Source organism: Ammospiza caudacuta, chromosome 3 (genome assembly GCF_027887145.1).
Source record: "Ammospiza caudacuta isolate bAmmCau1 chromosome 3, bAmmCau1.pri, whole genome shotgun sequence".
NCBI lineage: Eukaryota > Metazoa > Chordata > Aves > Passeriformes > Passerellidae > Ammospiza > Ammospiza caudacuta.
In genome coordinates this window covers 14037022-14165829 of record NC_080595.1, presented here as the reverse complement: position 1 = coordinate 14165829, position 128808 = coordinate 14037022, and the positions used below count along the sequence as shown (strand labels likewise).

Below are 128808 nucleotides of genomic sequence, written 5' to 3'. Positions count from 1 at the left end.
CACTGGAACATCAGTTTGGAGTTTTTTGCCCTCTTATATAAGAAAAAGCAGGAAAAATAGAGGAAAATGTAAAAATAACAAAACATGGAAAGTGCAGGAATGGAACCTGCAAAACTATTGCTGCCTTTCTATGTCCCTCCAGGCAAAGGTTTCCTTGAGTCCCTCTTGGAAACACACAGGAAATGCTCCCTTGTTGTGGTTTAGGAATGGTATTCCCCAGTTTAATACAGCCACTAAAATCACTCTGTGCTGCTCCCTCTCCCCTCCAGCTGGAGGCACAAAAGGCAAAGATCACAGGTCGAGATAAGGACAATTTACTGGAAACAGCAATGGGATAAGAGAGTGAACAATAACAGCAATAATACTGAATGTTAGTGGAGATAAGGAAAGAAACAATTCACATAGAACCACCCCCCTGATAACAGCAGTATCTGATGGCTCCCCCAGCCACATTTTCTCCATCAGGAGGAACCCCTTGTGCCCAGGACAGTTTCCCTTCCCCCGTCTCCTGGCAGTGATGTGAGGGGGTATGGAATAACCTTCCAGTCCCAACCATGTCCCCTTCTGGCTACTACACCCCTGCAGGTACCGAGGTCTCCCGGGCTACAGGGAGATCTCCCATCTCGACAAGCCTTAGGAATCAAAGGACAACACATGAGCTCAGTGGAGGTGATGAAGGGGCCCACAGAGACTTGGGCATGGTTTCAGCCTCAGGCACAGAAGTTATGGAGGAGTCATGAAGCAGCTGATGGGATGTGCATGTCCACCTAAGGCAGCCCTCACCACCCTCAGGGTTTCTGCAGGGGCCTGGGGTTTTGTGGAATGTATCTCTTGCCCTACAACCGCTTCACCCTTCCAAACCCACTTGGTTTGACAGCTGTTTCTAAGAGGGAGCCATGCATTCAGGCTTCAGTCTAGGAATGGGGATCCCATCTCCTTGATAGAGCCCCCTCCCAGCATCCGCGTTTGCCACATCCACACGCTGGAGCAAGGAAGCAAATCCAAGGTGACAACTCCTTTCCCAGCCTCTGATTCCCAGCTCACTACTTTAGCTGCAGCCTGGCAAGCAGGACAGGAGAATTAGCCTGTGTTATTTCTTTGGCTTACGGAAAGGCTCCAAGCGGAGATCTTATGCTTCTGCCCGAGACGCAGCAATAAACTTCTGGATTTGCTGCTGCTGTGCTGAGACTGCCAACATGTACACAATAAAAGTAAAGCCTTCCTGTGGCCACAGACCACAACATGCTAGTGATCCATGGTATTATCCTGTTATTTAGTGAGTCATCCTCGCTGCTGAAAAACACACAGAGCCCAGTAAGTTGTTAACAATAACACTGGATGTGAGAGACTGGTGTTTGTTTTACTCCAGTGTAACTTATTCCATATGGTCCTTTAAAGCATGCTAAACGTTACATGGCTTTGGGCTGCCAACTATTATTTCAAACAGATCTAGAACATTGCTACTTAAAGCAGGGCTCTGAAAGCATTCGCCAGGAAAAACACCCAGTTCGGGAGCAAGACAGATGTTGGGGATTGCCCTCTCTTTATCTGGATAAGCAGGTCCCCGCTTTTATTGAGTGGCCACAACAGTGATGTTTACTGCTGCTCTGTTGCCTGCTGTGACATCTTTCAGATGTAAGCCACATGCATAGGGCAGAAGCTCTGTCCTGAGCAAGGAAATAATTTTAACTTCCAGCATTTACTTCCTATGCATGTTTTTCCAAGTCGCTGATGAACCAATTATTTGTGGAATCCTAGTATGTTTTCCAAATCTCCTTGGTAGCCTTAATTCATGAGAAATATACTGCAAAAAGAGAGACATGCAGCTGTGAGAGGTGTCCTCACTTCACTCTCTGGCTACATCACTCAAAGGTTTAACCCAACAAGGTCCAGCACCACAGTGTCCTTGCGTTCCCTGTGTTCTATCCTGGGCTTAGCCCACAGCACTGCTTGGAAAACAAACACATTAAAAAGTTTCTCTTGTCACTAGGGGTGTTCCCCAGGCCTCAGTATCAGGACGAGTCCTGTTTATTTATTTAGGAAGTGGTGGAATCACCATTGCTGAAGGTATTGAAAAGACGTGTAGATGTGGCAGCTGGGGGACATGGTTTAGTGGTGGACTTTGGTGTGTTAGGTTAACAATTGGACTCATGATCCTAGAGGCCTTTTCAACCTAAAACATTCTGTGATCCTACTTTTTTAGCCACTGGTTGAAGAAAAGAGATGCTCCACAAAGCATCTTTCTTGATAACTGAGAGATTTGCCTTTTGGCTTGAGTTGATGTGATCCAAAGTGAAGTTTTGAGAGCAAGAGTAACTGACACTTAGAGTTTTTTAGAGCCTTGCTGATAACCTCACCCTTCCCCTGAAGTGTGACATGTGTCCAAATTAATCTTGACAAAAGAGTTAATCTTGAAGGTTCTCTGCTGTGGGTGTGTACAAGGACCATGGAGATGTGTGTGGGGATCATGTGAAGGAGAGTAGTGTGTGTGGGATGTGAACCTTTCGTTGTCAGAGAAGAGAAATCTTCATACTGCTTGCCACTGAAAATCTGCTTAGTGGGCAATGGTTTGTCTGTTAAGTTGTCAATCACCAGTTAGGAGTCAGGACAAATAATGACTATTTTAGAAAAATTACTCAGACCTTTTTTAGATGCTTAAAACCTCCAAAATAAATCACCAAAGACCCACCTGAGGATCCATAATTTAGTGAGAGTCATTGCATTTTTAGAGGCCAGGACAAGTCTGTCTATTTGTGCACCATCTTCATGTGTACCTGGAAAGGGCCTTAAGGTGTTAAAATGCCTGAAGATGTACCTCTACAATAATGAACTAAAAAAGTATTCAGCCTCTTACCCTTAATTTCAATGTTCTTACCTTAAAACTAACCAGGCAGACTATTTTGAGCATGCCTTGAGGCACAGACCTAGAAGATTGCTGCAAAACAAGACAAGGTTGTAGGCATTACAAGCTGTGCCACTACCAATGTTTTCTAGATATTTTCTGTCCCTGTTGATAAGAACATGCCAAATTTTAACATACTTCTCTTTGAAACACATTCTGCTTATCTTGAAACATGCCTTGATGTACGCAGCTTACTGAAAATCACACAGCAAGACAAGCTTGAAGGCTCTAACCTTAATAAAGTTGATGTTTCTCCAGCACAGACTCCCTGCCTTCATCCTGAGTTGTAACTTCATTTCTTGCCTTTGGCGTGGATGTCATTTGACGCATGTCCCTTCCTTTGTGGCAGTGTCTCATGCAGACACTGCACTTCAGCAGGGTCTTGGGCACACAAAGCCATCTGCAGGGAAGGCCTGTGCTGAGTCAGGCTCTCTGAGGAGCTGGGGGTGTGCTGGGTGTGGCAGATGTTGGTGACCTGGCTGACTTCAGGTACAGCTTCACACCTACGCTGCCATGGTGGTCTTGTACGGGAAGTATTTATGGATTATAATGTAAAGTTTTTGTGCAGTTGACAATCTGTTTGAACTACTAAGAAGTTGTATATGCTTTTGTGAAAAATACACGTTAAAGATGGAAGAAACCTGTGAATTTTTTCCTTTTTTTTCTGGTTGGTAAAAAAGTAACGTGGCTGGCCCAGCCCTTGTTTTGGTTAGGTTAGGCTGAGCAGCCCCTGCTGTGAGCACTTGCTGGGTTTTTCTTATTAGTTGCTGAGTAAAGGGAGAGGAGAAGTTGTCAGCTTCTTTCTTTAGAGTGTTACTGCTGAGTTTTAGTTTAGTTACTAAGATCTTTGTTACTTTTCTTTAGTTGTAACTTTGATCTGTAAGGTACTGAGCCCAGCTAGGGTTAAGTGACTATTTGTAAGCCCTGGGTGAGACATTAACTTTTTTTAGTGCTTCAATCTTCTTTTGAGTGGGAGAAAACAATAAAATCTAGACATGTGGAAGAACAATATAAAAACACTGAAGTCAGTAAAGAAGAAGTCAAGTCCCAGATAAGAAGGATGAAGAAATGCCTTTAGTTTTAAGGTAAAATCCTCTTGTAAAAACAGGAAGAAAGACTCTTTTTCCTTACAATGCATGAAGGTATAAGGAAATAAAAGTGTTCAAATCATAGATATCAAACAAAGGCCTCCATGCTAAAGTAAGCAAATATTAAACTAAGTGTAATCCTATGAGAAGTTTGAACAAAGAAAGAGAGAAGAGTAATGAAGGTCCTGTAACCCCAAGAAAGAGAAGAAGATCTCTGTTCCTAAAGATGAAAATTATTTCAGAGATAGATAATGAGAAGTTTTACCTTTAAACACTAAAACAATACCCCATAAGTTGGCATAAGCCGTAAATATAGCTGTAAGAAAAGCTTACAGAAAATGGGAGGGATTTCATGATTACAAATCTCCCTGGGCTGCTGCTATTCATGAAAATTAAGAGCCACAAAAGAACTGTTTTCTTGTGGAGAAGTCTCCATAACATTAACAAAAAAGACTTCTCTCCCTAAGCAAACTGAAGAAAGACTATTCTAAAAGTACTAAAGTATCTGAAACTTTAGGCATCCTTTCTTTACATTGTCATTAGGAAAGAAAAAGTTGTGAGGAGAAGTGCCCTAAAAGTTTTGTTCTAATTCTTATGACTCTTAGTTACTAGTAATAAATTTTTCTTTATACCCCTTTAAAGTTTTAAACCCACTTTACCTTTCTCCCAGTCCTATCCCACAATAAGAAACGAGTAAGTATATTCCAGTGAGCACAATAGCAACTGGCCAACACCAAACCCACCACAGTTGCTCATTTGTCACGTTGCCATAGTTCAGCACACAGCTGACCAAAGGCCCCAGATCAGTCTGGCTGTGTCACTTCCTTTACCTCACACTTTGGTTTTGCCTCTTTTTTTCTTCCTGGGTTCTGCTTCTTTGTCCAGTCCCTCTCCCCCAGACAAGCCAGTGATTAAGCTGGTGCCCTGCCTTTGTTATCAGCAATGTTTCTCTTTCCATTTTTCCTGCTGCTGTCTAGTCAGTGCAGCCACTGATCAGACATAGTCAGCTGCATGTGCATTACCCCTCTTCTTACAATCTGCAGGTCCTGGTAGCCTTCTCATATCTTTATTTCATGTTGTTAGACAGCCATAAATCAGGCTTAACAAAAGATATTATTTTCATAGAATCATAAAATCACAGCATGGTTTGGGTTAGAAGGGAGTTGAAAGATCATCAACCAGTTCCAACCCCCCTGCTATGGATAGGGACACCTTCCACAACACCAGTTGGCTCAGAGCCCCATCCAACATGGCCAGGAACACTTCCAAGGATGGGGCATCCACAGCTTCTCTGGGCAACATGTTCCAGTGCCTCACCACCCTCACAGTAAAGGATTTCTTGTTAGCATCTAATCTAAATCTCTTCTCTTTTAGTTTAAAACAACCAGCATTGTTCTATCACTATCTGCCTGGGCAAAAAAAATGGCTTTCTCATGAGCATATTGGCATGTGAATCACTCTCTCTCTTCTATACACTTTTAAAATTAATAGTGTTGCTGTTACCATTCATTTTCTTATCTCTCTGCTGTTTCCAGTAAATTGTTCTCATCTCAGCCCATGATCTTTGCCATTTGAGTTGGAAGGGGGAGTGGGAGCAGCACGTGGCTTTAGTGGAGTATTAAACTGTGGGATGCCATTACTAAACCACAATAGCCTGGACAAACCTTGACAGGACAAAACACCAGTGGATACACCATGGGCTCCAGAGCAGCAGTCAGCTCTCTTCCCTGGTGTCCTGTGAGCTAAGTGACTCATCCCCCCAGGAAATTGGCTGCCATGCTGCAATGAAGGTCGGTCTGCTCCCAGGTTGGGTGAAATTGGATAGTTTTGCCACCTAGACTTAGCTATGTTCTCCCAGCATGGACTAATTTCCAAAGTTCTGACTCTTCAAAAACACCAAATTTTTGTCCCAAGCCTAAAGGCACATCTTCTTTCCTTTCAGCCTAATCACAACCTTGGTGTTCTCTTTGTGATGTGCTCACTGTCTTCTGATTGTTCATCTCTCAAATTTTTCTGCTGAAATGATGTTGAGAACTAGGTCACCTACACCTGATCTGAGGTTTGGTCATCCTGATCTTAAAACTTTTCAGTGATAAAAGACACACTACTCCCTCTATACATACAGCCCATCTGCCCACACCATTCCTCTCATGGCTATGGAAAGTTTTTCCTTGTGCCAAACTTCGGTGTCCCTGCCATATGGTTTAACCCCCTGACTTCTTATCATGTCCACAGGAGGAATGTAAAACATCCACTCTTTCAGATGTGCAAGGATATATGTCTCCTCTTGACTTGTCAGTTTGCATTCCTGCAATGTTTCCTCTTGAATCATGTCTTCGAGACCTCTCACCCTTCTTATTTCTTATGCAGCTGTTGTCTGCTTCCCTGATGCCACTGGCCATATAAATACAGCTGTGAACTCTGGAATCCACTGGTGGCAAATAAAATCCAGGTACTGCTAGCAGCTCTGGCACAATGAACAAAACACCACGCTGGTATCTTGAGGTGCAGGGGCAGAAAGGTTCTGAGTGACTGAGGTGCACATGGAAGGGAGCTGAGTGAAAAAGGAAAACATGGATTCCCATCAGGCCTGTAAGACACTGCCCTACCAAACACACCAGCAAAAGCCTCAGAACCAAAACAGATCTCAGAGAAGCTGGGTACAGCTTCCCCTAAGAGCAGAAGATTTCCTTAAGGGACTTGCCTTAAGGGACTTGGGGATTTCTAACCATAAGGCAAGTGGCAAAGAAGCATCTTCAATCATTTTAAAGCATCATCACAATCCACAAAGACATGATAAAAGCATTCAGGGCAGCTTTTAAACAGGCCATGTTTGAAGTTTCAAGGGGGAAACAGCACACGAGAGAATGCAAATTTGAAAGGAGAATCCAGTCTTACAAATGGTGCAGTTTCATATCTCCAAAGTGTCCAGCAAAACCCCCAACCTCATAACCACTAAGCAATCAGGAAGTTACGTGTGGTTTTCTTTCTTGCTTCTTGTTTCATTTTCCCTTTTTTTTTTTTTTTTTTTTTTTTGTAAATTCTCTTTACATGCAAGGCTTCAATTCCTACATTTAGGGCATGCAGCAGTGATTTCTGCTCACTACTGCCTGAGCAGGCAGCATAGAGAGGATGAGCATTTTTGGTTCATCCATCTTCAGACAAAACCAGAAGAACTGGAGCAGACTGTGCCCAAACAGCAAAATCTGTGCATGCACCAGTGTGAGTCCCTGGCCAGCAGACTGAACTGTGGGGAAGGAAACTGGGAAGAGAACCCAGCTGCTGTCTCAGCTGTCCCAGGGGGAAAGTCAACCAGGAGCAAGGACACGGGATTTCTGCAAGGTGCCTTGGGAAGGCCAAGGAGCACAGAAATTCCAACCACATGGGTCCTTGTGGCTAAAACTGACTGATAACAGCAGACAACATGTCCCTCTGTCCCCAGGACTCGAGGACTCATCTCTGGCAGAGCTCTTCTGTGCTGGAGGGACACCTGCCAGGCAAGGCCACTTGGAGGTGAAACAAAGCAGAGCTTGGTAAAGGCAAAGCAGCAAGGAAGGAGTCAGGGAACATTTCTGACCACCCTCAAAGCACCAAGAAGTCGGGGGACATTTCTGACCACCCTCAAGGACAGCAGATAGAGATCAAAGCCCACTACAGAGAATAAAATTTCCCTTCAGGAGAAATCATTGCACAGCCTCTCATCTAATGGGCCTGGCTTTTGCAAGGTGTTCCTCCAGCCCTCTTGATCTAGAAGACATAAATAAAATATCAATACAGTGCTTTGTGCAGCTCAGGCCAGCCACATCTCACTTTTAACAAAAAAGGCCATTTGCCCTGGAATACCCAGCCTTGCTGAAGGCTGGCAAACAGATGATACAGAGGAGGCCAAATTACTTTCACAACCAGGAGCCACAGCCAGAACCATGCTCTACATCTGATTTGCCTTGTGCTCCCACTGGTAACTATGGGAACCCTGCTCATGGATCAAAGGAGGAATAGGGCCAGAGCTACTGGGGAAGCCTCACAATCCCCAGTTTGCAGGACACAGCTCCCAGACGATGCCACGTGGTAATTTCTGTTTTTCTGGAAATCCCAGCTCCTGGAGTCGTGTGATTACTATTTCAACACTCTTCTGGTTTTTTTAACTTGCTTATGGTTGCCAAGTAAATTGGAAAGCACCAAACTCGAGGGTTCAAGAGCAGAAGACAAATCCAGAAAACATGTTATTTGTTACTTTATAATTCTGTACTTATGGGGGATTTTTTTTTTCAACCAAAATTTTTCCAGGCCTTGGGATGGTGGTGAAGAGGGCTGGAGTGTCAGCTGGAGACTGCTAATGCCTATCTGATGGCAGTGCTACCCCAGAGCTGGCACACTGCACATCCATGGCCCTTTGCAGGGAAGCAGCAGAGTCACTGGGCTGTGGCTTTCACTGGGAAACAAATTTCAGTCAACCTTGCATCTGCATTTTGAGTCCCTGTGGTCTGAAGGCTTGAACAGCAAAACAAAACTTCATTGGTGTCATGGTTCTGCTAGGGAAAGATGCTAAGGGACGGCCAGTTCAGCAGGGGACATCTGGCCCCTCATTTTCCAGTGATTCAGTGACTCCAGCTTGGAGCTGGTTTTTGCCTGAGAAGTGGGAGTGAGATGCTGGTGTTAGCATGCACTGCTGCTGAGACAACTGACAGCTGCCAGGAGGCTTTTTTGTTTCCACCCCTCTGAGAAGAGTGAGGAGACAGTTTGCACCTTGTACATCTCTCTCAATCAGCCCAGCTGCTGAAGTCATTCTGTGCACATATTGAAGTTTTCCTGTACATTCCTGGTGACCAGAAAACCAGTTTTTTCCACAAAGAAAAGTACGACTGTGAAGCAGAATTTGAAGAGAAGAACAAGCATCTTGTTTTTCAGCTTAGATGTTTGCAAAATATGTGCAACTCTCCCCATTTCCAAGCTTCCTAAATTCAAATCCAGCCCCTCTAACTACTCCTTTCAGTCCCCATGCAGCAGGTGGTTTCCAGTGCAATTGTACTTTTGTGTCTGTTACACATAAGCAGGGCTCTGCAAAATTTGGCCAGTCAATGCTTCTTCCAGGAAAGCTCTCTCCCAAGCTGTTAAATGCTATGCTCTGGATTTATTGTTTAAATGTGCATAAAACACAGCACAGAGCAAATATCTGGGGTGAAGCTCTAAAGGGGCACAAGCTTGGTTTCTCCATTTACCTCTGGAGACTCTCAAAGCAGGGCAGGGACAGCAAATCACACGCAGCCCGTTTTTCACAGGTGTGCCCAAACATTCCATCAAACCCTGCCTCCTCCCCAGGGTGCAGTCTGTACTCTCATCTTTCCAGGGCAGGAGACACCTTTCACATCCAAGCCCCCTGGCTGGCTGATGGACAACGGTGGTTCAATCAGATCTCCACGGGACCATCAGGGCTCAGACTGCACCAGGTGCTTGGAAACAACTACAGAGGCACTATCTAGAGAGCTCAAAGAGAAATATATTGATGTCCAGCACACAAAATTGCCCTTCCTACTCACTGCTGTGTCCCACCCCATCTGCCACATTTCTAAAGGCCTGATTTATCCTCCCAACAGCAAAGGCTGGTTTGAAGGTGTCAGTGAAAGGAAGTGCTCAAATTGCTGGAAAGGATGTTTCTAAGCATCTTTTTTAGAAACACCACTCTCCAGGGATCTCCAGGTCTCTGCCAAGAATACGCATTGGAGAGCCAGAGAATGTTCAGGGAGCGTATGCTCAAGCCTGCTGCAGCAAGGAGCAAAGGCAGATGGATGGCAAGCAGAGGTGACAACCCATCTGCTTCTGCAGGACCTCTCTGGCACCTCCTGAGGAGGGACTCGAGGAAAACCATGGCCAGAGATAACCAGCCAAAGCAGGCTCACTGGTTATCCCAGCATCATCTGAGACCAAAGCATTCCACTGAGGAGATGCTCCAAAGAGGGACAAGAAAGGGTGGTAGGACAGCTCCTCGGAGATGAACATGCTTTGGCTGGGCTGAGCATTGTCCTGACCTCTTGTCTCTGACAGGGAATACAAGGCAGAATTTTTTCAAGCAAAAAGTGCCTGAGGCTTTGTGTCCCCCTCCCCTAAACTGTGCAGCAGTTCAGATGTCTTTTTTCACAAGGCACAGCACAGAGAATTGGCCTGCACTGTTCTGTCCTGTGCTCAGGGCTCCACAGCCCACTAACCTGATTCTTTGCGAGGAGGAATTGCCTTTGTGCTCTGCACATGCAGACAATACCCAGAAACCTCCTCCAGCAACTGCAGAGGGATGCAGGCTGCTGTCGGGGAGAGCTGTGGGTGGGCATGAATGAATGAGGGAATGAATGAGCCGCTCCCTACTACTGGCATGAGAATCTCCATGATTTGGAGAGGAGGAACCTGTGCTGTAAGCAGGGCTGCAGTGGCAGGTGCTGTCTTGCATGGCTGCAGTGGCAGGTGCTATCTTGCAACCATGGCTGCAGTGGCAAGTGCTATCTCGCATGGCTGCAGTGGCAGGTGCTCTCCTGCATGGCTGCAGTGGCAGGTGCTCTCCTGTATGGCTGCAGTGGCGGGTGCTCTCCTGCATGGCTGCAGTGGCAGGTGCTCTCCTGCATGGCTGCAAGGAGTGGCAGGCAGGTAGAGGTGGCTGGAGCAAGCAGCTGCCTCTCCCAGCCCAGAGCAGGCTGCAGTCTGGAGTGCTGAAGCACAGATGTGCCCCCACGGTGACAGAACTTGCTGTGTCAGGACATGAGCGGTCCTGTTGGGTTTTTGCCTGGAGCACCAGGCAGAGAGCAGGAGGGTTTGCTCAGCTCGCCCAGCAGATCTCACAGCCCATGCAGAGCTCCATTCTGTCACAGCCACCACTCCAGCTAGCTTGGCTGAGAAAGAGCAGGGTGCAGCATGGCCACTGCAGTGGGAAGCAGTGCTGGAACACAGCACCTCCTCTCAGCAACTGGACTCACTGTCTCTCCCACTCCCTCACTTCCACCCTTTCCTTCAGAGCCCATCTCCATCTTTCTCTTGGAGACTGTAGGAAATTAAGGTCTAAATGTGCCTGGAAAGGGGTGTGTGAGGGACCAGGGAGTGGGGCACATCTTCTCCAAGCCTCCCAGCCTCATGTTCTTCCTCACCAGTCACTTTTGAAGCAGCCAGATCAAAGCTGCTCCATGTTCAGATGGGATAGTGCTGCTTTGCCTTTTCTGTCCCAGTGCCATTAGGGCTGGGTGGCTACAAAGGGCTCCTGGACTGATGAGCATCACCACCAACACTGACCAACTCTTTGTTTTCTCCAGCTCCCCCGGAATGTCACAAAAATCCCTCAGCTGAAGCAGCCTTTCTGAGGGGCTCAGCAGGAGGCACTGGAGACAGGAGCACCACTGCAAGCTGCAGAGAGAGGTGAGTTTGGAGGAGAGCCTGGCTCTTCAGAGGGCAGCTCACCAGTGCATGCCATCAGCACGGCCCTGGTGATCCAGAGGAGCTGGGTACTGCATTCACTGAGAGAGCTGGGAAGTAGGTCAGCAACATTACTGAGGCAATTAGGGAGTTTTAGGGAGAACTCCATGACTAAAATTTGAGTTCCACTGCTTACCGGTGCAGTGATTGGATTTCAGTGTGCAGGGTGAAATGCACCAGCAGGGACTGTGTTTGCTGCACCCATGCCAATTTCTGCTGTTCACATTATCCTTTTGCCATGCCAGCTTGGGCAGTGCCTTGCATCCTGCAGCCCCTGCCACACCAAATGCCACTCACTGATCCACATCCACTGCCCTGCTCAGCTCCTGAGCCCAGCACAGCACTGGACATGCTGCACATTTAGCCAAGCTCATTTTATATCAATGGCCCTGCTGGAAGAATTTAGTACCATCAAAGTACCACACATGGCCGGATGCAAACTTATCCCTCCTCTAAAGAGTTTTAAATCAAAAGAGGTGAGGCAGAAAATCAGAGTTAGCTATTGGGCACAAAATCGTGGTGTTTTCTAAACCAAATTCCTATATGGAAATGCCTTTCATTCCATATACAGGCAATCTCACCTCTTAGAGTGAGACCAAAACTAAATAACACCCATAACTGCTGCAACACTAATTATAAGTAACTGGTTTGTTGGTTGGCCAGCTCATCACAAAGTGCTTCACAAAGGAGTTTTGTGACAGTGTCCATGTCCTACCCCTCATGTTGAACAGAGAAATGTAGTTTTCCAACTCTGCTGAAAGACACAGTGGTGCAAAAATCTTAAAAAAAAAATTTTTTTTTTTGAAAGCAAGTAAGAAAAGCACAAATGAAATTGACAGGTAAAATTCTGGGTTGCTGTGCAAGAGGGTGCAGGAGCTAGAACAATGTCTCTGCTTGCCCACAGTTCTTGTTGCACCTGGGGATCTGGGCACAGAGGGTTCATCAAGGTCGCTGGGAACTTGCACACCAGTGTGTGAGCTATTAGCTCTGGTCCTATTTTAAGTTCCCAAAGTCACAGAGTTTTGCCTGGAGGGTGGGACAATGGGTTCATCTGCTCCTTGCTGGAGCCAGCGAAGGGTGGAGGAGTCATTCAGGCATGGTGAAAGGGGAATTGCCCACAGGAAGGACACGTTGGTCAGCCTGAGGTGCAGCAAGTCCTGCTGTGCCAGGCTGCTGCCTTCCTGCAGGACCCTCCTGTGGGGACAGGGGACTCTGTGGGCTCAGGGGCTGAGCCAGCTGCCATGAGGGTCCCAGCTGACCCATATGCTCCTTGCCTGTCACCCCACATCCCCTGCTGACCCTGGCCACAGCTCTGAGGATGTGAGAGGGGGGGTGAACGTCAACCCAGGGCCCCTTGGGATGCTCCTGACCTCCTGCCTCCCCACAGCTGCCACGGGCAACACTGTGGGGCATGGGGACAGACACGGCAAGGCACTCCTTGTACACACACAGACACACAGACACACATGGACACGCATGGACACACACACACACAGACACACACACACACAAAGACACACACACATACAGACACGGACACACAGACACATGCAGGCACACACACACACGGACACACGGACAGAGACACAGAGACACACACAGACACACAGACACACACAGACACACACACAGACACACACAGACACACACAGACACACACACACACGTTTCCCTTCTCTCCATCCTCCCCAGGGCTCTCTCCCTCCTGAAGGGAGCAGATGGGTTCAGGATGGCCCTGGCAGGCTGCAGGTCGGCCGGGGGATGCGGGCAGGAGATGACCGACCAGGGTGGGGTGGGCTATGCTGGAGGCAGGCAGGGCATGGATGGGGACTGTCCCGGGCAGCACGGGTAGGGCTAGGGGCAGGCAGGGCTGGGCTGGGGACTGCCCCCAGCAGGGAGGGCAGGGCTGCTGGGGGTGGGTCCGCAACCAGCCCTGCCTTTCAAAGTCCCTCGATCCGAGGAGGAATTCGGGAAATACTTCCAGCAGCGGGAGGACGAGGAGGAGCGCTGGAGCTGCTGCTCGGGAGCGGCAGGGCCGGGGCCGAGGGATGCGGAGGGAGGGGAGGCTGCCTGCGGGGCGGGCCGGCTGAGCGCATCCCCGGGCGCGCCCGGCCGTGTGTGTGCGCGCGCGCTCCCTCCATCCATCCCTCCATCCCTCCCTTCCTTCCTCCCTCCCTTCTCCCTCCCTTCTCCCTCCCTTCTCCCTCCCTCCCTCCCTCCCTCTCTCTCTCTCTGCCTCCCGCCCGCCGCCGCAGCCGCGCACGGGGGCTCCGCCGCCCGCCCCGCCGCGATGCCCCGGCGCTGCTGAGCCGCCGCCCGCTCCGCTGCCCGCCAGGTAGGACCGAGCGAGAGAGCGGCCGGCACCCGCCCCGACCCTGCCCAGCCGCACGCTGCTGCCCAGGCGCGATCCCAGCGCCGGCGGGGGCTGCCGGGGGGCGGCACGGGGCACCGGGGCCGTGCGGGAGCGATGGGGAGGCGGGGGTGGGATGCTCGCACTCGGCACACACACACCGGGAACGCTCCCTGCAACCCCGCCGCGGCACCTCCGGGCGGGCGGAGGGGCTCGCCGCCCTCCCCCGGCGGCCAGTCGCGACATGTCGCGACGGGAGGCTCGGCTGCGGCGGGGGTCGGTTCTCCTTTGGCCCGGGAGCCGGGCATCGCCGGGCATCGCCGGGCAGGTGGGGTCGGGCAGGGCTGAGCTGATCCCGTTCCCGGGGGGCTCGGGGCGCATCCCCGTGCGCGGCGGGGCGCGGTGCCTCCGCCTGGCGGGGCTGTGCGTGCCGCCGGGCACTGCTCTGCCTGCCTCGAAACGCTGCCCGAGGGGAGTGCTCGGCGGCACCTGCAGCCACGCCGAAATTCCCCTTTTCCTCTCGAGCAGCGTGCGGTGTTAAGGGCTGGCATTAAGCAGCGCTCATCACGTAGGCTTTGTCTAGGTGGAAGCATGGCTGGGGCTCCTCCGTCATCTTGAGTTTAATTCTTTATTCACAGCCTTGTTGCTTCCCTCCCCGCCGAGCCGTGCAAAACAACTCCACACTCTGCTCTGTCTCCAAGGCGAGAGCAAACTGCCAAAATGTTGCAGAAATGCAGCAAGCACTAGGGAGGACTGGAGTCTGAAAATGAAAGCTGTAGTAAAATCACAAGGTCACGGGTGTGAGGGTGCGAGCGTGTGCTCTCAGGGCTCCTTTTCGCCTGCGCTTTGCGGGAACCTGTTCATTCCTCCAGTCCCAGATGTTGCAAATCCGCAAGTCAGGCAATTGAAATGAAGGCTGAGAGGGGCTGGGGTTCTCTGTGTGCTCCCCTGGCACCTGCCTGGGAATTCACGTGCTGTTTGTCGCCATCGCAAAGGGAAGGGGTGTGCTTTTGTTTAGAAAAGGGAAGCTGGGACACTTGCGTATTGATGTGATGGTGGCATCCAGGAAAAAATGAGCTGTGACATATGGCTTTGGTTGGGGACGTGGCTATCATCAAAGAAAGGCATTTGTGGTTCTTATGGAGTGTCTATCAGCTGTTCCTTTCTCCCCTTTTCCTTCTGATCAGTTCTGCAATAGCAGCTTTGCCCTTTGTCCAGCGCAGACATTAAGGCCAAACAGGGAAATAATGTGACATTTGTAGGAGCATCACCTGCCAGCCAAGCCATGAGCCCCACCACCAGCTCCCAGGAAAGCTGTCTGGCTCCTCTCACACTCCCACCAGCTCACCTCACCAGCTGACATGGACAATTCCTAAGTCAGTGCTGAGGAGCCACATGGGTCAAAGCTTCCTCTCTACCAGGCTTTGCATTCCAGATGCCTGAGGACATTGGACACAATCTCTGTGTCTCTGTGTCCAGCACCCCTGAGTGTCAGCAGCAGCACAGTTCTAACCTGATGAAACTTCGCTTGCTTCTCCTTCCCTCACTTTCTGTAAGGTTTTTGCAATCCACTGGCTGTGAATAGCTCCTGAAACTTAAATGTTCACTGTCCTGTACCTGCCCAGGCTGCGCCTGATCTTCTCACCTGGCACTACTGCACATGACATGGCACAACTTTGGATTTTGTCCTCGCTCTTGGGAGTCTCTACAGCACCTTAAATCATGCTGTGTAGGCAGAGCCACTTCTCTGCCTTTTGTCGTGTCCTGATACACTCAGGGCACTCAGGGTTGTGATTTTCAGGTGTTACATCTGGGACAGAATTTGGGTTTTTGCTGTGGCTTTGAGGGGACACAGTCCTGATTGCTCACTGGGGAAAAAGAAGCCCCTGTTCTCCAGCAACCTAATGAAAGATCCTGTAAAAAAGCCCAGTGCCCTGCAAGATAGAAGCATCGCTGGGCAATCAACCAACAGGTTGGTCACAGACAGCACAAGTGACAGTGGCTCTCCTTGTGACTGGCACGAGGAACAACCTGGAGATCTGTCCAAGCTCAGAGTGCTGGGATCTGCTCCCAGCTCCTGGCCATCAGCGCACACAGCTGTGCAAATCCTGGCTGTACCTGGGGCTGCTGCAGGCTGCTGTGCTCTGGCATCCACCGTGGGCTGAGCTCCTGGCTGGGCTTTCCCTTGCCAAGGGTGTGAGTGGGATCTCTCCAGCTGCTTTCAGGAACCTTGGAGGAACTTGGCTTTTGCTGTTATCTCTATCCCTCTGGTGATTTCAACTGAAATTGGAAAGAGGGGGGAGCCATGTGAACAGACAGACAGACATGGAAACTGTGATTTCATGTGCCTGGCTTCCTAAGGAAACCTGGCTACAAATAGAAGTGAGATTTGGTGCTGCAAAGAGCTCCTGAGGAGACAGAGAAGGCGGGGAAGTCTGAGGAAAAGGAAGGAGTGGCTAACCTCATGTGTGAGGTAGGTAAAGCAGGGCTGGCACACACCTGGGCTGAGAATCCCCTGCCTGAGGTCTGGGGGTCTGAAAGCTGTCCCTCTGCTCGGCACTAGCATCCAGCTCCCTCTAGAGTCAGCCGTGCCAGAGCTGTGCCTCTGCGGGGAGGTGCTCCCACCCTTCCCCAGGCAGGAGCAGCCACACAGATGGATGGAGCGTGCCAGGGTGAGCCCCAGCCCAGCCCTGCCCGCCCAGCTCCCGCCTGGCACCGTGCCTGAATTGCTCAGGTCAACAACCTGCATCTCCATAGGTCTTCCCCCACAGCCATCCCCATGGACATCTCCATCTCTTCATCCCTGGAGGTTCACAGGGAGCTGGGGATGGGGATTTATCTCCTCTCCCTGGAAGCTTTCTGTTCCTGCCCAGGGGAGCATCCTGCTGCACAGAAGACCCAGACACAGCTACAAACCCAGTGCAAAAACAGTCCCAGAGGGAAGAGAGGACACAGGCATAGGGAAAAGCAATAGGCCTGTTAATTCCTCCCTTCTGGCCTCTTTGGGGCACCTCTGGGCAGATACTTCCTCCCCAGGCTGCCTAGAGACTCAGGCTCGTTTGCAGTGTTTTACTCTCCCAGCACTCACGGGAGATGCCCTGCCCGTGTTACACAGAGCCATGGAGCTCAGGGAGATGCTGGGCTGCCCTGAGATCACACAGGGAGTCTTCCAGCCAGGCAGCCTTGGGGCCAGCTCCTGGAGAACGGGCAGACTGTGCTGAAATCAGCAAGGGAAATGCACAGGCACAGAGGAAGGCATCAGCAACCCAAGAGGAATCACAGGGAAGAGCCTGATGCTGCTTGATAAAGAAGAGACCAAAGGCAGGTGGTAAGGGTAAAGAAATGGTCTGAAGACAGCAGCAAGTAGGAAGACAGTTGCTTGAGAAGACAAACAAACAAACAACAAAAACCTAGTCCCAGAGAAATGAGCATTTCCCCCTTGCTTCTTATTTCCTGGCATATTCCTTGCTGAGATCTTGAGTCGTGGGAGAAAGGGACAACTTGACACTTGGTCTCCATGTGTGAAAAGCAAGACTGCAATCTCCCTGACAAACGGTTCCAAGCTCATTTTCTGCAAGCTGCCCCCAAATTCATCCAATGAGGTTGAAATTTTCTATCAGGGATGTTTTATTTTCTCTATTTGTCAATTTATTTTGGAGAGTTGCTGGGGAAATTGTGGAAGGAGATTGGATGTTTCATTGAAGAGATAGGATACTTGGAAAAATCAGTTGCAGACTGATAATTATTCTTACTTTTTAATGTCCTTTACAGAAACCAGGATGGCCTGATGTGTGTTTTACTTGATCGGCTTCATGGAGGGCTTGTGCCTCTGACTATATTTGGAAAGGTTTTGATGTTTTTTTGTACTGATGCAATCAGGATGCTGATGGCCTGGAAATCATTTTCCTGATGTGGAGATCTCCAGGGTCATGGGTAGGGGATGCCAACAGGCTGTGCCTGTTTTGGAGTGGCAGAGCTGGGTGAAAGGGAGCAGGAGCCAGGCAGAGCCAGAGCAGGGAAGCGAGCCAAGGGTTTTCCAAGCAGTGTTTAAAGCGCTGTCACGCTATGCAGCCCCGAGTGGCAGCACAGCCTTTGGACTCAGCAGCTATCCTGCACGGTTTGGATGTGCCAGTGCAGCAGAAGGGTCCTTTTCCTGCCCTGATGGGTGAATCTCACAGCTGTCAGCAGCTCAGTTTTACCAAAGCTGCGCCACGGGGTCAGCACTGAGATCAGAAGCGAAGCCAGCAGAGCCTGTGTCTGCCTAGACAGATCTCCAAGCACCCTGTACCTCCTTGCAGGGCTCTTGGCATCCCTTTTGTGTCCCTTGGCTGCAGGAATCTGGATCTGTGATGGTCACAGACCAGATGGCTTGTTTGGGTTTGGTTTTTCCCTACAGCCATATCTTATCCCAGAGCAGGCTCTGCCCAAGCTGTCTGCTGGAGAGCAGGCTGCTGATTCCAGAGAGGCTGCACAGGTGTACAGGCTTGGGCACAGCCAGGCAGGGCCAGCAGCAGAGGAGAAGTTCCCTATTCCCCCAGAGATGGGGCCATGGCTGTAAGTGCCCTGCATGGAGGCAAGGCATGCAGTGCTTCTTCCCAGGAAGACTGCAGTAGGTTCTCCTTCTCCTGCAAGAGAAACTGGGGGAGAGGTGCTGTAACCTGGGGACTTCAGGTTTGACAGAGAATCTGTCTTTTTGGGGCTTGCTGTCTTTTCCCCTGGGACAGGGTAGGGAGCAGCTGAGCTGCTTTGAGCCTCTGTTTCTCTATTGTGCAGGCTGGCTGTTCCTTGCAGTGACCACTAGCTGCTTCCTCCTCAGTTTTTGGCCCCTCTGGTTGAAGGCACACTGTCGTTCTCCAGCCTGTGACACCAGAAAAGGGTGGCTTGAGCTGCCTTCCCTGCCTTTCCCTATCACACTCTTGCTAGGAAAAGCTATTGTCTAGCTCTGACTGTAGGATGGGAAAAGACTCTTTGGGAATCCCCGTGGTGTTGCAACACGCTCCTGGCTGTGCTCTCACAAAGCAGCCACTCTCACATGAAGAGCAAACTTTTACTGGTCCCAGCAAGCAACCAGGCACCCTGTGGGGAGAGGGTGCTGCTCCAGCCTCTTGCACGCTGGTGACACAGCTGTGGGGACACCTCCCATCCCAGTTGGCAGTGAATTGTCAGGAATGATGCTCGTGATGAAGATGATGGTGTCGCAGTGGGGTGGGCACCGTTGGGGGCTGTAATGGTGTGAACACTACTGTGTGCCAGCTGCTCTGTGCGCGTTTCCTGTGGGATGCTGGGAGAAAATTTCCATGTGGAAAGCCTCTTTCTTTGTGTAGCCACTCATTCCTCCTGAGCCCAAGCCATTTCCTTCCTTGCCCAGTCCTTCTGTAATTAAAGTGTCTGGACCAGCAGTGGTTTTTTAGTGCTCTTAAAAATAATGGTGCTTCTAGTGTGTTGCAAGTGGTCGTAGACTCCTGTGTGATTCAAAGCTTTAGGAAAATATCAGGGAGGGTCTTACAGTGGGTATTTCAAAGCTGAAGTGCCTCAATGGAGATGGGACTTTTGGGACACTGCTGCAAAGAAAAAGCTGTGCTTTGTTGAAATGCAGAGCAGCTTTCAGGCTGGCTTTGCATGCGGCAGCCAGTCAGCCTGAAGGATCGATGCTGCCAGGGAAAGATCAGAGCAGAGTCTAAAAGGCTGTTTCCTCCCCATCTGGCAGCTCCTCAGCTGGGGGGCAGGAGCATGAGCTGTCAGCAGGAGCTCTCTCCTACCAATTTGTAAAACCTAGAGCTCCCATGTCCAGCAGGAAGGCAAGTATCTCTACAACCCTCCCAGCCCTGCTGTGGGCAGCAGCTGCCCTCCTGGTGTTTGGCAGCACCAAGAGGTGGGAGAAAGGCTGGACTGACAGCCCTTGGCCAGAGCTCCATCTAAGCTGAGCTTGTTCTGGAGCCTCTCCCAGGCTTTCCTCCCTGGCAGTGCAGAAACACCTGCTGGCACCCCTGTGGAGCTGGTCTGGAGAGGGAAAGGGGCTCAGGAGAACCCAGGCTGGGCTCTGGCTCTCCTGGTTGGTTTTAGGTGTCCCTGAGAGCTCTCCAGCAGCACCAGGACAGTTCCCCTGCTGCAGTGGTAAGAAGGGCTCAGGGTGCTGTCCCTGGGCATCAGGTGGTGCTTGTGGGCAGGGCAGGGCTGGCATTTTTCACCACGTGTGTATGGCCAGCACCCAGCCTGAGGGCAGCCTGAGCCCCTGCCCTGTGCTGCCCTGATCCCTCTGTCCCCAGAGGCTCTGGGGCAGTGCCACCAAGGCCAGGAGCACCGCGGCAGTGCCACCAAGGCCACAAGCACCGTGGCAGTGCCACCAAGGCCATGAGCACCGGGGCAGGCAGGGTTTGCCAGGGCTGCCAGCCTGGCACTGTGCATCAGCTGCTGCACACGCTGTTATTGCTGATGGCCAGGATGGGAAATGCAACTGAGACCTTAATGAAAAGCTAACAAAGTTGGGTTTGCAGGGAGGGCTGCTCTTCAGGTAGCCTTGCTTCCCCTTGCAGCATGTTGGAAATTATTTTTCTGGGAATATTCCTACACTATGCCACAGTGTGCTGACTGTGAGCTGAGACTGTAGGCAAATGCAGAGCAAGAGGGTCTCTGGGGACCAAGCTGTTTATTTTGGATTGTACAAATAAAGAAATGCTGATGATTTAATAGCAGGTGCTTCTCAGGGATATTTTGAGTGTCAGGTCTGGCTGCATGTGTGTAACTAGCATGTTGTAGCCAAACATTTCCTAGCCCTTCATAATTCCTGAGCCTTGCTGTGAATTGGTTTAAATAGGAAAGCTGGTCATGATGTGTGAGCCTTGCTTGGTGACTACACCACAAAATGCTGGAGGAAGTCCAGCAGAGTTGGGGGATGCTGCTGCTGCCCAAAGGATGCACATTGGCATGCCTGGTGGATGTCTCTTCCAAAGCTCCAGCCATTTCTTATCCCTCTCCAGAAAAGCTCCACATTTCTTACCTCCTGACATCTGAGGAAAAAATGTTATTTGTACATGGAGTGCTGGTTGGGAATGCCAGAAATACGGATTGCTCAGATGCAAGCCTCTAGGCCTTTTTGCCTCCTGGTTAAAGTAGTATGGGACTTGATTTCAGACAAACAAACAAACAAACAAACAAAATCAACAAACCAAAACAAAACCCAACTTACATTAGAATGTTTGAAAGGGGAAACACATGGTAAATAAAGTTCAAATTACTTATTAATTTGATTTCGTGGGTGTCTTTTTTTTTTTTTTTTTCTGAATGAGACTTCCAGTACCCAAATCCTTTTAAGGCTGGAGAGTTGGTCCAAAGTGTGATGGGACTCTCCTATTCTTCATGACCTAAATCAGTGACCCAAAGCATAATATTTTTTCTAGAACCATCTGTTTTCTCTTCTTGCCAAGGGGATTTCACAATGCCTGATTGCTCTGAATAATTGTACATGTGCAGGGATATGACTTGCCACAGGGAGAAAAATTAACTGAACAAGGACAGGTGGATGTTCTTGAGTTTTCTGAAGAAACTACTACCCTTTAGAAGGAGAGGGTGAAGAACCATGAAACTGAGTAATATTTTATGCCCACTATGAATTTTTTTAAGCCTATATATTAAAAAAGGAAACAAAACTACACTTAGGAGCTATCTGGGGTTAACAGAGTAGGTACCAAGTCAGCCTGTGTTCTGACAGCCCCTTTATCAAATGTCTCCGTCACTTGGTTTGGAGCAGTGTGAAACACGGCAGTACAGATGTTGGGTGACTAATTCATGCTTCAGCTAAATTTCAATGACCATGAATGCACATCTGTTTCAGCTTAGCCATCCACTGAAGGGTGTGCAACAAGGTGCTCCTCTTTGCAAACATCATGCTTGCATTTTTTTCACTTTGGGCTTGTAAGCAGTGGCTAGAGCTCACATTTGGGGAAGCAGAGGGTGCCCAGGCACTACAATCAGGGGGCAATGAGTCTGGTAGTAAGAGCTTTTTTGTAGCATTAGCAGGATTCCTAATGCAAACAACTTTATTTTAAATCTGGCTTCCTACAGGAGACTTGCTTTTTCTTGTTCAATTCATCTGTTCTTATCACCCAGCTCTCTGATTTGCTCACTTCCTCCACTATGTATCTTTTTATTTTCTTAATTGCAATACCAGGGAGGAGGGGGTTGGAGGCAGACCAAGAGTTCCTGGTGAGAAAATGCCGTTTATATGAAACTGTCTTGATAAATTCTCAGTATTAGCCTCCCAGACCAATAGCAGTGCAACAGCATCCATAAATAAAAGCAAATGGAGGAGAGAGCTTTGATCCACCATTACAGTGTCTCTTTGTGGAGCAGATCCCATAACATGGTATGGGATGGTACCCCATGATTCCTCCAGCCTTGTTCCCTTGCACACAGCTCTTTCCCTCCATGATATGCCCCTGCCCTGTTTAACGAGGAGTTAAAACATTTCATGGCTGAGCTCTGTTGGTTTTTTGCTTTCAGGGGTATGGGGTTTTTTTGAGGAAAATCAGCTCAGCTTTTTGTATTTCCCAGTGAAGTCGAGGTATTGATGTGCTCATTTTCCTCTCTTCATAGAAACATTTTTAAGTACCATCTGATTAAATTAACTTGGATTGGAGAAGCGTGGTATAGCAAAGGCTCTCCTTGAGGAGAAAATACAGCTTTAATAACTAGGGATCTAGCTTTATTGGCTAGTAAATTTGAGAATGTAACACTGAGCATGCCCAGGCTTTTTTTTTTTTTTTCACTGAGCATCTCTTTGTACTTAAAGGCATCTGTTCTGTCGGTTTATGCACTGTTAACTAACTGCAAACCTCTTTAACAGCTCCTCTACATTGCTGGAAAATCCTGAGGCAGGACAAGGGCAAGAACGGCTGTCATGCCTGATGAGTGATGTTGTAAATGGAGTGAGAAAGGCCCTTGAAGGGGAAGCCGTCAAAGCTGACCTAGTGGGAAAAGAGCGTAGGGACATGTTTCCTCTAGAAGCATGCCAAGACAGCCAGGCTTCAATGCATATGCGGCTCTTTCCAGTTTTGGGAAGGTGCAAAGTGATGCACTGTGGAAGGAATGGCTCCAAAATCATTAATTACAGGCTGCCCTTCTGGTGCACCTTATGACCAAGTTACAGCTAAGAGTAAGGCTTTGCCAGGGCTCAAGCTCACTTTGTGCAGATTTCCAATGTGGAGTAGATGCTTGGGAGGACTGTGAGCAACAAAAGACTGTGAAATACATAGCTTACAGTGACTAAAAAAGTACAAAAGTATTTTTTAGGCATGATGAGGGGATAGTAGATTTTCCTGTCCTCTCCTGCTCTTACCCCGAATTCCAGTGAAGTGAGTGATTGCACTGTAATTTTGAAATGGGAAACACTTCTGCCAGCTGTGAAGCAGAACGATGGGCTTTAATTAGATTAGAGGAACAAGAAAATGCAATTGAACAAATAGGTTTTCAACAAAGAGAAAGAAACACCATGATAGCTAAAGGGGGTAGGTGCTAGCTGGCTGGTACCATCTGAATCCATCCTGGTTCAGATGACTGAACTAGAGGATTTCTACAGGGAAAACATCACTAATCATAGCAAAATGGGCTCATCAGCTGCATCTTCTTGAGTAACAGGATAACCTGATCATATCTTCGGAGAGGAAAATCTCTTATCTCTGGTTGGCCTCACTTAATCTTTGGTTTTTGCCTCTTCAGGTTGAGGATGTTCGGGACCCGTCTGGTGGAAGCGGCCATGTCGCGAGTAACTTCGACACACGCCTCCCCAGGGAGGAGCTTCCCTCTGCTGAGCCTTGTCCTGGTGCTGCTCCTCCATGCAGGGGCCTCGCGTGCCGAGAGCCCCAGTGAACTGCCCGCCAACGACACCGAGGAGTGCGCTGGCTCCTACATCTGCAAGAAGGGAGTGATTTTACCAATATGGGAACCCCAGGACCCCTCGTTTGGGGACAAAATCGCTCGGGCGACGGTGTACTTTGTAGCCATGGTGTACATGTTCCTGGGAGTGTCCATCATAGCCGACCGCTTCATGTCCTCCATCGAAGTCATTACGTCCCAAGAGCGGGAAATAACCATCAAGAAGCCCAACGGTGAGACCAGCAAAACTACTGTGAGGATCTGGAACGAGACTGTTTCCAACCTCACACTCATGGCCTTGGGCTCGTCTGCTCCGGAGATCCTCCTGTCTGTCATCGAGGTGTGCGGCCATGGCTTCACGGCGGGGGACCTGGGGCCGAGCACGATCGTGGGGAGTGCTGCCTTCAACATGTTTGTCATCATTGCAATCTGTGTGTACGTGGTGCCAGATGGAGAGATAAGGAAGATCAAGCACTTGCGAGTGTTTTTTGTTACAGCGGCCTGGAGCATCTTTGCCTACACTTGGCTTTACATCATTTTATCTGTGTCTTCTCCTGGGATTGTGGAGGTTTGGGAAGGCTTGCTCACCTTCTTCTTCTTCCCCATCTGTGTGGTGTTTGCCTGGATAGCTGACAGGAGGCTTTTATTTTACAAGTATGTCTACAAGAAATACCGAGCCGGCAAGCAGAGAGGCATGATCATTGAGCACGAGGGTGACCGGCCCTCCTCCAAGGCCGACATCGAGATGGACGGAAAGGTTGCTAATTCTCACGTGGAGAACTTTTTGGATGGGACACTAGTGTTGGAGGTGGACGAGAAAGACCAGGATGACGAGGAAGCCAGGAGGGAAATGGCTCGGATCCTGAAGGAGCTGAAACAAAAGCACCCAGACAAGGAAATTGAGCAGCTCATAGAGCTGGCTAACTACCAGGTCCTGAGCCAGCAGCAGAAGAGCAGGGCCTTCTACCGCATCCAGGCCACCCGGCTCATGACCGGCGCCGGCAACATCCTGAAGAGACACGCCGCGGACCAGGCCCGCAAGGCCGTCAGCATGCACGAGGTCAACAGCGAGGTGACCGAAAACGATCCCATCAGCAAGCTCTACTTCGAGCAGGGCACCTACCAGTGCCTGGAGAACTGCGGCACTGTGGCCCTGACCATCGTCCGCCGGGGAGGAGACCTGACCAACACAGTGTACGTCGACTTCCGGACAGAGGACGGCACAGCCAACGCCGGCTCTGACTACGAGTTCACTGAGGGGACGGTGGTCTTCAAGCCCGGAGAGACCCAGAAGGAAATCCGCGTTGGCATCATCGATGACGACATATTTGAGGAGGATGAGAACTTCCTGGTCCATCTCAGCAACGTCCGTGTGAGCACCGAGGCCTCAGATGAGGGCGTTCCTGAGGCCAGCCGTGTCTCAACACTCGCCTGCTTGGGATCACCATCTACTGCCACCGTCACCATTTTTGACGATGACCACGCCGGCATCTTCACCTTCGAGGAGCCAGTAACACACATTAGTGAAAGCGTAGGAACCATGGAAGTGAAAGTGTTGCGAACCTCTGGAGCACGAGGAAATGTTATTGTGCCCTACAAAACCATTGAAGGCACGGCCAAAGGTGGAGGGGAGGACTTTGAAGACACCTGCGGGGAGCTGGAGTTCCAGAATGATGAGATAGTGTAAGTCAAGGTTTTATTTGTTTCTTACAGTTTCTGTTTCTCCTGAAATGAAATACACTTAGCTCCCAGAGCTGCACTGGAGGTGTTTGGGTGCCAGTGCATTGCAATAAGCCATGAGTGGCCTCAGGTGCTGTGGGGAGCCTGAAACACTGCTGTGTCCCTGCCTTGCCAGCAGACTGGAGAGTGATGCCTGGTCAGGGGCACTCCAGCCTTCCAGCAGCAGGGAGATGGAGTTGATCTGGGAGCCATACCCATGCACTGAGCAGATCTCTACAGCCTCTGCTGCAGCTTCTACTGCTCTGCAGTAGAGCAGAGAACAAACCTGAGGTGGCTGTGACCACCCTGTCACGAGGGCCTGAACTGCAGAGGGCCTGAACTGAGTATGTGAATTGCGGTACCTGCTTCCTGTTTCCTGCTGAGGCTCAGATCCTCCAGTACTGGGTCACAGCTGTCCTACTGATGCTCTGCTCAGGGCTTTGGTGAAGGTTGCTTCACCTCTTCCTGTTCTAAAGGGTGCAGGCCTGGGTCACTGTCCAATACACATCTTGAAGAAGTGCTGTCATGCAGGGAAGCCTCATGGTTAGGATGGAACCGCAGCCACATTCGGCTCCTTACGAGTAAAAAAAGGAGGCTGAAAGCTGTTGGAGGCTACTCCTGAGTGGTGCTATTTGGATGGTGGGGAAATTATTAGTGCTATAGCCTTATTACATTATGTGGAGAACATAATTTGCTCAGTAAATCATGGTAGAAAACACCTATCCTTGGGTATGTCATGAAGACATTTCCTTGCCCAGCTGGTGCTCTGGGAGGAGTTGGGAGCTTTGTTTTTCCAGCCTGAGGCTCTTCCTACAGTGAATTCTGTGTTTGCAGCGAACAGGGACTAAGGTCTGTAGCACAAAAACACTGCCTAGAACTGAAAGAAGTAACTGGTAAAGGGCACTGCTGTGTAAAGGGAGAGCGAAATTTTGGCTTGGGTGTTATTTATTGTGCTGCTAGTCTCCCAGGAGCTGAAACAAACCATGGTGAGTGCCCAGAGTGGTCCTTGTGTTCTGTCTGTCACCTGTATCTGCTGTGTCTGCATAGGGAGAATGAAGCTTCTTCATAAAACTTGTTGAAGTAGATGGCAGGGGGGAAAAATGGTGATTTGTAGTTCTCAGGCAGGATTTATGCAATTTGGGATTTTGACTTCCCAGGAAAAACTGAGCAAAAAGTTCACATCTCTACGATGTTGTAGCTCTGGAGGCTACGACAAATGTGTTGCTCACACAAGAGTCAAGAGCACAAGGCTCCTGACTCCTGAATGGTAAATGCAGTAGAGAGGAATGCAGTAATTTGAAATTTTATTTTTATCATTTTGGGAGAAGCAGGAAGTTGTCTGCAGAGATGCAATGAACTAGGCTATAAGGATCTCCCAAAGGCTCTTTGCTTTTTATCCAGGTCACTCAGCACTACCAAAACTGGGCTAGTGGCAGTTAGCCTTTGCCATTTGTTCCCAGCTCCCATGGGATGTGACATGTTTACATGGCAGGCCAGACACACAGCCACAGGCTCTGTAGCAGCGCTCAGAGGGGCTTGGGCTGCACCTTGCCTTGGATCCACCACTGTGGCCCCGATCTCTGTGCTTTTATCCAAGACCTGTGTCTGTGCTGCCTCTTGGTGCTGGGCTGTGATGAGGTGAGGTGTTCTCCCCAGCACTGCTGTGCCTGGTGTGGCCTTCCCTCCTCTGAGCTGCTCGCTGCTGACTTTTGCCAGCAGCCCAGAAACCAAGGGGTGTGCTGGAAGCCAGCTGACCACATCCTGTGGGATCTGTGCTGGTGTGGCCTCACCAGGGCTGCAAGCCTCCTCCTTCCTCTTCTTACCAGCTGCCAGAATGTGCACAGCCAGCAAGAATCAGGGGAAAGCAGCTTTCTCAGAAACCCAAGCCTGCCATTGTATCTCTATTGTCTTTAAAGTGTCCCTCCCAGGAATCACAGTGAGTGATGGTACCTCAGAAGTGTAAGGAGGTGGCGACTGCAGGGACAGATGTTCACTAAGAGGCTCTCTCCATTCAGGTGGGAGAGGACATTGACAGAATGAAACCAATGGTACACATTCCGATCTATCCATGGGCAGAAAGGAAGTATTAATGTAAAGCTCAGCTATTAATCTAAAGCTCAGCTGCCACAGTCCATGCTCAGGTGCTGGGTGGTACAGTCTGACTGGCAGGTTTCCTGCCAGGTTCATGCTTTGCCTGGACACGAGTTTAGGACAACACAGATGCAGAGGGCTCCTCATGCTGAGATGCTGCTTACAGGCATGCTCCCTTGGAAGAATTTGCTCCAATAAATATATACTAGCACAATATGTGGATTATGGAGCTGAAGACTTTTTGCTCTGTCATTGCTTGATAGTGCTGTACTTCAGTTAAGCCATGGTTATGTGGAATGGTGCAATTCCCTAGCACACTGGATTCAATAAAGTTCTAAAATTCTGGGTTTTCTCATGCTTGGATGGCCAAGAGATGTCTTTGCTGCCCTTTCTAAAGGTCTTTAGTGCCTCATCAGTTCTGCCATTCAAGTCTGAATGAATCAGCTTGATAAAAGTGAGTAAGATGTGTTTTTCTGGGGCAGTAATAACAAAGGTAGGGCAGTACAGAGAGACGTGAAGATGAAAGAAAAGCATGCACAAGCCTCTATTATTAGAGGGCTGGCTTGCTGGTAAACCCAAGTAAAATTAGAAAGCGCTGGGAGGGCCCTGATCTTCTGGAGACCTTCCTCTGGTTCCCAAAAGGCCTAATTACGTAACATGTTGTTTGTTTGCAGTGTCCAGAGAGACTTTCCCATTTTGCAATCTGTTGATGTCCCCCCTTCCCAGAATACACAAAATAGTTTAACTGCTGAAGCTTTGCTGCTCCTGTGCATTTAATCAAACATCTCATTCTGATGCTACCAAAAAAAGATGTGTAGTGGAGAAGATGTTGGTCCTCCTGTGGAACATTTAACCCAGCACTGCCTCTTGGAGTGGTGCTTTTCTGCTCCTCATTCCTGGAGCACAGCTTGTGTGTTCAATGGATGCGTGTTAGGTGAAATAAGCAGCTTTTAGATGGGGTTTGCATGGCACGTTGCTCCAAGCTTCGTGGGGAAAGGTGTCTGGCTGGGGTGTCAGCAAGGTCACTCTCAGTGATACTGCACAGGTACCTGGGGCTCTGAGATATCAGTGTGGGTGCTGTGATTTAAAGTGTAAGAGAGCCTTCCCTCTGAGCCCAGCCTCAGCAAGGTGGTTCCAGCCTTGTCTTGCATCTCCATCAATGATGGAAGCTTTCTGCAGGAGAACATGGAGAAGATGTGCACTTGTAGCCCTTCCTGCCCCCCCAGCTACTACAACTATTGTGATTATAGAAGAGGTCGCTGGTTCATCCAGGCAGTGTATTTTTATCTGCTGACTGAATGCTAAATAATTCAAAAGAAGTCCAGCTTCCCGTATTAGAGGAGGAAGCAAGCTTTCCCTCAGCTGATATCCCATCAGCTCTTCTCCTTTCTGTCTCATCATCAGGAGGAGCACTTCTTCCAGATGTGACTGCAAAGCTCTTTGAAAACAGTGTGCTCTTTCATGTTCAAAAAACACAGTTTTTCTAGGGATAACATTGCAACTAGAGATCTGTTACAATCTGCACTCCAGATGTCTGCACACACACCCCAAAAGAAAAGATTTTACTGCATTAATATCAGTGAGGAGGATGGTACATATGGACAACCAATTAAACTCATATTTCACCTATGCAGTCACACCTGTAAATGCTTGGAAAATCTTATGTCAAATGGTCTTGCTGTTCATAATATGCAGTATAGTTGTTTTCATAAAACATGCCTGCTGCAGATTTAGGAAATGACACTCTTTGCCCACTGAATTTTACTTGTCCAAGTCAGTTTTGGCATTTCTCTGGAAGCATAAATTTAGGAGCTGAATACTAAAAGAGACACAAACCATCAGCTACATTCTCTGATTTTTTTTTTTTTTTGGGAAAGTGTCCTCGGAAACCACATAGGCTCCTTCCCAAGAGCCCTTTAAAAATGTCAGTGTCAATAAATAGAGATGGTGGCAGGAGGGGAACCAAGTGGTACTGCTTTTTTAAGTGCCCCTTTTATTTTCTTCCCCAAAAAGAAGTTGGGTCAGGTATTTCTAAAGAAACAGCAAAAATAATATCCCGACTCAGCCCTGGAACCCTGCTATATCAGTTTTTCATCTGTAGCCTGCAGCTTCAGAGGAAAAAAGTAAAGCTTCCAGCATGAGCTGTCTTGCAATAGGATGCAGTTGAAGAGCAGGATGTCTTCTGATGTGGCAGAGAGAATCTGTAAACCAGGCTGGAAGGGAAGCAAAGAAAAACATTCCCTTTTTCAGGTTTCACTGTTGAGCACATTCTCTTCCTCTTTGTGGTCCCGCTCTGTTCCTCTGGGCCAGTGTGCATCCCCTGACTCCACAGCCCCAGCCTGCACAGGGTTAATGTCTGGCAGCACACTGTGAGGTATCAAAGGAGACCAAACAAAGATTAAACTCTTGCTTGGCCTCCTTCCAGGGCCCAGCGTGGGCTTTGCAGAGTATTCTCCCCTCACCACTGGAAGTCTTGCCTGGCTCAGTGGGATTTGCAGGCGGTATAGATATGGCCAGCTGGATCTAGGCCTTGGATCCTTGGTCCAGTGAGATTTGCAGGCAGTACAGGTATGGCCAGGTGGATCTGGGGTTTGGATCCTTGCTCCAGTGGGATTTGCAGGGAGTACAGATATGGCCAGCTGGATCAAGGGCGTGGATCCTTGCTCCAGTGGGATTTGTAGGTGGTACAGATATGGCCAGGTGGATCTAGGCCTTGGATCCTTGCTCCAGTGGGATTTGCAGGCAGTACAAATATGGCCAGGTGGATCTGGGGCTTGGATCCTTGCTCCAGTGGGATTTGTAGGCAGTACAGATATGGCCAGCTTGGATCCTTGGCAGAAGCACCCAGTTTTCCTGGCCCATGCAGTACAGATCCCTCTTGGGGAGCTGGCCCTGGCCAAGGCCCGCAGCAGGGGTCTGAGCAGGTTTGTTGCACCATGCTGGGACATGGATGGGGCCTGTTTCCCTTTTGAGGAGGAGAAGCTCTCTGGGCCTGAAATGTGTAATTTCTTTGGTTCCTGAAGTCCAAAAGCTGGTCGTTGCCTCTTCAGAGGGGAAGATACAGCTCTTACAGGGTCAGCTGTCTTTTCTTTTTCTCCTCTTCATTCAAAGAACGTTTGGTCTTTCCTGAACACTTAAAATATTGACCTTAATATCTCCCAGGCATGGGCATCTCTCTTAAAGTGCTGTGCTCCTGCCTTAGCTGCATGGTCAACCACATCTCTGTTACGAGACAGCAAGGGAATAAAGCCACGGGACGTCCACAGACGTCCCCTTTGTGCTGTGCCCAGGACATGGCAGGTGCTGAAAAACTCATTCCCAAATGCCAGATCAGGTCTCAAGCCCCTCAAGGGCAAACTCACAGCTGTGTCTCCAAGCGTCCCATGACTTCATTTGCTCCCCAGGATGAAGGCACTGTGGGCGCTCCTGTGGCACTCACCGTGGTGGTGTGGGACAAGTCCTGCCCCCGGCTCCCTCAGGGAGGGTACAGAGCACGGTATGCAGCCTGTGCTGTTTGCCCAAATAAGTCAGGAAATCCAGGAACTTGATTGCATGATGTCCCCTGTGGAGGGGATTAGGCAGTGAAGTCGTGTTATTGGACAAAGCAAGTTGTGCCAGCACATCACTGGGGGTGAGTGGCGGGGGGAGAAGGGTGAGGACAGGAGTTAGCTGAGGAACTGACACAGTTTTTGTCCTTGAAAAACCAATGTTTCCTTATTTGTAATGAACTGTTGTTGGCAATTTACTGCTGCCAGCTGCATCTCTGTGGTTGATTAAGGGAGCTTGGATCTTAAATATGTAATAACTCCCTGAAAGCCATTGAGAGGTAGTTATTAGCTTCATCAGGGCCTGTGCACACATCCGCTACGCTCCCTTATGAAAAGGCTACCTATTAAATGCATTGTAGTGATTCACAAAATGCAGGATCTAGTCTTGTTTTAAGAAGTTAAAACAACAGCCCTAGCAAAGCTTGTTGGCGCAGGGAAGTTCTCTCAGAGTGAAGCACTGCTCCACAGCTCCCTGATGGGGAGACAAGAATAGGAGGTAGGAGGAGTTCTATTCCTTTTTGCAGCCCCTTCTCCCCTGGCCTGTGCTTGAGCACTGCTGGGAGCAGCATTGGCACCAGCAGGTTTTTACAAGAGAACAGACATCTATCCCTCTCCCAGCTGTGCACACGAGATCCATGGCTGTGGCAAGCCCTTGAGCAGGGAGGGGTAATTCATTGTTGCACAGGATCCCAATGGAACTGGAGTTCAAGTTGGGCATTTGCCTTGGGAGTAGACTTCTCTCCTCTGACACTTTGCCCTTGGGTTTGAACTCAGAGGATGGCACTCGGTATTCTTCCAGCAGCAGGGCTGAATCCGTGGGCTCAGAATGAGAGTGACAGGACAAAAGGCAGACAGCTGACCATGGCCAGCATCCAAGCATCTGTACAGATGGGCAGAGAAACATCTGCTGCCATCCAAAGCCAGAGAGGAGAAGCTGGACCTGGCAGAGTGAGTCAGAAGCAGCCCCTCTTCAGAAGGAGAGTCTGAGCCAGGAGGCAGCATCCCTCATGCTGCAGGCAAGTGAGCATGATCAGCCAGCTCTTTGCTCTCAGGGGGATGTGATGCTGCCCTGCCCTTGTCAGATGCAGTCTTCCATGTCTGGAGCTGGTTTCTGTGTGTCTCCACTGGCTCTGCTCACACCAGGGACAAAATCATGTGTCCACTACCAAGGACATGCACACCACTGCCATGCTAGGGGAAAGTCACCTATCCTGTCCCTTGTCTCTGCTCCTTCCCCTGTTCTCCAGCACCACAGGGGAACTGTTTTAGCTTAACCTTCACAGTCTGGTCTTGCTGACCCACCTGTGTTTCCCAGTACTCTTGGATGAGGAGCTTTGGTTAGCAGCCTCTCACAGCCACAGTGTTTGCCATGATGTATGCATGGTCTCTCTGCACTGGTACTGTGGGGTATGTGTTCCTCTTTGCAGTCCTGAGCATGGCTGGAGTTAGGGTCAGTCCTCTCCAAGTCATAAATGCCACTTAGCCTGAGGACATCTTGGGAGATATCAAAAACTCTACTAATAGTTTCTAACAATGACATTAGAAGCCCTGTGCTGGTTTCCAAGAATGGCAATGCTGGATCCTGGGTGACAACAAACAGTAACAGCATTCTCTGTTTTAAAAATATCTTAGTGTAAGAGAGAAAATATTCCCACTGCTGTGTAAGTAAGAGGGTGACCAGCATGAGCCTCCTCTGCCCAGTCCCTATATGGTTCCATTTCCATAATGTCTGGACTGCTTCCTACACAATCAAAGTAACAATCAAATGTGTCTGGCAGTGAGAAACAGAGCAATAACAAAGAATGGGGGGCATGGCTGGATCCCTGTCAGCTGGGTGATGGAAGGAGAGACATGGAACTGATGACATATGCCTGCCCCCCCAGAGCAAAGTCCTTTCCAGGGAAAGGTCCCCTGAGTGCAGATGGCTGGGGGCAGGGATAGAGCACAACTGAGTGGAGTCCAGTGCAGAGACACTACCTTTGGAGTTTTCCAAGGAATGGTTTAAATTCTATGGCATTGTTATCAGGAACCTTCTTTTGAGGGCTTGAGTGATTCCTCTGGTTATTTGCACATTAAAACACTGATGTGTGCTGGTCACACACTGTGCTATTTTGGGGCCATGCAATATGGCTCTAATTCAACCACAAGCCCAGCACACCCTGCAGGAGACCCTTGTCCCAAGGGCCAGATGCACTCTCACCAAGTGGCAAAGCTGTTGTCTTGCTGGCTGGGACATAAGAAGGACATGAAGACAAAAAGGGATTGATTTGCTCAGAGTTCTTTTCCAAACTTGGTTACTTGCTTCCTAGTAAAAAACCCATTTTGATATGTGCTTGCGTGCTCCTGGTTTAATTTGTCAGTACACGTGATCCTAAAGAGCAAAATAGCTACATGTGGGTTTTTGCAAACAATTTGGAGTAGAAATCTATGGATCCATGAGCACTCAGCAGCCCCCAAAAGTGCCAAGCAGGCTCTCAGCATCCCCCTGCCTGGCTCTCTCCCTGGTGCTTGCCCTCCCATCTCTGTACTGCTCATGTGGCCGTGGCCGTGCCACCTCTGCCCCAAAACCTCCCCCGTGCATCCTGAGCAGCAGCCTTGTGACAGATGCCTTATTCTGGCACGCCTTTGGATCAGGGCAGGCAGCAGATGAGTTCTCCTGGCATGCCTTAGGAGCAGGGCAGGCAGCACTCCTGTCTGGAGCCTGTGGACACAGTGCTCTGAGGAGTTGTGTGTCTGTCCTCGGCCACAGCCACGCTCGGCCCTCGGCGGTGCCGCCGTGCTCACGCTGCACAGCTCTCACTGAAATTCACAGCCCTGTCACAGCGGGTAAGGCAGGAAAAAAGCCAGTTCTGCAGGGAGTTTGGAATGAATTGAGCTGCAGAGAGAGGGGAGAGACGTCCTGGTTTCATTGAGAAGAGGAGGATTGATCTGAAACAAAACCTGTTACTTTGGCTCAGGCAGGTAGGGAGCAGGTTTTACCTGCACAGGAGCCAAGTGCTCGCTTGGTTCAGTAGATTTCCATTCACACTTTAGGTTCAGTTATTGAAATTTATCTTTCTTCTTAGTGACTGGGTATGTGACAGGACCTAGGGGAATAAGATAGCACCCATACACAGGGCAAAAATAATGTAAACATAGTCAGTATCAATGCCCCAGGCACATATCGTCCTGGGAATAAGGAGGGAAGTGTAGCAGATTTACCCGACTCATGAGCTCTCTGGTGACCTGGAACTCAGAAAGACTCATACAAAAATCTGAAAATGGGTCAGTTTAGTAGGGAGGATTGTAACAGAGAAGTGTGGGAGGGTTGGGTCAGAATCAGGCAGAGCATGAACTGGACAAGAATTAGATAGGAAGGAGATATTCTTAACATTCATGCCTTAGCAATGCAGAGGGAAAAGGGGAAGGGAGCTGAACAACAGCTTCTGCTAAGAAGCAGGTCCCTCAGTGATGTCTGTGATCATGAGGCCTGAGGTGTAGGACAGAGATGACACAGTCTGCCTGTCCCCAGAAGAGGAGACATAGAAATCTGGCCTTGTGCTGTAAGAGGAGCGCTTGGGGGGCTCTTAGCAGTCCCTCTGGAAGGTTTCCTGGCCAATAGGTGACATGTGCAGGCAAGCTCAGAAGCTGCCTTCAAAAGCAGCTGAGCCAGATTAGGTCTGCTTTTTTACCTAAAAGAGCCTAGAATAAATCAACACGTTATTTGTAAGTACCTCAAAGATAACAAGGAGATGAATAACAGCCAGCATATATTTGTCAAGAACAAATCTTATCAAGCCAACCTAATTTCCTTTTATGCCAGCCTTTTGGGTAAAGGAGAAGCAGTGTTGTCATATCACTGAGCTTCAGAAGAGCTTTTAATGTTGTCTTGTTTAGCACTGTCATAAGCAAGCCCTGGCTAAATGGGCCACTGGGGTGAAGGGGGCTAATCTGTCTGGAAAGAGAAATGTGTCACTGGATGGGGGTGAAAAGGTGTTCAGTAGGTGCTTGTGTGGAAATGGAGCTTGTTGGGCATGGGAAAGAAAAAATTGGTGTTTTAGCTTGCAGATAGAATAGTCTGAAAGTGTTATCAGAGTGTGTTAGGATGGGGCTTTACAGAGATATGATTTAGCCTGAACAGAAGCAAGACACTGTAAAGTGCTTGTGTAAGAATAGTCATAAACACAAATTCAAGTGGGAGGGGAACAACCAAGTCAGGAGGCGCCATTATGACCTGGCAGCCACATCTGAGCTCAGAACACTGTGCTCTTGCAATGAATGAGACAGGTGATGTATCCTGAAGATATTCAAGCTGAGGGTAACCATCCTCGTGGCTCTCTCCTGGGGGAGTGGGTGGCCTCTGTCAACAGCAGAAGACAGCTTAGAAGGCACTGCCCAAAAACTGACTGAAGGTATCAGGTGTTTTGTCTCCTTCAATGCACCTTGGGTCAGATGAGGCCTTGGGAACTCCTCCTCTCCTCTTGCTATGTGCTAGCCAGGTAAAAGTGCTCCTCATGTGAGCTGCACTTAGCCAGGTGGCCCCTGGTCCTGTAGGGTCTTCTGCCAGGAACCTGTGATGGGCTAACATGCAAAGCATCCTACAGATGGAGCAGAAAGACCACAGGCACACATGGCACAGCTTCCCTGTGGCCACCCATCTGTGTCCCTTGCTCTCAAGGGACACCTGGGGCAGGGGCAGTGCTGCTGTCTGTCTCCTTTGCTAATAATTAGATGCAATCCAAGGTTCCCTGCAGGAGAGCCCTGTCCCCGTGGGGGAAGCAGCAAGGCTGCACACATTAAGGAAGCTAATTAGAGGAGAAGAGAGCATTGGTACTGAAACCCCAACAGTAAACTTTGAAATCTAGATAAGGGAGCAGTATTTAATTATATACAATTAAAACACCGTATCTCAGCCCCCTGAGAACTGGCAGTCCTGGAAAACCCTCCCAGAGGTGCTGCTGAACAGATCTGAAGGCAGAGGTAGGCTAGGGGGTGTGCTTATCAGACTTTACCTGGGAAACACACCTGAAGAGAAGAACTAGGAAAATTCCCTTGGACCACCATCTCCTTATTGCTGCACGATGTCCTCCCTCTCCTAGAGCAGGTAATGGGAATCCAGTTCTTGGGAACAGAAAGGGAGATTCTCTGCTGTTACATGCAGCTGAGCAATGCCATTGCAGGCACCTACACAAGGAAAGGCAAACCTGAGAATGCAGGGGAAGTCAGAGAGGGTTGTAAATACTTGGTCTGAGAAACAACCTTTGTGCCCTTTTCTCCCATTGTGCAGGAGAAAAATCTCCTGCCCCTGTGCCTGCCAGCCAGGGGTATCCTAGAATCTCCAGGGACACCATGTCAATGTTCCCCTTTGCTCCACAAATCCTGCAAAGTTATCTAGGTTATTTTCCTACAAGTTTGTCCTAGCCACTAAAGCAGCCAGTTTGCTGCTCCTTTGCTGCATCCCATATACAGTCCCTGACTTCTGATCCTTTCACCTGTCCACTTCAAGCCAGGAGGGCAGTTTGCTTTCCCTGCAGAGTGGTTTCCCTGCCTTGTGCCCAAACATTCCCTGGCAGCTGAGGCAAAGCTCCCCATGACTGCAGCAGCAGCTCTCATCCCATGGCTGCTGCTGGGTGTTAATGCAGAATCACGATGAGGGAAAGCTTGGATGGATTCATGTCATCTGACAGATTAGAACTGCAGAACCAGCCTCAAGTTATCCAAAATTCCTCTTCCTCAGCAACTTCAAACCCTTAAGGAAGGCTTTTAGTTCAGCCTTGGCTGCCGAAGGAAGTGGTTCCTGTTTTAATTTGTAAATATAAAGTGCCAGAGGGCTTCTGCCTTCTGAAGGCAGCAGCTTTGAGAAGCACGGGTGAAAGCCTAGGGCTCCTTTTCCTGCATCCTTGACGCCTGTTCTTGTTGAGGAGCACACCTAGGGCAGGTCTCTTGTGCAGCTGCAGTGGGAGCTGCACGTTGTGCCCGGGGTGGGGGAAAGAACTGGAGCTTCAGGCAAAGGGCCGTGACCTGGCACCAACCCTGTGTCTGACAAAGGGGACAGGGACCTGCAGCACTGCCTGGGGCTGGCCAGTCCCCTGGAGACTCTACAGAACCCAAATAAACAAGCAGGAGACCCCAAACAGATATCAAGTGTAAGGGGCATAGAGAGCAAGAGGGGAATGGGGGCACAGACTGTGAGGGTGCACAAGCCCAGGGATCCCTTCACTGACCCTGGAAGCATCAGCTCAGGCTGTTGCTGTGTGACTGCCCCTCCATTAAATGAAAAGAACCAGACATGTGCAGGAAACCTGGGACTGAGACAGTGAGAGAATCTGACAGTGTGAGTGGGGTGAGGTGGGAGCCAAGCTGGGTTCACTGGAGCCTCCTGCTGCCAAGGGGCTTTGGTCCCAGCAGAAGAAGCCCTGGGTGGTGCACCTGTGACTCCCAGAGTGGCTCCTGAATGGTCAGACAGCAGAGATTCCTTAGCAATCTCTTGCCTGGCCTTTGTCCCCACATTCTGCCCACAAAGAGCCTTGCTCCTTTCAATGTGCAAAGCCCATGAGTCACATCTGTGATGTTGTCACAAACAGCCTCCATCCCTGGTGATACAGCTGCTTAAAATGTTACAAGACCCAAAAGTGATGCCTGTGCCATTGAGGCTCATTTTATTTGTCTGAGCCTTTCTGGTGATGTTTTCCTCTGCTGTGCCAAGAGCTAAAAACCTCAGGGCATCCTTCACTCGTTGTGTTTTAGGTGAAAATTGAATTTGTTGTTGAATCCCAGGGCTCCAAGAGCTGTGGTCATAAGAAAAATGCTGACTAATGTGTAGTGTGTCCTGTCTGGTCCTTGGTGTGCCAGGGAAGAAGATGCCATGCTTTGGGAGAAGAATTGCTCTGTGTTGCCAGTCCTCTAGAGCTGGAAGGAAGGTGGAAGGCTTAAGTTGCTTCTCAGTTCAAGCATTCCTGCATTAGTATGAATGAGCATGTTGGTGTCTTGCAAATACACAAACAGATTTCCACAAAACACTTGCTAATGAAGCAAACCAGCAGTCTGTCCTTTCAGTGATTTGTGGGGAGTCAGTAAAAGACTCAACCTGGGGAGCTCATTACCCTGCTGAAGGAGTGCATTTTGAGGGGAGATGCTGGGAAGCTGTTAGCTGCCAGCTGTGAGCAGGGCCAGAGGCTTGGCAGTGCTGGGAGGAAGCCTGGGAGAGGAGGTGCCCATTGCCTTTGTGGGCATGGGCACGGGGCTAGCTCACATTGAGAATAACTTCTCTTTCTGTGGTTGTGGGGCACAAGAGGGACTGGTTTCCTCCCCCAATCACTGTAATCTCAGGGCCAGGCACGCTGATACTGTGCTGGGGTTTCTGGTGTGAAATGGAGAAAAGCAGAGTCAGCATCAGCGACAAGGGAGAGCCACAGCAACCTGCTTAACCACACACGTGGTATAAACCAGAGACCTTCCGAAAACACAGCCACACTCCCAGGGCTTGAAAAACAGGCACTTAATCCTATAAATCCTATATATCAGAGGGAGTGTGGCACTGCTCAGCCAGTGCTCTGCCTCACAGGCACAGTTCATTTGTCACCTGCAGCTACTGCACAGCTCAGACAGCTAATCCACACCACTGCCTTTCCTGCCTTTCCTCTGGGTGGGAGTGGATGGGCTCAGGCAGCAGCTGCAGCCACCTCCAAAAGGGATGCAAATACCTCAAGGTGCAGGTGTACCTGAGGGCTGCACCTGCCCATGCCTCAGCAGTTGGGTGGGTGAAAGGATAACCAGGGAAATGCAGCTGGGGGGGTGAGGTGGGCTAAGGCAAAATATGAATAATTGGAAAAGGAGTGGAAGGAAAAAGTGAAAGAGAGCCAAAATCATTATGGTTTTTATGAATGCCTCCTCTTAGCTGCTGCTAAGCACTTGAGAGCTGCAAAGTGCTTGGTCCCCCCCTGTCTCATCAAACCTTAGGGCAAGGTTGTGCTGCTCACGTTGGCAACAGGTACTTTGAAAAAGCTGTCAAGTGTCATGTTCAGTGTGTTTGCAGGGAGAACCCTGGCTTGGCACTAGGCATCAAAGGTAAAAGCAATGAGGAAAAGAGAGTACTTCTAGCCTTGCCAAGAAAAATCACTTGTCTGGGAAAGGAAGAACTAAATTGATCTGAATTTTCCTGCTATTCATCAGCGTTTTGGTGCCAACGCAGTGCATGTGAGAGAGGAAGGAAAAAGGATAAGATGAAGAGCTCCATATTTAATATTGTGTTAATCTCTTCCCTCCCAGCTAGAGCAGAGGTTTAAAATACCTTTCCTGTACGTGAAGGAAAATGTACTGATCTGTGTGAGTGTTATTATTTAGGGAAGGAAGATTTACCTTTCGGGAAATCTGCAACCTGGATAAACCAATTTGGAAGTCTAAAGAAATTAATTGAAGTTTGAGATTGTCAGATTTATATTTTTAGTTATTTCTTCCTTCACAGAAGATTCATTTTGCACTTTGACCCAAACTTTCCTTCATTGACTTGTGAAACTGAAGCAGGGGGATACATTTCAGGCCAAGTGTTTTGGGAAACCCTGCTAAGAGCAACTGTGACAGAAGGTGAAGCAACAACACTTCAGCACCTCAGCTTCTCTGTGAAAGCCCATACATTGGGAAGGTATAGATTGTCAAGCAGCTTGTGCAACAGCTCTTTGCAAGTAAGGATTTGCTTGTAGCACCCCAGTTATGTGGTGGGAAATCCTGCAAAAGAGCAGGTGGAAGTGGCAGAGCCCTGTGCCAGTTTTGGACCTGAAGATCAACGTGACAGTGACCTCCTACAACCCCCATGGGGAAGCAGTGCCTGCCCTCCAGCCCTGCCTGGGTGCAGGCACTTTGATTTGTGGCATAAGTTTTATTCATTTCTTTCTTTCTGAGCTGAGGCTCATGGACTAATTAGAGGAGAGCTGGTGAGCTCAGCTAACGCATTTGAACGCTGGTAGCTTTAGGCTTGCATTTGGGTCATTAAAAATGAAGTAAAATGATGTTCTCTTTGCACCAGCTATTGTGAGCAGGGGCCTTGGTTTGGCAGCAGTTATCTCCCCAACACCACTGCACTAATGACTGCCAGCACAGAAAGAGCAGCGTGTCATTAACGCAACAGGGCGGGGGGAATCTGCTGCAGGCAAAGCAGGATCTGGGACAGAGCAGTTTATGTCACACCTGTAACAAAGCTGGCACCAGCAGGCTGAGTTTAAACCCCTAGGAGGCTGGAAGGCACCATAAGGGGAAGCCCTTCCCTCAGGGCCATGCTCCCAGGGGTGTGGGCATGCTGCAGGGGGAGTGAAGTGGGTCTCTGAGGGCCTATTTGCCTGCTGGTGAGCCCAAGCAGCCTGGGTGACCTTAGTGTTTCAGCAAGGTTTTCTTCATTGTTCTGTGGGATGTCTCAGCTGGTTTTAGTTGAGATGGAGGCCATCAGTTTATAACATAAAAGGCTGTGGAGAAAGACTTCATCTCAAATTTGTGCAAAGTGCAAATGCAACATAGCTACATATGCCAAAGCAGCTGGGGATGGCCTATGAAGATAATAATTTGGCTTACCTCCCTGTGGGACAGAGGTTGTATATGTTTGTTGGTTGTCATTCCTATAACAACTGAGGAAATGTTAGGCTGAGGATTTTCCCCACAAGTACCTTGCTGCATTTTCTCCCCTCAGTGAGTTAGGAAAATTGGAAACTCCACAGAAGCATACCTGCTTTTCATTAAAAAAGCTGGAGGAGGACAAACCATGTAGATTTAGAGGTGTTGTTTGCTTGTATTTTAGAGTAAACACCTGGTATGAAAGAAAATGTCTTTTTTGCCTCCTTCAGTGGCTGATGACAGAAACCTGCATTGCAACACTAAGGATGAGTGACCTGCAGAGATTTACAATGCTGGGAGGGCCCTGGGCCATTGTCCTGCTGTGGGAGTGCAGTCACATTGCTCCAGGTTCCATTGAGAGGGAGGTGGAGGTTTGCTTGCGTGCTGTGACAGTGGAAATGGCTCACATTTCTTGAGCTACAGAACAAAATTACCTTCAATTTCTTCCTCAGTCGCTCTGTGCCTTGTAGCAATGCTCTCCAGTGGTGGTTGCAATGCAGGCATAAATAAAATTTGGCATGCACTGGGACTACACATACCTGGAGCCATAATTTAATGAGTTAAATCAGAGCTTTTATTATCTAATTTCTCATTGTCATCCAGTTTCTTGCATCTCTGTAGATAATTGACGTGGAGAATCATTCTTGCCTTCTGGAAACTGGCTGCCTTTTGAAATGCTCCCATCAGAGATGCTTTTTTCAGGCTTGTACTTCTTTCTTCTCATTATCCTGTTAATAGCCCTGACTGCGCCAAGAGGAGGAAGGGGAATGTATTGGCAGGGTGCATGGTGTGCCTTTGCCTTGGGGATGTGGGCACTGGGGCCTGGGGGGCAGCCCCTACCAGGTGAAGGGAGGATAATTTTCTTTCTGCCAGAAGAGATGTAAGGGTGGCTGCAGCCTGGTAGGGGGATGTTGTGGTGTGCTGTAATGTCCCATTTTGGCCTTTCAGGTCACTTCCCCAGGTGTGCCTATACCTCTCTCCCTTCCCCCTTGCCCCCATGCTGAGTGAGTCCTGTCAATCAGGCTTAACATTCCAGCAAGGCGTTGTGTGGTTGGTCAAGTTCAAAGGATGCCACTCAGGCCTGGGGGTCATTGGCCTGTCTGGGTGTCATCTTCCCCTGAGACCCTGCCCCTCTCACCTGGTTGGTTGCTCACCTGTACCTCCCCTCCCCCTGTCCCTGAGCTTAAAAGGTGAATGAGACCATGCGGCCGGGTTCTGTTGGAGCAGTTGCTCACGTTCAGACCTCTGTAACCATGGAATAAACCTCTGGACATTAAACTCTCCAGCAGAATCCATTCCTTTTTCTCTTCACCATCGCCTGAAGCTATTCTTCCTGAGGTAAACGGGGTTCCTAACAAGCCTGGACTTGTTCAGTGCCCAGCTGCAATCTCCAGCAAGCCAAGATATCTCTGGGGTGATACACCGCAGTTGCTGCCTTTGGCCCAGCAGCAAGGGTCAGACTGGCCCAGGCACAATCTAACTGGTAATATTGGGAGCCTTATTCCAATAGGGGGAAGGCAGCTGAGCCACAGCTGGGGCTGAAAATGCCTGGGAGCAGGAGGGCTCATCCCCTGGCCACTGCTCCTGTCAGGAGGCTCCACGGCTGCTCTTTCAGCAAAGGAGCTTTTCTGAAATCTCAAAAATCCCAGCTGCAAAGGTGGTGCATCTCTGAAGTCTAGAGGAGTATAAAAGACTGCAGAGTTTTCCCCAGTAGCTAAACCCCTGGGTTATATCTGTTGAGATTGTCGAGAGAAGATCCAACAAATATTTGTACCAGATTTCTACCGAGGACGCCGCGTATTCACATGAAAGAGTGGAGACGGCTGCTCCTGCAGCTGGGGAGAGTGAGCCTACATGCAAATATCACTGTGCTCTTTTGGGGACAGCTCCTTTTCCTTTCCAGCCTGGTGCTTGGGCATATCTGGCAGATGTGTCTTTCTTTTCAGATTTGTCCCTGCGCAGTGTTTGGAGCAGCACGTGTTGGGCTGTGGCACGCAAGGCAGGGAGCAGTGTGCACGGGGGACAGAGGTGGGGAGCCTTCTGAGGCACATGGAGTGAGGGTTGGCAGCAAAGAGGTTCTCACATAAGGCAGCAGGCATCAAGATCTCTCCTCACTACAGCTAATCCTCCTCTGAGCCTGGAGAATCCCTTCTTTCCACAGAGACCTCTTTTCTTTCATCATAGTGCCCCTGTTTCAAGCTCATCCTTCCCTCTGTCCTGCCATTCCAGCTTCCTCTGCTCATCTTCTGTGTGATGATCCCAGGGTTAAGAGGCTTGTGCCCTGCCCCAGCCCATGGGTCATCCTGCCTTACAATGAGCTGTGCCTACCCACACAGGTGAAATGCTGCTCCTGGCCTGGCCTTGCAGGCTCCCTGCAGAGAGGACTGGTGCCCGTCAGGCCCAGTGCTCAGAGGCCACAAATGAACAAATGAGCTGTGTTTTCCTGGGATATAAATCTGTGCCCCGGGCCGCAGTGGGATGTGCGGTGGTGCATGTGCGTCCAGCCTGGTGCTGCCTGCAGGATCAGCTCCTGTGGGAATGCACCAGCACTGCTTGGATGAGCCCAACAGTGCCCTCTGATGCAGCCCACACAATAAAAACTAGCACAAATAATAACTACCAGCACAACCCCCCTCTTGGGGGTGGGTTCTCTTTCAAACTGCATTTCTCAAACCTGTATATCTTTATTTGCCTTCACTGCCTTTCTGTGTCCAGGCATTGTTCCACCCTGGGAACTCACCCTTTGCTGTGTCACAGCTGGCTGGTGTTACTGCTGCTTTGGCACTGAGACAAACCAAAATTTGGTTGGTTGTTTGGTGGTTTCATGATCACACCCTGTGAGATGCAGTGTGAGTTACAGAAAGAGAAACAAAGAAGGTTGGTATTGAAATAGAAGTGGTTCTCATGGTTTTGACACCCCATATGGCAGGGACATATGCAGAAATGGAATTGCTGCTGTTTGCTTAATAACAATAAGCAGGTTGAGACAGTATGTTAGATCTCAGAAAGGAAACGTGACTTTTTGGTTATAATCTCTGCTTTTTAATTGAGATGTTCACTGCTGTGTTCTTGAGATTCAGCTGCGAGTAGTGGGAAGGCATTCAGCTGCAATGAAAAGGAAAGGCTGCCCCAGGGGCACATGCCTGTCAGAATGCTCTATGAGATGTCCAGTGCAGAGGCTGATGTCTTGATGAGGACCAAGCATTGTGAGCTCCAGCTCAAGGCTTAGACATGTTGGCAAACTCACTTGACTGGTTTGAGATTCACATGGGTGAGCTGTTAGAAGCCTGCATGCAGCAGGCTGAGAGCAGGAATGCCAGCTCCCTGCTTTTGAGCACGGTGCCATCTCTGTGCTGAACAGCAGTGTCTCAGCAAGAAAAAGCTTTTAAAATCACAGGGTCAAAGCTGTTGATTCTTCAGGGGCCACGAACCTGTTCTTCCCCCTGTAAGAAAAGCCTGCAGTGCTGTTTTTCAGGCCTGTCTGGTTTTCAACATACATCATAGAACTGTAGAATCATAGAATGATTTACTTTGGAAGGGACCTTCAAGATCACCTCAGTCCTACTCTCCTGCTGTGGGCAGGGTCTCCTTCCACTAGAGCAGGTAGCTCAGAGCCCCATCCAGCCTGGCCTTGAACACTCTCAGGGATGGGCAGCCACAGCTTCTCTGGGCATTCTGTCCCTGTCAGCAAATGCTCAGGTAAAAGCAGAGGAGGGCAACGAGGAAATGCCTTAATCCCACCCATGCTCCAGGGTGGAAAGAAGGACCTTGTGCTCTGCACCAGGAGGGACACAATGTGAGTAAAGCTCTGCAGTTCATTTCCTGCTGCTGCAAAAGGAGGTGTGGTGGGAGTTCTTAAAAAAAAAAAAAAGTGTAAAATGTGCACTTTTGCTATCAGAAGAACTCCTTCAGAAAGGATAAGTCATAAACACTAGTAAAGTCTGAAGCAATGCATTTCAGTGCCTTGTGATTTTCTAGGTCCCTTTCCATGTAGGAGTTGGTTTTGCTCTCGTTTTTTGCCAGCCTGAATACCAGAAAGAACCATTCCTCTGTTCCTGTGTCTTGTAGAAGGCCCTGCCTCTGCCTGGCAGTGCTTTCCTGCAGGAGTGCAGGGGGTCACCCCATAACTTTTGCTTTTCAATTCCCAGCTGCTGTCACAGGCACACGAGGTCTCAGCACTCAGAGAATGCTGCTCCCTGCCGTACACGTGGCTGTGAGTGTGACACGCTGAGACATCCCTGTGAGAGCAGAGCTTTTAATGCAACAGCGTGACAATCATACTTCAAAGCTAATTGACGAAACGGGCTTGCTAATTTTACAGAGGTTAATGGATCTTCTTGGAGCCCTGTGTGTGAGGAGTGCTGGGGACTTTGCATCTTTTTCTCCCCCATGGAGTTCTTTGACCATATATAGCCAAGGTATCAACTTACAGGCCTGGGATTTCAGCTTTCTGTTTAGATTTCAGATGAAAGGCTGCAGTTGGAAGTGATTGTTATAAATATTTCCTGCTATCTGGTAGCAGGCTGACTTCAGCCCCTTCTAAGGAATTTGCCATAATTATCCTTTACCAAACTGCAGCGGAAGCACCGCTGCTGGCAGAGGCCGCTGAATGGAGCGCGTCCTCCGGGTGCCCCAGGAGGATGGATGGATGGATGGATGGATGGATGGATGGATGGATGGATGGATGGACACCACGAACCAGAGCTCACTGGGGCTGGATTGCTGGCTGAGGGGCTCACCAGGACTGCTTCTGCAGCCCTCACCCTGCCTGGCTGCTTTCTCCTTGCTGGCAGGGTGACCAGGGCTGGGCTGGTTTACAGAAGCTGGGGCCTGAGGGGCATCCTGAGGCTTGCAAAGGAGATGGGAGTGCCCAGTGCCAAGGGCAGCCTGCTGCTGTGGCCACACCGGGCACAGGAGGTGGAACTGGCACAATTCACTTTGTGACAGCCAAAGGGTTCACCTGGGCTCTGCTCCCTGTTGGCCACCAGCAATGAGTTCCCAGTCGAAGGAAGTGTAAAATGTGGACTTTTGTCATCCAAATGCTCAGAGTAATAGGGATGAAAAGTGCTGTCACCTTGTCCAGGACTCTTCCTTTTTCATTTTTCCCTTTATCTCTCCCTCTCACCTATCTCTTTGAATCTCTTCATGTATCAGAAACCCACATCAAACCAGCCAGAGCTGCCACTACATGCAGTAGGGCTAAAAAAAAAAAAAAATTTGCAGCTAGATCAGTTAGAAATCCTGACTCCCGGGGCCCCTGGAAATTTGTGCCACAGGAATGCTGCACAGTTGTGCAATTTAGTGCCTCTGAAGAAGAATAAATTTGCTTTAAAAAAAAAATCCATCAGCATATTGCATATATTTATAGTTAGCTGCAAGCCTTTCCAGTGAGAACTTTTAGAATTTATTTTAAATTAAAGTGACTAGCATGACATACCAGTACTTAGCCTTTTAACAAAAACATTTTAGTCGTATACAGTTGCTATTATTAAACTCTAGGGAAAGCCAGCAAGCTGCTCCAAATAACATTGCTCTAGCCTGCCTGTCCAAGCTCCTCTGTTCATACCCAGAACCAAGACATTTGAACACCTTGTTGGAGATCAGGGGTTCGTTTTATTTTCTGTTCCCTGGATGGCTTTTTAAGCTTGTTTTAAACTTTGTTTCCACTTTCTCTTCTTTAGTCCCTTCTCCATTCCATTATGTTACTCCTTATACTCTTTTTCTTTTTCCTTGAGACTTTTTTTACCTTTTTCCTCCCCTTCTCTCATTGCCAGGGAAGCCCAATTCTCCATGGTGCTTTCTGGCCTTTCTGAAAGCTGTTTGCTAAATTACTTGCTGGAACTGACTTTAAGGACATCACAAATTGCCCTCTGGGTTAGCAGAGAGTAAGGGTGCTTCTGTGCATTGAAAAAGTGCCTGTAAATGAGATTTTAGAAAATCTCTGTCTATTTATCCTGTCTGTATTTACATCTCTCAGAAGTGCCAAGCGAGGGCAAGTTCTGATGCTGCAGAGTAAACGCCAGACACGCTGCCAACAGAGTGACAGATTTTGACCTGTGAGCAGCACAGTGCAGGGACTGCCTCCTTTTTGGGGACCCCTCCCCACCAAAGAGCTGTCTGCAGTTAAAAACCAGGCAGGCAGTGCCTGGGGTCATTCCCATCTCCTCCACCTTAGCCTTCACCCTGCTTATTTCCAAACAAAAGCTGAGCAGCCATTCCTCACGCAGCTTTTAAGCCTGTGTGGCTGCTAAGAGAGGGAGGATGCAATAAATCATCCAGTCAATTAACCAGGGACTTTCTCCTTATTTGTAACCTCCCTTCAAAGCAAATGAGTATGACTGGTAATGAAAGGAAACATATGCAATAGTTTAAAAATAGGTGTCTGAGGTCAGTGGGGGAAATCTTTGCCCTGCTGCGTGTGGCATCCAGCATGTCCAGCTTGCCTGGGTCACCTCCCAGCTCCCACTGGAGCTTATTCCTTCAGGTGATGGAGCAGCACTTCCACATCCAATGCCATGCCAGCACCATCCCATTCACAGGACATTGCAGACTTTTACAAACCTAAATCCCCCACAAATCTTGCCCTTGCAGATGGGAAATGGAGGCAGTGGGGTTTGGGAGCAGCCTGCAGCATTGCAGGAGCTCCCCTGGCAGCCCAGGGCCTTTGGGGTGAGCTCTCAGAAATTCAGCAGCCCACAAGCCCACAGGTGGGACCTGGGTCTGCTGGGAGGAGGAAAACAGCAGCTGTGCCCTGTTCAGAGCCTCCTCTTGCTGGCTTCAGTTGGGTGTCTCCTGAGGGAAACCACCAGGCCTTCCCAGGGTTTCTGATGTGCTTTAGCATTCGCTGGGCTGAAAGGCTGGCTTCAGCTCTGCACACTGCATTTCAGACTGGACTGGAACCTCATGGGTTTGGGACACAGCTATTTTGTTGTTTTGGGGTTTTTTTTTGGTTTTTTTTATTTTGTTTTGGTTTTTTTCATTCCTTGAGGTCTTTCATATTCCTTGGCCCCTGCCTCCCAGTCCCTCTGTGTCCCTGAATGTGCATTATGAGGGAAGAGCAGGGCAGCTGCTCGTGGCTTGGAGGTCCTGATCCGTGTACCTGGGAGACACAAGGCTTTCCAAAAAACGTAAGAGCGTTGATTTGGTGGCTCAAACAAGGGCACATCTGGTCAGGCTGGATGGACAGGATACTGGGCAGCAGGAGCATGGTGTCATTGTCCAAAACAGTGTGGGTCCATGGTGCTCCCCTGCAAAGGCAGGATTTGCTGCAATAGAAGAGCTTAAGATTTTAGCATTTATCTTTCTCTCCAGAATGAGAAATCGAAAGGTATCAGGAGTGTTCTCTGAATGTTAATTTCTGTTTGCTTTGCCCTTATTCCAGGTTTTGGTTGGTGTTTTTTTGGGTTTTTTTTTTTTGCCTCTCTTAATTCTGACAGTTTAAAGGACTCCAAGAGTTATGCTTCAGAATTAAAAGCAGACAGCCTTAGTTGTGCTCTGAAAATAGCTGAAACTTTGCAATTATGGGGCAGTGCTTCCCTCTGTCCCTGTCTGAGCTGGTCACTTGTCCTGAATTGCTTTTCCCCAGCTCAGCAGCACCCACCTGCTCACACTCCTCTGCTCCCCTTGTCACCGCAGAAAACAGGGCCAGAATGGATAGGGCAAGTATATGATGTCCTTAATAACCAGTAACCAGGAAAAACGTAAACACTCAAGCAATTATGGGGGAAAAAATAATTTAATCCCCATAACAATCACTTTATTGTTAGGTTTGGTTTTTGGTTTATGGCCGTGGGGTTTTCTTTGCCCGGAGGTTTTCTGATGGTTCAAGAGATTAAAAAAAGCCTTTCTGTCATAATCTGTAGCTTTAATAATCACCCAAGTAATTGCATTGTTTGTAAACTGTGTGGTAATGAGTATGTGTAGAGCTGTGATGCAGAAAGCAGAGCTAAATCTGGCCGAGGGTGCCAGGCAATATGCAGTGCAGCAGTAATGATTATTAATGGTGTGTGTTGACTGAGGCTGATAAAGGCCCAGAGCCTTTGTGCCATCTCACCAGACAAATACCTTGTAACCTGGAAACTGCCTGTGCTGGGCTTCCTGGGGCTGGGCTGCCCTTGGGGACAGCCTTTCCCCAGGACACAGCCTTGGGGTGCCCTGACAGAGCCCTTGGGGACAGCCTTTCCCCAGGACACAGCCTTGGGGTGCCCCCGAGCAGCCACCAGGGCAGGGGATGTGTCACCTGTGCCTGGCAGCTCTCTGTTCACAAAGCATCCCAGAACTGTGGTCGGACACAATGCACAGCCCAGGTTTGGCTGTGGGGAGTCAATGATCCCCATAACCAGAGATAATCAGTGCTGAGCCCTATTTCTGGAGGCAAAAACCAGGTGAGCTGGTAAAATATTAAATAGGAGAAATTATTGCATAGTTTGAATTGCATAGTCTCTCATTGAAGAGGGAGAAAAGAAATTTAACTGAAAAAATACAAAACCTCAGAGAACTGAAATAAGAAAATGCTGTATTAATCCAGAAAAAATCCCTAAACCAACCCCAAACCTAGAATCATTGCCTTTTCTTTCTTTTCTGGCTCTTATTCAATCTTTTCAAATAGGACCATATGTGACTGTCAAGGGCCCTGGGAGGGGTTGGGAAGAAATTCTTCCTTTACTTTCTTCTTTAAACATCTTTTTTTCTACTCTCATCTTTCCCAGAATTCCCTGAGTTTATGGGAAGAAATCTCTGATATGGCAAATGAAAAGTAAAACCACAGCAATGGTAACTTGTAGCATTTCATAATTTCAGTAGAAAACTGTTTAGCAAAGATAATTAAGACAACAGTCATTCTTCCCCTCCAGTTTTTGACAGTTTTGAAAAATTAATGAAATGCTGAAAGTCAGAGAAATTGGTAGGACTCAGCAGCAGTGAGGATGTAAAGTGATGGCAGAGAAATAGGTATAGTAATAATAATAATAGGAATTAAAAAGAACACTAACATAATACTGTAAAAATTAGTCAGGGGAAATGTGCTCAAACATTTTGTTTGAGGAATAGAGAGGGCTTGACATTTTCAGAAAATAGTTCCAAGATAAGTTTTGAGTGGGGAAAAAACTTATAGCAAGACATTTTTGGGAAGGTCTGATGGTAAATATTATTCTTCTAATGAGAATTGTGGACATTTGGAGGAAATAAAGTGATTTTCCTTAAGCCTGAGCTGCAAGTGGCCTCCACTCAAATGTAGTGATTCATGCTGCCTTGTTTAAGGATCAGAGATCCCTTGTATTCAAAAGGAAAACTGGGAAAGGCTCCAACCATAAGGGCAATTAATACTTCAGATGTGAAATTTAGAGCCAAAATTTTCACAAACAAAGGTATTTCTCATTGTGGAGCACTACTCATACCATGTGAGCTGGAATTCCAGTAGGTAAAACAAACAGCTAAAATGTCACCTATGATATTTATAAAAATGATGTTATTGCACAAGGTGGTGATTTTAAGGGGTTATGCCAAACACCAGCGTGCAACTTAACATTGTCAGAGCTCAGGAAATATCACCTGCAACCCAAGGCCATTGGCATTGTTTATTGAAAGCTTTCATAAAGATTTCTCCAGCTATCCATCTTATCCATCTAGGCCTGGATAAGACCTCTGAGGGGCATTTCTGGCAGCAGAGAGATGTTTCCTCTGTTTTCACTGTAGGACTAGGGGGGACCAGAAACCTTGGCTGCTGAGATCTCCCAAACCTGGTCTGTAGGAGATGGAGGACACAACCACAGATGCAGCACAAGTGCCTCTTTCCTTCTGGAGATGTAACAAGAAGTGACTAAAAACCTGTGCTTGGCAGTGGGGCACTAAATAGCTAAGAATTGCAGTACTAATAGTGGGAGGAATTGATTTTTTTTTTTGTTACTTAGACTTGTAAGCAAGTTTCTTTAGTGCCCATGGAACCAAAGGATCCTTTGGGGACTTGGGGTTTCTGCTAAGAAGCCTCATATTTGAGGATAGGTGATTGATCAGGCATTCATATGGACTTCTGTCATGACAGGCCTTAGGAAGTGCTACCATTGGTTTTCTCAAGCTGAAAACAACCAAAATCGCTTTTGTTGCAGAGTAAGTGGTTTGGGTCCTATTTTCCCACTGCATATTGTACTTTGCAGACTAAAAAAGACATGAGAAATAGAAGTGACTGATTTTTCCATTCCTTAAGCTGCCTCCATGTGGGCTGATTGCTCAGGGGATTTCAAGGCAGACTGAAACACAGACAAACGCTGGCTTCGTGTATGCTCTTAAATATTGCTGTGTTTTGAATTTTATTAGAAACTTGGCAGGCTTCTGCTTGAGCTCTAACTGCCTTTTCTGCCTTCAGTTTATCAGCTACCATAATTTTAGATGCACAATCACAATGTGCAACCGTGTAGCCCAGCACGCATGAGCAAGGGAAGCACTCTAAAAACATGTCTGGTTAAAGTACTTGTCAAATTAGTAGCTGTCAGCCAGGATGAATTAGACCCAAAATGGTACATGCACAAGTGAGGAAACACGTTCCCCAGCACGCCTGGTACCATCAGTCCTGCTGTGCTTGGACAGGGAGCTTAAGCCAGGAAAAAGCCAGGATCTTCTCACTCTTGTATTGTCGGAGTTCTGCCCGAAGACACCTTGGGTCTACGTACTGGAGGGGATATGTGTTCAAAGGAGAGGATGTGATAAAGCCATACATCTGTCAGGAAGTAAACACAGACTTGTGATCTTCCTGAGCTGGTTGCAGCCCTAAATCCTGCCGATGAGGCAGCCATAATTCCTGGTGCGAGACGCTGAAGGCAGATGGACAAATCCTGGTTTAACAGGGAAAGTAGGTGTTTTTCCATTGCTCCAAAGAAGCATTTCACTTGTGAAATCACTGCCCTCTGTTTAATTTTGCTGCAGTTTGTTCTGTTCAGGGTGCAAAATGCAGGATGGCAGGTGCTGCTGGGTCTGGCTGATTAGGTCTCACAAACCCATAGGGACATGGAGGACACAAGCAATTTGGGAAGAAGAGATGGGTGCAAAGCTCTTGCAGAAGGAACCCAATTCTTTGGAGCAACACCAGCTCTCAACACTTTGATGACCAAGAAGGCAGGAGAGAAAAAAAGCTGATTGATAAGTGATAATGCTGTTAATGTGATGAGATGCTTTCTTGAGCATGGTCCAGGCCGCAGCACGTCTGGGAGTCATCGGCAGCTTGCCACCTGCAAGGGAGATGCTTGTGGTCTCTGTCAGTGTGAGACAGGGAAATCCCTGCTTGATTCTGCTTCCCACACCAAGAGATCCTGTGCTGGCTGGTGTGCAGACTCTCTGCTTGTGAGGAACTGGGGTGTGCCTCAAAGGGGGGCACAGAGTTGTTCTTCAGGGCACTGCAGCACAGGCCTGCCCTGGGGACAGCAAGGGCTTTGCCTGGCATGGCTGGCACAGCTCTCTGAAGCAGAGGTTTCATCCCACCACGGGGAAACACCAGGGAAATAAACAAGGCTTCCAGGTAGTCTATCAAACGCCCACATCACCCAGCCTCAAGGTGGAGTGATAATGAAGACGACGTGGGGAAAGGCAGTCTGTACCCAGGGAGGTTTTCATAAGTGAAATTGGAAATAAATCACTGCAGATGTGTTGGCTCATGCCAGCTCTCATCCACGCTCATCCCCTCGCTCTGCTTTCCTTTCCATTTGCTAATTCCTCTGCTGCAAAGCACTGTTATCCTGGTTTACTACTCAGCTGGGATAGTCTCTGAATCTGCCCTGTAGAGGAGCTGCACAGGCACAAATCAACCATCTCAGCCTGGGAGAATAAATTAGGAAATGAGAACTGGAGAGCCTGACACACTTGATGTTGCAGAATTAGGTGTACTGAACTGATTAACAACAAAGCCCACAGCACTCTGGCATATTTGTGTGCCCCTTGAAACTGAAAGCCAGCTGTCATGGTGCCAAAAACAGCCCCCCAGAAAGGAGGGCTCCATGGCTGCCCCTCCCCTCCCATCATTCCAGAGAAGTTAAAGCAAGGTCTGGGAAAGCAGCCGTGTGCTGGGGACCTTATGAGATGTGGCTCAGAATAGAAACACTGCCTCAGCACAGTCCTCTTGGAAGCCATCTCTCAGCCAGAAGGGGCTTGTTCCCATCTCCTTACTGACAGTCCCCCAGCTGTAGAGCAGCAGAAACCAGGTTTGCACACTTCCCTGGGTAGTTTTTGTGCTCTTGGGTGAAGGGCAGCTGTTCTTGCCCTGTTTTTTTGCCATCAGAGATGTGGATTTTGTTTTGGAGCAGATGGACAAAGGCAGGAAAGCGCAGATTTTTCATGGTTATGAATTAGGAGGGAAGGCTGGACTGTGCTTATCTCACCAAGCTTTGGGAAACCAGATTGCTCCCCAAGCCAGCCTGGTGTGCTCCTGGTCTCACACCCAGCCAGCCTGGCTTGCACAACTGTGCCTCACCCAGCTCTATGGCACAGTGAAAACCAACCCTTCAGGGTTTAAAATCAGCCCTGGTAGTGCCAAACCAGACAGAGCAAGAGGTGCTGGAACAGCAGGGCTGCCTGCAAATGTCAGAGAATGGAGAGCTGCATTTGGGGCTGCTGCTGGAATCTGCAGCCAGCAGCCTGAGCAGGAGCAGAGGAGCTTGTGGGGGCTGGAGGGTGCTGTCTGTGCTGCACCAAGCAGCAGAGAGCTGTGAGAGATGGATGAGTTCAGGAAATGGCCATCCTTGGGGTGAGCTGGGACCACTGTCACCCTGCCTGAGGCATGTCAGCCGTGCCAAAGTCCAGCCAGGGCATTTCTCAGGCAGTGGCAGTGGTGCCACTGCACACAGGGATGCAGAAGGGAGGGTGGCTGGGGTGGCTCCCCCTCAGCACAGTGGGCTGAAGTGCAAGGCAGTGATCTGAAGCATTTTGAAGATGTTTTCTCCTGATGTCTTTCCATTTGGCATGAACCCAACTCTGCTGGCAAGAGCCCAGGAATGCATTGTTGCTGAACAGAACCATTAAGATTGGAAGAGACCTCTTCCCAGATACCTCTGATATCATTGGATATGATACCAGAGATGTTATCTCTGGTATCATACTCAATGACACCACTGATACTCAATGATACCACCTGGTATCATCATTCTCTTCCAAAGAGACCGCTGGTATCAAGTCCAGCCTTTGACCAAACACCACCATGTCACCACTGAGTGCCACCTTCACACTTCCAGTGATGGTGACTCCACCACTTCCCTGGGCAGCCTGACCACCCTTTCAGTGAATAAATTCTTCCTGATGTCCAATCTGACAGCTTGAGGCCATTTCCTCTTGTCCTGTCACTAGCTGCCTGGGAGAAGAGGCCAACCCTCACCTTAGGTCAAATCTCCTGTCAGGGATTTGTAGAAAGTGATAAGGTCTCCCCTGAGCCTCCTTTCTCCAAGCTAAAGCCCCCCAGCTCCCTCAGCTGCTCCTCACAGCACTTGTGCTCCAGACCTTTCAGCAGCTCCATTGTCCTCTGGGCTCACTCCAGCACCTCGGTGTCTGTCCTGAATTGGGGGGTCCAGGCTTGGACACTCAAGGTGTGGCCTCACAAGTGCCAAGCACAGGGAAATAATCCCTGCCCTGCTGGCCGCACTATTCCTGATCCAGGCCAGGCTGCCATTGGCTTTCTTGGCGACCTGGGCACACTGCTGGCTCACGTTCAGCTGCTGTGAACCAGCACCCTCAGGTCCTTTTCTGACAGGCAGTTTTGCAGCCACTCTTCCCCCAGCCTGTAGTGCTGCAGGGATTTTGAACTTTCTACCAATGGCCTTGACCCCTCAGCCTGTCTAGATCCTTCTGCAGAGCCTTCCTGGCCTCCAGCAGAAGCTGAATTAAAAGCAAGCAGGACTCACAAGGAGTGTGGGGATGAGCTGGCTCATGCTCAGCTGCCCACTCCTTCCCACACTGTCTCAGAGAGGTGTCAGGGCTGAAGTCCTGCTAGTCCTGGGTGGATGCTCACTATCAGTCTGACTGTCTGAGTGCTCTGCAAAGAGCCAAGTGCCTTTTGCAGGCAAACCTGCAAGGAAGCACGTGCCTAGGATGTAACACACATGCTGCACGTGCAGGAGGCTTACTTGTTGCAGGTAAATGCAAAGATGCTGACTCAAATCTCTCAGGAGAATTAGGCAAGCTCTTTGCTGGCTTCTCCATGTCTCTGAATTATTCAAGCAATTCAAAGTAGAGAGTAGGTTACTCAGGGACCCTCTGTGAGCAGGCAGAATGGAGACAGTCTGGTGGAAAAGGCAGGGAGATTAGGAGAGCTGAAGCAGTAGGATGCCCTGGGCAGATAGCCAGGGACGCTCTGCTGAGGAAGCAAGACTGCTGATGCTGGAGGTGGTGATTGGATCAGAGAAGTGGGTGCTTGTAGCTCCTGCACCTTACAGTGTGCAGCTTCACTCTGGGTTCCCCTTGCAGGCATTCTGTCCCCTGAATTTCAGCAGTATTGCACAGGGCAGAAATCAGTGCAGTTTTATAGGATGTAAGACAGTGGCTCCAGCCAAATCTGGTTTTGAATTCAGGAGCAGCAATCAACCACCATGGCCCACTTCTTGAACTTTTCCCAGTTGTGTGTCCATGTCAGGCTTTGCACATCTGTGCACATCAAGTGCTCCCCAGTTACAGAAATCTGGCATACAGAGGCACTCGTCTCTTCCAGGAGCAAGTGAAAAATTTGCCTCGTGTTTCCTGGCTTTGGCAGCGATTCTCACCCTTTTATCTGAAGCCCTTGAGATGTGAGAAGCAGGGATGGTTCCTTGCACACTGCAGATGGGCTGCTGCATGACAGAAATGAAATGATTCCTCTTGTGTGTAATCCAGAGGCTCAGCTGAGTTACTCATCAAGCCCTTTATAAACCACTTTGTAGACTGCCACTGCTGCTTATTACTTATGATATCTTACATTGTCTGATGAGTTACAGGATTTTGCCTGCTACTTCTTCCATCACGTTGAACTCTGAGCAGCTTTAGTGTCTCAGGCAGCTTCTGCTGACTCAGAGCCATTCAGCCCTGCTGAGGAACTGTGAGTGGCTTGGAAGTGCACTGTGCAATCCACTGCAACCTGGAAGCTGAAGGGTGAGGGCTTCCAACAGGTACACTTGAAAATATTCAGCATGGAAGCTGAAGGGTGAGAGCTTCCAACAGGAGCACTTGGAAATATTCAGCATGGTGGCATTTGGGTAAGGAACTTTCTCCAGCTCTCTGTTGTGTTTTGCTGCTAAGCACGCAGCCACTGGTCTTGAGGAGGCATGTTCTCCGTCTGATCTCCATGGAGTTTGGGTGCAATAGGATTTTACACACATTTTCTGGGGTTTTGAGTTTCATTTCCTCATCAACATATACAAGTCTGTGCAGGAATGGAAAGCACTGAAGTGCTGGAGAAGGTTCTGGTGGAAGCTCTGCTGGAGAAGCACTGATATGAAAGTGTTCAACTTTGGCTCATCACAGTGTGGTGGAAATAAAGGGATCAGCTGAAAGTCTCTTACACTGTGTGCTGCTGGCTCTTGCTGGAAACTTCTTCCCTTTTTTTTTTTTTTTTTTTTTTTTTTTTCTCTTGCTCTGTGCAAGAGGAAAATACCACAGCTGCTTTCTCTGAAAAGTCATGTCTCCTAAACTGCTCCTGAGTCTGGGAGGCAGGCAATGAGGTACTCTGGATGCATCAACACGAACCCCCCTGGAAAACATTGTTTATGTCCCAGCATCCTGCTGGCATGCTGGAGACAAGCCTTGCTGGTGGCATAATTCAGGAGCTCACTCTCTGCTTCAGAACACGATTCCTGCTATCAGTATTTCCAAAATAAAACAGCCAGGACTTCCAGAGATATGGGGGGGGGCAGGGGGGCAGCCTGCCTGCCTAGCCCTGAGCCATGGGGTGGTTTTGGGCATGGCAGGGCTGGATTTGGGGCAGCCTGGCACAACCCCCAGAGAAAGCTGCCACAGGAGGCAGGGTCCACCTATGCTTCCTGCAGCAGCACAAGGATAATGGGCAGACATCAACAATGTGAGCTGATCCTCGGGTTCTCTGTGGGCTCTTACAAATTTGGCCAGGGTCTGAACTATTAACCAGTTAAGAGAAAAATGCGTTCTTCTTTTAAAGAAGCACTGCCCGGGGTTGGATCTAAGGCTTTGGTAGGTATGTTTGGCTTTAACTTGCCTGTATTTGTTTGGCAACCCAGCTCTGTTTTGTAACTGTGGGAAATGAGAGGGATTTCCAAAGAGATCTGGAGTTTTCCCCACCAGCTCTAGCCAGAATCCCTCCCTGCAGCCTCACAGTCCTGTCCCTTCCCAGAGTCCAGGGTTCCTCTGAGCTCACACTCTGGGTTGCTGAGCTCCCTGTGCTGCCTCTCTCATCCCTTTTCTGTGTTGATGTCACAGTCCTCTTTTGAAACTGTTTATTTCCCCCCTTGCTGCCTTCACCTTCTGACTGTGGAATCAGAAAAGACCAAGGGCAGGACATTTTCCCCATGCGTTGGGTAAGGAGGGATGGCATGGAGGGCACTGGTGATTCTGTGGGCAGAGAGGGCTGGCAGGAGGGGGGTGGGGAAAGAGCCCCAGCCACAGCGCTGGCCCCAGCCCCAGGCTCCACTGCATCACCATGACCTACATACACCCCTGCTGCTGGTGGATGCATTCCCAGACTTCTAAAGAGTTTGTTCCCCTTGGCCTTGCTGGGAGGAGCCAGGGACGTTTTTTGGGGCCAGGCTCGGAACGTTGCTCGCCTCAGAAGAGCTTCCTCAGTGTGCTCTTTTTTTGTGGTGTAAATAATGAATTGTACATTTAATATTAAACATCCTGTGCACTTACCAGACCTTGCTGTGCACGTGAAACTTGGCAGATGAAGTGCATGAAGGTGGTTTGTCTTTACAGCCTTGCAGGATTTCTAGTGTGCCCCATTCTTTTTTGGGGGGTGGGGAGCAAGGATCCTTTGATCCTTTGCTCTTCCTTCTGCTGCTCCAGTTACACCTCAGTGCAGCTTCCACTGTCCTCAGAGTTCCTCTGCCTTGGCCATCCTGCCCTTTCAACCACAATACCCACATCTCCTCACCCTTCTGCACTAAAACCCCAGCTGCCTACGTGGGCATGGTTCACAGCCCAGGAGGACCACAGACACGGGCAGAGAAAGCCTGAGGGATTTGCTTATGGTCAAACAGCAGAAGTGTGTGTGCAGAGCCTGGTGGAACCAAGACAAGACTGTTTACTGGCAGGAAACTCTGCAGGATGCTGGAGCTGAGCAAGGGAGATGGAGCAAGAGAAAATTAGTCATTTGGGAAGGAAGGACTGTCGGTACAGTGGGTGACGTCTGCATGGTTAGCTCACAGCCTTCCAGGACAGGCTGGGAACTCCTCCTCTGGAGTGATTAAAATCCTAATGTACTCATCCATCCATAGGGAGGGATCCTGCACAGGCAGCAGGGAGCTTGTGTGTATGGGCATGGATGCATCCACAGGTGAGGTGGTGGACAGCAGCAAGATGCACTTGGCTTTTCCACCTCTGATTTCTGTGGCCCAAGGACCATCGATCATTTTGGAAAGCTAACCACATTACTCCACAGCTTCAGGTGAATAAGGAAGCAGGCAGGCTCCCTGGGGACGTGGCACACTGTAAAGCAGGCATCCATCTGGGAGAGCATTATTGCATTAGCTCAGCATTCCTGTTGGTATTGATGCATGTTCTGCTCCTGTGCTGCTCCTTGCAAGCGAAGGCTGCGTGGGGTAACACACACAGGGTGATGAGACAAGGCTGGGCACTCTGGGTTTTTAGGTGCTGTTGTTTGTTTGTTTGTGTAAAATCCATGGGAAGCCGAGGGAGGGGAAAAAATCGGGATGAAGATGAAAAATGATGCTGCACACCAAAGCTAGCTCTGAATCTGTAGAGCTGGCCTTTATTTCAGTCGTCATAGTCTGAAAGCAGCACACACACACATGTGCAAAACCCAGGCTGCAGATAATGAATTTTGAGAAAATGAGCCCTCAGCCCCCTCCTCCCAAGCTTTACTTTTTAGAGAATGCCCTTCCTTAATTTTGGAAATGATTGCATTATCTCAAACTGCTTGTAAATCTTGTTAGCCAAGTAATATAGTTTGGACTAAATGTCTGTTCCTACATGAGCCTCAGGGGAGTATGGAAAATAACCAATGCAGCCCTGTTGCAACCTCCCACCAGCTCTACAAAAGAGACTCCTTTTTTCTGATTAACCTCAGTTCCTTTCAGCAGTGAGGCAGAGAGAGGCAACAAGATTAATGAAAATTTGGTCTATTAAAGCCAGCCTTGTTTTCTAGTCGTGTGTACAGCCTTGCCACAAGCTGAACTCATCACCAAATGCACAATTAATCAAAGTGGAGTGCAGGCACTTGGTGTCTCTGTGTGCATGTGTGTGTGTGTGTGTGTATTTGTGTGAGCATGCACTAAGGTGGCTGCTCCAGATTAGCAATTGAAAGGAGCAGAGGGACAGAAGCAAGATGTTAGTTTTCCTATTTATTATTTATGTGGTTGAGAGTCTGCACCCAGCAAAGCTCGGGGAGCTGTGACTGATGAGTTAATTGGATACCACACTGGCATCTCTGGAAGAAGCTGTGGAAACCCAGGGACAGAAATAGTAGCTGGGACTGCAGGAGAGCATGTCCAATGTGTGTTGACGTGCTTAGTGATGCAAAGCCACAGCTCCTGCTCCTGCTCCTGCTCCAAAGGGAAGGGACTTGTCATCGTTGGTTTTATTTCCCAAAGGACTCTGGTGTAGGGTGGGAGCTTCTATAAGGATCAAGATTCCTTATGTTAAAGCTGTCTGATCCCTAGCTTTGGGGGAATTGCTGGGGAGGTGCCAGAGACAGGCCCAGCTGCATTTCTGTACATCCCAGATGAGTCCTAGACTCTCAGTGTTGGCACTTTCCTCCTACCAGCTGCTGCCATCCACCCCCTTTTCCTGCTTTTCTGAGAGTGTTTTATGGGGTGGGGAGGACCCTGAAGCCACTGGTGGCAGTGATTTCTCTGGCCATTCCCTGATGTGTGATTGCCCAGCTGACCTCCTTGGATGTGTGTCTGGGCGCCTCCTCTCTGCCCATGCAGAACCCACAGCCTTTGCTCTGTCTCAATGGTGGTCCAGCTCTGAGTTTCCCTTTACCATCAACCAAGTCCAGTTTCTCTCCATGGATCCTCCAGGGATGAGGGGAGATCCCAAAGCCCCATTAAATTGCACAGGGCCATGTTGCATCCATTCTCCTGGCCCTGGTGCCATGGTGGAACTGGGTCTTGGCCAGACATGATTCCCCTTGTGTGGTGCCATACCAAGGGGTTGTTTGTCTCACAGGGACAATGGAAGGGGAGGGAAGGCACTTGGAGACTTTCCCCCTGCCCCTTGGTGGGACAGCCCCGACAGGGAGCAAGCAGGAAACCCCCCAGCCCCTCTGCAGCACTGTTTGGGGCTAAACACCCCTGAACATTTTTCATGTGATGCCTTTGGAAGAAAATCACAAACCGACATTGTCTGAAAGCCAGTCTAAGCCTACTGCTGGCAAACAGCATGAAGACAGTCCAACAAGTCCAACACTTTGCAGACAACCTGGGCAAACGTAGATCTCCTCATTCTGGTAGACCATGCTGCCTTTGGGAGCAATGCAGCAGCAGAAAATTATGGATGTTACCTTTCCAGCCTCCCTGTAGAGATTGTGGGGAGACCTGCAGTGGAGATTTCCTGTGGGCCTGTGTGCTCAAGCAGTCCCAGAAGGCTGGCTTGTACATGTCACGCATCTTCACCACCCTGTGGCAAACAAGACAAGAGGTGATGGCCCACTAGGCTCACCAAGCTCAGAGCAGAGGCTGGGAACAGCATTAGGGTCCTTTTTCCCCTTGGTGGGACCACTGAAAGGGAAGCAGTAACCAGTTCCAGTGACCAGCAGGCCTCTGTGCACCCCTGCTTTTGCTCAGGCAGCACCATGCCAGGCCCTGGCTGCACTTGCTCAGTTCCAGGCAAAGCTCCATGTTTTCCTGTGGCTGGGAAGCCCTGAGCCAGAAGCAGTCACTGCTGGAGAGCACTCTCAGGGGCCCAGATGGGCAGAGCCCCCAGCAGACAGTGCTGCGCCCCGGCCAGGTGCTGAGCAGGGCCTTGGCAGAGTCAATACATTGCTCCTGTGTGGCTTCTCCTCCCTCTCCACATCCCAGAGCTGTTCCACATGGAAGATGTCAGTGATCTATGGCACAAGAAGAAAATACCAGCGTGTCCAAGGGTGTACACAAGGATCAGCAATTAAGCTGTTTCACTCTGCAAGCATCCCCCTACCACAGTGAGTGGTTTGGTTGGGCTTGGTTTGTGGATCTTGCCAGGAGCTGCAGTTCCATTCCCACCACAAAGCTGAGCCCACTGTGGGAAGATCTTGTCCCTTTCTGTACCCTGCCACTGATAAGGAGCAGCCTCTTTGCTCACTCTTTTCTCAGGGAGAGTCATTTCTGACTCTGGGGGACACCATCAAGGTTCCAGCAAAGACAGAGAGAGGAAAAAGCCTTTTGTTCCTGCAGCAGAGCAGCCCTGCCCAGGGTGCCCAGCTGGAGAAAGACATCTTAGGCTTGTGGCTGTGTGGTCAGCTCTGGGCTCTGAAACTCTTGGGGAAGGGTGTGAGCAGACCTAGAGAGCACTTTCCCATAGGAAAGGACAGGAGGATGTGACCTCTGGAGCTGCACCCTGGGCTGCCTGTTTGCCCTCTGCATCTTGCAGTGATTTCATTTCCATACCCTTCTCTTCCAGCCAGGCACTCAGCCGTGAGGCACAAGGTTGAAAGGAGTCAGGCCAGGGAGGGAGCATGGGGAAGTGAGGTTGCTGTAGGATAAAAACAGCTGATGGTTGAAATCCTATCCACTGAGAGCCAGGGGAAACCTTCATCCTGGGTTCTGCTGAGTCCTGCATGGCTCAGAGACAAGGGAGTTAAATTACTCCCCTTACCCAGTAAATTCAACCCTTTTTGTTTTCTACAGACACAGCAAAAATTTTTTGTTCATCTTACTTCATGCAGTTATATGTTTCATCATCTGGATGAATAATCATCTGGATTCCTTAGGATCCCATTATTATTGTGCTGTTGGCCATGCAGGTTAGGTCAGACTCTCCCAAAGGAGCAGAACCTGCCAGAACCACTGCTCTGGGTCTACACTTGCCAGGTGAGCTTTCCAGACCTCAGCTGCTCTTCAGCCTTTACAGGGCCTTGAACAACCAAGTTGAGAGGTGGCCATGGAAGCTGAAGGACCTTCTGGTGACCTGAGGTGGCCATGGGAGCTGAAGGACCTTTTGGTGGCTTCACTGGTGCTGGGCTGTGGTGTCCCTGACTCCCTGCCCATCATCATCTCCCTTTCTGATGCACCCAGCTCAGGACACAGAGAGAAGTGGAGGGAGATCTGCACCATTTCCAGAATCACTGGTTTGGGGCTACCTTCCAGCATCTTTGGATTAATTCTTTGTTCCTAGTTGTTTGGCCAGGACTGAATGAGAAAGCATATTTGTTAATATTTTCTCATTAAAGCACAGGGGCTTGCATGGGTTTTTTCGTAAACTTTCTTTTAAAGTAAATGTATTTTCCTCCTAAACATCTGATTCTGTCTTTAATCATGCTAATTTCCTGATCTCAACAACGTGTCAGTGCCACAAATTGGTGCACTGTAGGTAAGAATATAAAAACCCTTTTGTTTCTTTGAAATACGTTGCTTTTTCATTTCACCGAAATCATTTATTCTTGTGTCAAGGAAGAATAAATGAGAAGTGTCAGGCAGACCTTTATATATTGCTTTATCTTTAAGCTAAACAAATCCTCTGTGTGCAGCAGCCTGGCTTAGTATGGAAATCTCTGCACTCCTTTATCAGTTGTCACCCTGTTACTTGATGTTCTCCCTTTCTGAAGCGGAATAACAGAAACCTCATATGTGCCCTTGCAGCTGCTTTACTGAATGTTATTGTGCTGGTTGGATACTATTTTTTCCAATCTACTGTTTGCACAGCAAAAGGTTGTATTTTGTTTTTATGATGTCAGACTTCTTCGCCGGGCTGGCTGCTGGGAAGTCGTTTTCAGGAGCAGCTTCAGCTGATTTACAGTGTAGGGCATGTAGGAGTAGTTTGGGTCTCTTGCCATTGGTATGTGTGCTGCTCTGCATTAGTTTCTTCATCTTCCCACTCCCTTGTCCTCCTTGGGTGCCTTTGGAGGCTCTCACAGTTCTCTCTAAGCTGGAGTTAAATGTGCACTCACGTGTGTGTTAGCCCCAGGTGGGGTCAGTCTCTTCCACGGCAGCACTGACAGAACCAGAGGACACAGTCTCAAGCTATGTCAGGGAAGGTATAGGTTGGATATTAGGAAAAAGATTTTCACCAAAAGAATAATAAAGTACTGGAATGCTCTTCCCAGGGAGGTGGTAGAATCACCATCTCTGGATGTTTAAAAAAAGACTGGACGTCGCACTTGGTGCTATAGTCTAGTTGAGGTGCTAGGGCACAGGTTGGACTCAGTGATCTTAGAGGTCTCTTCAACCTCATTATTCTGTGATTCTGTGATTCTGTATGTGTGTACATCCATACATTTTTCTCAGCCTGTTCAAGGCCTTCTGCAGCCCTGTACATCCTCGCACGCACCCCACAGGTGAGCTCATTCCTTTGAAAACTGACCACTTATTCTTCCTCCTTGTTTTCCACTTCTGAGGTATTTTCAAAGCCTCAGCCTCTCTCAGATCCCTTAGCCATTGTCAGTGGCTTTCACTGCTGTCCTTTCATGAGAGCTGGACCAGGGTGAAGCCATATGAACTACGCACAAGATACACACAGAGTGCTCTTAGATGCTTATCCTCAAATTTCCTGCTCTGACACCAGACACCTCTGGTTGATGGCTCACTTTCTCTTCAGATTTAATTCAGTTACTGCACAAAGCCACTTTGTACCCTGAAAAAGAGGTTGGAAACTTTTTGTGCCGCACGTGAGCTGGGGGCAGGAGAGGAAGACAAAACGTCAAAGGCCTTTTCTTAACTCTGCCAGCAAACCAGCAAGGCACATCCATGGCCACTGGCCACTCACCCCACACAGCAGCTGCCCCTCTTGGTGCACTGAAACCCAAATAAGCCAGCACATAATCAAATCTAATTCCCATCCAGCAATACAGCCAGCTCCTTACAGAGGATCAGTCACCACAGCCTGCTGAAGCCAGTGAAAGGTCCATGCAGGACCTGGGCCAGGCTCTGTGTTTTCCAGCTGGGCCATGAAGTGGTATCACTGCTGCGGATCCAGGCAGCCTCCCTCAGCAGAGGAGGATGGACAGCTTCCTTGGGAATCCTTCAGGAGGCCAGGAACAACATGAACAAGTTTTACATAAGGCAGTGAGGCTGTCTGGCCCCTCTCCATCCTGAAATGAGATGAGTGGTGCATCCTCTTGGGTGAACATGAGGAGAGCTGCTGCCATGCTTGCTTTTGCTGTAGCCTTTCAGCTCTAGACCCACCTTAAGAGGAGCCTGATTCCTTTTTCATTTTATGAAGGGCTTTTTTTTTTTTTTAATTTAAGCTAACCTCATGTTCACTGAGTCCCTTTGTATCGGTATTTGGGCAGATATCGGGCAAAAGTTGATATTTTTGCCCAACATCCGGAAGGAATGATGCATCTGACTCCATTGATATCAGAAGGCTAATTAATTACTTTATTATACTATATTATTCTATACTATATTACACTACATCTAAACTGAATGTGTTCAAGCACTCAACTGCCCAGAATCTCGTGACTGTCTGCCAACAGTCCCGACACACACACACACTTGGCCCTGGTGGGCCAAGAAAACAAAACCCCATCACTTTGGGTAAACAATCTCCATATTGCATTCTCCTTTGGCACAACACAGGAGCAACAAATGAAAGAAGAATTGTTTTGATCATTCTTTTCTGTGCTTCTCTCATTGCTTCTCTCAGGTTCAGAGAATGTTAATCCCAACACCTTTGTGGCAAATTTCCCAGTGACAATTCGAGGGGGGAGTGAGTGTTCCACTCTAGTGAAGCCTGGTGTCTCATTCAGCACGGGAGCGGCTCTCTGATACATGAAATTTGGGTTCCTCATGCTGTGAGAAATGGAGCGTATCATGCACGCTGTTATTGAGTGTCTGTGAAACAATGTTAAACAGTATAGAGGAGAAAGAGAACATAAAAACAATCCTTGAGCTTTCAGAATGGTTGCTTTTCAGTGAAGGCTCATTTCCCTTCAGATGGGGAAACCAGTCCCAACAAAAAAGCAACACTTTCTACCCCATGAACTTTGCAAGGAGAAATACCAGCAGAGGCCTAAAGTCAGCAGCTCTGGTTGAGCTGTGTATTGAAACAACCCAGGAGATGGGCTTGTGCAGGCTGCACACGAATGAAGCCCGGGGACAGATCTGCACGTAACTGATCATCCTTGTTTGCTTTCCCCACTGGGTGCAGGTGGCTTTCCACTGCTCCCACAGGTCCTGTCTCTGGCTGAAAAGGAGGCAAAACCCCCCTGTGGCTCCCATCCTGCATTTCCTTCATGGGTGCAGATGCCTTGCTGCTTTGCAAGGCCAGGGGGATTTCTATACCTTTAAGAAGTGACTAAGGACTCCTGGATTCAACCCAAATTGTACATAAACCTTCCCTATCAGGGCAAAGCCTTAAGGCTCTTTCTCTTGCTGATTTGGGAACTGAACCTACCCAAGGGTTTCAATGGCTTTGAAGCCCATCTTCACATGACCTGCCCTCATAAACTCGAGTGAGGCACTGGCACAGGTTGCCCAGAGAAGTTGTGGATGCTCCATCTCTGGAATTGTTGGAGGCCAGGCTGGAAGTGGCCCTGGGAAACGTGCTCTCGTGGGTGGCATCCCCACCCATGGCAGGGGTGTTGAAATTAGACCATCTTCCAACACAGAACTGTTCTATGAAAATACATATGCAGGCATGGATGTACATGGTGGTAATGCCTCAATGAGTGATTGGGTTGTGTCAGTGTCCTCGGCAGGAGGGACTCAATCAAACTTGGCCAACATCACTGACTGAATTTACTGAGGCTCTCTCATTTTTTCATCATCCTGCCAATCTACCCAGCTGGGCAAGTGATGAAAGGCCATGTTTGCCACCACAGGAAAAGGAGAATATGGAGAAATATGGTTGTTGCTGAAGGGGCGTCTCCCAAGCCTGCACGAGGTTTAGGCAAAAGTGAGTTAAATTTAATTCAGTTACTGCACAAAGTCACTTTGTACCCTGAAAAAAATGGTTGGGAACTTTTTGTCCCACATGTGAGCTGGGGGCAGGAGAGGAAGACAAGCCCTGATCAATGTGAGAATGAGGCTCCAAAATCCAGCTTAGGGCAAAGGGTTTTTGTCTTGCATGGTACTGTGCTTCTCACATGTCTGCACTCCACTGGGGGAGTTACACTCTCACCCTTTTACTCAAGAACTGTGAACAGCTCCCCAAAACTGTGCAGGAATTCTTGAGCTGTCCTCAGGAGTCCTGGGCTGAAATCAGGAAACAGGGGCCCATCTCTGACTTTCAGTGCCAGTGGGACAGGGGGTTGCTAATACCAACATTCACACTTGAAGTTTCCTGTGGTTTAAGAGCTGAGATCTCTGGTCTCAATTGCACTGAAATGAAGAGCAGATCAAAGGGAAGAATTTGCCCAAGATTTCTGATGTGCCTCTGTGCTTATGAATGTGCACATGCACAAAACTAGTTACAAAAACTCTACTTGGGTGTGATTCACCCAAATATTGTGTGGGGGAATCATTTTCCACCAGGGAGCTAACTGCTAATTACATGAGTGTGATGCAAATTCATTTGCAAAGTTTTGCTCTTTGCAGCCAAAGAAACCAAATCTTGCAGAAGCCGAGCTGATGGGTATTTAGGCACCAGAGATATTGTTATTTCTGTCAGAACCCTGAACTGAAGTTTTTAAGAAAGCTATTGCTCTTTAAAATAATTTCACTTTATTTATTAGCTCAAAACTTTCCCAGAGTAAATGACAAATAAAGCCTGTGTTATTTTTCCAGGGCTTATTTTGAGATAAAAGCTATCTGATCTAAGGGGTCCCTCTGGCAGCTGGACAAGGAGACCATACATCAGCATCGAGGGGCAGGGAGAGCTGCCTGATGGATGTGAGATGTGCTGGAGGCTTTCTCTGCCCTGCTTGAGAGCTGCTCAGGCTGCTTGATACAGAAGTGTGGGGCACAAAAATGGGACAAGAAAATGGTGCAGTGTGGGGAAAAAATATCCCTTCTCTGCTCTCCTGTCCCCTCTGTGGTGGGAGGACCACAGCAGAGCATTGGTGTGGTCATAGGGCCAGAGCAGACTGGCAGAACAGGGCTGGGGCTGCCAGGGATGATCCCATCAGGAAATGCAGCCTGGCTGAACGTGTGGCAGCAGCAGCATGGTGGTTACACAGCCATGGAGCTGCTAATTAGGGATCATAAGCTCAAGCAAATGTGGCTTATTTCTGTGTGCCTCTACAGAGAGCTCATCCCCCCCTTATGAGTCCTTTAGTCCTTGCAGCCCCAGTCCCTTTAATTTATCCAGCCTGTGCTGGGGTGGCTCCCGGCAGGTTTTGATCAGGAAGAATGGAGAGGACTTGGGTTGCAAGAGCTGAGGGAAGCTGAATGAATCATTAAAAGCAAGATAAGAACCTAAAAGCCTCCACCAAATGCCCTTATTAATGCTGATTTGATTGTTTATGCCACTTGACAGGGATGAAACCAGAGGCAGATGCAACAACTAAATCCTGGGTCACTGCAGCGCCCTGCCTGTGGTGCCTGCCCTTTGCTGGAGACGTCCCTTGTGCATCCAGGCACGAGATTTTGTGTTTGGGGCAGCAATTCTCCTCTCTGTCTCCTCGGGGCTGGCTGCTGCAGGCCAGGCAGGGTGTGCCCAGACAGCTGTGGCCAGATGCTGTGCAGGATAGGATTTCTCACAGAATTGGAGGTGGCACAGCTCAGGGCGGCCGCGCTCTGCAGAGGCAGGGGCAGGCTTGGTCACTGTCACCCATCGGGCTGGGGGCATTGTTGGTGTCCCCCAAGGGCTGCTGTGGGTGCCTCGGGGTGCTTGCTTGCTGTCCTTCCTGTGCCTGCAGGCTTTTGCTTGCAGCCAAGAAAAGCAGGCTGAAGAGGGAGCTTTGAATGGCTTTTTTTAATCTAATCTAGGTTAAAAGAGGAGCAGAAATCAAGCTCGTGGTCTTTGCTGCTTACCCCAGGGTAAGTCAGATGCTCATGCTCTAGAGTCATTCTCTGCAGGCAAGGGGAGCAAGCTTTGTGCAGCCTGGCAGAGAGGGCTGAGGAGGACATCTCCCCTCCCCAGGACTCACACATACCATCCACACATCACACATGCCATCCACACCAGCTCCCCACCTGCTCCAGCAGCCAGCAGCAGCTCCCTGTATTGCAGAGAGCTGGTAAAGCTTGCAAGGTGCTCAAACACCGTGGCAAAAGTGATAAATGCAGACAATTTCAGGCAGATTATGTGTGCCAGAGAAGCTGCCAGTACCTGGAAGAGTCATTGAGGGACAGCTGCTGTGCAGCAGGGGAAGATGTTTCCTGTTCCTGCATCAGCAGTTGGGTTTAGGTGCCTTTTGAGCATTCTGAATGCTGTTTTCCAGTGCATGCTGGAGACACTCCACCATGGAGCAGCACTCTGCCTTGCTTTGGTGTCCTGCAGCTGAAAGCAGAGAACTTGAAGGCAGGCCAGCAGCTCCGCCAGGAGCAAGTCACCAGAGGGATGTCCTGGCACATGTCAGGACAGAGCTCTGAGGGTGTTGAGGTCTGTCCTGACCCCTGCAGAAGACAATTGCTGGCAGTGTTTCACATCTGCTCTCTGTTTAAGAGCATTTCTCCACCCCACAGCAGTGCGCCGTGAAAACCATGGAGGGTTTTTAGAGGAGGGTCTGAGTATGCACCAAGGATCAACGTGTCAGGCTCTTTGCAGCTGCACACAGGCCTTGCTTGGTGCTTGTGCTGCTCTGAAACCTTGCCAGTGCCCAGTGCAGCCCTGCAGAAGGGCACACAGGATCAGGTGCTGGAAGCTGGGGAGGTCTCAGAGGCACAAAGCAGAACTTTTTCTGGTCCAGGTCTTCAGCACATCCTGCATCTTGCTGTTAGTGGCAGATTGTCATTGGCAAACCTTTAGCACCATGCAAGCCAAACCCACCCCTGGGAGCACTGGGAGAGAGTTGCCCTTATTTCTGTGATGTCTTTCCGTGTCCTGGCTGCCTTGGATGGCCGGGCTGGCTGCTGAGCTCGTTGCTCACGGCGTCTCAGGATAACTGCGGCTGGCTGCACGTGGCTCTCACCCCCTGCAGCATGTGCCTGCTTCTTTGGCTCCCAGGGCTGAATTCCTGGTGCTTTTCATAGCATTGTGCTTCCTCCCATCTTCAGAGCGAGCCATGTTTCCCAAGGATAAAAGACCAGAGCTAAACCAGGCTGAATTCAGAGCGGCTGCGTTTGTGAAGCGGAGCTGATCTGGATTTAGATCAGCAGAGCTCAGCTCGCGGCACAAAAATAGACAAAATTCTTCAAGGCAAGCTGGAAATGTTAGCAGCTCTTTGAACAGCAGCTCTTTCAGTCTATCCTCCTGACTTTCTCCCTAAAATGCTGCTTGTTGCACAGAATGGGCCCTGTTTTCTCCCTCCTCAGTCCTGCAGCTGTCTGCAGCTCTGCTGGCATTTGGAGCTGTCTCTGGGGCAGGGTCTCCTGGGGTTATGTCACCCTCCAGCTCCAGTGTGATGGTCTCCCTGGGAGTGCCAAGCCAGGGATGTTTCTTCAGTCAGTTTGAGAAGAGGAACCCTCTGATCAGGTAGATCCTTGACTTTGGTGAGGTGGGGCTGGGTGGGTGGGAAGGGAATCCTTTCTGCTCTTCAAATGCATCAGAATCAGCCTCGTTGCTTCCCCCAGCAAAGTCTTAGAGGGAACTCTGTGTGCCCATGGCAGGAGACAGAAACTTTTCAGGGGGGAGCTTGCATGGCTCAGTACAGGAGAATCAGTCGAGGCAGCCCTAATGCTGCAAGAAAACCCAGGGTCAGAGCAGCCCTGAATGAAACATTTGGTTTAGGAGGGTGCTTGTATAGGTCATGGCAGCTGCCACGTTGTACCCAGTCCACACTTCCAGCTTTTCCTCTGTGACTGTACAAGGTGAAATTTATGTTTGCAAAAAAATAGAGTAGCTTTTTTGTGCTGGGCATCCCCTGATGCAAATAAGGTCCCTTGATGGTGATGCCATGCCATCCCTGATCCCTTGATGGTAATGCCATGCCATCCCTGATCCCTTGATGGTGATGCCATGCCATCCCTGATCCCTTGATGGTAATGCCATGCCAGCCCTGATCCCTTGATGGTGATGCCATGCCAGCCCTGATCAGTAGATGCCTGGCTGTTGATGGCAAGAGGTGATTGCCCTGAATTAGCAGCAGTCAGTGCTCCAAGATCCCTCTCTGCCCAGGCTGGGCTGGCCCCCTGCACACCTGGAATTGGGAAGATGAGAGGCTCAAAGCTCTGTGCCTGCTCTATTTTTCCTGATCTCCATTTTTTTTCTTTTTTTTTCTCACATCTGCCCTGTGCATTTTAAATCACATCTCAGGGCAGCTGCAGCATCCTGCCTTATTGCAGTGGCATGTCTGTGTGTCGTCCACACTTGCTCCCTTCACAGCTAAAGAAGCTTTTCAAAATAAAAATTCCCTCTCTTGCAAGCACCACGCAGATGAAATATGCTTTACTTAGTAAAATATTAAAACAAATCTCTTCCACACAGGCACAGCCCATGAAAATGTCTTTAAAACACACAGGGAGGCATGGATGCAATATTTACAATCTTGAGCAAGGCAATTTATAATCTGTCTGAGCTCCCTGATGCTATTTGAGGGAATTTTTTTTTCTGAAGTGTATCAGAACAAATTAATCAACATTTTCCTAACTATATGCATATGGACTTGTAACATTTTTTGGCTGTAGGTTGTAGCACTGATTGCTCACAGGGCTTATCCAAGTGCCTGGGATTTGATGAGCAGGAGAATGCACCAGCCACTCCAGTGAATTTCTAATGCAAACTGACCAGCCCATTTTCCCTTCTGCAATTATTAAAGGTCAGCTCAAAACGAACCAGGGAAGGGGAGGGATCTGGTTGCTTTTTGCTTTGATACTGGGCTCTTATTTCTCTTCCTTGGACTGGAGTGGGGGCAGGAATGGAAGCAAAGTGCCCTTTTTCCCTTGTGCTCCCATGTCCTCACTCTGGGCACAAAGCTGGCCAGAGACCTGGACCCTGCCCACAGGGGCTTGCAAAGGGTCTCCTACACCACTTCCTTTGGCTTTCTGCTCATTTGCCCCTCCCTGATTTTTCCCCTTAAAAGAAGTGTATAAAAGACACCATCCCACTGCTCTGCCAAGCTCTTCCAAGCCCATGAACTCAGCTATCACATGCTGAACCATTTCTCATCTGGCAAAACACAGCTCCAGGCACCTGCCAAAAGACTGACTTTTATTGTTGCTATTAAAAATAAAAAAAAGTAATAAAAACTGTCTCCCCCCCAAAATGTCAAATTTTATTGCCAGGCTTTGTCAGAGCTTGAGAGATCCCAGTGCTGACCCCTTGGGAATTCCACCTCTGTGTCTCCTGCAAGCACTGGTGCTGAAACTGCAGGGGCACAGCAGGGACTGGGGTGAGTGGAGCCTTTTTGTGTAGAGGTGCTTTGGAAAGGCTTGCTCCCATCCCCTGCCCCTGCCTGGATGTGCATGGTGTGCCAGGGATGTCCTGCATGTGCTTCCTGCTGAGCCTGAGCCACACTTCCACTGCCTCAGTGAGTTTTCTGTGTGACAGCTGCAGCTGGGAGAAATACAGGAGAAGAGGAGTGAGGAGAGGAGCAGAGGAAGCCAAAGGCATCTCTGTGTGTCCCTTTGCTGCCCCATGTCACAGAGTGCTCGTGACCCATGGCTGTACATGGCTTCAGCCAGACCCTGCCAAGCATTCCCAGGCATGGGCTGAAGTGGTTGGGCATTGGGAAATGGCTGCTCACTGCAACCTTATTGCAGGAAAGCCAAAGCTGTTTTCCATGTTTCAGGATCCATGTTTTAGGAATCTGGTTGCTGAATTTTAAGGCATGCTGTATATCCATGAATACTGGCTTGTTCTAACTTCTCATGTGGAGACCAGAAATGCACAGAGCTGTGAGGAGGCAGCTCTCACACAACACACGTGTGAAACCAGAGCAGACCTGGATCACATCACATCAGGTCAGGACATCTGCAGGCAGAGAGGGGCTGAGATTGCTCTGGAACAGGTGACACTGCCTGCACACCCCTCTGGGACCAGAATTTGCAGAAGTTCTGGTGAATCTGTAAAGCTTTCAGCACAAAGCAAACTGCTCTGCAGAGGTTCAGAGCCTGCTGATTGCCACTGGAGAGAATCCACTCCAGCATCCTCCAGCAGGAACTGCCAAACCTTTTGTACCAAACACTTGGAGTTGATTTTCTGTTTGCCACCATAAATTAAGGCTTGGTGTTTCCCAAGTTTGTCCCAAGCAATGAGTTGTGTGCCTGGTGGCCAGAAGGAGAAGCTGACCAGGGAAGTTTTGCAGCCCTGCTGAGAGGTCCCTCTCCCCCAGGGCCCTGAGGGACTCTCCCAGCAGAGCTGAGTTTCTCTGGTGGTGCACTGGGGCAGGCTGGCCAGCCTGAGCCTAAAACCACAGAACAGAGCTGCAGCCAGAGCTGTGGGCAGCTGGGCACTGAGAGGTTGATGCTGAGACCAAGTGGAAGCAGATGAAAGTCTCTTGGATGAAAATCTTCCACAGTGTGACTTGTGGGGCAGCTAAGGACCAATGTCTGCTCCCTGAAAGAGCCTGGCAGAAAAGTTACACGTGGTAAATCCCTGCTGCACAGCCCCTCCCATGCCTGCCATGCTCTTACCATCCAGCTAGGCATTTGTCACCATTTCCTGCAGGTAAGGCTTCTGGGTGCTCCAGCAAGAAATCCTGCAATATTTGAACTAGGCATACATGTCCTGCAGACCTCAATGCTTTTTCTGGGAAGTGGAGGGTCAGCAGAGAGCTGCTGACCAAGGTTTGGCAGGTCCCTTCTGCTCCAAGGCAGCTCTCTGCTCCTCTGTACTTACTGGGAAGGGACAGGAGGAATAAATGTAGAGTGGGGTGCAGCCAGCTTGTGGCCTCACAAGAATGTGGGGAGGGCTTCCTGAAATTGTTGCATCCTTGGTTTCATTGCCTTTCCTAGAGCAGACACTGCCATCATTGTCCCTTTTCCCCTCAGCTGAAGTGCCACTTTTAAAGGTGCTGCTGAGAGCTGTGACATGCAGTGTCCCAGTGCTTGTGCCAAACAGCCCCTTGGGGTGACAAAAGCTTGTCCTCCCTATTCAGTAATGGCAGCAGAGGCTGGAGTTTCTGCCTGACCAGCAGAGTTTCAGCACGAGCTTCAGGAGGACCAGGATTTCTCTGGCTGCCCTAGGAGCATAAAGAAGGGACAGCAGGAGGCCCTGGGCACTTTGCCCATGGGTACCCTTGCAGCACACTGGGAATAGCAGGGATGGATGTCCAGCACCCACTGCATGGGCAGAGTCAACAGAGATATGGCTGTGGGGCTGATGGGACTCCAGTGAGCCTCTGAGAAGTTTTGGGTGAGTGAAGGCTTTGATGCACCTCTGTAAACCACCTGGGCAGCTGTGGAGTCACAGCGGTTGGCAGAGGAACTCCACAAGTGCTGGGTAATGGATCACCATGGTACTACCCCCCAAAAGCACCTCCCTGCACTTGGCACTTCAGGATCCCTGTGCCAGGCACCCAAGCTCCATGATGGCTGGGAGAACCAAGAGGCTGAACCATTTGGTGAATTATTTATCCATTATTCATTTACTCAATATGTGTATAATGCCGTGCGCTGAGTGAGCAGGCGCAAAATTAAAAACCAAAATGATGGATGCTGCCTTATCAAGCTCTCCTCATCCCACTCTGGAGACTCATTCAGCTTTAAATATTGATGGTGGATGGCCTGTTGGCAAACAGAGATTGTGTCAGTCCATCCATCTCTTCTGTCTGCCACGCTTTGGAGGCAGAGCTGCAGCCGCGGCCGAGCAGTGTGGTCTGTGCTGCCTGGCATGGTGAGGGGGCTCACAGTCCCTTTAATTACCTCCTGAGGATGGCAATTAATCTGTGCCTGAGTACTCACCTAGCTGGCAATACAGGGAGCTGCAGTGTTTATTAAGCTGATCCTTAGACCATCCCTCAGCACCTGGGTTACCCCAGCAGGGACTGCAGCACGGCTGGAATCGCGGGGCTGCCGTTCCCTCTGCGGAGCTGCTTCAGTAGCTGCTGCCTTCTGCTGCTCTCCTTTTACTTCTAAACCTGCCAGGCATGATTAGTATGGAGGATTAACTAAAAAAAAAAAAAATTAAAAAGCAAATCCATGCTGAGAAAGGTGGTGTGATGCCAGAGGAGCTTTGGGAGCCACTGTGTTGAGGGATAGCGCAGTGAGGAGCAGCTTCCCAAGTGCAGGGGGAGCTGGGGGAGCTGCATTCCTGCCCAGACCAGACAGTCTTTCCAAAGACCCGTAGGACCCTGCACTGTAGGACCCTGCATTTCCTGGGTGGATCCTGCCCCTACCACCTCCAGGCCTTCTCACACCTTTAACAGGAGCTGCATTCCCAAAACCAGCAGAAGCTGAGCAGACCAAGAGGGGCTGCCTGCACAAGGATAAGTTCAGGGCTGTCCCAGGTGAATCCTGACCCTGGGGATCTGCTTTTTTCCTCTCTCTTTTCCTCCTCCTCTTGCTGGGCCCATCCATGTGGCCCAAGCTCCTCACAAGGGTCATTTTTGAGGTGAGGCCATTGGGTGCCCAGCTCAGGAGGCAGCAGGGCCCATCACACATGCCAGCTTCATCCACAGCATGGAGTGGGGGAGCAAACACCTATCCAGGCTGTGTGAGAGCACAGGGGACATCTCCAGGCACAGCCTCCTCTACCCTGCCTTTCACACCGTCCCCTGCCCTGCCTTTCCCAGCTGTCAGGAATGGGGGCTGTGCACCAAGGGCAGGGATTTATCTGCTCCTCGGCAGTCTGGAGGCACCCTTGGGACCGAGGTCGCAGATGGATGGCCTGGGGGAGATGCCAGCAGAAAGCACACTGCAAACATCTCCCCTGGCCCTGCTGAGCTGCAGGCATGTGGCAAGGTGCCTCTCTGGGGACTCTGTCCTTGCACGACTCCGGGGCTGATGCACCACGTGCCGCAGTGTGACTCCCATGTGGCAGCTCCTGCCTGCTCCTGCCTGCTCTGGCAGCCTGTGCAGGCAGCTCAGGCCATCACAGGGCTTTCAGGACAGCAGTAAAAAGCAGGTTTTCGTGCTGGCAGCATTTCAAGGGACAAAGCAGAGTGACTTTGGGGTAAAGGCCTAGAGGATGTGCAAGCTGAAGAAACAAATGCCATCAACCCCTCTCATCCTTTCTCTCTGGAAGAAAGAAGTGATATTCTTTGCACATTTGCAAAGCCCAAGACAAGTATCTAAAACATGGAGCGTGGCCAGTCCAATTACTTCTCTTGGTCTCGTGCCCAGGGTTTATTCCGTGAAACATCTCAGTGACAAATGTTCCCACTGCAAGAAACTTTCTAGTACTTCTTTTTTTTCCATTTCTTGACGCTGTAAACTTATGCCAGAGGCTGCTCAGAACCAAGGTGTAATTCAGATCTATCCAGCCTGCTGCAAAGTGCAGCTGGAAAATATCTCAGGAAGGAGATAATCGCTAAAGCCTTGAGAAACAGCTTTGTGTAAATGAACCAAGAGATTTCTTTTGTGGGAATAAACTTCTCTCAGAGATATGTCCTTTCACTCCTTTAATCTTTCCACTGGGATTTCCATATCAGCAACCTAAGACCCAGCCAGACTGTATTGCTCATTTTCAATGTGTTGTGAGCACAGATTAATTGCAGATACCCAGCTGTCCTGCTCTAACTAACCATCTCATACCATTAAACTAAACAACTGCCAACCCATCTGAAAGCATGTATGAATAACATTTCTAATTGCCATTCTTCATCCACTAAAAAGAAAGTCCTGGTGGCAATTCAGGTTCAGACCTTTGCCTTGGAAAAAATCAGTGCCTCTCTGTTGAGCACACTTGGCCATCTTGTGCTGGCAGAGAGCTGCTCTGTGTGTGTTGCTGCTTGAATGCAAATTGTTTACACAAATGCTGCAAGAGGATCAGAGAGCAATGGGAGCTGCCATCTCCAGAGGTTAAACTAATGCTCTGTACCTCTAGGCTGGATCACAGATTCTAAATGGAGGGGAAACTGGGAGGTAGTGGTGCATTTTGGAGGGACAAGGGGTGTGCTAGTGACAGAGCCACAGGCATGGAGGGCAGTGCCAGGAGAGGAGCATGTCACCATCCTGGCCCTGAATTGTGTCTCAGCATTGGGGCTTTTTACTCTGTGCAGGACTCTGTGCAAGACCCTGTGCCAGCTCTGGCTCCTTAGCCAAATTAATAGTGCCAAGCAGGAACAAGATGTACTGGCGAGTTTCCCTGGGACCAGGTGGGTCCTGGCTGTCCCTCCAGGGCAGCTGGGGAAGGGAAAGGCTCCCCTCTCCCAGGCAGAGCTCAGCCCTGATGGCCTTGCTCTCTCACAGCATCCCCAGCTCCCTTAAACTCCACTTAAGGGTTGCGTTGATTGGTCATGTTGGGAGTTAGGGATAGGCAGCCTGCAGAGATGTGCAGAGATGTGCAGAGATGTGCGCCTTCTCCATCCCCCACCACCAGCCCTGGGTGGCACAAACCCTCCCAACCATGGCTGTCCCCTGCATGTGCCTCATTCCCTCCAAGCACTCATGGCACAGCAAGCACCAAAGTCCCTCTTTTCATTATTCTTGGAGCAATCCAGTGCAAGCCCCCAGTCTGCAGCCACAAACCACTTCCCTTTGGAAAGCACAGGGACAAATGGACTCCAGGGGGCCTGGGGAGCACTGTGTGTAGAAAATCAGCAATACCTGGGACAAAGCAGTCACTTGCAGCTCACAGAGCAGCTGCTGTGTGCTGATGTCACAGGCCAGCAGGCTGTTTGTCCCTGCGTTCCCTTTATCTCCCATGGGAAACCTCCTGCGCTGTGTGTGCGGATTTCCCTGATGGAGCTGCTGGATCTTCACAAACCCATCCATTCCCATGCCTCTCTTGAGGCCTCGCTAGAAAGTCTGGAGTCTCGGCCATCCAAAGGTGCAGACAAAATGGGAATTTCCATTTTGAAGCGGCCTGAAAGCCCCAGGGGTTGCACACAGACAAGGGCTCCCCAGCTCCTGTGCTTTCACTGGCAGTGCTGGCAGGTACCAAACCACGTTTGGGTTTTTTTACCAGCCGTGGACTTACATTTACTTCTTTGCTTGCTGGAGGGAAGGCTGCCTATGGTTCTGGTCACCAGCATATCACAAAGGCTTCATTCACAGTTCAGTTTGGGGTCCAACAAAGCTTCAGATTTGTGGGAGACTGCTGGGAGCTCTGGTTGGTTATTAAAATATTCCTGGTATCGCTTCCACTACCCTCACCCTAGCAAAAGGTGCAGGAGAATGTGAGCAGTATCCTCTGCAGCCTGCAGAGGAATGGAAACCTCCTCAAACCAAACTCAGTGACTGAAATTCAAAGCGTGGCATTGAATTTTTTCAACAAAATGCTGTCATTATCCTAAATATAAAAATGTTTGATTCCAAACCATTTTTTCATAGTAATATTAGACAAAAGCAGCTTGTTCTAAACATGTCACTTTTGACAAAACCAGCATCTTTGTGGCTGAAAATAAATACTCTGCGAATAAATCTCTATGCCAGTACTAGCGATAAGTCTTTCATTTCATGCTCTAATTGAACATTGGCTTTACAACTTAAAAGCAATCATCCTAAATTGCCTTCTGCTAATATTAATGCTTCAGACAAAGGGTAGCAGCCAGATTATAGGTTCGTATATTATTCAGGCAAATCTGGGCCCTTCATACATCACTTCTAAAAAGAAAATTAATTTTTCCATGTGTCAAGAGTGAAAATGGTAATAATGGATGATACCCTTACATCACCCTGTATTGCTGAGATTGGCAAGAACATTGCCTCTGAACAAAGTGAGCGTAGATGGCATGCGTGCCTTCACGCCAAGCAGGCGGGTGAGCAGCCTCAAAAGTGCCACTGCCTGTGACTTCAACCTGCACTTCTCCAAGTGACAAACTGGATCTCACATGCTGCACTGATAAGCAACACCCCCTTCCCCTGTGGAAAGCACATAATCTATTTAAATCCCCCACCTGGCAGGTGGCTGTGTGAATAGGCAAGGACTCGCCCCCTCAAGCAGGGCTGAGAGCAGAGCTGCAGGAGGGTGTTCTGTTCTGTCACCCCACAGTGTGCCATGGCTCTGCTTCTGGGCAGCGTTGGAGCGCTGCTCCATCCAGCCATGTGAGCAGCAGCACCCATGCAGGGCTGACACTGAGCCTGGGCACATTCCAGCCATGGTAGTAAAAGTTTGGTAACAGACAGGGTCTTCCAGTGGGAAATAAACAAAAGCTCAAAACTTAGCCATAAAACAAATAATAAAAATAAACAAAATAAACAAAAGCTCAAACCTGAGGCTGTGGTGTCAGGGCTAGACCTGTGTTTGAAGCATCTGGATTCTCCACTGGATGGGCGTCACTAATAATTTGCACATTTTCCTCCTGCTTTATCCATTTCCCAGCCCAGCTCTCTCACAGGGATGGTGGTGGGTCTGCACAGCAGCCCTGGTGCCACTGTGCCACCCTGCATGCCCTCTGCTCTTTTGGCTGTGCCATGGGAAAGCCGCTCTTTCTCAGGCCTCTGCTGGGAGCAGGGTATTTTTAGCTCTTGGTGCCGGGGCCAGGTGTCCATGGATCCCTGGGAAGTGCCTGTTCCCACTGCAGCTGCTGCCCTCCACTGCAGGCACAAGCACCACCATCACCTCCTCACTCAGCAGCTTCATTCTCTCACACCTCGCTGCCTCCTGCAGGAGCACCTTCCCTCTGTCAGCTTCAGAGAGCCCTTGTGCTCACCCTGCAGTCTGAGATCCTGCCTGCCTTCCCACTCACCCTGGCATGCTGACCCCTAATCCAGCCCAGCATGTGCAGGGACTCACTGGCACCTGAATTGTGGGGAGATGTCTTCTGCATGGGCTGGAGCCAGTCTGTGCTTGTTCTGAGCTTGGGTGATGAGGTGGGATCACAGCTGGCTCCAGCCATCATCACATCAGCAGTGCCAGATCTCCCCTTTGCCCTCCTCAGGTGCTCTGGGCCTCAGGCAGGAGATTTGTGACCCTGGTAATGATGGTGGGAACTCAAGCTCCCCCAGGCAGGTGGGGGAATGGAGGTACAGGTGATGAAGGGAAAGCACCACATTCAAACTGTGCTGTCCTAGCACTTTACTTTTCTTTCTTTCCTTTCTTTCTTTCCTTCCTTTCCTTTCTTTCTTTCTTTCTTTCTCTTTCTTTCTTTCTTTCTTTCTTTCTTTCTTTCTTTCTTTCTTTCTTTCTTTCTTTCTTTCTTTCTTTCTTTCTTTCTTTCTTTCTTTCTTTCTTTCTTTCTTTCTTTCTTTCTTTCTTTCTTTCTTTCTTTCTTTCTTTCTTTCTTTCTTTCTTTCTTTCTTTCTTTCTTTCTTTCTTTCTTTCTTTCTTTCTTTCTTTCTTTCTTTCTTTCTTTCTTTCTTTCTTTCTTTCTTTCTTTCTTTCTTTCTTTCTTTCTTTCTTTCTTTCTTTCTTTCTTTCTTTCTTTCTTTCTTTCTTTCTTTCTTTCTTTCTTTCTTTTCTTTTTTTTTCTTTCTCTCTTTCTCTCCTTCTCCCTCTCTCTCTCTCTCCTTCTCTCCTTCTCTCCTTCTCTCCTTCTTTTTCTCTCCTTCCTTCCTTCCTGGAATCCTTCCTTCCTTCCTGGAATCCTACCTTCTTTCCTTGCTTTTCTTTCTTCCTGGAATCCTTCTTTCCTGGAATCTTTCCTGCCTCCCTCGCACATGTGGAAAGGACTGCCCGGCGCATGGATGGCTCCTTGGGCAGACACAGAGTGGAAGGTTGTGTGACCTGCAGAGGCATCACCCAGTACAAACAGCAACCCGGTAAGAAAAGGCAGCTGGAGCTGGGAGCTGTGCCTGGCGCTGGGAGCATGGCCCAGCAGGGTCACATCCCTGGGGCAGAGGCTGGAATGTCACAAGCAGGATGGAGCTGTTCTTGCCTTGTTGGAGCAAAGGCGCTTGTGGCTCTCTGGCTCTTTCCTTGCAGGAGCTGAGGCTCCAAGGAGGGCTGGGAGGGAATGTGTCATAGCTCAGGGCTTTCTTCTTGAGGTCAACATGCTTGGACAGGCAGAGGGTGAAGAGCAGCTGCAGCCCTGGGGAGTGCACCCTGCCTGGCAAAGGATTTCTCTTGTGCTGACTAAGGAACATCTGATACCAACAGGGCTGAAATGGTCACACAAGAAATCCTGAGCTTCTTTAGTCTCAGGAGGCCAAATCCCAGCTGGTCCTGCTGCCATCCATGTCCCATACACCACCCAAGGATGCCATCAATGCCAATCTGCAGTAGCTCAGCAATTTGCAGCGACATGCAGAGTCTCATGCAGCACTTCCAGGTTAGAGGTGCCCCAGGTGCTTCCCAAACCTGGCTGGCCTCGTGCTGTCCCAGAGGTAGGGGACAGTCACGGTGAGGCTGGCACAGAGGTGATGTGTGCTGGAGCAGAGCTCCCCAGCACACAGGGGCTGGCAGGCTGAGCACTGCCCTGGGCTCTGAGCAGCACCTGGGGCAGCCACAGAGGCACTTGGGGCTTATCTGCAGGCTGCTGTTTACTCTGCAGTTGTCAGTCTCCTGTGAGGAGCAGTGCAGCACGAAAATGCCTCTTGTTAATGGCTTGTTATCAGGTCTGGTGCAGCCATGTACAAGCCTTATCTCCTTGATCCCATCTGTCTCAGGAAATGTGGCTGAGGGGAGAGCAAGGGTGATGCTCAGTGGCTGCAGGGGTCTGGGAGAGAGCCCTGGGCACCCCACGGCTGCATCATGGCCATCTCTAATCATCCCTGCTCAGTGGAGCCCTTGGAAATGTCACTGGGGAGCTGCAGTGGCCATGATTGATCGTGTCTCTGCTGCATGCTGACGGAGGAGAGCGACTTCAGCAAGAGGAGACCTTGGCTCCTGAGCCTCCCCTTGAAGTGCAGGAATGAATTATGCAAACTAATCCATCCCTTGGCTCCTCCAGCAGCTGCTGCCTCCCCAACACCTCCTGCCTTCACATCTTTCTTTATCTCTGAGCAGTTTTAGAGCCATTGAGGCTACATATTTTTTAGTCTGTTGTCTGTGTGCGTCCCAGGATGCCTGTGGAGATAGGGGCAGCTCATCACCTGTTGTAGATGTTGTCCCATACACAAAGATAAATTGCTAAGCTAGCCTTGAGCAGAGCCTCTGGGCTGCCAGGTTCATGAGGAAATCATAAACCATATTAAATTATAACCCGTTTCTTCTGGCAGCCTTCTTTTGGCTCAGCTAAGGGATATATAAGGGCTCCTGTGCTGGACACACACACACAGGCTGGGGATGGGTTGTTAGGCTCCCTGAATGGCCTGATGCTGTCTCCAGTGGATGGGAAGAGGGAAAAGGGTGGACAGAGAGTGGCCCAATGGAGAAGGGCATCTGCACAAAAGGGTTTGGTCAGGCTTGTGTGCCCGTGTCCCATTGCAGAGGAGATTTGGTCCTCACTTGTCCCGGCTAAGCAGGAGCCCCCTCCTGCCCATGGCTGCTGCTGCACTGTGTCCACCTTCTGTAAGCACATTGCCCTGGCTGCCTGCTGGGATTTCGGTGCCTGAGAGAGCTGGAAAGTGAGGCAGGCAGAGAGGAGGGCAGAGAGGAACCAAGGGGGAGCAGGATGGATGTGTTGAAGAAGGTGGACACAGGACCCTCGCAAAACTCACAGCTCAGCCACCTCTTTGCCCCATGCCTGCTGTGCCTCTCCCCGGTGTGATGTGCCCCAGCCACAGGCTGCCAGCACAGCACAGGAGCCAGGAGAGCTGCCATTCCCCCAGCTGTCCTCCTGCCCTGCTGAAAGCCACATTTTATGTAGAAGTGAATTGGCAAATAGCCTGTCTCATTTTGATTCAAAAAGCTCCCAGACTGGAGAGCTGCAGTGAAAGTGGATGTTTTAATCTGTCACTTGCTGGCAGGTGGGGGAATGGGCTGACCCAGAGACAGGGAGGTCATCAGCTTTTGGGGGAATTAAAATGGGAAACATTTTTATTTTGTTCCAGGTGTTGGGGAAAACACAACCTAAGCATCTAAAATCATACAGAAACAGCTCCTCTTGCTGCCTGTAAGGCAGAAGGAATATTTCCTTCCCCCTGCTCTTTGTCCATGCAGAGCAGGGGCAGGCAGGGCTCAGCTTTGATGCCAATATTGTCAGCCAGAAAAATGTGTTTTAGTGACGGCTGAATCTTGGAAGTGATGCTGAGCTGGGAATGCTCCCAGTGATGGCAGCTCAGAATGGAAATGGTTTAAAAGGACTGTTCCCCTCCTGCTCTCCCAGGAGCTCTCAATTGCATGTGCTGGCCCTGCTGTGTGCTCAGAGAGGTTTGGGCAGGCAGCACCATCACACCTGGCTGCTGGAGGTGTGGTATGGGAACACTGAGCATCAGATTTGTGGTGAATTTTTACAGAATGAAGGTTGTAGGGACAAGCTTTGCTTTCCTGCCCGTGGGCACTTGTGTGCACAGGTAGCTCTCAGCACACTCCATGCAGTGCGGAGACTGCCAGGCCACTGAGAATATGGTGTGAAATCATCAGGGCACTTGCCTGAGGCAAGGCAGCACTGAGAAGGCCATGGGGGCAATGCTGTGTCTGCATGGTCACACTGCCCTGCTGCTGGGCAATCCAAGCATTAAATTCCACAAACCACTCATCAGGAATCTCTCAGCCAGCGGATGCTAACAGGTTAACCCTGCTGAACTGGGCTGAGGTGATCATTCTTCCAAGCACCTCTTGTACAGTTTGCATTTTTGAGATACAGAGTTTGAATTTTTCCCTTTGCTTTCAGCTGTCTGGAGCACCAAGTGTTCAGCACACAAGATAATGAAATCCAAGATTATTGGCTTTTGTGGCTTGCCACTGTTTGCAGAAGAAAATAATAACTAGCTTAAATACCTATTAGTCACCCATAGCTCTGCATGTCTGCATTGTGAGTTTAGAAAGCAGATGCAATTTAGCAAGGATTTTTTTTTTATTTTCTTTATGAAGAATCTCTTAAAAGTGCACTTGGGAAAAATCAGCTTTTAAGTGTGGAAAACTTGATACGGCTTGGCAGCTCTCACCCATTAAAAAGCCAGTGCTCAAACCCATTTCTAAAGTGCCAGTAGGAAACAGAAATGATTTCTGCCAGAGTTTAGAGCCCAGCTTAACCCTGAGCCCAGCTTCAGGAAACAGATGCAAAATGCTGTGTGTGGGTTTTGTGGTATGGGGTTGTCTAAGGCTGGTTTTGTGTCACTGGTTGGGGCAGGGAAGTTAAAACTCTTTGCATGGATCTTTTTCCCTTCTTAGTGTTGTTTCATTTCACTTTACAGATGAAAGCATCTTCCTCTGAGCTAGGGAGCCCCAGAGCTCTTCCCTGTGTCTCTGGGATTTCTGGCTGGTTTCTTCTCAAAGGCTTTGGAGAGAGGGCATGAAATAACCAGGGGGAACTGGGAAGCCTCCATCCTGGCTTTGCCTAGGAAAACATCCCAGCAAGATGGGCCATGCATCCATCAGGAAAGCCCTGACCCAAATACCTGAGCCTGCTGGCCAGGTGTAAGGGGGAAGGCTTAGGTTGGTGGGGAGGATGAACCCAGAAAAGAGGGAAGGTGATTTTTATTTGGCATCATCTCATTTCACTCAGTTAAGCTGCTGTCACCACCATTTCACAGTCTGCAAGGGCTTTATAGAGATTTCAAAGTGCTCTTCCCAAACCCTTGCAGAAGGAAGACTGGGAGGATGTTTTTTAGGTTTGTGCTTGTGTCATAGACAGAAAAACAGGAAAGCAACATTTGAGAGTGGATTGGAGATGTCAGCAAGGGTATGTCCAGGGCTCAGGGGTTTCCTTGTGTAGCCCACACCACCAAGGCAGGGCTCAGAGGGACCAGGCTCAGCCATGGAAGGTGCAGAGGGCTCAGGGAGAGAGCCCCAGCTGTGATGGGCTGAGCCAGCCCTGCTGTGCCAGGGGAGCATCCTCCATGGATATCACACTGGACCCCTGTGGGGCTCACAGTGCAGTGTTTGCCACCAGGGCTTATCACTCCTTTGCAGCAGCAGAGCAGGGAAAGGTTTTTCTGTTGCAAACCAGAGCATTCAACCCATGGCATGCTGCAAGCATGCTGCAGTGCCTTCACCAGCCTGGAAATATCCCAGGGAGGTGACAGACCCTGCTCACCAAGCCCTTGCTTGCAGGGAGAGATGGTGCAGGTCTCTCCACTGCCAATAAAATTCCACTCAAGGAGGCAGAAGGGAGCTGAGCAGATATTCCCAGTGCAGGAGCTGGGAGCCCCTTGCAGCCTTTCCCATGGCAGAGAGGGACAAGCACCTCACTGTGCTCCTTGTCCTCACCAGCAGCCCCAGTGCAGCATGCAGGGCTCAGGGGGTGAGCTGTGTTGAAAACCAGAGTGAATCTGATTTCAGGCTCCTGATCCAATCACTGGTCTGGGGAGAAGGAGATGCCCTTGCTGCTCAAATCTAGGAAAAGTTGCAACTAATGGGTATTGATCAGAGGAGAAAGCGGATCTGTGGGCACAAATTTATGTGCGAGCTTGAAAGAAGTATGTTCCCTAAAAGAGGAACAGTGTGAATAATCAGGCTTTGAGACAAATGCTAATCAGCATTGCATCTTGCCTTTGAATCTCCAAACAGAGTGTTTAATCTCTGAAATTAAAAATTTCCCTGGTGAGAAGTTAGACAACTTCAAGAGGCTCCTGTTTGAAAGGTTCAGCTTGGCGTGCGTTGGTTTCGGATCCTTCTGATTGTGTGGAGCTCAGTCTGCCCAGAAGCTGGCCCAGCCCCAGGTCTCTGAGCAAAGCAAAACCATCCATTTCTTCCCTGCTTTATTGAGAGACCAACAGAGAAACATGTGTTAATCAAAGGCTACCCAGGACAGCTTTCAATAAGATCTAAAGGCACAGAGTTCTTCCTTGGGAGAGCCACGACACAAACATTTTCCCATTGGGAAATATTTTATCAAAGATTAAAGCTCAGATGTTTGGTATGTGGAGAAGATCTCCTGCAAGTGGCATCTTGGTTTTGGTAGCCTGTGGGACCGTCTTGCTTTGGATACAGGAGCTTAGCCATAGCAGAAGAATGGATTTACAAGAACTTGATTTGGACATTTGACAACTGTAGGTCCAAGCAGTTGATTAATCAATAACTGGTATCCACCCCAGCTTTTCACTGCACTAGTGATTTCTAGTTTAAAGCAGTCTCAGATGGATTCACCTTTTATTATGTGCTCTGAGAGCCTGGAAAGTGTGCACCTGCATGCACCTATACAGAAACCCACGTGAGCACCCTGCCCTTGCTTAGGGGTGGGCCTTGCTTTGGCCAAAGACCTCTGGAGGTCCCTGCCCTGACCTCTGAGCCCTCCTACAGCTCTGTATTTCTGTCCAGGCTGCAGCAGAGGGTGTCAGTGCTTCCCTGAGTGCTGTGTGTCCATATATGCACATATGTGACGCTCACTACAGCAAAACAGGCTGAATGAAGTCACAAAGAAGCAAGAATAAAAACTGTGCCTTGCTCATAAAAAAATGAATTATTTAAAAAAAAAAACACACCAGCAACAACAATATATAAGGCAGAGGTTTATTTGTTCCTCTTAGGAATAAGTGTTCTGGTATTACAGTACTTATTTTGGAAATTTCATGACAGTGATTTCATCCTTTGTAGCCACGTGTGGCTCAGAACATTTTTACCATGGTTGCCAAGTAACAATCACTAAGCATTTGTGTCTAGATCAGTAGAGGCAAGTGGAGGGAATGGATAAAATCTATTTTCAGAGGCATAATCATTGTTGGCTCTTTGTAGGTTAATGGTTAAGTTCTCTCATCAGGGACAGCGTTTTGAAGGCCTTGGGATTTACAAACAGAAAAATAAAAAGCAAAGAGACTAAAGAGGGTTTTTTTTATCATTATTATTTTTCTTTCAGAGCAGAATGGCTTATGAGTGATTAAGAAGGCATTAACTATGTTGGACGTCAAGTCCCTCGTGCAACAGGAGCTCTGTAATCCCCTCCTTGGGGCTGCTCTGTGACCTGATGGTTTCCTCCTGTGTTTGCTGTGCCAAAACCTGCAGCAGCACAGACCCACTCTGGCCTTCTCTGCTCCTGGAGGCAGTTCTGCTCCTTCTTCACAGCTGGTGCAGGAGCAGGAAGGGTTTTCCTTGCTGCAGGAAAAGCACTGGAGCAATGAGGGAAAGCAGGGAAGGCAGGATATCTGGCTAAGTGTGCACAGCACAGTTAGAATATCTGGCTAATAGGCACTGCTCCCTGCCCAGCCAGCCTGGGCCAGCTCCTGCCATGTCCCCAGACTCAGCTGTGTCACAGCACCTTCATTGCACTGGCAGGGCTGCTGCTATCACACAGCTCCCTTTCCCTTTTCTCCCAAGAAGGAAAAGTTTTCTTTTTCTCTCTCCTCTCCTCTCCTCTCCTCTCCTCTCCTCTCCTCTCCTCTCCTCTCCTCTCCTCTCCTCTCCTCTCCTCTCCTCTCCTCTCCTCTCCTCTCCTCTCCTCTCCTCTCCTCTCCTCTCCTCTCCTCTCCTCTCCTCTCCTCTCCTCTCCTCTCCTCTCCTCTCCTCTCCTCTCCTCTCCTCTCCTCTCCTCTCCTCTCCTCTCCTCTCCTCTCCTCTCCTCTCCTCTCCTCTCCTCTCCTCTCCTCTCCTCTCCTCTCCTCTCCTCTCCTCTCCTCTCCTCTCCTCTCCTCTCCTCTCCTCTCCTCCTTTTCTTCCAAAAAGGAAAAGGCCCTTTTCCAACCCTGGAGAAAGGGCCAGGTGTTAATTTCATTTCATTATTCTTTCTGTGGAGGGCCAGCATGTGGGATGTACCTGCAGAGAGGGTGTGGTTTCCTTACTTCATTTCCATCAGGTGTGGGCTCAGAGGAAATAAACTCAAGTGAGAAGATCACCTGGACACATTTCCAGGCCCCCTCTGTGTCCAGTCTGGGTTTGTCCTGGCAGACCAAGGCTCAGGGATGAGCCAAGGAGGCAGCACTCGCTGCTGACTCTGGCACAATCCAGCATCCCCTCCTGGGAGAGGGGTCAGGGCTGCCCTGCAGCTCCTGCTGACAGAGGGAGGGATGAGGGAGGGCAGGGGAAATGCAGGGAGCAGGGGTGGCCTCAGCTCGGGGTGCTCGGTAGTGAGCACGCTGGGGAAGGGGGTACAAAGAGGGGCTCCCCTCCCCTGTCATTCCTGCTCCCTATGGAATGATACCTGGCAAGTGGCACTGCCCTGTGCCTGAGTCACAGGGATAACAAACCAAGGTTTTACTCAAGGGGATGGATGAGCACTCTGTGAGATGGCTGATCCTGCTCACTCAGGGGAAATCACGCCCAGTTTATCAAGGTCTGAGACACCCACGGGTGCTGCCTGCTGCCCACAGCCCTGGAGCACCAGCAGCTTTGCCTGCCTGTTTTTGGCATGGAATGAAGAGCCGAGTGGCATGGGTGTGCTTGGCAGGAACAGGCTGTGAGGAAGGACTTGGGAGCACTGCCACACCTGGCACTGGCAGCACATTTCCCTCCGGTTTCACAGGGGCATGAAATTCCTGCCTGGTGTCCCCAGACCTCCTGTACACAATTCCCACCTGAAAGCCAGGCTGTCAGCAGGCAGGAGCTGGGGAGAAAAAGGGATTTGCTGAGTGTTTGTGCAGGTGCCCTGGAGATGGCAAGCGTGGAGGGGATCCATCTCACACACGCTCTCCCCATGGCAGGAGGGAGTGGTTCCTGTTTAATTGTGGGATGCAGGATCACTGTTCCACACTGCTGAACGGGCTGGGAACCAAGCAGGGCCAGAGCAAAATGTGCCAGAGCAGAACTGCTGGCATTCTCCCACCCAGGCCCTCCCTCTTGTGAAACTGCAGTATTTTTAGAGGATTGGTCATATCAGGGAGTTCAGTTCATGTCTGTTGGCTGCGATTGCCGAGTCCATCTGTGATTAGTGAGTGATGTAAGAGGGGTGGAGCTGGAAACCACCAGGATGAGTGGTGCAACACAAATGGGAGTCCCAGAGTGTGCCTTGGATGTGAGCAGAGGCATTGCAGATCTGTCACTTGGGCCAAGCAGTTTTTGTGATCTGCTGGGCTGGTGTGTGGTTTAATGAGGATATAAGGACAGCTGGATTTAGGACTGGGAAGTTGCTTCCATAGAAGTGAGAGTTTCAGTCATTTTGAGGAGCTTTTGAGTGTGTTCATAGGAATGTTGTGGCCTCTATTTGATTACAAACATGGAAAGTAAGATTGTAAATGAATCAAGTAAATGCATAAGCATTTAGGCTTATGCAATACCAATATTGCATAAGCTCAGTATTAATGCAAATGCAATATAAATATTGCATTCAGCTTATGCAATACCAACAGCATAAGGTACATTAAATGGATCCTCAGACATAGGGAAATGCGTCATTTTTAATAAAAGAGGCATCTACATATTTGGGGTCACAAACACCGTATTTGAGAAAATGAATCTCTGGTGATCTCCCATCCTTCAGCATCTTTTTCCTCCAGAGCAAGAAGGTTTTGAGGATGGGAGGGGTAACAGAGCCAGTCCAGCCTTTAGTGTCAGTGAGGGCATTGTCACTTGTAGTGCCAAACCCCAGAGCTGGGGACAGCCCCTGCCAGGCTGAGCCAGAGCAGAGCTTCTCTGTGTGCAGCCCACTGCTGACCACAGTCCTGAGCAGGAGGAGACAGATGTGTCCAGGTGTGGGCTGTGTGTTACTGCTCCTTGGGGAGTTACAGTCAACAGCTGCAAAGGGAGGTGCAGAAAAGGCTTAGTGCTCAGATCTGCACAACAGGCCCCATCTGTTCTGCAGGAAATGCATACTTGTAATAAATTAACATCTTATACCTTCTCACAAAAAAAAAAAACCCAAACCATAAAAAAAACCCACCAACCCTGGTGAATTCAAGTGGAAAAAACTTTCTCCTTCCACTTATAAAATCCAGTAGCTAGAGCAGCTCCCAGTCCAGCAGGAATTAACGTTCTCGCTGAAGAGTTTCAGGGTTGGGTTGAGCATGTTTTTTTCAAGTAGATTTTGACATCTAGATCCAAATTTAATTGTCTTCTCTGATGGACTGAGATTTGAGAAAAAATAGAGGTAGACCACTAGCAATTGCCTATGCTTTTAAAAACCCTGCCTTCCTCTGAGAATCACAAGTGGAGGGGCAAAAACCACACGGTTTCTTTTTCACGTCTTCATCTGACTGCATTTCATGGAGCAGCAGAGATAAGGAGCCTTGCAGGACCTTTGCTTTTTAAACATGGGCTGAGTGCTGGATTTCACACCTCACTATCAGAGAGTTCTGCCTGTGCAGTGCCTTACCTATTTGGGAAGAGGCACATGGCATTCCTGCCTGGTGTGCCAGCACTCTGCCTTGGAGGTGTTGAGAGAAAAACAGCTGGAGCTGGAGCTCTTTGGCTTGGACCCAGCAGGACATCACTTCTCCAGCGTGTTCCAGGCAGATATGGACATCTTGATGTGCCAGCAGCTCTCCCCATGCCACCAGCTGGCTGGGACATTTCACTTGGCACCTGCCAAGGCTGCTCGGTCAGATCCATCGTGGCCACACCACTCCTGCCTCACAGCCACTTCAGTCCCTTGGGTCTCCTGCCTGCTGAGGTGTTCTGCTGCATGAGCCCAAGCAGCTGCTGCTTGCAGAGGTGTGTTCTGTGATTATTTCAGCAAGAGGAGGCTGAGAGGCAGCATGCACAGCAGTTTGTTAGACCAGCAAAGCCCCCAAGGCTCGGAGGAGACCCCGCTGGCATGTCGGGGTGGTTTTGCTCAGCAGCATCCCACTGGGCCTGGCTCCCATTGCTCCAAGGCAGCTCTGGGGAAGCACTGCACCAACGTTTGGAGACACCCACTCAATGGTGTGGATGGAAACACAGCCTGAGGTGGGCATGGCATGGGGGGAGATGGCAGGTCAGCACCGTGGGGACATTGGGGATGAGTAACAGAGACAGGAACATTCGTGTCAAGCCCCTTTGTGACTCAGTCCAGGCTGAGAGCCTTCACAGGCAGATGTGGTAGGGCAGCACACGGTCAGACTGTTTTTGGAAGCTAAAAATAGCAGCAGAGTGGAGTCAGTCCTTGGTTAATCTGGGCTTGTTAAGGCCAGACATCCCGATCCAGTTCAATACTTTTGTTAAAAGGCTGCGTTTGCAGCGCTGCCGGACTGGCCCGCTGCCCACTAGGGTGACACTGGCCACTGGGCACTGGGCCAGCTTGACTGGGTGACTTCAGCATCCTCCTCCAAAGGCTGCAACAAAATGTTGTCCTGGCTCATTCTCCTGAGACCTCATAGAGTCCGTCACAAGCGGAGCTGGGATTTCTCTGCTGGATGTCTCGGCCCCGGGCTCACGAACACCCACTCCTGTCCCCAGAACTCTGCTGGCAGGCCAGAGCTTTCTAATGTCTAATAAGAACACTACGCCAAAATGCATTTTTGAAATAAAATGCCCAGGCCATCCTTGGATGTCCCAAGGAGAGGGGAAGGAGGGAGGCAAGGCAGGAAAACGAGTGTGCATTGGTGATCCACTGTGTTTGGCTTCATGACAGCCTGAATGTTGTTCCCTGGACATTCTGAACTGTCCAGTGATGGAGGGGGCTGCTGAGAGCAAATGCTGCTGAGAGCAAATCCACTGGCTCTGGAAGCACTGGGATGAGTCATGTGCCCCTTTTCCTAGAAGAAATTATCACTGCAAGGGAGAGGGAACCAGAGGAGAGTGAATGGGCAGAGCAGCATGTCCTGGTGTCTTCAGGCTGGCTTGACTTGCCTGGGAGAAGCCTGGGCCATCCAAGTGGCAATTTGTGTCATTTCTGATGCTGGGACAGAAGGTCACTGGCTTAAAACTGGGAGAGAGATTATTTTGTTTGCCCACAGTCAGCTGATTAAAACCATATTTTCCACACATTTGAGTAGTGATTAGTGATGAAATGCAAATTTCATGTAAATTGGTGCAAATGGCTGGTGTGCACAGCCAGCTCCAAAGTCAGGCATTTTTTCTTTTCTCTGAGGCATTTGGACACTTTTAATGTTCATGTGGAGGAGCTGGACAAACCCACTTGTGATCCAAGCATGTAGCTGAAGCAAACAGTGTGTAGAGAGTGAGAAATCAACTGGCACCAGAATGCACTCACCAAATTTGGGTGGCACCTAGTTTGGGTGCATCAGTACACGGATCTTGTGCTAAGATCTTTATTAAACAAGTACTTTATTAAGCAGCTCAAACAGGCCTTGCATATCCCTCACTTCCCAGCCTTCTTTCTCTTCTTTGCCAGGGCCTTCCTGCAGTTCTGTCAAAAGCAAAAAAAGTCCCAACCCCTTGCCACAAAGAATAATCACAAATATATATAAATACACAAAATATGTGCATATTTTTTACTTGATTCCTGTTTCCCTTGGCTTGCAGATCCAGAGCATTGCTTCAGTGTGAAATGCAGTGAGGCCAAGTTTCCTCACTTCCAGGCAGCTTTGTGGGGACAGCAGGGCCAAGAGAAATAAATAAATAATGGCTCACAGAGTGAAATATTATATTTAGTAAGGCTGATGGGTCCTCCTGAAACCCGGTTGTGAAAACTTTAAAAAGTGTCTGTTTCCTGTAGCTATCAACGTGCTGGAAAAGGGGAAGCCCTACAGGCTTGTCAAATTTTTCCCAGTGGCTGTAGCTTTCCCAGCTGGTCCTGATTTGCCTGGATATTGCTCATTTTTCTAGAGCTTGTAACAACCCTGGAATGGAAATCCTGGCTCCCCTGGCACCCAGTGTATCCATGGTGTGCTGGTGGCTGAAGGCTGCCAGCCCAAAAATTATTTGTCCTGATTAGCTCTTGGCTTTCCCTGCAGTTAGAGAAAACGAGGCTGGAATCATGAATAATAGAGTGGATAGAGGAGACCTAATAAAGGACAAAATTCGTGGTGTGTGTAAGTCCCATCAGGTCAGCAAACAGGTTTGTGCTGCTTGTGGCACTGCCCGTCTGCACACACCGTGCTCACAGGGTTTGAGTGTGCTGGGAAAGCAGCCCTTACCTGTGCCTGGCTGCTGGCCATGAATTGCAGCAGGGAAACGGGGCTGCTCCCGACTTAAAAAGGCAAAAGCACCCTGAGCCAGCAAGGAAGCAGCAAGTGCTGGGGCTGAGTGCCTCCAGGCTGTGCCTCTGTGTGTGTGTGTGCCCATTAAATATACATGGCCCTGCTATTTGTGGGACACAGACAGGGTGCGTGCCAGGGGAGTCACTGGGATGGTGTGGGAGTGGCTCTGCCCCATGGCAAACCCAGAGGAGTCGGTGCCTCTACCCAGATCTTCTACAAATCAGACATAAATCTCACCATCTTCAGCTTTCAAACCAGCCTCCCTCTGATGATTTTCATGGCACAGCTGTTTCAGGTGGGAAACAATGGCATTTTCTGCCCCCCTGAAAAAGCTGCGGTGTCCCCCTTGTCCGAGTATGTGGTGCAGGGTTCTCTGCTCTTCATCTGGAAATCATTTCTGTTCCCTGCTTTCCACTGCACACAGATCGTTGTCCACTTGGAATATACCTTGGGCATTTTTATCTGGGTTTCTGGGAGCTGGGAAACATGTTTTTCTGCCTATTTCTAGGATTTTGACATGCAGCTGTTTATGTGAGACGTAGAAATGGAAATCTCATCTTCACGAGTCACTCTGGAATTTTCCTCCAAAGATCAGTGAAAGCAATCATTAATATGGGGCATCATTTATAGCTCTGTGCAGAATAATCCTCCAGGCTCTCTTGCAGCTATGAATTGGAAAACAATAAAGACCATTGCTAGAGGGTTCTTAAAAAAAACAAAAACAAATAAACAAAACAAGACAAAAAGAAAAACACACACACAAAAACCCACCCCAAATATGTTCTTTGATATATTGTCTAGCTCTCAGAAAAGAAGGCAGCAAATTGAAAATCTCTCTCAGAAAATGCATGCAGCACCATTCCAAATTCTTACGGTTTTGGGGTTTGTTTTTTTTCCATGCCATGACATCTTCCCTGAGTAGTGCCAATAAAATTAGAGACCTTTGCTAAGGGGCTCTGTGCAGGTGCCTCTGGGGAAACAGCAGCCATGGGCAAATGTTCCCTCCCAGGGAGAGCTCGAGGCTGCTGCAGCTGCCCCTGGCCCCAAGGCTCAGCTGAACCCAGCCCTGAGCACACAGCTGGGGCTCACCCCAGCCCTCCTGGTGCTGCCACACTCAGAGCCCTTCTGGGGACTCATCCCCTGCTTGCTGCTGAGATTTTCCCCATTCATTCTGAAATGCAGTCAAAACCTGCTGCAGATTGAAGCAGGGGGAAATTTGACTGGATTGTGTGGGCTCACAGCCCCTCTCTTCAGCCTTGGTTGGGGTCCTCACTGATTTTGCTGCACATGGTGGTACCACAGGCTGAGTCTTTGGGTGCACTTGCAGCTTCTGCCCCATCACACTCCAGCACATGGCCAGGAACCCTGACTCTCCATGCTTGAGCCCTGCTGAGGTTAGGGTTTAATTTAACCTAAATAGCTTTAAAATGTGAACACTGGTGAGGAAATAAAACTTAACTGTGTGTGGCTGCCAGAGGATCCCAACCTGACTGCAGTAAATAAATAAATATGCTCATGGTCAGTTTGGCATCCTGATATTCGATGGGAGGCTAGGTATCATGATGAGATGATGTGAATTGATGTGATGAAGGACAGCAGGGGGGCTGCATTGCAGAGCACTTGGAAGGGCACCTCAGCCTGCCTTTGAATGGAGTCTCCAGCTGAGATTTCATTCTCTGCTTTGAAAGCGTTATTAGTCCCACAACAGCACTTGTCCATGCTTGAAGGAAAAGCAAATGAGTTTCAGAGAGGAAAAGGGGCAAGACACAAAAGGCAGCTTGTATTTCCTGGCTGGTTGCTTTGGTCAATTTGGTTTCCTCTCACTCCACTTTACTACAGTTTCCTTGAATCCTCACAGTGTCTTCAGAGCACTTCTTAAAAGCTACTTTTACTTTTCCAATACTGCAGCTGCCATCACTAGGGAGGCTTTCTGGAGCTAAAGGCAGCTCGTGCTGGCTTTGCTTTTATCTCTTTGCACTGGGAGGACTCTTTGGGAAACCATTTTCCCCTTGGCCTCCCTCCTGCCTTCCTTGCACCCAACAGCTCCTAAACCATCCCAGTGGTTCCACCAGGCCCACACTAGGGAGAAACTCCTGAGCACAATACTGAGGTGAGTTTCCACCTCTTCATGCTATAAATGCTTTTCCTGGTATTAAATTGCCCTCCCCAGGAGCAGCAGGGGTTTTTTGGTAGCATCACTGCACCTGCAGCCAGAGAACACAGCACAGGGAGCAGGCTCTACTGACCCAGCCAAGATAAACTCCAGCTTTCCCCAGCAGCCCTGGCTCACTAAGTCAAGCTCAGGATTAGGACAGAAAAGGACAGAAAAGGAGAATCATCCCCTGCAGATCCCAGGCTGAGTATGAGGGGGCAAGTGTCTGTGTCCCAGCAAGCTTCATCATTTCCCTCCACAAGCTGGTGAAAACACTGCAGAGAGCCTGTCATCCTCCCAGCAAAGATGCAGGGTCTGTGATGCAGAGTCCATGTGCCTGGAGACACTGGTGGCTCAGAGGCCAGCACTGAAGGAAGAGGAGGAGGAGGAGTGGAGGAATGGCTGTGGGATTTCTCAGGCCCCGTGGTTGCCCCTGCCATGGGTACCCAGGCCAGCCAGCTTTCCTGCTGCTGCCAGAGCTCCCAGCAGCTCCAAGGCACAGGAAAAGCCCTGCTGAGGGCACAGCCTGTGCAAAAACAGGTTTGGCACTGGGCAAGAATGGAGCATTTCCAGAGCAGATTAAATCTTCCAAGACTTTGAACTGCCAGTTTGAAGAAGCCTACGCATTTTGCAAGTTTTTAGAGTCTTAGGATTTGGTCTAATTTAAGCAAATTGGCACATCCTGAGCACTAGAGAGAGATCCTTCTGCTAAGTTTTGTCCTCTGCAGCAAAGCATAAGGAAGAGAGAATTACTCAATATAGTGTTTGGGAAAAAAAAAGTTTGCATGGGCAGAGCAGCATTTCTTTTTTTTTCCAAAGCTGAGACGGTGGGGCTTTTCATTACTCTCTCAGCAGTGGCCACTCTACATGGAAAGTTTCATTCTGAATGGCTAAAGTCTGGCAAAGCACCAAGCAGCTGAGACAGACTCTAAAATAATGGAAAGTCGTGGGCAGGCTCAACAACAGGCTCTGCCTTTAACTCACAGCCCTTGACTGCATCAGGCATCCGGATGAGCATGTGTAAGATAAGAGGATCTGCTGGAGAAACAGCATCTGGGAACTTTTCCCTCTCCTTGTCTTAACTAAGGGATGCAGAGGGATGGAAAGCAGCTTACAGGCTCTGGGGTTTGCATGGGAATTGCCACTTACATGTAACATCTGCAGTTCCCAGCACAAGAGAAATGTGCAGCTGGACCTGAGGCAGCCCCTGTGCAGCCCTGGCATGAGGTGGGGCTGGAGAGAGCCCTGTCTTCTTGTACAGTGTGGTGGTGTGGTGCTTGTCTTCTGATCTTTAGTGGTGGATCTTGATGATCTTAAATGTCTTCTCCAATCTAAATGATTCTGTGATCCTGTGGCTGTTACAGGAGCAAATCCAGCACATGTGTGTCCATGGGGCTCTGCAGTAGGAATTTTTCATCCCATATTCCATGTGTCTGCCAGCCCTCTGATCTTACAGACAGACACTGGAGCTGCTGAGCTGGCCACAAAGGGTGGAATGTTTAGCCCCTCACAGAGCTGGATTTAGTTTGCTCCCAGAGGAAGATCTGCTCTGAGAGCCTGAACACACAGGTCCAGGCTGAGGCCACGGAGTGCTGTGTCCTGCTGCCACAACGGCCATAAACGGGGCTGGCACATGGCTGAAACCTCTGTGGGCAGGGACTTTTCTCAATTGCTATTTTTAAAAGCTCTTGGCCATTTTCACACAGGTACCTGCAAACCAAAATATGGAGGTTTCCCCCTGGGAAGAGGGAAAGAGCTGCTGGCCAAGGCTGAGCCCATCACAGGCACCCTGCTCAGCAAAGCCATCACAAAGCATTCAAGTGGCTCTTCCACTCTCACGTTTCTCTTGGCCACTTGGTTCCTCTTATTTTAGCTTTGTTTGAACAATCTCCTTGGTAACTGGAGACAGAAGCAGAATTTTTTCATTCTCCTCACTGGATTGGTCTCCTGCCTATCTCAGCGCTGGGAGGGATCCTTGGCAAACCTGTGTTTGCTTTTTTGTTCCCACCACAGGCTTTAATGCCATGGATCACTGGGGACTTCAGGATATCTGGTGTCTCTTTCAAAGGGTTTTTGTGCCCAGAGTTTCAGCTGAGAGGGATGTATTTCACAACTGAATTCATTTGGCAGTGAACAGGTGGTGTGTCAGTCACAGTGTGAACGGTGACTCCTAAAGTTGCCTGCATGCTCCTGACCTCCAGAGTGTCCAGCAGCAGGGAAGCTCCACTGGAATGGCCCTTGTCAGGATGCTGCAGCCACCAGAGTGGCAAAACCCTTCAGCAGGGGCAGGGAATGGCTCCTGCTTGGCAGCACCCTCCAGCCAGGTCCCACAGCCCTGCACACTCCTGCTGAGGACGTTGGGGTCTTTTTGGAGCCGTTTCTGTGGGGTAAGGGCATTCATTCCTGGCAATTCCTAAAGACCTGGAGGTGTTTGAAAAGGCAAGGGAAAAATCCCCTCTCAACTGACATACCTTTTTCATCTCAGCTCTGGAGATGGAAGTCCTTGAAAAGGAAGAGGGGGGAAAACCAACAAACCAAACAACTACCAAGCTGTCTGCAGATTTGCTGGGCTGGAGACAAGGAACTCCTCTGCTGGTACTCAACCCTAGCACATGCTTTTCCTTGGCCAGAGCCATCCCCAAAGGATGAAAATAGCAGTGTGAATACATGAGGCAGCACCATTAGTGCAGACTTGAGATTTTGGGGCCACCTCTTGACTTAATGGTCCAAACAGTGTCCCTGCTTAAAGCAGCATTGTCCCAGCAGCAGCCCCTCTCTGGGGGTGCCTGCTGCTTTATGGGACATTGTCTGAGCTTGCTCGCCTCACCCTGGATAGAAAGGACAAAAATACAGGATCTGCATCACATCCCTCACTGGGCTTTCCTTGTGGCATAGTGACAGCACAGCAAGGCACTGGGGTGTGGCTCTCAGCTTGGGTGATGGTCTTCAGAAATGAGCATCCCTGATGTTTCAAGCCTATTTAATGACAGCATTTCATGTGCTGGGACCCAGACACTTCACTTGGTCTTTTATAGCATCAGGTAACCTCTGATACTGTCCCAGCACATTGCCAAAGGGAATCTGGACCAGGGGTGAATTCTGCATCCAGTCACTTAAAATGCTGAATTGTGAGCATTCCACTTGAGTCTCCCTAGAACCCTGGCAGAGGATAACTTACAACTTCTTTTAATAAAAGTTCAGTGTGAGTCCACTGTCCAAGTCTTGAAATCCTACACTGGGCAGGGGATGATGAATGCAGTGATGGCCAAGTGTTTATTCCTGCCACACCGTCAGGAGGCTTTGATCGTGCTGCTGGGTCACCACTCCAAGGATTTCAGAGGAGTATCTGGAAAAGCAGGGCCTGATCTTTGGGGCCAGCCATCAAATAAGAGAAGTCAGACTCATGCCTGGCTGAGCATGGAGCTGAAATGACGGTGGATGCCGCTCTTGAAAGCAGACCTGCACATTCTGTATTGATGTTTGCCGTTTGAATTTTTGTGGCATGCCCTCTGCTGTCACTGAGCATTCCTCATTTTCTCCTTCTTTTCCCATGTACAGCTGCTTTTCCAGCAGCAGAGCTGGCTGTCAGCAGCCCTGGCAGAGTGGCAGGGCACAATCATGACTCCTTGTCAAGTGTCTTCCCAAATAAGAAGGGAAATTCTCTCTCACCCTGAAACCCAGGCAAGCAGGAATTGAAATGTGCCTTCCTTGGGAGGGAAACACTGCCAGGATTGATACAAAGTCTTGCTGTAGTGGCAGTGCTGGAGCAGTTCATGCACAGCACATGTATTTTGGGCTTCCTTGAATCCTGATTCCTGATGCTGAAGCCATGTTGTTAGACATTGACCTATTATTTCTGGTGGTTGCCACTGTTTTGTTTTGTCAGGTTGAACTCGGCAAAGTTTGCTAAATGATTTACAGAACTGCAAAAATGTCCTGTTTTGCTGGCAGTTGCTCATTGAAATTCATTTTGTGGAGGCCAAAAGCCATATAAATAAGAGTGATGTCTTCTGTTTGAGGAGCATTGTCATGGCAACTATCCAGGTGCACATGGGGAAGAGCAAGTCATATTTATTTGAAAGGTGAGAGCAATTATTGTCATGAGGGGGAACCTGGCTGCAGAGAAAAGCTGGATGTGTATTTGGGTGCAAGAAGCAATTGTGTGCCAAGTTTCTGTCCCCTTATTTACCTGCCTGGAATACCCTCAGACCTGACTGCTCAGCCAGGTCAGTCAAGAGAAAATCCCAGAAAGGCAGACCAGGGGGAAATGCCAGATTTTGGCTCTTAACCCTGTAGGCTTAGAAGGGGGATTTGCAGGCTTTTATTCTGAGCAAGGATGCTGGGCTGGGCTGAGCCCTGGGCAGTCAATCCTTTGCTTGCAGCACAGGCTGGATTTTTCAGGACTAATGCAGTTTTCAGCTGGCATGGGCAGGGCTGTGCACAGCCAGGGGAGAAGTTATTTCCACTCTGTCAGCTTTCCTGGGTACCTTAAGTAATTACTGCTGGGGGTGTTCTTGATCAAATTCACATCAAATGTGTTTTCCCTCCTAGTCATCAGTGGTATTGCACTCTTTGAGCAAGCTGTCCTTGGAGCTGCAGATACTGATCTAGATGGGTCTCCTGTTTGATTCCTCAGGGATCCTGCCTCCAGCAGGCACTCTGGGAGCTTTAAGGGATGTGGATCATAATCACTAGACATGCATGGCAATGAGATTGGGGGAAAAACAGGAAAACAGCTTTTTCCTGGTGTCACCACATCCAGAGCCATGGAAGAGGAGGCCACAGCTGGAGCTGTGGAAACATTTCAGCATGACCAAAGGCTCAGGCACCGGTTTGGGGCAGATGAAGAGAGTCCCATTCATCTTCACCCAGCTGGTCCCTTGCAAGATGTGACACTGGCAGATGGATGAAAAAGTGCATTAGTCAGAGCACAGAATTCACAGTCACATCAGAGCAAACATTGAGGATTTGCCAGAAAAACATTTCTGATCTGACAAATCCTTCTCAATATGGTCTTCCTAGGAGGAGAGTCAAGCAGCATTCAGTCTGGCATGTGAAATCATCTTACCTGGCAATCGTTGCTCCTAAAAAGTATTTTCTGAGACACTGAGCATCAGCTGTGCCTGTCATCTCCCAGCTATTCAAGCAGCAGCAGCCCTCAGTCTTCCTTCTCTGCAGACCACCTCTCATGCCTTGTGTTTCTGCAAGGCCAGGGAAGAGCAGGCTGGATCTTGTTCCAGGGTTTTCCTGGTGGTGATGCTCTGGAGCAGGACAGTGGTGTGTATTTGAGCCTTATGTTGTCATTTAAACTCAGCACATCCCGAGGCCAGGGGAGCAGTTGGTTCATGCAGACATGGAAATGACAACACAGCCCTGCGGTCTGATGGATTCAGGAGACCTTGGGGAAGGAGGTGGAGGGCACGCAAGAAAATGAGAGTAGCCAGATGAATTTTGGCTCCAGAGGTGGGGGGAAGGTGTAGAGGGACCATTTCCACTTCCCCCTCCCCTTGTGTGCTGTGTCCAGGCTGGTTTGCTCGATCATTTTGGGAGGCATTGGAGTGTGAAGCCCCGTGCAGACCTGGGCTGCTGGACCAGCAAACCAAGCTGCCACATCAGATCAGCTCACATCCCTACTTCCCAAAGCATGCGTCATGCTTCGTTTCAGGCAGGTTTTCCTTTTCCTTCCCTGTCATGTTTGCAGAGTGCTGCAGGCAGAATTTTCATTAAGTACAGACATTTCGTGTCAGCAAGGCTTGGTTTGGCAAAGGATCCTGCGTGGGTGACTCATGGGACATCTTACACAGATGGGAACCCATCAGCAGGGACAGAAACCCTGACAGACCCTCTCCTCTGCCAAAGACCACTGTTGAGCAGCTAAAAGAACAAGGTGTGGCACAGGAGTTATAAATAATGTGGCCCATTTCTGCCCCTCTTCTGTCCCTCAGGAAGGTTTGTCCCTGTGCTGGCTGAGCAGGTGTCACGTTGCCCTCACCTGTGTCCCCCATCACACACACACACGCCCTGTGGCTGGCACAAACACCTCCACCATGGACCTGGGTGCCTCTCTGTACACGAGGCTGCCACCTCCTCACCATAAGGTGCAATTTTGTTGTCAACTGGTGAAAGAAAAGCCCCATCATCTCCTTTTCTTCCCAGCAACAAGCAACTTCCTTCCTCAAGTATCTGTCAGGATAGCTGCTCTTGGTGCTCTGTTCCAGCCATGCCCAGGGGTCTGATCCAGGCTCCTCACTGTGACTGGGGGCCATTTGTGTGGCCCTGCCCTCTGGCTCAGGTGGTGCCCAGCTGTGATTGATGATGATGATGATGATGATGATGATGATGATGATGATGATGATGATGATGATAATTTGGGACTTTTCTTGCCCCAAAGCCCCTCTGCACAGGCAGAGTCACTGCCCAGTGACCTGTGCAAGGCTGGGAGCTGCCCAAGCCCATCTCCCATGGCAAGCTCTAACTTCAGCTAATTAAGTGAGTGGCTGACAGGCAGATAGATGTATGAGAAACTAATGTGGCAGGGTTCTGTGGGAGCCTGGGAGCCCGTGCTAGGACAGGCAGCACCGATGGATGTGGCTTTGCAATGTCACCTCCAGAACATGTGTCCCTCATGGCTGTTCCTCAGTTAATTGATGGCCCTCTGGGCGGGAAGTGCTGATCTGCTGGGACACCAGGGCTGGCAGCACCAGGCTTAGGCAGCACAACCACTTCTGGCTGCCCAGCCTGGATGCTGTAGCTGTTAATCTGCAGCTGAACATCCTCCAAGCTACTCCTGTGGCTCTCCTGGGCAATCAGTGGAAGCTGGATGGGTGACAAGGTGCAGAAGTGCATCATTCCCTCTGTTGATTCAGGAACAAGTGTCTGTGCAGACAGCAGCAGCGTGCCACGTTCTCATGGGCAGGCTTGTTACTGCCTGCTCTGACAGCTGCTTGTGTGTTTGTTGTTTTCCTGGCCCACTGGAGACACCACTACTGACTGTGTGCAGAACTTCTGGGCCATCCCAGCTCTGGCATGGCTGTGGTTCTGGAAGAGAGCTGAGGAAGTGAGCGCTGGACTTGGGACATCTCTGCTCCTGGAGATCTGGCCCTGCCAAGCAGTGCCCTGGATGATGTCCCCTGTCCTCCAGCATATCCTGCCTGAATCTTTCCAGAGCTGGCTGCTGCTGCCCTCCAGGCTCCCGTGGTACTTGCAATGCTGGTTGCCTGTCTGAGCCAGGAGTTTCTGCCATTTCACTGGGCTAAGCAGTACAGTGGAGATTGGCAATGGCAGGATTTTTGCAAATACACTCAGGATTTTCACAGGTGTGTCATGACTGTGCAGATGTTTGGGTTCAAAAGGAATGAAAAGATCCATGGAGATCCTCACCAGTCATTTCTGATGCCATTTGATCCCTTGAGGGGAAGGTCAAGTGCAGACAGGAGAGCTGGGAGTCCCAGATCCTTATATCTTTGCCCTGTGCTGTGCCCATCTTCTCTCCTGTGGTCAAAAAAATACTCATAGAGAAATATTTTGCTGTTGATCTCTGTCCTGCTCCTGGCACCCTGTGCCAGACTGTTCTAGCTCATTGCATATGTACCCGTCCCTGCACACTCATGGGATTGCTCTCAGGGTGCCTTCCCCAGCTGGCATTTTGCTCTAAGCTTTGCTTCTCTTCTTGTCCTGCTTTTGCCATTGTACATTGTTGTAGCAGCTCTTCCCTAGAGCATCACCAGCCAGGAGGACTTTCCCATGGGCTGTGGTAACTAAGGGTTATGTGTGGGAATGCTGTGATAAAAGAACTCTTCAGTTTGAATGAAATAGCGTGGTTTGAAATGAAAAGTAAGTCCTGATGGAGAGCACTGGACTTGGAGTGAGGGCAGAGCTTTGTATGACACCTCCACAAAGTCACCACCCCTCTCCTACTGGGTGTCTGCAAGAGAAGAGCTGGAGCTGAAATTCTGCAAGACTTATTTACTCTTTGATTTCCAGTAAATGGAAATGGGATGGAATTCATTCCCTCAGCAATTGCTTGGGCTGCAGACTCAGGGAGGCGCAGTTTCTGGCACAGATGGGTCATGGATGCCCTCAGTCCTCATGGCAGCGCAGGGCTCCTTAGCTCAGGTGAGATGGACCCAGCACCAGTGCAAGGAAAACCCAGCAGCACAAGTCCTGGTTTGCTGCTAACTTGCCCCATGATATCACTGGAGGAAGGAACAGGGAGGTGTCTCAAGACTGGTGATTTATGTCAACACAGGACTTCTATCCCCAGGATTCTTCAGAAATTGTTCTTTCCCACCTGCAGCATGACTGAGGGTCAAAAGAGGGAAAACTAATCCAGCCATTCCAAAGGCTGTGGTGTTGTGCACTCATGGGATCTTGAATGTTTGGTTTAAATACTCAGCCCCAGGAGACGTTAGGTTATGGCAAAAGTACCACTGCCAGCCCAAACCAAAGCTGATTCTTGGCCTCTGTCTAGAAGGGGAGCTTGGAAACACCCTCTGCATTAACCCCAGATTCCCACGAGGTGAAGAAAATGTGTAATGATTTAGAGGCTGCTTTTATCCCTTGTTTTTTTTCCCTCTGTCTTGTGGCTTTGGGACTCCTGAATCCTGGCCCTGCAGTCACACAGCATGAGGGGTTTCAGGGTGCTAATAAGTGTCCCTGTGGTTTTCTGTTATGCGCTATCACAGCTTTTTCTGTAAGAGCCCCTGAGGCACAGGAGACAGATCTAAAATACAAATTTCATCAGGTACTTGTGCTCTGGGGGCTCTGGTCTCCCCATCCTGCTGTGTCCAGCTGGGAAAGTGCAGGGACAGATGATGCAGGCAGGGCTGTGGCTACTCTGTGAGCCTCAGGCAGCCATCCTGGCTCTGCCCCACCTCATTCCCACCACATCCTGGACCTGGGAGAGGAGTGAGAAGCAGGGACCACGTGGAAGGGTCCAGCAGAGCAGGGGGACATCAGTGCCTGTCCTAGATTGCTGTAGCCAGCAGTCCTTACTGTAATGCAGGATAAAAGGTGTGGTTGTCTGGGCCTCCTCCTCTGCACTGCCCAAGCCCTGCCATGTGTGTGCAGGACCCTGGAAGGGGCTCTGTGGCAGGCAGAAGACTGGGATGGAGATCAGGCACTCTCTAACAATAGCCTGTGTTATTTTCCCATCCTTGCTGTTTCTCAAACACCATTAGGAGGTAATCCTTTCCTCCAGCATTGCAGTCTCATCTCAGGGACAAATTTGCCTCAGCAATTTTTGCTGATTGGAAATTCACCCAGAGAGCAGACTTGCCATTTGTTCTGCCTACCCATTTTCCCAGCAGCCTTGTGCAGCAGAAACAGCAGCAGCACACAAGTCTGCCCAGCACAGGGCACTTGTTCACACCCTGGAATGATCACTTGGAAAACTGCATAACACCACCACCTCCTGGCAGTGGCACTTAAAGCCTCGTTATCTGCTTTATTCTGTGAAGTCCTATTGCTGTTGTATCTAAGCATCAGATTTTTTTTTTTAATTGGCACACAGATTTCTTTTTGTGAGGGAGAATTATTTTGTGGGGTTTGAGGAGTGCCACACATGGCAAGCCAGAGTACACCCATAAGAAGTTTATGTCTTGATGTCTCTGCTGCCCTCAGAATTTAAAAAGGCACCTCTCTTAATTAACTTTCCTGAGGGGATTTTTCCCGCATGAGGCCAGGATGCAGTGTACATTTTAATGGGAGCTGTCAGGAAAATTATTGATTTGATTAGTAATGTTTCTGAAATTGTGCCATTCTGGTAATTCTATCAGGTTGTCTTTGAAAGCTTAACTGAGAGCATTTTTATATCCTTCATTAGTTTTTTAATACATGATAATTTCCCCTAACTCATCAACGCAATGCAAGATCAGCTGCCTGCTTGGTAACCATTTTTCCTGTGTACAAACCTATTGCAGCAATAATTACAAAGTGAACAAATTATTACAGATATTCATTATAAAATACAATTACACTGAGCCGTGCTGCACTGTTACACTTTTCACAGCCATCACTTGCTCTTGAGTAAATGGTTTCATTAAAAGCATGAAGGGCAAACTTAATACACTTCTGACTCACAGCAAACAGCACAAGAAATCATCCTGGCTGTTCCTCTGAGTGCTTGAGGTGTTTACCCTGAATGAGTAGAAAATGTTGGCCCTGCTGCCAAATACTTGTCAGCTTAGCAGAGGGGCTCTGGGTGGCCAGTGCAGATGTGCAAGGAGAGGAGAACGCCAGAAATCATGGCAGTGTGGCCTCAATTTCACTCCCCTAGAGCGTGGCTTTCGTCCATGTTTATGGGTTTCAGTGCTGGGACCTGCCAGGAACAGCAGAACCTCCTTCATCATGTCTTGGAGCAGCCTTGGGGCTGCTTCAGCTTCTGCTGGGTGCCTGTGGAAAATGCAGAGGAGCCAGGAGTGGGATGGGAAACATTTCTGTGAAGGACAGGGCATTCAAGGCTGGGCAGGGAGGGAACAGTGGGAAAGCTGGTTTAGATAAAAACATTCACAGGAGGGCAGTGCTGTGAGGTGAGTGTGGGGGGAAAGCACACCCAGCCAGAAGCAGACACAGGACTACAATCACTGCCTTGGCTTTTTGTTTGGTGCTGTTCCTTGTTTGGATTGAGATGAGAGCCAGGAGGAGGTCCTGTCCCCACAGCAGTGCCAGGACAGTGAGCAGAGCCTCCAGGGAGGAGCAGAGGCTGCTGGATTTCTGTCTGTGCTGTCTTTGCAATGGCTTTGCTGTAGGAGGGACCACAGTAGCACAGGTCCACCACCTCATGTTTGTACCCCAGGTTTGGCCACCTTCTGGTGAGCAGCTTTCAACCAGCTGTTTCTGTGAGTCCCTGAAAAGAGCTGAAACACCTCTGTGCTAATTTTTGTCCTCTGGAAGAGCAATTTTTACTTCATTGAGTGGCTCAAGAAGCAAATATCTGTCCTGGTGGCCGCAGCCTCCTGTGAGGCTTTCAATTTCTCTGGTATGTGCTTGTGGCTGTGCTCTGAGCCGTGACTCTGCCTTCAGGCCTGTCCTGATGGTGTTCCAGGGGCAAATTCAGCAACCCCTGGGTCATGTGAGAGGGCATTGCTGCTCAGCTCTCTAATGGGAGAGGACTAAGTCTTGAAGGCTTGGGAAAGGATGGGCTGCTTGTAAAGTAAAATTTAAGAAACAAAATCCTACCATCAGTGAAGCTTTCCATATGCCTGCCCTAACCAGAATGGCCATTCTTCCTTTGCACTCCCTTCACAGAAAAAGTCCTAAATCCAACATCCTTTTCAAGCTTGTAAATCAGAGCCTCCAAAGCCCAAAATGAGCAGTTGATCATGATGCTGTTCATGAATCTGCTGAGCCTGGGGAGACAGAGCCCCTTCCATGCCCAAGCTTGAGCATCATGCTTCCAGGGGCTTGGTCTGTGCTGGTTCCCACTGCTTGTGCCCATGCAACGTGTGCAAGCTGCCAAGGGGCTGTTCTACACCACAGGTTTTTGGAAAGGGACATGTCTTGTCAAGACATCTCTGGGGAAGGTTGGCCCAGCCTGGCCATGCCAGGGAGGATGGCACCTGCAGGCTGCTGGTGCTCTGTGGTCCATGCCCATCCTGAGACAAGCTTGGCCTATTGGCTCCTGCCCTTTGCTTTTGACTGTGCTGTCCCTCCAGCCTGTGCCACCAAAACCACTGTTTTCTGTCCACAGCCCCCTTTTCCTGCTCTTTCCACCTTCCTCCTCTACCTTCTTCTCCTTCTCCTGTTCTGCTCCCTGTTTCTCCTCCTCCCTTTTCCCTCCTTACTCTTGAATCTCTATTTCTTCTTCTCTGTTCCAGCAAAACGATATCAATCAAGGTGATAGATGATGAGGAGTATGAGAAAAACAAGACCTTCTACCTAGAGATCGGGGAGCCCCGGCTGGTGGAGATGAGTGAGAAGAAAGGTGGGGCATGTGCTCCGGGGCTGAGCCCAGCCTGTGTGTTCCTGTCTGGCTCACTCATGTCTGGCACCTGCAACACCGAGCTCACATCCCCGGTGCCTATGGAAAAGGGCAGGAGCAAGGCCACTCCCCATCCCCCTGAGCACAGCCTGTCCCCAGGCCAGCAAGGCATGACCTGGGCCAGGTGGTGAGGATGTTCCTGCCCTTCCCCATATGCCCCAAAGCAGGGATGTGCAGCCCCTTTCCTCCATCCAACCATCTCTGTCACCACAGCACCCGGGCGGACGTGACCTGCATGTGTGTGCGATGCCAATCGTGTTTGCCTCTGTCTTGTGTTCCCACAGGAAATTCATTACCCTTAGAGTACTTGACCGTGAGGAGTATGAGAAAGAGTGCAGTTTCTTCCTTGTGCTTGGGGACCCGGTGTGGCTACGACGAGGAGTGAAAGGTGTGAGAGTAAAACCAGACCAGCTCTCGAGGCGCTGCCGCTTTCTCTGTGTCTCCCTACTCTCACACTCCTTTCTCCTCGCACTTTTGGCCGTTTTGCCCTCCCTCCTCTGAAGCTTGGCCGCTGCACCTTTTTGCTCTGTTTTCTTCCCTCTTTCGTTTGGAGAGGACTCCATCCCAGCCCAGGGAGCGAGGAGTGCTCCTGGCACACCCCGGAGCAGGAGCATCACCAGCCCCCAGAGACATTTTGGGAGTGCTGCCCTGCTGTGCCTTCATTTAATCCAAGAGAACATCCAGCCTTGACAAGTAAAAAGGGCAGCGCTGCATCATTTTTATCAGAAGATAAAACAGCTTTCACTTGAGATAAAATGCATGGCCAGAGCAGTAATTTTAGCCTTTTTATACTGGCACTAGGATCCGAAAATAGACGAAAATCACAGCCCAAGTAGGTAATATCATGAGATGCAATCAGTTTAGGTAAATCAGGTTATGCTCAAATGAAGTTTCATGGCTCTGCATTGGATAATAGCTTCTCACAGGAATAATAAAAACAATTTCCTCTTTCATCACATTTCCAAACCAAATGCCAAACTTCCCAAAAAGACAGAGTTCACCTATTTTCCCATGCTATTTTTTTTCTACTAGAAAATTAAATGAGGATTGATGGCAACAGCTCGTTCTGCACACTACTGGTGGCTGAGCAAGAAGCAGTTTTAGAGTTACTTAAGAGATGGACCATTATTAAAGCCTCTGCAGAAGATTCGGTCTGTGTGCCTTGGAGCTGCTTTCTAGTTTCTGGGACATCAGCTCTCCCTCCAGCAGGCACTAGGCTGTAATATTTCTTTGATCAGAACAGAGATGGCCCTCAGTGATCCCCACACTGAGTGGGAGCGCGTTCCTCTTCAGCTCAGGTGCTAAGTCAGCTGCATCATCCCCTCCATCAGTTTCCCTGATGGTTTACGTGACTACCTAACAAAAGCTGGGCTAAAAAATAAGACACTGGCATGACTCAGGCACTGCAGGTGGGGTCTGTGTCATTAAATGGTGCTGGTGGCATCTGTGGAGCATGGACAGTACAGCCAGGATTAAGTTACACATGGAGGACTCAACTCAACAGCTCCGTCCTTCTGTACAGGGGCCAGTGTGGGCTCAGCCTTGCAAGTCCTGCAAGTCCAGCAGGAGCAAACATGCTTTCCAGATCCAAGGTTTAAAAATTGTGGCCCCAGCTCTGAAGATCCCAGATGAAATTTTTATCTAAAAATAAAATGAAAAAATTTCTTTTCTTCCTGGTCACAAAGATAACCGGGAAAACCTGAGAGAAGCTCAGGCTTGCCAGCTCACTAAGTGGAAGGCAAGACAAAACTTTAAAGGACTACTTAAAGTAGCTATTTGCTGCTTTGGCCATGCAATTTTAAATTATTTTTTTTTTAAACTTGTTTATTTGTACTTGGTTTGGTACAAGAAGCAGCGAGGCAGGAAGAGCAGTACAGCAGTATGCTCAGAGAGACGAGGGCATCTCAGAAATGTCACCCCTGGGCTGTGGTGGGGCCCAAGAGCCACCAGGGCACTAAGGGAGAGGCTTTTTCGTTTATTTTGGATATCTAAAATATTAAGCAAGAAGACCCTTGAGCCAAGCCTTGCCACAGACTTTTCTTCTCTCATTGTCTGTGCCAAAAGTGCAGCTGCCACCGGAGCCATTGCTCCCCATCAGGCAGCTGGAGGAGGTCAAAGCCAGTAGCTGCTGCACATGGGGCATCTTGTGTCCCCCCCGGGGCAGAACTGCCTCTGAGACCAATGGAAGATCTTGCACATACAATTCAAAAGGGAAAAATGAATTTTTTGGAGTGTGTCTTCTAATCCCATATACACCTCATGTTTGCAGTGGTTTTTATTTTAAATCCACAATCCCATGAAACATTTCTGTTTAGTGTCTTTCTCTTAACACTAATGGTATCCTGCAGCTTTACAGATCTGAAATCTCTGCCCTGGGATCTGGTGTCTTTCTGTGGATATTCCTTTTGATTTCATTATTCATTTACTTTTCTTCTTCTGTGTTTGTCTCTGTCTCCTTCACAGCCCTGTTGTTGAATGAGCTTGGTAAGCGCATTCATTTTTCCTTTCCATTTTTCTGGTTTGCATATCTTTGGAAGACAGTCGATTTTGCTTGATGTTTTTCTTTGCTCACAGCATTCTCTTTTAGCGTGGTCAGCACTGTTTAAGCAAGCTCAGGTACCTAATGCCCCATCTTTCCTTAGAGTAGAGCCCCAAAGTCACCAATATTAAGAGGTAGTGCAAGGAGCATTTTTGGGGGGGTGGTGCTGTTACAGCCAGAGTAAACCAGCCAGCACCCCGAGATACAAACCTGTGCCACAAAAATGAACCCATCACCTCTAAACTGGCGTGGCAAAACAGGACTTCCTGGTGACTGGGAGATGCTTGTGGCTGGACAGGAAAGTTGGCCAATCCTTTACAAACTTTACCTCCTGTCTTGGGGAGACTTAGAGCCTGAGAAACTTTTGAATTTCCTTGCTGGCCACCTCCAAGGTAGGGCAGCTGAGGAGTGGGCATCCTCATTCCCCACGCACCTGCAGCCCCAGGACAGATTTCGCGCTATCCACAGCATATATCAGAGACCAAGGGGGGACAGCTTGCAGATGTGGGTTAAAAAGCGTGTGCTCAGGTTTCCCCACACTATCCCTGGGGTGTGTGCTGGGGAGCAGACTCCATGTCCACAGTGGGGCAGGGAAGTCTTTGTTCACGTGCAAATGCTAATCCTCATTTATTCTCTCTCTCTCTCCCTTTTTCTCATTTTTTGTTTCATCTAGGTGGCTTCACCATCACAGGTATGGATTTCTACTCTTCCCCTGTCCCCCTGTTCCTTTCTCTTAATGGCCATATGCTCACCCTGTTCTTTCCTCTTGGTTTCCTCTTTGCTTTTGTTCTGTCCTGGAGGGAAACTCTGCTATGGTAAGCAGGCGCGGCCTGCCAGGCCCAGCCAGTCCTGCTAACCCTGTGTGCTCCCACAGAGTGCTCTGCCTGCCTCACACACCTAACCCAGCCTCAGGGAGGGTCATCTGTCACCCCCCAAGCCACAGACCACCCCTCTCCATGTCTTGGAGCAGGGTGCGCTTCTCCATTTGGTCCAGCTGTCCCTTCCCTACGCACAGGGCTCTTTCCTCACTTCCCAGGCCCAAGCGCTACAGGAAGGGCAGGACCCATGGCTCCTCTGGCATGAGCAAGCCAAGCTTCCCTCCCTCAGCTGAACAACACAGGACAAGAATGTCCTGCATCCCACACATTGCTCCTCAGGAGCCCTGGAAACATAATTGAGATTTAGGAGGCTCTGGCTCCAAGGTGGGTCTCTTTGGCCTGCAGGAGGAGAAGGGCTTTCCCTCAGCTCCGTGCCCCCTGAGCAGACAAGGGGCATCCAGCAAGGGAGCAGCACTAACCCCGTGTGACATAAGAGTGGAGTTTACTAACTGCACGGGGACAGCTTGTAGAGTGTGTGCAGTCCCCCCTGCTGATCTCCTGCTGATCACTTTAATAGGCAAACCTGTCTTCAGGAAGGTCCAGGCTAGAGATCATCCTCTTCCTTGCACCGTGGTCTCCATCCAAGGTACCTGTGGTGTGGCACCATGTCAGTCTCACATGGACTGACTGGGGTGTTTTCCTACTGACAGATTAACTCCAGTCCTTTTTAGCCCTGATGTTCTCCTGCCCATCCCTCAGGTGGACTGGAAGGGAGTTCAGTGGGGTCTGCACAAGGGACAGTGACAAAGGACATGCTGCCTGCAGTCCCCATGCCCCAGAGGTCACACAGATGACAGCGGAGGTGCAGACCTGCTTCACTGATCTTGTAGTCCCTCTGCTGCCTCCTCTTTTAGGGTTTGGAGCCAGGCATTGGCCTGTGGATGGCTCCTTACATCTGTGCTCTTCCCTCCAGCCCCGCCATCACCGCAGGCGTTGGCTGCCAGCCCCCTCTCCAAGGCAAAGGCCTGCTCAGAAAGAGGCAGAGCCAAGATTTCATCTGTGTCTCAGCCCAGGAGCTGCTGACAGAGCTCTCTTGCTGTAACAGGCTGGTGGAATTGCCCTGACTATACCTCAGCGCTGACCTGGAGTGCTGGGGAATGGAGCAGCCTTAGTGCTGATCTTTCTCCTTCCCAGCAGCCCAGTGGCAGAGGCAGCAATTAATTACCAAGCAATAAGATATTCCTCAGCCCCAGGATGAGCAGGACTCCTCTGAGGTTGGATGAGTCGCAGACCTCTTGGTAGCATTTCATACAGCTATCCTGTCTGTTGCTTCATGAACTCCTTCTCCGCTGTTCTGTTGCTCATGCTCCCACCTGGAAGCCTCCTGACCTCCCCCTCTGACAGGAGGCCAAATCCAGAGTGCCCAGCTGGGCCTGCTTCACCCACAGGCTCTTTGCTTTGCAGAGGAGAATGAGGAAAAGCAGCCCCTGACCAGCAAGGAGGAGGAAGAGCGTCGGATCGCAGAGATGGGGCGCCCAGTCCTGGGGGAGCACACCAAACTCGAGATCATCATTGAGGAATCCTATGAGTTCAAGGTACTGTTCACATCCTGCATCCCTGTTCTTCTTCCCCCTCCTCCTTTTGGGTTTGTGCAGCACTGAGAGGCACATGGTGATGGTATAGGAGCAAAGCAAGGCAGTGCATGGAATCACACAGGAAACAGGAGCTGGGGTCCCAAATGCTGCAAGTTGCTTTAAAACATGACCCTGATCTCACAGTGAGTTCTACACACTGCGCCTACTTACAGGCAGCCTTGAGTGAGCCCCAAGCCTGGTACTCCCAGTGCAAAGGGCTGATAACCCCAAATGCAGGTAATGGTTGTGCAGCTCAGCTGCCATGAATTCATGTGCCAGGCCAAGAGCAGAAAACTAGCCATTTCATTATCTTCTCCATTTTTCTGTAGTATAAAAATATAACAGACCACCCTTACTGTGGCTCTGAGAGGGTTTAAACTCCCATCCATGAGCAGCTTTCCTAAGGTCTTTTTTAGCAGCAGCAAAAGGAATTGCAAATACTTACATTTGGGTCTCTTGAGCTTAAAATCTGCTGAGCTTGTTCCATAAACACATACCCATAAACAGTGGCACTGGTGGGCTTTAGCCCTGTATCTCCAGCCCCTAATTCTGTGCTCTGCATCTCCCTCCACAGAACACGGTGGACAAGCTTATTAAGAAGACGAACCTGGCCCTGGTGGTTGGCACAAACAGCTGGAGGGAGCAGTTTATTGAGGCCATTACTGTCAGCGCGGGTGAGTTTGGGCCACAGCTTCAGGTGAATTACGATCACCCTCGCCTCAGCTGCATCACTAACACAGGCTGTAGTGGAGCAGCAGGAGGCAAAGCAGGTGGCAGAGTTATTTACAGCTCCTGCATAAATAAGGCAGCTGATTAAAGCCTTTTGTGAGGGCACCTTGTCTCATGTGTAGGAAACCTTCTGCGTGAAGCGTGTCTGTAGCACCAGGCAGAGCAACACCTTGGCTGGTAGCAGACGGCAGAGGGGGAAAAGTCAGTTCAGTGGGAGAGATCTGGGAGGAGAACACAGTGTGGAAATTCAGAGTGGCATAAATAAGGCTGGTGTGAAGCAACAGTGCTCCCCTTCCCGGGTTCTCCCTGTACCTCTGTGGTGAGGACAACGCAGTAGTGAGGGTGCAAACCTTGAAGGCAGTCACTCTCTCTGAGCCAAAATTCTCCCTTGACACGTCCTGCCTTCTGGAACTCCTGCTGCCCCAGCCAGCTGTGGCTGGAGGATTATGGCTCAGCAGCCCAATAGCTGCAGCAGCACATCATATCTCTGGTTGAACCAGATCCTGTGTGATCTTATCTTCCCTCCCTTGGAGAATTGCCTTTCCCTCAAATGCCTTATTGTGCCATTCTCGCAGGTGCCACTGCCATGTTTACCAGTACAGGATATATTATCATTCCCATATATGTGGAAGAAGGAAGAAAGAAAGAAGGTCTCCTCCAGATGTTGTTTTAACAGCTGGAAACTCTATTACTTACTGGCTGGATGTTACAATCCCCGAGCCCAGCCTGGGCTGTGCGTGTGCACATTAGGGCAAAATCAACCAGCTTAAATTAAATCCCTGGGGAAGGCAATTACCTCTCATCTGGCTAATTGTGCACTGAAGTGCATGGGGGAGCGCTCAGCTTCCTACCTCTAACTCTGCTATACAAGGTAACCTCTGCCCAGCACCAGGTAATTAAAATGATGGCAGTACCATTTGCCCTCTGCCTCTGGAAAACAAGGGCAGGACACTGTGCAGCAGCTTTCTCTTCAGATTGTGATCCCTCTCTCGTAGCACAGTTCTTCTCAGAGCCTCCAGGCAAGAGCCTCCCATTATTTTGTATTCAGCATGAACTAATCATGCAAGACAATCCTTGCTGCAGGTTTTGTAGCTAATATGGCTAAACTAATCTATGCCAGAACCAATTATGTAATTGCATCCCATGTTAAAGCAATGATAGTCACTGATGGTTGGATCCCATTTCTGTGACACATGTAAAGACTGCAGTTATGTTGCCCCCCATATCTGGAATTTACAGCCATGATCAGAGCTAACAGATGATTAACAAGCATTTAATAAATGGGATGTATTTTGGTGGACATGAGCTGTCCCTTGCAGTTGTGGATCTCAGTAGCAGTTTGTCTCTGAGCTCTGGAGGTACCCAGGCTTTAGCTCCTCAGGCTTTGTGCCCGATAAGTTAAAATTCCTTAAACACTGGAGGTTGGGTTTGAGTTTTCCCCCCACAGCTCACTCTGGATACCAGGTGAAAGTCCCCCGTCACCACTGCAAAATGTAACATCCCAGCTGAGAAAAGAAACATTAAACCCCCATTTCCCACCCAATGATCAACCCAGGGCAGCGTTTGCAGGGGGATGGAGCAGCGGAAGGTGAGGTCTGTGGAAGGGCAGTGCAGGTGCAGACAGGGCTGTGCCACGCTGTGCTGTGCCATTCTGGGCTGTCCAGAGCCTGTCACTCAGCTCCTTTAGTCTGCTCCCAAAAGCTATAAAGCTTCTGCTGCAGCAAAAAAAAATTCTGGGGCTTGCAGGCCTGTTTCTGACTGCACCCCTGGTCACCATCCTGTGTTTCAAGTCAACTCCACAAGATCTGGCCAGCTCTTCAAAACAGAGACATCATGGCTGCGTAACAAAATGACAGGCAGATCTGGATGAGTGTTATGACAGTGGCATTCATGTTCGTTTTTCAGTCTGTTTTATCATCTCCATAAAGATTCAGGTCCATAGCAGTCCTGGTGCTTCCCTGAGCTTTGCAGAGGATTGAAGTACCTGCTGCAGAATTACAGCTCGAGCACAGCATGGTGTATCCTGCCATTAGCAGCCTTTGCACATTGAGGGAAAACACAGGCCAATATAGGCTTTCCAGGCTGGAAAACTGCTCCTTATCTTCACAACAGTGCACAGGAATGGGTATTTATATCTGCCAAAACAATAACACTGATTAGCTGCTGTTTCTGCCATAATGAGTTTGAAGCTCCAGAGCTTGCATCTTTCCCTTGCTAAGGAGATTCTTTCAACAGCCATGCAGGGAGACCTGGTGATCCACATCCTTGAGAGGAAGATAAAAAGCATCAAAGACGTGGAAAATTACCAGACAAAATGCAAGGGATGTCTTTAGCACGACTTAGCCTTGGAATCCTGAACATTTGTGACTTAGAAACTCATCCTTGTTCCTTAAGGGCAGCAGGAAAGCTCCCACTGGCTTAGTTGGAAAAGTGTCACCTCCCCTTCAAGTCTGGGAGTGGTTCCAGTGTGAGCAGGAGGAGTTTTTGACCATGCCCCAGCAGTGATGTTGTGCACCGTGCCAGGCTGGGGAAGCCCCACATTTTCCATGCAGCTTGCCCGTGGCACAGGCTGGCCAGCAGGCTCTCCAGAGAGCTCCTCAGAGCTGCAGGAGCCAGGCAAGGGGCCACCAGCCCCAGGGGGCTCCCTGGTGGGGTCACCCCCACCCTGTGGGGACTCCCTGCAGGCTGGATGCCAAGGGCTTTTGTAGAGACAGGTGAGGTGCCAATGCCTGGAGCAGGAAAGGGACTTCCCACACTGACCCAGGAGAGACCAGACATGAAGGAATGGGCAACCAGAGCTTATAGAGAAGCACGTGAACGGGCAGGGAAATGCAGCAGGGAAGGACAGCCAGCAGTGACTGAGCAGGAGGCTTTAGGGCAGGCCAAATCCATCACTTGATCCCGGTTTGCAGCAGAGGTAAGGTGAAGCACCAGAGCAGCTCAGCACCATCAAAGCCGGCTGCCTTTCCAGAGAGTTGGAAGCAGTTGCAGGCACTTGTGGAAAGCAGCTCAGAGCAGCTCAGAAGGGGCTTCCCTGTGGGACTCTCCACAAGGCAGGAGTTGCTCTTGGTGGGTTTGCCTGCCCAGTCAGCTCCAGCCAGCACAAGCTTGGCTTTTTCCCACTCCTTCTGGGGGAAGAGCTCTTGAGCAGGAGCTGAGTCCCAGAAAGCAACTGATGGTTAAACTCAGGCAGATGTGCCAGCACGAGGCTCTGCATTTTCTGAAGTGCAGGTTGTTTTTTTCAACCATTGCCTGTGGGGTGTGTCTCTGTGCTGTGGAAAGGGGCAAGGAAAGGCCATCAAGCCACTCTGATGATTGCTCAGAAAATAAGATATTTGGAAGTCAAGGCCTTCCAGGGCCCACATCATGAGACACAGCATTTTGGGGACTGCAGTTTGCACAGGAGCTTTGCCCAGCATCTCCCAGGATGAGCAGACCTGATCAGGCACTGCTGTTTTCTCCAGGGGAAGACGACGATGACGATGAATGTGGGGAGGAGAAGCTGCCCTCCTGCTTTGACTACGTGATGCACTTTCTGACCGTCTTCTGGAAGGTCCTTTTTGCCTTCGTGCCCCCGACAGACTACTGGAATGGCTGGGCTTGCTTTGTTGTCTCCATCCTCATGATTGGCCTCCTGACAGCCTTCATTGGCGACCTGGCATCCCACTTTGGCTGCACCATTGGCCTGAAGGACTCGGTCACTGCCGTCGTGTTTGTCGCCCTGGGGACATCGGTGCCAGGTAAGCACAGCCACAGGCTTTGTTGTGAAGCTCCATCCCCACCCAGGCTGGGGCTGGGGCTGGAGCTGGGGCTGTGCTCTGCAGGATCCCAAAGCACAGGTTTGAGATATAGATGGAAATTGTTTTGCAGTCTCAGATGGGCTGAAGGATAGAACCAGGATCCACATCCAAGATGTGGATTCAGTCCCATGGGAATTATTTCAAGGCCCATCCCACTGCAAAGACTGCGAATTATCTATTTCTGTGGGCAGCCCCCCTGGTATCCACTTTCAGAGTTGGAATTGGTCTTCAGTTAAAATGCTGCCAGCATTGGCAGTCCTGCATTTTAAGCATCTGCTGCTTTCACCTTGCTCCTGGGGGAATTAAATGTGAGTCTGTACTCAGGGCACACTTTCCAGCATGGACACCTTTGTGTGAGACCAGGTTCAGATGGATCAAGGTGAGGTTGCTGAGCTGGGGAGCTGCTTGAAATGCAGCTTGTGAAGCTCTGTGGATTCCCATGTCAGCCTGTGCCTTTCACTCACCCTTCTCCCATGGGCTGTGCTGGGCAGGCAGAGCCTGATTTCTGGACAAGGGGCTCTGACCCACCCCACCATCCTTTGCATCAGTCACACCTTCCCTCACCACCTTCAAATTTCCAGTTACTGGCACCCAGATGCTCAAAGATCCTGAAATTGTCCTAATGCTAGCAAAGGCCAAGAAGCAGCAGAACCAAGAGAGAACTGATCTAGGGCAAGGAACAGAAGAAGGAGCATTTTTTAGACCTCTGGCAGTAGAGGCTTTAGCAGAAGGTTTGCAGAGCTTCTTCACATGTTTGACAGTGAAAATCTTCCCTCCTGCTTTGGCTGGCATAAGGTGGCATTTAAGCAGTTCTTTTTTAGAATACATTGGGCTACTCTTGTTTCAGTTGGCTCCCAGGCCGTGCTGTGTTAGCTGGGTGCTGGTTGGGCTCCTTCAGCCCTGCTTTCCAGGAGATGGGCAGGCACCAGAGGAGGGTGCACAGAAACCAGCACTGACAGGGACCTTCTCTGCATTGAAAGCAGAATCTGCAGCTCAAACTTGCAGAAGTGCATGTGGTTGTTTCTATACTCATCTTTTCTCCCCCAGTGGCAGCTGCAGAGCCATGGAGGCATCAGCACTGTCCCCCAACTCTGTCACTGCACTGTGATCAAGGCCTTTTCCTTCCCTTAGGTGCATTTCCATGGCAGCTTTTTTTTTTTTTTTTAATAAAGCAGACTTTTCATTTCTTTGCTGCAAATAGACCCTCTCACTGTGTTTCTATGTGCCCATCCCCTCCTGTTCCATGGAGCTGGATCTTTGTGCCAGGCTGCACTTTGCCATCTCACCTTAGAGCCAGGTGGGGAGGAACAGAAAGCAAATTCTGTAGAATATAAAAACGTGAAATATGACCTTGTTGTTTTCTTTTCCTGGGCCACACTGGGCTGCCTGTACCCAAGGGGATCTGGGAGGGCAGATATGTTCAGGACTCACCTTCTCATTGTTAGCTGGGAGTGCTCACCTGAACCAACCTACGGGCTAACTCCTCCTGCTCTTCCTTCCCTCTGCAGATCCAGAGTGGGTTTGGACGTAAAATCAGCCCTTCCCTGTGGTGCAGAGCAGTGTCATGCTGGTCTGCCTAACACAAGGTTTTCCATTGAAATGGCCAGCCAAGTTTTATCACTGATATTAAAGCTGGCAGAGCGCCTGGGCGAGCAAGCACCCCCCACACAGTTTTTCTTCCCAAGGGATGGAGGATGACCTGGTTTGCCAAGGTGTCAGGGCCTGCACAAGGCACTGGACTTCGGGGAGGCAAAAGGTGCTAGAGGCCATACTGGGGGAAGCTCTGTATTTCTGACCATTGAGATTCCCCCCTGTGCATTTCCAGACCCTGATGATCCAAGAAGAGCCAGATGGTCCCCCGCTTCCCTGGGATTTCCAGTAGAAGGGGCCGTACCCTATCCCCTTACCCATTATTTTCTTTCCCCAGGTGTTGCCATTGACATTTGCCCCCAAGCTGCCCTCTTTTCCTGGGTGTTTCCTGAGGGTTTCTCCCCATCTTTCCTTTGCAGACACATTTGCCAGCAAAGTAGCAGCAACGCAGGACCAGTACGCGGACGCGTCCATCGGGAACGTCACCGGGAGCAATGCCGTGAACGTTTTCCTGGGCATCGGGGTGGCCTGGTCCATCGCAGCCATCTACCATGCGGCGCACGGACAAGCCTTCCAAGTCTCCCCTGGCACACTGGCCTTCTCCGTCACCCTCTTCACCATTTTTGCTTTTATCAGTGTGGGAGTGCTGCTCTACCGGCGGAGACCCGAGATCGGAGGTGAGCTGGGCGGGCCGCGGACTTCCAAGCTGCTCACATCCTCACTCTTTATCCTCCTCTGGCTCTTGTACATATTCTTCTCATCTCTGGAAGCCTACTGCCACATAAAGGGCTTCTAAAGGGACAATCAGAGATAGTAAATATGTGTATATCTATATATATCTATATAGAGTGATATATAGGTATAGATATAGATATAAAGCTGTGTATAATGAACAGAGAAAGAATAAAAGAGATTTGCCATGTTCACACACCTGCTGATGGAAAGCGGCTTTGGAGCATCCTTTGAACTAGGTAGGACCCCAAAGCCAGCAGGACCCCTCCCCAGGCAGCGGCCCCAGCCAGGAGCCAGGGGCAGGGCCCTGTCTGCAGCTCGACCAACAGGAGCGGCCGATGGCCACCGAGCCCCTTCCATGGCTGACTCCCACCCGCTGGACCCGGGAAGACGGATGAGAAGGCGACCGGGGCGCGCCGGTGTGAGCAAGGCCAGAGTAGCTGGTGAGAAACAGAGCAGTGGGCAAGGGAAGGAGAGGAGAGCAAGGGTTCTGATCTCCCACCGCATCCAGCTGCCTTCGCCACCCGGGAACAGGCCCTCTGGCCCTGCTGGAGAGGAGCGAGAGACCGAACTGAAGACAAGGGGAAACTGGGAGCTTTCTAAGGATAGAACACAAACCGTTTTCGTCATTGCTTTGGGGTTGGTTTTTTTGTTTCGTTCTGGCGTGTGTACAACTAGCATTTCCCACCCACATGCCCCTCACCTTTCCCTGTCCGTGCTTTGGGGGTGCACAGCCGCAGCCTCGTGTCCCGTGTCCCAAGCCGAGGCCGCGCGGAGCGGCGGGAGCCTTCCTCCCACTCCTCCGCCTCCTCGGGCATGCTGTCGTGGTACTTGTAACATTTGCATGAATGAAATGAAATCTATCTGTATATAGCATCCTATAGCGATAGTCCTTCCAACCATGTGGGTTGAGCATTGCAGATTACAAGCGTTTTCTTTTCACTGGGTTTTATTTATTTTTAGTTAGTTCGGTTTTGCCATAGGGTTTTGCTCGTTTGTTTGTTTGTTTCCTCTTAGCGGGGGTGGAAAGGATGGAAAGCTGTCCCCACTCACTGCTCGCGGCATGGCTCCATGAGAAGCAATAACAGCCATGCAGTTGTAGGTTTTCAGGGGAGGAAAACCCACACCCCAGAGCCTTCAGGGCTGTCCAGGGATGTCCTTCAGGCTCTGTCCAGCTGACGTGCTGAAGCCAGTGTGAGGCCTCCTCTGCCCACAGGAGGTGTTACACAGGGTCCCAGGGAGTGGGGTGAGCAGTCTGAGGGGAGCAAGCTTGGCTGACTCCCAGCACCCCACATGCTTCTGCCTTTTGAGTCAGTGGCTGCCTCAAAGCCCTTGGCCCCCTGCTATTGCCTGTAACCCCAGAGGTGTAGTGACAGCCCCTGTTTCTGAGTGTTAAGCCATCAGGACCGGTCCCCAAAGCTGGTCCTTCCCCACAGCCATTTGGAAGCAGGGCTGAAGGGCCACACGAGATCTCCCACTCCACTGAGCGTGACCAGGACGCATCCCCCAGGAAAAGGTCGTGTTTTGCACTCTCCAAATCCCAAGTCACTGGACAGGATGAGACAGGGAGGTGTGACTCAGCATCACCCCCTGGTGCCAGGAGTGCAGGCTGGGATTGAGAGCTGAGCCAGGGAAATGTGGGTGTAGAGCTCCCCGGGGCACCAACACTGGGCACTGGTGTTGAGAGATGTCTCCTGACCCACTGCCCTTTGCCAGGCTTCCTGACATTCCAGCCAGGCAAACTCTCAGCCTGCATGCCCATGGTGAGCTCTTCCCACTCAGCTGAAAACCATGTCTGATGCTTGTACCATAACCAGCTGGCTGGGGGTATTTGTACTCATCTTGAACTATCTGTGGAAATTTTAATTAACCTGCTAAGGTTAATTAAAGGTAAGATTTTCTCTAGGAATATGAAGTTGTGGGTTTTGGTTTTTTTTTCTTCTCGAGCCTTTTTTCACTTTTGATTTGTTTTGGGGTTTTTCTTTTTTGTTTCTCATTGTTTTGGGGGAAAAATCAAACACAGGTGCAGGTTGTTCAGGTTTATGATTACCTTTATGTACAATGATTTCATTTTCATCTGTTTGGCTTCATTTTTTTCTTTGTGTGTATTGCCCACCACTATAGGCAGTGAGTCCACTAATTGTGATGATCCTTATCAATGGTACACAATGCACAGAGAAATAAAGTTTGTAATGATTCCTGATGGATCCAGTACTGCTCCTGCATATTCTCTATGGAAAACCCTTCTCTCCCCATCAGCTGTTTCCATCGTAGCCATCTCTCCTTGACTCATTGGTTTGCCTTCCCTGTGTTTCTGCCTCTGGCAGAGGCAGTGGTGCCTTGGCACGGCCGCCCCTGCCCCATCCCATGCCCTTCCTCCCTCTCCATCTCCATGGTGCCTCAGGCTCGGTGTGTGCTGCGCTACAGCCACGGCTCACAGCCTGCTCCACTCTCAGGGAGAGGCAGGAAACCACCCAGGGTCAAAGCTGCAGGGCAGCCCACCCTGCTGGGGCCAGGAGCTGCCCCTGTGCTGGGTTAAGCCCTGCCCTAGGCTTTGGGAGAGCCGTGGGGGTGCCCCCAAGGTACCAAGCAGCCCTTTCTGCTTGTGTCCTCTATAGAACTGCTCCTGCTCTCACTACAGCCTCACAGTGACCTGTGAGGGTTAAACCACGAGCTAACTATGAGGGAGAATGCAAGAGGTGCATTGCCAGGGCCGGGTCCATGGGTGCCAAAGCAGATCTGGGGCACTCCACGAGGCTGGGCTGCTCTCAGGAGGTGCCTGCCCAAGCCCCAGCCCAGGTGCCATGGGCCATTTCAGACCCATCTGTGCCTCCACACAGCTCAGCCAGCACTGAGGAGCAGAAAAGTCTCCCCATGGCCAGGGATGTTGCTCCTCCCTGTGTTTCATCCAGCATCTGTTGAGCTGTCCCCAGATAAACCCTCCCTGCAATGCCTGGGAGGTCCTGCTGTGACAGCTGAACTCAAACACCAGCCCTGGAGATGGGCCCCAGGCAAACACTGCCTTCAACATTCCCAGCAGAGAGCACGGCCAGCAATGTCCATGAGCTTCTCCCGGGCAGTGCATTGTGAAAGCAAAGCAGCTCCTCTGACCCAGTAATTGCATCTGCTGAAAGGTGATGTGGGTGTTTTCCCCTCATCATTTGCTTCTTCAGAATGAATTGCCTTCGCTGAAGTAATTAACAAGTCAAATGGGACTTGTGTGATCACTCAGGTTAGCAGACAGTAAATAACTCTGCTGCTCATGGAGCTTTCCAAAGGGAATGATGGAGCAGTGCTTGCTGAGGACAAGGCTGAACACCAGCCCTGTTCATGCAGTTGCTCTCTGCCAGCTGTGTGCTTTGGGCATCTTTACCAAGGCTGTGACCAGTGTGACCTGAGTGTGCCCAGTGTGACCTGAGTGTGCCCAGTGGCTCGTGGAGGGGTCACAGGGAGCAGCCAGGGGAAGCAGTGCTCCCAAGGGTGCCAGGCCTGCTCTTCTGCACAGTCTCCTCTTCAAACCACACTCTCCAAAGGCAGAAGAGAGCTGCCCTCCCTGAGAAGACACTGGCTGGCAGTGCTGGGAGGCAGCAGGAGGAAGCACATCCCCGGCACAGTCACGCCTTGTCACAGCTCAGCTCCCTGGATCTCCTGTCCAATGCCAGAACTCTACCATCTCTTCCTTGTCCAGCCTCCCACCCTTGCCTGCACAGGGAGAGCATCGAGCACCTCTGGTACAGGGCTGGGTTTATGGATTTTGCCAGAAGCAGCAGCTCAAACCCTCGGCCTCCATCCATTTCCCTGCCCCGTTTGCTCTCACCCCCTCTCATCACCCCACCAGCCAAAGTCAAACCTTTCCTTGGAAAAGGATGCAGCACATGTCCAAAGGATATTCAGAGACAGGAGACATCCACACTGCCAAGCACGTGGGGACAAGCAGAAGGAGCACACCAGTGACAGCCCCAGCCATCTTGGACAAACTGTGTTTCCAGCTCTTCAGGGCTCAGCGGGCGTGGAGGCAAATCCCAGCCACAACCTGAACACTGGGAGAAGGCACAAGAAAAAAGGAAAGAGCCACAGATACGCAGTGCCTCGTGGCTGAGCCCACCCTGACTGCCACCTGTGCCAGGGCAGCACAGGGACTGCTCCATCCCAAGGTGTGAACCCCTCATCTCCAGCCAAAGGAGGCTCCCTGTCTGTGTCACCTGTGCCAGGCAGCCCCTGGTGCCTCTGGGCCGAGGGACCATCACAAGACTTCTTGTGCATCCTCATCCCTGCTCCCTGGAGGGACAGAGGGGACAAGGGAGGCCTGGAGCACGCTGTGGTCACAAGCCTGGCTGTGAACTCTCTGCTCTGTTTCTGCTGTGAGCAGGCACTGGGGAGGCAGAGCCCCTCTGTTATTGTTACAGCTATTTTTAAATTCTCACGTAAGAATCGGCGGCGTTGGTGGCCATATACATAACTCAGGAGGAAGTTCAACTACATTCCTGGAGGGACAGAGCTGAGCAGAGCCAGAAAGTGAGGAAAACTTAATGCTGGACAATGTAATTCCAGGACAAAGCCTTGCATTATTTTCTGTAAGCTTTGGCACCCAAGCCCTCCTGGAGAAACGTGTTTGCAGAGCACCAGGAACCTCTCTGGCCTCTCTGAGCACACAGTGACCAGCTACTGATGCCTGTACCCATGCTCAGCACAGCTCTGGAAAAGCCTGTTTATCTTGTAAAACACTGGCTTGCACAGGACAGCGTCCAGAGGCATCCATATTCTTGCAAAAAGCGCCGAGGGACAATAAATACAGAGAGATTCCTCACCTTTTAAGGACTTGAGCCTTTCTGCTGCTGGAACTGGAGGTGGCAAGAACCTCTTGCCAGGCAGCAGCACCCCTCACACGGAGGGAAGGGACACTGCAAGGGAAAGGGGCCTGCCTGGCCACGTAGGAGCTGTTATCAGCAAAGACAGGCAGGAGCTTGCTGCTACCAGCAGGGTTTTCTGCCTGTGGGATGCCCCTGAGAGCATCCAAGGAGTCCCCACAGGGCCTTGCTCTCTCTCTGGAGCATCTCAAGAGCAGCCAGTGCTGCCCCTGGGACTCAGCACCCCCAGGGTGGTTCAGCACCCTCTCCTGCAGGCTCTGCACCCTCCCTTGGCTCCTTCTCCTTTCCCAAAGAGAATGCCAGCTTGGGGCTGCCCTCACCACAAGTGGGGAAGAGGGCACTGGGGCACCCACTGTTCCCACTCTGGAGCACTGCTGGAGCTGGGTGTGCCAGTGGGATGCCCAGCACCGGAGGGCACAGGGAAGGGACAAGTGCCAAGGGCTCCCACCCAGACCTGGAAACCTTGTTGAAGCACTGCCACAGCATGTCCTGACTGCCAGGGGCACGGGCATGCACCTGGAATTCTGCACAGACACAGCACAGCCTCCAGCTTCTCTGGTTGCCCATGGCACCAACCCCAGACAGGATTTTTATCTCTTTGAGTTAAAACAGCCCTTGGCCTGTTGCTCTGCACCAGAAAAGCTTTCTGCCCCTCCAGTACGCAGGTTCAGGTGGCAATGGGAAGAACAATTAGTGACCCCACCTGGTGCCAGGGTCCTCCACATTCTGCCTCGAGCCATCTCAAGGTCCCCAAATCTACACTCAGTGACAATCCAGCCTGCAGCCTGCTCTGTGCTTGCCTCCCCTGTGAAGCCTCTTCACATTCCATTTTCTCCCAGGCTCCCTGCAGAGGAGCATCCTCTGTCCCTCTGTCCTGCCCCGCAGCTGGGGGTTTCCTGTGTGGGACAGATTTCCTTCCTCATTGCACTGAACAGCAGCACTTGTTAGCTCAGCCTTGCTGTTCGTGTCTCAAGGCAAAGATGAACCACCCCACATGATGGACCTGAGCCCCTAAAACCAAGGAGCAGACAAACTTTCACACAAACCCCACAAACCCTCCTGCTCATCACCCAGGCACATCACAGCCACTGCCCCCAGGCACAGTTTTTAGTGTGCCACTGTCCTTCACTCATTAGTCTGTGGAAGATTTTTTGCTGAATTTCCACCATTATCAAGTCCAACAGATGCTCCAACTCCATTCCCCAACCCAAATGCCCTCTATGCTTCCAAAACCAAATAATTTGCTTTATCTGGGGGTTCAAGGCTTTCCTGCCGTTGCTTGAAATGGGCAGTTGAAGTAGAGCAAGTTGCAATGGCTTAGGATGATTATCCACACTTGGAGCTCCTAAACCCTTGCAGCGTGTGGGAAACTGCCACAGGGCTCTGTCCCTACACCTCCCGACCTCTTTGTGGGGGTGGGATTTATTTCTCCTCCATTTCTTCCAGCTCAGAGGAGTCTCTTGAGAGATGGGAGGATGAGACCCGCATGGAGCACAGCCTTGCTCTGCTTTCCTGATGGAAATTGCCTGTCCATGGCACTGCCATCCCCAGGAGTGTGTGCCCCACTGCCCCTGGCAGGCTCCTCCCTCACAGAAATGGGAGATTCTGGCAGATGAGCTGCTTTGCAGAGATACTTAGAAACATGCAGAATTTCTAAGTCCCTGTGAAATCACTGTGCTGGCACGGGCAAGGCTGGATCCTGGTGGTGCAAAAGTGTCCCAGAGCTTGTTTGGGAACATTAATGAAAGGTTTCACACACCTGCAGCTTCGGGACTTCCAGGGGTGTAGGAAGGTGCACAAGTGGATTTCTCCTTGTTTCATGTAATGCTGAGATGCCTCCCTTGGCTTCAGCTCCAGCCCTGTGCCCTGCCCTGCCTTGCAGTAGGAGCTGTGATGAGCTGGCCCTTGGCTGAACTCCCCCTGCTCAAATGAGAACAAACTCATGACTGTGTCTTCATTTGCTGGCCCCATGTTGCCTCCTTCATCTTGAGAGCTCTTGAGGAAAATGTGCCCATGCAGGGAGCCTTGCAGGAGCCCTGCTTGTCTTGCTCCTTAATCAGGAAACACACACTACTTTCTGCAGCTCAAGAGAGCAAAAGATGGCAATAATATCTCTTACATTGCAGGCACTGTGTTAGCAAGGAGGAAAATGTTATTTATTTTTTCCCTGACAGTACTTGTCCTACTTGTTTTTTCCATAATGCATTAAGCGTTAGGAGGCACAGCTCTGCACACAGTCCAGCTCTCAAGACTACCTGTTGAGGACATTGCTCAGCAATCCAGCAGTTTTATTTGTGGATGAAGGGCAGAAGGTGGTGAATTCTCCTAGGACTCCTAGCTCCTGCTGGAAGACACACAGCCATGTTGGCAAAACCCCCAAAATGCTGGGTTCTGTGAAATGCAGCCCTTTGCATCCTGGGTCTCTGTGCCAAGAAGACCTGGCATGAGGCTGTAAAATCCAAATAATGAAATTCCTGAAGACCACTCAGCAGTGATGGGCACCTTTATCCCTCCTGCTCTCTCCTGTGCCCAGGGAGGTCTCTGGAACACCCAGTGCTCACCACGTGAGAACATCACCACTGATCAAGCATAAAGAGGACATGGAGTAGACAGACCATGTCCCACCTCCCACCCCAAATACAAACCCACAGGATATTCCCAGCAAAAAGCAGCCAGACTGCCAGGCAGTCCTTGGGAAACCTCTCCCATCTCAAAGGCAGCAGGTTCCCCATGGCACTCGCTCCCCACACTGCTGCCCTGAGGGAGGGGCTGCTCCCAGCTCAGCATCCTGCAGGCACAGCCAAAGCAGACACCTGGGCTTCCTTCTGGAAGCATCAGCCAGACAGGCCTGCAAGGAGTGGCCATAATATTCCAAAGGAGAGATAAATGAGATGGGAATTAGTTAAAAACCCCTACAGCAGGGGTGATTTAGATCCATCACTTATTTTCTGCTGTAATTAAGTGGCCCAATTATCTTGATGCTTGAATGACCACTCCAGTTCTCAAAAGTCATTTCTGCACACTTGAATAGCTGCTCCTCCTTCTAGAGAAACCATCTAAGAAGGGAGCACATCTTTCTTGGCAGAGATGTAATCCATGTCAGCAGCTCCTCCCACTGTCCCTCTCGGGAGCAGAGGGACACTGGGGCAGGGAGCTGCCGGCACAGCCTGTCCCAGGGCTGCTGGACACTCCCCACAGCAAGGGTCCCCTGGAACAGTGGGATGCAGGAGGGCAGGAGCTCAAAGAGGGACTGAGAAGTGCTGGGGGCAGCTGGTGGCTGGATGCAGCCCATGGGGGAAGGCAGCAGGCGTGTGGTGAGTCTCCTCAGGGGCACCCCATGCGGGTGGTGGCTGGGCACAGCACTGCCAAGGCAAGTTGCCCTCTGGAATTTTGGATGTGCTCCAGAAAGAATGGCTCTCCCTTTCCTGCTCTCCTCTGAAGCCACCAGTCTCTGACAGGCACCAATGTGCCCCTGCTCAGCAATCCAAGGGCAGCAACACGGGCAGGCAGGAGGAGGCTGTGACCACCCTTCCTGACGCACCCAAAGCCACCTGCCACCGCCATCCTGTCACCCATCACCCTGTGTGTGTCCCCTCCCACCCACAAGGCACCCTAGGGCAGACAGACATCTTGTGCAAACCTTGACAGAGAGAGAGAGAAACAGAGAGATCTCTGCCAGCCCAAGCAGCCCCCTGGTCCCCCCAGCAGGGACAGGGCAGGCAGACCCCAGCTGGACAGAGCCAAATTATTCCAAAGCTGGCCTGAGAGTTTGCAGGAGAGCTGGTTTGCCTGGAGACAGAAACCAGAGCATGGGTCATAAATTGAACTTCACCTTCCCTCTGCCACCTGAGCCGTGCTTGGTGCCACAGGCTGGCCCTGCCCCAGCTTGTGCCCCAAGCTGAGGGTCACCCCCGGGCTCAGCAGCTGGAGCACCCCCAGTCTCTCTGTCTCTGTCACAGTTCCTCACAATGGCACAATGCAGCTACACTATTTGAAAAGCCATAATATATTTGTTGGTATGACTCTTTTATTACTGTCAATTTATATATATATTTGTTGATAAAAGAGGTCATCTTGGGAGACATTTCCAGTCTACTGGGAAATAATTGTCCGATGCTGTATATTCTGTACATGCTGTATAAACAAAGCAAAATATGTAAATCTCAATGTTTGGTGGACTCGGTGCTGCAGGGGCAGACTGGCACCAGGCAAGGCCCCTTCTGGGGCACCACGGCCGGGGCTGGGGGCTCCCAGCAGCGTCCCCGTCCTGCTGGGCCCTGGCACGGTCTGGGGCAGGGGCTGCCCTGCGGCTCCCTCGGTGCTTTCCCTGCACGAAGGTGGAAGGGGCGGCTTTGGGATTTGGGAGCGGGAGCAGCTGCACCTTCCCTCCCTCCCGGGGCACAGCCGGGCCCATCCGGAGCTCGGTGTCACCCAGCCCGCAGCCAGCGCCCAGCAGGACATCCGTGAGCCTTGGGGGTCCCAGAGAGAGCTCGGTGTCACCCAGCTGCTCCCCAGCCCGCCCAGCAGGACATCCGTGAGCCTTGGGGGTCCCAGGGAGACGATTCCCCGCGGGAAGGCAGAGACTGGCTCTGAGCATCCGGCTTCTCCAGCTCCTTCCCAGCCAAGCCAGCCGCCCTCCCCGGCGCGTTCTACAGCAGCCACAAGCTGTGACCTTCTAACCCAACACACGCTCCTAAAAAACCTGTTTCATATTTTCCGTGGTATCGGTCAACAACTTTTGAAATTATTGGACACAGTCGTGGTAGCCTAAAAGTTGTGCTGAGCTCATATATTTTTATATTTGTGGTGTTTCCTATCAATAGAGAGTAGTGAACCTATAGCTGAAAGTGAACTATTCAAAATAAATATATGACTGCAGAAAATATTTGTAAAAATAATTTATTTTAAATATTCTGCCAAAGATAGCTCTCTAATGATCTGTAAGATGTTGTTTCTCTCTTTTTGCTCTGAATGTCATTGTGAAAGAACCTTTCTCCCCATATCTTTTGAAGATTTTTTTTTGTATCTTTAAGGGCAAAGAAATATTCCAATGATTTTTTACTAGAGCAGTAAATAGAGTAGTAGGGAGGCATGAGACAACTCTGCAAAGGTGACAAACAGGATCCAGTAATAATCACTCTGAGAACCCGGTTTTTCCCATGGTTCCTCTGGCTGACAGATGGGGTTGGAAGCCTGGGACAGCTGTCCAGCAGGAAGACCTTGGCTGCTGCTGCTGCTACTGCTGTGGCTGCTGTGTAGCTTACCCGAAGGAAGGAAATCTCCTGAGAATCCCATCCCCAGGCTTGGGGCATTTGGATCCCCTTGCATCCAATCTTAGCCTCTCCATTATTTATGGGCAGGATTTATTTATTGTCCCTTAATAGGCCCTGTGGCACATGGGGAACCCTCCCCCAGAGCTTTGTGGGCCTTCAGCCCAAAGCCATTCCCTCCACACCCCTGCCAGCAGCCCTGAACCCCTGGCACAGGGAATCCTGCTGGCATCCAGACCTGTCCCTTCCTCACGTGGGGACAGCGCAGGGCACACCCAGCCACCAGGGGACACCTTGGCAAGAGGATCCATCCCTGCAGGTATCCACTTAAACAGGGGGAAGTACAGCCTTTTACCATGGAGAAGCTGCCTAGATTAGCCTTTGAGAAATGACTATTTTTTTTTATTATTATTATTGTAGAGAGAAATCTTTCCCTTTTCATTTCTCCCTTTTGAAATGACTTTTCAATACTAGGGAAAGCCTTCATTATCTTCTGTGATCCCCCAGGTCTGCTGCAGTGGAAATAAATCCTCAGCCATGTCTGTTAGGCTCCACCACTTCAAAGAGATTCTTGGCTCAGACTTTTCTCCCTTCTGAGCAGATTCACAATTTCTTAAATGTCTTGGTTATAAAGGTCTGGAGGAATTAATGGGCAAAAAAAGAAATAAAAGCCCTGTTCCAGCGAATGTGTTTCCACAAGCGATTCAACTTTTGACTCCCCCAAGGTCAGGCACGTGTTTTGTCGGGAAGGGAGGTGGGAAAAGCAGTTTCCAAGCCATAGGGTGTGGTGGGTGTGGT

At 49.9% G+C, this 128808-nt stretch overlaps 1 protein-coding gene across 3 annotated transcripts; it reads left to right on the top strand.

Annotated features, from left to right (window-relative positions):
• Positions 1-13598: 13598 nt before the first annotated feature.
• SLC8A1 (solute carrier family 8 member A1) lies at positions 13599-120075 on the top strand. Of its 3 annotated transcripts, XM_058800679.1 has the most exons (11): positions 13599-13774; positions 23504-25342; positions 105867-105973; positions 108494-108514; positions 109243-109260; positions 109370-109384; positions 109965-110033; positions 110852-110982; positions 111596-111695; positions 115215-115490; positions 117560-120075. In XM_058800679.1, exons 2-11 carry the CDS (start codon positions 23511-23513, stop codon positions 117934-117936), a joined length of 2946 nt encoding a protein of 981 aa, XP_058656662.1. In that variant the 5' UTR covers positions 13599-13774; positions 23504-23510; the 3' UTR covers positions 117937-120075. The 3 variants fall into 3 exon arrangements, with proteins under 3 accessions (XP_058656662.1, XP_058656661.1, XP_058656660.1); XM_058800678.1 differs by lacking the exons at positions 105867-105973; positions 108494-108514; positions 109370-109384; positions 109965-110033 and adding an exon at positions 106315-106418; XM_058800677.1 differs by lacking the exons at positions 108494-108514; positions 109370-109384; positions 109965-110033.
• The last annotated feature ends 8733 nt before the right edge of the window (positions 120076-128808 follow it).

Bases quoted from the DNA above. Each gene is read 5' to 3' on its own strand.
- SLC8A1 (XM_058800679.1), top strand. From the start codon at position 23,511: ATGTTCGGGACCCGTCTGGTGGAAGCGGCCATGTCGCGAGTAACTTCG. The intron at 110,983-111,595 runs GTACTGTTCACA...CTCCCTCCACAG, and splicing joins AGGAATCCTATGAGTTCAAG to AACACGGTGGACAAGCTTAT. The intron at 111,696-115,214 runs GTGAGTTTGGGC...TGTTTTCTCCAG, and splicing joins GGCCATTACTGTCAGCGCGG to GGGAAGACGACGATGACGAT.